The sequence below is a fragment of the Musca autumnalis genome, unplaced genomic scaffold, assembly GCF_047663935.1.
Source record: "Musca autumnalis isolate F117 unplaced genomic scaffold, ASM4766393v1 scaffold_5, whole genome shotgun sequence".
NCBI lineage: Eukaryota > Metazoa > Arthropoda > Insecta > Diptera > Muscidae > Musca > Musca autumnalis.
The window spans coordinates 134,239,893-134,384,071 of record NW_027412088.1 but is presented as its reverse complement, the minus strand read 5'-3'; the positions used below and the strand labels follow the sequence as shown (position 1 = coordinate 134,384,071).

The following is a 144,179-nucleotide window of genomic DNA, read 5'->3' as shown; positions in this document are numbered from 1 at the left end:
CATATTTTGTAGTACACAAATTGCCGTAAAGAATTTTTTGGGAGATCGTGGAGCAGTGTATGGCGTATTGAATCCTGGGGATCGCCAAGTGTGAATGCTGTCGTGTCTGTATCTTGAGGTCTTGAGAATGTTTTTGTTGATCAAAACTACTAAAAATGTAAACATTTTTATCTATTATAAATTTATAAAGGAAAAATTGTTTAAAGTATTAAAATGTTCAATTTTTCAGATATGTCGATTCTATTGCGAACAATATCCCATTTGAAGCAATAACATATCTTCCAGATGTTCTTTCAGAAGTATTGTAATCATTTTTGAAGTTTGGAAGAATTGCGGATACAACCGAAGTCCCTAAATTCGTCATGAATAATCGAAGGGTTCAAGTTTGTCACCGTCCTCCTTGCAGCATTATAATAAGAGCGGAACAAGTAAAAAGGAGATATGCCTTAGCCTGAGATTTACATAAATATGTACGAAAAGAAGCAATTAGCCATTAGTACTGTGAGAGAACTATACGAAATAAAGTTTAAAATTTACCCGAGAACAAGCAACCTGTTCATAAGCCTAAATGTTTGAACTTTTGTATGGGAGGTACAGGATGAGGTGGACCGATATAAACCATTTTCGAATTAGACGTATGTAAATTTGAAAGGTCTAAATCGACATCATTTAAGGTGGCCATAAAGTTTTTACCACTTAACTTCAGTAAGGAATTACCCCGATAAAAATATACTGTCGTAATATAAACGGCAAGGACACGTTGTAAATACATGAAAGCTAAAACCGCACAGCTTTGAAAATTTGAGTAGAAGTAATAGTAGGTGGACCTATATAGTGCGTATTGGTACTTGATTTAAGTGCGAAAGAAATAATAGTATTCGCGGCATATGATGAATGTAGGGCCCGGGCAAAGGCCGGTTATTTACCCACAAATTAAATTTTTGTAAACTTTATGTGGAAAAAATTAAATTTGGCCAATATATTAAACTTTCTCCCGATGTTCAAAGGTTGAACCAATGTCGAAATCACTTCTTTAAATAGTTATGTCCATCAGGCACTTTAGTTGGTCAAAAGCTTTTGGAGCATTATGTCTAAGAACCTTTTATCGCTGTGGACCACAAGAAGTAATTTGGCTAAACAGTTTAAACTATCTTCGAAAAGGCCTTAAACTGCAATTGAACAAAAAGTTTTTACTGTTGTGAATTAGGAACCTTGGAAACTCTTGGAACTTGATGTACGTTTATGAAAAGTTTTACGATATGCAAAGTTTCAGCTAAATCAGATAATAGATGATCAGGAGTCATTCGAGTTAGTACCGTCCAGACGGTCATGGCTATAGCGACTCCATGTTGTCTTAAACGTATTTCAAACTTATACCCTTTTTGCATTTATTCGTTGGGGTCTAAAGCGATTATTTCGATGATGCGCATTTACATGGTATTAAAGTGTATATAGACTAAAACCTGAAGGTATAAGAATTGAAAAGATCAATGACTTCGGCACCAGCACTTTGTCACTTTGTAAAGTGCTAATCAAGAAAACTAGCAAAGACAAGAAAGAAGCTTATGTGTAAGAGTAGTGGCGTAGGGTATCTCATAGTCGGTCCCGCTCTAACTGTACACGGTGCTCTTGAAACAATTTTAAATGGAAGGTGCTTACACCTTGGAAGTTTTTGCGGATTCTGAAACTACAATGTTCATAGATGAGAAAAATCAAAAAACAAAAAAAAATCGCCTGAGCGCTTTTTAAATAAATCGCGATTTAAGTTGACATATTTAGGGGTTGTTTAGGTTTTCACGATTTTGCTTAGAAACCGCAAGTCCCATCAAAATGGGACTAAAGAAAATGTTGTAGCTTTGAAAATTCTCTACAAGATCGACCTTTATGATATTTTCGTAGGTTTTACCATTTTTCAGATATTGAAGTTCAAATTGGGACAATGCATTGACTGTATCGCCCCCTTATAAAACAATGTCATGAAGGGTGCGCCTTAACTAACTTTTGATGAAAACCGCTTACGCAGGGGAAGTTTTTGTGAATTCTGAAACAGCAATGTTCATAGATGAGAAAAATCCAAAAACAAGAAAAAATCGCTGTAGGGATTTTTAAATAAATCGCGGTCAAAATTCACATTTTTAGGTGTTTTTTAGGTTTTCACGATTTAGCTTGAAAACCGCAAGTCCAATGGAAATGGAGCTAAAGAAAATGTTGTAGCTGTGAAAATTCTTTACAGGATTGAAGTTTATGATTTGTTCTCAGGCTGTACCATTTTTGAGATAAAGAAGCTCAGTTTACATTTTTAGGTGTTTTTTGTTAGAGTTTCGCGATTTTGTTTGAATACAAGTCTTATCGGCATGGGACCTGAGAAAATCTTATATCTGTGAAAATTCTCTACAAGACTGGCTTTTGTAATTTTTCCTAAGTTGTGCCATTTTTTAGATATATAAGTTTAATTTGGAAAATTGCAGTCATGACAGTGTTTTATAAGGGGGCGATACAGAATTGAATTTGAATTGTCCCAATTTGAACTTCTATATCTCAAAAATGGTAAAACCGACGATAATACCATATATGTCAATCTTGTAGAGAATTTTCATAGCTACACCATTTTTTTTAGTCCCATTTTGATAGGACTTGCGGTTTCTAAGCAAAATCGTGAAAACCTAAACAACCCCTAAATATGTCAACTTAAATCGCGATTTATTTAAAAAGCGCTCAGGCGATTTTTTTTGTTTTTTGATTTTTCTCATCTATGAACATTGTAGTTTCAGAATCCGCAAAAACTTCCAAGGTGTAAGCACCTTCCATTTAAAATTGTTTCAAGAGCACCGTGTGTATTATCTTTTAAGCAATAAAACAAATTATTATAAATTCATGAGAAACATATATTTATATATAAATATTTCGAAGTTTTTGTACATGAGGACTTTGAACTTTTTTATTATCTCTTAAGCAATAAAAAATTTATTTTAAATTCAAGAAAAATATAATGTTTATATTTTATTTTTTAACAAATGCTATAAATATTTCAAGGTATATTCAATAGGTAGTGGTATCGACATATTTCGAATATGTTATGTCAAAAGAGTTCTTTATGTTGTTGGGAAATTACAACAATAATAATTTAAAAATAAAGGGATTTGACATTTCATATTATTTAATTTTCAAAAAGCTGGAATGATACCAGTACCTATTGAATATACCTTGAAATATGCCAAATAATGCTTTATTTTGCACATGGTTTCATTCAAGTCTTATATGTATGTTTGCTATAGCCTTATAATGTATTTTAAAAGATTAACTTGTTGGTTTTGATTTTCGAAAAATATATTGCTCGCTTTTGCGCTATTTATCAGTATTACACTTCAAGTAGGTTATATGGCACATTTCTCTAATACGGTTCGAATTTAAATTCGTTGCAATTATTACTCATGTTGTTGTAGAAAATTTTAAAGTGAAAACAAACATTCAAAATCAAAAAAAATAAAAGTTAGTTGGTCTGTTCCAGAACTCCAAGAATCTACTAATTTTTATTATTTTCTTCGACAACATAAAGGAAAAAATGTTATCGTATTAAAAATTAGTAGTTTTTGCAGGTTCTGGAATAGACCAAGTATGTCGAACGAATTTGTATTCGAATCGTGAGAAACAGGACATACGTGTTTTTGAAACATTTAATTGGGTAAAAAGTAATAAGTGACTTAGAATAAATTTGTAAATTAATAATTTATGAGAGTCAAGTATTTATGAAAAGTAATAATAATTTTAATACACATTGATATTAAGAAAAAAGGTATCAATGTAAAATGTTATAATTAATTGTATGAATAATAAATTTGGGATATTTAACTATATAACCTGCATTCTGTAGTTTTCTTCTAAACACGCATTTGGCAAATCATCAAAATTGGGACAATCAAATCAGATTCTTTGGGACATCAGGAGAGATGAATGCAATTATCCGGTATAATGGTAAGAAATCTTGAGACTTTTCCCAGTAATAAAGCGTCCATCTACATATCCCACAGATTTCGGTGATGTTTCAAAGACTGTAAAACTGGGTAAAGAACTTATCCGAATGCATATGGGTTGAAACTTTAATGATATTTATCATATCATTCTTTGCACCAACAATACAATTAACTGCAAATTGTTTTTTTGGAAATTTGGTTATGAAACCACCGGACAGACAGACATGTCCTGTAACATAGATGATTTGATTAATATATATTCAACTTTTTATGGTAAACTTACTTGTTGATATCATTGATGTTTTTCGAATGACCAAATACTAAATTTCTCTGATGGTACGTCCAATGGTGGTACTTCATCTAAGTCGAGGGATTAGCGATGGACATTAAATCCAGTTGAATTATGTGTAAGACAATTTATTGGTTTTGCAAGACGAATTTAAATACCTGGTAAGGTCTAAACAAATAAAAAGAAAATAAAAAATTAATATATTTTTAATTTATAACTTGTTTCACTAAGGGTCATTATTACATGTGTCGTTTTACTATCGGTTGGATTTCAAAACGTAAATTAAGCCAATTTGGAGGCAATAAAATATAATTTGCACAATAAAAGTTAATGTCAAGAAGGTTCTCCTTAAAATGTAGTGATCACTTGTAACTTTAAATTCAACGAACGTTATAAATCTGATTGAAAAATCCAAACTTGAACAAAAGGAGACTTGTAATAATGGGGTAAGACTATTTGAAAACTAATTCGATCCAACTAAGATTTTTTTAAAAACTGTTATTGTGATCAAAAATGCAAAGAAACTTAAAGCACAATAATGGTTTTTACAGAAAACTAGACAGCTGGGCTTACTGCCCGACCATATATAATCCTTGTGACTCGATAGAATATGTTTCCGAATAGTCTTAGAGAACGTTAAAGAAGTCAAGATGTGTGCTGATGGTAATATGATATTTGAAACAATTGTCTAAATAAATGATTTGTAAGGAAAAAACATGTTTATGAATGTGTACTGAAAAGTATATTAACATGATTTAAAAAGTTCATTTAGACTATGCTGGATTTACCAATTTGACATATATTTTTAATTGACAGATTTGCTAAATCCAACATAGTCTAAATCAGGCATATGACAAAGATAATATTGAATAAAGCTACAATTTGTTTGAAATATCATATTCCAAAAAAGTTTTTTGTTGTAAAATTTTGTAATGGGTGTACCTTATATTTTGGTCATTGATATATGTATGTATCATGGTACAAATACACAGGTAGCCGCATCGGCAATTGTTGGTAACATGAGGTGTCAAAATTTGACATCAATTCAATGCACTTGACACATTATGTTACCATCAGCTGGCATGATAATGCTACCTGTATTATTGTACCATGGTATGTATGTTCAAAGTATGTGCATTGACAACCTTGACTATATGTTTTCTAATAACTCGTAATTTACGAGTTGTAAAATATGATATCTGAAACCAATACGTTTGTGTATGTTGTTATTTAGTTTTGTAAAAAAAGAACATTTCAGTTTGTCATTTGTATATATTAAACTAATTTTAAATACTTATAGGTATTTCAGACTTTGTATATATTATATATATATATATATATATATATATATATATATATATATATATATATATATATATCATTTGTATATATTAAAATTAATTTTATATACTTATAGGTGTTTCAGACTTTCTTTAAAGTAATGTTAGGGGATATACTATGTGAACATTACTTTTTTATACACATTTTGTGTTAATTAGAATATTATAATTTTTTAAAAATATAAAGCTTTTTAAAGTCAGATTTTTAGATACATTTTTAGGTATTACGGAATTATATTTATATACAGAATTATACATTTTATGTACTTTTGTGGTTTAATATAATTCAGATCAAAATTTTTGTCTTTTTCTTTCAAATTATTATTATTATTTGTAGTGCTTTTGGTATTTAAAATACCAACTCATTAAAATCGTTAAATCGTGTAAACATCTAATGTTGTAATTTGCCAGCAAATTACTTGTTGAAAATGGTAGTTTTATAGCTTCTACTGCAATAAAAAAGATCAATTCGAATGTGCCAAGATTTGTAGAAAGTACCAATAATGAACCCCTTTAAGATTGAAGAGATTTGTAATTATCATGTACAAATAATTGTTTTTTGACAGTTCGTGGGTTTAAGCGCGACCTCTTTTCTGTAATGCAAGAACCGGCATAAGAAAAAGCAATTTCAGATGAAGCAGATGTAGCTGGAATGCCGAAGTAGATATTGGCAAGTTCGCCAATCCTAGGAAACAACTAAAATAGTCCATTAGTTGGTGGAAGAGGAATTGAAATAAATAGGTCATACTTTTACGTGCTCCTTCCACCAGTCTAATGTTTCCGCATTGTCCACTGGGATTTCTAAATACTTTCTCACCTCTTGGATTAAGCTGTCATTGGTAATAGTGTTTGACGTTTTATGAACGAAATCGAGCATTTTTTTACGTGTACTGGAAACTTTCTGTGAATGATGAAGATTATATTATTTTTTTATGAAAATAAGTGTGGATTTTTATGTATATAGCATTTAAACATACTTCTTTTTTGAGTGGAGGCTCCTCTAGTTGTAATGGTGTTATTGGATCGAGTTCAAGTTTCCTGATTTCCGAATATATAAGTTGTTCCCTTGAATAATATGATTCAAAATCGTTTGTAAGAACATAATTGTCTTCGACAACCGTGTTTTTTGGAATTTTTTTTAAATATTTATCCAAAGCATCCCAATTTTTTTGGCATGGGTCCATTAAAGCAGCTACAACATGGGATTTCGTTATCTTAAATCTTTTATAGAAGTTATCTTCAGCAAAGCTATATAGATGAATGATAACTTCAAATTCTGAGGCGAATTGGTTCTCCTTAATTTTTGAAAATATTGATTCTATGAAATAAATACAACTCGGCAAGGTAGCATATTCTTGGCCTTGTAGATATGTTGTCGATTCTTCAAATATTGCCAAGAAATTTATGAATTCTGAGAACAACAATCTTTCCATTCGCGGAATGACCAACGATTCCGAACCAATCTGTACAAGCATGATATTTATTAACTCAATATTTTCTTGGAAGCTTCGGGCCATTCTTAAAACGGAGTTCCACCGTGTTGACACGGAGTTTTTTAGACTTTGACCAGCTTTGTATGTTGTGGCCTCTTGCAGCTCAGTTTCCAAATCCCCCAAGTTGTAGCAATCATCGGCATCCATATTTTCATCCACTTCGCAAATCTGGCTTATTATGTCGTGTATTTTTCCGGTGTCTTTTAGCTGCTGCATTTCTGCGAGTTCTTCGCCTTTGAATTTTAATGCTTTATATATATGTTTTAATTTCACTATAACATCATTTAGGACCGAAAACTTTGAATTTTGTAGCACATCGTGCATTAAAAATAGGTGCATAGTATGGGCCAAGCAACTATATCTAACAATATTTTGTTTTTTTAGGCTGCAGACTATGTTGGACCCTCCATCCGAAACTGCCTTATTGCATTTGTTTTGGGCATCGAATGCTTCCAGACACTTTTGAACCTGATGTGTTATAGCTACGTTATCATGGGGTTTTGGGAAGTATTGCGTCATTAGAGAATAATGTTTCAAATCGAAATCCGAGCAAAAATGAACTTTTACGTTTATATATGATAACTTTTTGTATTTATCGCTCCATAAATCTAGTACAAGAGTCAGGTGTTTCGATTTTTTCAGCGCATTTTTAACTCGCTCGAAATAAACATTGTACACATCATCAAGAGCTTTTGTGGCCAACGTTTTGGATGAAGGGAAAATAGTTGATGCGTCCAATGAAGAGACATATTTTGTGAATCCTTGCCTTTCAACTATATTAAATGGCTGCAAATCAATGCAGCACATTTCTGCCAGTTTTCTTGCATTTACAAATTTTGAGGAGCTGCCAGTTGCCTGCAACGCACTTAAGGTAGTAATTCTGGATTTCTCAGAAGATTTGGTATTTGCAGATATATTGTGGACATGTTTAAGGTGGTTTGTTAGATTTGTTGTGGATGTATTTTTTCCAAATCTATTATAAAACGTTATCATATTTTTAATTAAAACAAGTAAGAACGAAGTTAAGTTCGGCCGGGCCGAACTTGTTATACCCTCCACCACAAGTTGTATTGAAGTAAAATGGAATAATTAGTTACTACATTTCAGCAATTTCGGTAAAACAATGTGAGGCACCGTTCTATGAGGGCTATTTCAAAACGTCGATCTATACCGACAAATTTCTGATGGAAAGTTTGTAGGCTCAAAAAAGACTAAATACCAAATTTCCTATATTTCGGTAAAGAATGTGGCTAAAACTTAAAAAATACCGAAAATCAAGAAGTAAGCTTCTATGGGGATATAGTAAGACGTGGACCTATACTGATAATACTCTTCTGGAATATTTTATAACTCTTGGAAGACGAAATAAAGGTAAGATAATGAAGCTAAAACCTTCAAAATACCGAAAATCGGGAGGTACCGTTCTATGGGGGCTATATGAAAGCGTGGACCTGTTCAGACATATTTCTGTCGAACAGTTTTAATCACACTGAAGACTTAATACCAAATTTTAGCCATTTTGGTGGAATATTGAAGACACAACCTTCAAAATACGAAAAATCGGGAGGTACCTTCCATGGGGGCTATATGAAGTCGTGGACCTATACCGACAAATTTAAAGGGGAAGTTTGAGTACCCCCAACGAAGTCTAAATTCCAAATTTCAGCCATTTTGGTGGAATATTGAAGACACAACCTTCAAAATACGAAAAATCGGGAGGTACCGTTCTATGGGAGCTATATGAAGGTGTGGACCGATACCGACAAAATTCTGGGAGAAAGTTTTATACCCCTAATGAAGATTACGTATCAAATTTCAGCCATTTTGGTAAGATAATGATGCTAAAACCTTCAAAATACCGAAAATCGGGAGGTACCGTTCTATGGGGGCTATATGAAGGCATGGACCGATACCGACAAAGTTCTGGGGGAAAGTTATATATCACCAACGTAGACCAAGTACCAAATTTCAGCCATTTCGGTGTGATAATGAAGCTAAAACCTTAAAAATACCGAAAATCGGGAGGTACCGTTCTATGGGGGCTATATGAAGGTGTGGACCGATACCGACAAAATTCTAAGGGAAAGTTTTATACCCCTAAAGAAGACTACGTACCAAATTTCAGCCATTTTCGTAGGATAATGAAGCTAAAACCTTAAAAATACTGAAAATCGGGAGGTACCGTTCTATGGGGGCTATATCAAAACGTGGACCGATATATCCCATTTTCAATATCAACCATCCTGCAAGTAGTAAAAACTTCTGTACCAAATTTTGACTCTCTATCTTTAAAATTGCGAGCTGTATCTTGATTTCAACAGACAGACGGACGGACTGACGGACATGATCAAATCGACATAGAATTTTATGCTGATCAATAATATATATACTGATGTGTTACAAACGGAATGACAAATTTAATTATACCCTCCATATGGTGGAGGGTATAAAAATCAATGTACCTGTAATTATATACATATATACATACTATATACCTAAAAACATACCTTTTTAAAAGAGAAGATTGTTCCAAGCAAATTTTACAAAAATGGTATCCTTCTAAAACAATTTTATTCGCTACCATTAGCGATCCGAAGTGATCCCAGCATGCCGCAGAAGCCTTTTTGGTAGCAGTAACCTTTGCGAAATTGCCGATGTTCTCTTTTTTTGTAATTAGTTCTTGGTAGTATGAAATGTCTTTCGCGATCCCTATCCCACCACAATCATCAAAACTAGCTATTGAGTCATCCTCCTCTTCCTCAAAATCACCAGTAGTATTGGTTATGGAACTTTCAAAAAAATAAGTCAACGTCCTTTGGGCCATTTTGACAAAGTTTCAGTGAATGTCGAAATTGGATATACAACTGATTAAGGAACACTTTGGTAATTCTCCAAGAAACCATAGATTTGGGAATTTTGGCGACTCTTTTATTGTCATGTAGATGCACACAATAGATGTAGACAATAATTATTTTATAAATCACAAATAAACGAACAAATAAAATAAAATTGTTCACAATTTTGGTATGTTGCATACTCACATTTATTCGTCTATAACTTTGTGGCCTCCTCTTTTTATTAATTAAGACCAACACCAAATTTACGCGCGGTTTGTATCCTATTATTTTAAATTGTAAAAATCTCCAACCACTTATTAATCTTTGCTGCCGATTTTTCGCACTTAAACATTCACGTTCAAAATCTAACTTTGGAATGACGCTACTAGAATTAAATAGAAAAAATGATAGACACTCATTGATGAACCGTTATGTTTTTCACTTTATAGACTTTATAGTTGTCTTGCTTTAACAAATGCGAAGTTAATTGTTGTTTCGATTTTGTCGATTTTGTTTTGTGGCTTTACTAGTGTTGGTGCAGTAAAAACTGCAATAGCAAAATCGATAAAAAATATCGGCGCGCGCCATATCCAATCGAGTTGACGGCGGCGATTTTTAGCCGATTTGAGCCGATGTAATCGGCGGCGGCTGAAACCTTAATAAAAAGAGAGGCGGCGGCGCGCCGCCGACCGAACATCGACTCGCTTCCACCTCTGTACGAGAATATCTTGTTATTTTTACAGGAAAATGTGTTGTTTCTTTGGTTTTTCACATTATCAATATTACATGTAGCAAATTTTTCTGCCAGTACCTCTCTCGTCTGCAACGTATTGCTTGATTGCTGAATAGTGGTCCAGGACTAGCAACACCAGAACAACAGCAAATGAAGACGCAAGAATTCTTAATTGTCAATACAATTAGCGAACAATTTAACACCGTAACAGCCGCTGTAGTGGCAACAATTGCCTTTGTGTACAAACATGCAACAGATCTTACCTCCTTTTTCTATACGAGAAATATGCAAATATCCCCTACTAAATCTACGGCCACATGGACGGCAGAGGTGAAAACAGAGTTAATAGTCATGGTCGGTTGTAATTGAATTCCGACCCGTAAATGATATGGGTCACATTCGGCAGCATGTTGATGTCGTCCTTACATGGTCTTCAAGTCCTTGTCGGCAGTATAAAGAACCCTTGTAGTAAGCTATGTAGCGTCAGTGTGGTCCGCGAATATAAGAGCAATGCAATGGAAAGAATCCTTAGATCAACATGACTATCAAGCAGGTTTAAATAGCATTCACACGGATGTAGTCGCTGATGCCATTACGAATGCGGCCCTCGGAGAACATCCCATATATTTCGCAACTGAGGAGCGACAGCAGTGACAAACCGGAGTAGTTTGGCACAAACTATATGAATTCCTATAGGGCAAGGATATCACCATGCAAAACATCTGCACCTTTTCAACTGACCTGCCAAATCTACTCAACTAACTCCAGTACCTTTGTGGCTACAACCCATCGAAGCAGCCACATTCCAAAGCAGAATAATGAATTTACAGACATATATGTACTGTTTCAACATCCAATAGAAGGAACATCGATATAAGTTTTTTTAACTGGCTGGTCCCAAGATAGCTGATTCAGTATTGAATCTACGAGGAAAACGAATGGTTGCAGACAACTTTTTAAAACAACAACATTCTCCATAACTAGCACAACCATTTTTTAATAAAAACATCTTCACTTCTTATCTTTTTATATATATTTTATTAATGGCTTAGCCTCTTTTATTGGGATTTGTTTTTTTGGGTGGCAGATTTGTCTTAAGTGATCCTTGACGACATCCAAATATGGGGTTTCTTCATCGAAGTCCTTGATGACAATAATGGAACAGTCGTAAGCCTCACGGAGATTGCACATTTGTGCATACCGGAATGTCACGGAATCGATTGAGACGACTTCATTTCCGTAAAAGGGAGTTCTTATAGGTGGCTTCGCCAAATAGTTCACTTGGGAAAACAAAACGGTTTTTCCGAATCATAACAGGGGATCCTTGCAAAGGTTGATGTTAGAGTCACTAATAGCGGGAACAGCGGAGGGTTGTTTATTTTACTTTTTTGAATCCATATTTTAGAATTTTTTTTGCTTAATTTTAATTTAAAAATCAATTGGAAATGAAATGTTTACTGACATATGTGTATGTAGGTATACATGTGCACACACACATATTCAGTTTGCTTTGTCAAACACCCTTTGACAATGAAAGTACTTCAAATTCAAATTTTGAAAAAAAATTTTAATCAGCTGTTAGCATGAAATTACCTTTATTATTCTACCATGGGTGGTGTGATACCACTACCTGGTAGTTCTGCCATGTGTCCGACTATATAGACTGTGGTTGCTTCGTTTTCCTGCATCATTTCTGACATAACAAAAATAAAAGAATAAAGAAGGCCAAGCCAATTTCGAACTAGATTGCTCTTTCCTTTTTTTCTTAGGCCTGTTCGATAACTTCGCAAGTAAAAAGTATTCGCAAGTTCTTGCAACTACTTGCAGGTACTGCTCAGTTTTCTTTTATTGAACAAGTTTGTTATCGAAAAGCATTTTGTAAAAGTTTGTACAAATTTTTGGTTATCGTACAGACCTATTCTTTTATCGAAATCAAGCAAGGCAACCAGGCGAGGCAGCTTATGTACCCAGGCCTTTAGGATGATGAAGCTTTCTGCTTCATTTCTGACATAACATAAAATAAAAGAATAAAGAAGGCCGACCCAAGATCTATTTAACAGGTCACGTAAGTAGCACAACAACAACTCTATTTTGACCGAAAATTCTTCAATATGTCAAAATGTTTGTTTACGTTTTCATATAATTTATTCACAATAACAAAATATTTGACAGATTGAAACCAATCAGCTGGCCGTTTTACGCCACCTTATAATTTCATCATGGGCCGACCCAATTTCGAACTAGGTTGCCCATTTCTTCTTTATTCTTTTATGTTTGTTATGTCAGAAATGAAGCAGGAAGGCTTCATCATCCTAATAAAAGGTAGCAGCAATACACAGCTGACGGAACTGGGCTGTAATGTTAGAGTCAAATTCCATACGACATTTTAAAAATTTATTTCTATGTTCGATGTATATTAGGGATATATATGTATTCCCATATTTTCATATCAATGACATGTAACGTCCTCCAAGTCCGAACGACGTGCTGCACACTAAAACACCGCTTATACAGGCGGTACAACATTTGTTAATATGGTGTGGTATTTTGATTTCAAAAACAAAAGAATGAAACAGCTTCTCCTTTTTCAATGAATTTCCAGCGACCTTAAACCTATTTGCAAGATGATGTGGATGGAAATGGAATCATTCAAATTGAAAATCTAACGAGTTTTCATTCATGTTTTCCAAAATATTCAATTAAATGTGAAAAAGTATTACTTTTTTTTTAATTCTAATAACTTATAGACGTTTCCCTATTTTGTTAACGTTTACCGATGACACTAATATTACAAACAAAAACAAATTTCTATGTGGTTGTTGTTGAGTTGTATTTGTTTTAGTATTTACTTTACCTTGTTCGTTCTACCATGGCAGGAAAGCAAGGCAGCCATACGAGGCAGCTTTTGTACCGTCCTTTAAGGTGAGAACACAATGGATTTTTGTTGCTTATTTTTTCGGCCTCGCTTCAAAGCGCAAAAGTGAAATTGTTCTGTTTTCAATAAGGAAGGCCACAACGAAGCGAGGCTTCAGGCCACAAAGTTGAAAATTGTTGAACTTTTGAATTCTTCGCCTGGCTTCATTTTAGACATTTCGTTTCGACTTACAATTTGATATAAACACGTGTTCAATCTGAAAAATAGAATTTGGCTGTAATTTTTATGATCGGTACTAATTATTTACGAATAATTCGTATTAAAAAATTGAATTTTATTTGATATATTGAAATAATTATGTTTATAGCGCCCATGAATTTTACTCTTCGATGTGTGATACCAAGAAATAAGCGGCCTAGTGAAGAAGTAAGCTAAGCAGGAAAATTAAGCTAAAGGCCTGCGTACATAAGCTGCCTTGCCTGCTTACCTTGCTTACTTCTGATAAAAGAATAAAAAAGAAAAGGGCAACCCAGTTCGTAATTTCCTCGGCCTTCTTTATTCTTTTATTTTTATTATGTCAAAAATGAAGCAGGAAAGCAAGGCAATCAGGCAGAGCAGCTTATGTACGCAGGCCTTTAGAGCTGACTGTGTTCTCACCTTTAGGATGTTAAAGCAAAATCAGACGCGGTTGGATTAAATAGAGAACGGAATTTTTTTAATTTGTGTTTGTTCGTTCGTCTATATTCGTAATAATTTAGGCGTCCATAGCTCAGCCAACATATGACATACAGACTTAATTTTTCGTAGATGAGTTCCATATATAGTTAAGAATTCCTCATTTAAAAATCAGCGCTCTACATTTGCGCTAAAGTCCAGAACAGAATCGATCGTCGCTTGCTTTAGCTTCGTTCCCGTACTTTTTAATAGTAAAACTCGTAAAAGAGAGAAAGAGAGAAAAATTGTTGTCACAAAAAAGTTTTTTCAAAAAGTTCGGGAACGGAAAAATGGAAAATACGTCAAAAAAAACTGGAACAAATGTCAAAGACGGCGTACCAGCCAATCAGACGCCGGCAACCATGTTACTATTACTCGCCCAAATTTGTCGTGTAAAAAGTTTTTAAAGAGAGCGTCATTCAGCGCCATTTTTGTTTAAAGAGAAGTAAACATTTTACAACTTTTTTGTGTACGGGAACGCTTTTTCGAGTAAAATGTGTAAAAGTCGTAAAAATTGTAAAAACTTTTTAGTTCTGGAACACAGCTTTTGCTTGCTTCCCCAAATGTCAAATTATAAACAGGGATGCCAACTGTTCCGAGGTAAAAATCGCTACAGCCACATACGCACCATAGGTCTGTAGCAACTTATATGTACATTTTTCATTTAGGGGGCGCTCTATTCGGCCATGTATTTTCGTATGCAGTTTCGAAATTAATTGTTAGAAGAAAACATTTTTACCAAAAAATTAAGGAAATAAATAAAGAAATCGAAAACGTGAGTGCGATTAAAGTTTTTAACAATATAAATTGTGCTATTTGCGTGATTTATATTTTGTGGTCATATGAAATTGACAAACATAAAGGATGTCGAATGGATAAAAGGAGCGACAACTCATATGACATTGATAGATAGTGTAAACACTCCTTTAAACAGTGTACGTCAAAAATCACAAGTAGCGGGAAAACCAGAAACTTGGCACCCCTGTTTATAAAGGAATGCCAGAGCCTCTTTGCAAATCCGCCTGCGCTCCTTTAGGAGGCTCTGGCATTCCTTTATAATTTAACATTTGGGAAGCAAGTGACCATTGATTCTGTTCTGGCCTTTAAACTTGAAGATTCTTGCACGTAAAGGAACAGAGCTTTGATGATTAAATTTATAACGCATATTTAAATTTCATCAAAAGTCGAAAATTACAAACAATTCGATATCTTGAAATTGCTTGCGTCTCAGGCCAATTGCTTGGAAATGCATGGACCAAATGAAGCTTTATAAGCGTGGAATCATGATGAAATTATAAGGTGGCGTAAAATGACCAGCTGATTGGTTTCAATCTGTCATTTTTTATGTTATTGTGAATCATTTGTATGAAAACGTAAACAAACATTTTGACATATTGAAGCATTTTCGGCCAAAATAGACCTTATACGTGACCTTATAAATAGATCTTGCGTGGAATGTTAGATAACAGACAATACTATAACAAAATGCAAAAAAACACACACAAGAACATACATATATATTTTTGCAACCATTTTTTGTGGCGTTTAAACAACCAGTGGCTTTAAGCGGGTTAAAGTTGGGTACACACTTGGTCTGTAGCATGGTGGAATAAGAAGGTGTTACATCAAATCATGTCAAACGTCAAATTTACTAACAATAATAATTTACTGTGAATTGGTTGTTTACATTTTGTATGTGATTTTATTCACAATAACGCATTTTGACAACGGGTATGAAGATCAGATGTTTTTGGCGTTACATTATTACTCCACCATGGTCTGTACTATAACTTCGCAAGTAAAAAGTTTTTGCAAGTACATGCAACTACGTCTAATTTCTCTTTTATTGAACAAGTTTGTTATCGACAGCATTTTGTAAAAGTTTGCACAAATTTGTACAAACTTTTGGGTTATCGAAAAGACCTATTGTCAGTATTGAACGGAAAAATGATGGAAATTGCATAAATGTCAAAATCAACGTATTAGCTATCATATAAGATGCCAATGAAAATACTTGCTGCTAGTTTCTAGTAGGCCAAAATTGTATGGCAGAAAACAGGAGAAGAAGGTGTTTTTCGGCGCTACTTTTGTTTAAAGAGAAGTGCAAGTCTTGCTACATTTCGGAGTACGGGAACGCATTTTTAGTACTAAACGGGAAAACTTCTGCAGGTATTAATATTATGCAGGTTCTGAGCACAACTTTCATCTATCAAAAATTTTTATTATGATGTCTCAACGATAAAATAATTTTTTATTTTTATTTTTTCATTTGGTAGTACTATACACAATTAATACAATATATAGATAATTTTACGATAATTTTCCAAATAAAGTTGTAAAGTTCTCTATTTTTATATTTTTGATGATTAATTCAATTTACAACAACTTGTGAAAATTCATGTTCGATCAGCTGCGCATATGCATCTACCTTTATCATTGTGATATGTTTGAAATCAACAAAAAATAAGTGTAAACACCGGGGTGTATTTCAGGATTTTGTGAAATCCAGTGGATTTTGGAGCGCTAGTGTAAACTTGGCATAAGACGGTGTTACATCAAATCATGTCAAACGTCAAATTTGCTCACAATAATGCATTACTGTGAATCGCTTGTTTACATTTTGTATGTGATTTTATTCACAATAACGCATTTTGACAACTGGATGAAGATCAGCTGTTTTTGGCGTTACACCTTATTCCACCATGCATACCATGGTACAATAATTCATAGGTAGGCCAGGTATGAGAATCGCCAAAAAAATACAACCCTGTCGCCATGGCTTAAAACGTCAAAATTGTTTTGATGAATGATAACGGATGAGTATACAAAGAAGAAGAAGAACGAAATGTTGAAATGAAAACAAAACAGAGTTGAATTTTTTTGATCAATAATAAATATCAACTCTGCATGTCAACACGGTTTTGACAGATTAAGCCATAACAAAAAAAAATTGTAATCAGCTTTTAGCTGTGGCCTACCTAAGAATTATTGTACCATGATGCATACCTTGCAAGATCTATTTAACAGGTCACGTAAGTAGCACAACAACAACTCTATTTTGGCCGAAAATTCTTCAATATGTCAAAATGTTTGTTTACGTTTTCATACAATTTATTCACAATAACAAAATATTTGACAGATTGAAACCAATCAGCTGGCCGTTTTACGCCACCTTATAATTTCATCATGATACCATGGTAGAATAAGAAAAGGTAGCAGCAATACACAGCTGACTGAACTGGGTTGTAACGTTAGTGTCAAATTTCATATGACATTTTATACGTTTATTTCTATTTCGATGTACATTAGGGACTTATATTTTTTGGGAAAAAAATATATCATTCGGAAAAAACCATTTCCCAGAAAGACTTCTTCATATCAATGATATGTAACCTCCTCCAAGTTCGAACGATAAACCGCGCAGTAAATCCCCGCTTGTAGAGGCGATACAACGTTTGTTAATATGTGAGGTATTTTGTTAAAATGTAAAAAAAATAAAGCCCTAATAAACATGTGCTTCTTTGATTTCTAAAACAAAACATTGAAGCAGCTTCTCCTTTTTTTATGAATTTCCAGCGACCCCAAACTTGTCTGCAAGAATTCTACTTTCTGCGAGAATTTATGCATTTAGTGGAATGATGTGGAAACATAAAAAATGAAAATGTAACGAATTTTCATTCATGTTTTCCAAAATATTCAACCAAATGTGAAAAATTATTAGTTTTTTAAATTCCAATAATTTATAGACATTTCCTTGTTTTGTTTACAAATACAACTGGCAGCATGATGAAATTATAAGGTGGCGTAAAACGGCCAGCTGATTGGTTTCAATCTGTCAAATATTTTGTTATTGTGAATAAATTGTATGAAAACGTAAACAAACATTTTGACATATTGAAGAATTTTCGGCCAAAATAGAGTTGTTGTTGTGCTACTTACGTGACCTGTTAAATAGATCTTGACTGGCAGTAACGTTACAAACAAAAACAAATTCCTTTGTGGTTGTTGTTCGAGTTGTATTTGTTGTAGTATTAACTTTACCTTGTATTTGTTCTACCATGCATGCATACAACAAATTATTGAGAGAAAATTTCCTTCTTCGTATGATTCGACGTCATAACCGATAGCAAACTTCTAATATTTCACAAAAAACCGACGTTACAACCGATATGACGCTATAAACGACGACGTTATAAGCGATTTCGACTTGGGAATTCAATCACAGTAATGTAAATTATGATCAGCTGTTTCTCGCGGAAATCAGAATCTTTATATCCCTAATTTTTATTCTCTCATTCTATTCTGTTTCGCATCAATGCTTGTTGCACGTTTTTTCAATTCATTTCAACTCAAGGTTTAAATTAACATCTTGTTGGGGATTGATTTTTTCTTTGTTTTCAATTAAAGATACGATTGCCTCCTATAAGCAACATCATGGGAACAATGAAAACTTTTGATATCGACATGTTTCCGTCTGACTTGGAATTCTCTGTCTTTACGGGAGACGAAATAAAGCGTCTAAGTGTTGTCAAGGTTATAACCGGACTCACATTTGATCCGTTGGGACATCCCTTGCCAGGAGGTTTGTATGACTGTTTAATGGGCACATTTGGAAAGCGTATGGAACCCTGTGGTACCTGTTTGGATATACAAAAATGTCCCGGACACATTGGCCACATTGAACTCAATGCATTGGTTTACAATCCGTTCTTTGTGAAGTTCGTTCAAAAGATATGCAACGTTTCGTGTATGAACTGCAACAAGTTGCAGATAAAAGGTATAAACAAAGTATATTTTTGAGAAAGTAATGGTTTAATGGAAACTGCATTTCAGATCACACCATGGAAATGCTGTCTTTGCAGCTGCGCCTTATTGAGGCTGGTTATGTTGTGGAAGCCCAAGAACTAGAACTGTATAAATCTGAAATTGTTTACAATAGCGAGGAGACTCGAGTAAAAACTGAGTATGGCGACTATGTCCATCCCCGTGTAGCTGAAATGTATCAACTTTTGGGAAAAGGTAAAAGTAACCAGGTGAACTTTACCAAAACATCGCGGGCAGTACGTGCTGCTATTATTAATGCAGCCTTACAGCGACCGATGTCCAAGAAATGCATCCACTGTCATCAGAATCTAAAAACTGTGCGTTACATGCACCACAAGTTGGTTTATTACATCAGTATGGCCGAAATGAAGAGCAAGTACGTAGGGGTGAACTGATTTTGAGACTACTCGTTATTGATAACATTCTTCTTCTAGGTTCAGCGATAAAGAAGGCTTATCCGGCCAACATAAGGTCATATTAGCTGATGAATGTAGAAAATTCTTACGCCAAGTCTATGAAAATCATCCCGAAATGCTGCGGTTATTTTTCCCTGTTCTGCAACTGGTTAGCAAATCAAAGGATAAAGATTTCTGCCCGGTGGATATATTTTTTATGGACACCATAACGGTAACTCCCCCCAAAGCACGTCCATCGAACATTTTACATGATCAAATAGTAGAACACGCCCAAACCGGTCTTTATCGTAATATCATCGAAAATAATTCCGTAATACGTGTCATCATGAAACACATTAAAGGAGATACAACGGATTTGTCAGAAGAAGCGCAGGTTTGATAAGCTTTTGAATGTTATAGTTTTTTTTTTATTTTCTTTGTTTTTTTTTTTTTTTTTATAGAATGTTTTTACTGGGGCCAAAGGTTCGAGTCCCTATGAAAAGCTGTACAACGCCTGGCAAGCTTTACAAACATCAGTAAATGTCCTACTTGATGTTAGCATGTCACGTGAAGCACAAAATTCCACGGGCTTGAAACAAGTATTGGAAAAGAAAGAGGGTCTAATTCGTAAGCACATGATGGGCAAACGTGTAAACTACGCGGCCCGTACTGTCATTACGCCAGATCCAAATATTAATGTTGAGGAAATTGGTATTCCCGATATATTTGCACGTAAATTATCCTATCCGGTACCGGTTACACCATGGAATGTTGCTGAACTACGTAAAATGGTTATGAATGGCCCAGACGTACATCCTGGGTAATTGTGTTTTCATAATACCTATTTCCATTAGATTAGCATTAATATATGTATGTTTTTTTTCATATTTTCAGAGCCAATTATATCCAGGATGAAAGAGGCTATACCACAGTTATACCAGCAAATAATCCAGCTAAACGTGAAAGTATGGCAAAACTTTTATTCAACTACCCAGAAAAGGGAATAAAAATTGTTCATCGTCATGTTCTAAACGGTGATATTCTGTTATTGAATCGTCAACCTTCTTTGCATAGGCCTTCAATTATGGCTCACAAAGCTCGCATATTACAAGGTGAAAAAACGTTCCGCTTACATTACTCAAATTGTAAGGCATATAATGCCGATTTCGATGGTGATGAAATGAACGCTCATTTGCCACAAAGTGAAGTTGCTCGCTCGGAAGCCTACAACTTGGGTGAGTTCTTAAATGATGAGTAGGTGGTATTTTTAACAAAAATTAAATATATATTGTTTTACAGTTAATGTTGCCAGCAATTATTTGGTACCGAAAGATGGCACCCCGTTGGGTGGTCTTATTCAGGATCATGTTATTTCTGGTGTAAAACTTTCCATTCGTGGCCGATTCTTTAATCGTGAAGACTATCAACAGTTGGTGTTTCAAGGTTTGTCTCACATAAAAACCAACATCATCCTTCTACCACCGACCATTATAAAACCAATAAAGTTGTGGTCAGGAAAACAGGTAATTAAGAAAATGTTTTATTTATTTTTATTAAGTCAAGTTTGGTAATATAGTTTGGTAAATTAGTGAATCTGAAACTATTACCATTGTAGAAGAGTAAAGAGATAATATCTAATGTAATGTAATATATACCATTCTATACCATTATAAGTTGTCATAAAGATAGTTACTTCACAGGTACATATTTTGTTCCATTGTATTCGCCCTAAAGACAGACTAAGAGACTTGTGGCGTACCCGAATAATGTGTGACAAATCTGTTGAAGAACCAGTTGGCGATCTCACACTTTCAGCTTAAATTGTCCAATTTCCATTGACTCATTAGTGAATCTGACACTATTACCGTTGTAGAAGAGTAAAGAGATAAGATCTAATGTTCTCACATAAGGCAGTCTTTTCAGGGAGAACAATAGGGTATATTTTGTAGTAAAAAATGGTGTTTCCATCTTTTTGTTTCTTTTTCGAGTTCGAGATACTTTCTTATCTCCGGTTGTAGATACCTCACCCATTGAGATATTCTAATTGTCTGTATGTCCGCCATGTTCGTAGTATATTTTGACAGTTGTCAATGTCAAGTCTTCTACTATTGAAACGACCATCTCTATCTCTTCTGGATCTTCTCATAGCATGCAACAATTAACTCCAGAAACGCAACCATGGAATGACCTTAAAGGATACTGCAGTTATTTTAGCTTGTTGAGAGAGAGGCCGTTTTCTGAAAGCAGGTCTTTTTTAAATAGCTGCGGAACCATTTTGAAATCATGGATCGTTCACAGATTTATAGTCCTTGATATACGGACCTTTAGGAAGATTGACTATCAAATCATCAAATCAAATACATAGTCATCGGTCTTGTTAAGCTTCTTTCAGGTAAACACGAACCAACCCGACTTTCTCATAGCTAGTGCCTTCCTCCATCTTAAAAGTTTATGTTGACAGGCATTGTTTAGGTCCAGTCTAGGCATTCCTGCTTGGAAAAATAGCATTTAATTGTATATGTATATTTGATCACCAATCAGTCATTGAATCTCCCTCTTTCCCTTGTCTGTTGTATTAAAAAATGTTACCGCTTCCCACAATAAATGGCTTATTTTAAAGATTCACTCTAAATCCGATATAGCAAAATGTTGATTAACTAACACCATTCCCTCTTTAGATTTCCTTTTACATTTCGCATAAATCTTTGGTCGACGTTGTTAAAACTTTTTATTTGCAGGTACTTTCAACAATTATCATAAATTTGATACCCGAAGGATATCCGGCAATAACATTAAATTCTGTGGCTAAAATTGCATCAAAGGTAAGGGCCATCTAAAAAGAACCTTTTGATGAGACAAACCGTTAAATTACTGTTTTTGATTCCAGCACTGGAATGTGAGTAAAAATCGATTGGGCGGTGGTAATCAGCTAAGGGAAAATGAAATGTCCGAAAGTCAAGTAATAATACGTAACGGTGAACTTCTTGCTGGTGTTTTGGATAAACAACAATATGGTGCCACCACATATGGTCTAATTCATTGCATGTATGAGGTAAGATCAAATGAAAGCCCACTAAAACTTTAACTTTTTCGGTACTACATTTTTTCATTTTTAGCTTTATGGTGGCAATACTTCGACTTGTTTACTTACCGCTTTTACCAAAGTCTTTACGTTTTTCCTACAACGTGAAGGGTTTACTTTGGGTGTAAAAGATATTTTGGTAACAGCAGAGGCTGATGCAGAGCGTCGTAAAATCATTCAGGAAAGTCGTGAAATTGGTAATGCTGCCTTGGCATCTGCTCTCGATTTGGATGAGGTGCCCTCGTTGGATGTGCTATCAGAGAAAATGGAAGAAGCCTATATAAAGGATCCAAAATTCCGTGTAATATTGGATCGTAAATATAAGGCCATGTTGGATAACTACACCAATGATATTAACAAGTAAGTGTACATTATATTTTGTTGATTAAAAAAAGTCTAATCCAATCTTCTATGTTACAGAACATGTTTACCTAATGGTTTAATTACCAAATTTCCCGAAAACAATCTGCAATTAATGGTACTGTCTGGTGCAAAGGGTTCCATGGTCAACACAATGCAAATTTCTTGTTTATTGGGTCAAATCGAATTGGAAGGCAAACGTCCACCGCTCATGATTTCCGGTAAATCCTTGCCCAGCTTTACTTCCTTTGAAACATCACCGAAATCTGGAGGCTATATAGATGGACGCTTTTTAACAGGCATTCAACCACAAGACTTCTTTTTCCATTGTATGGCTGGTCGTGAAGTAAGTAGATCTTGCCTCATGTGATTTTTGTCTCTCATTGCTTTCTATTTGTTTCACAACAGGGTCTTATCGATACTGCTGTCAAAACTTCACGTTCCGGCTATTTACAACGTTGTCTTATTAAACACTTGGAAGGGTTGTCGGTAAACTATGACTTAACAGTACGTGATAGCGATAATTGTGTTGTCCAATATCTCTATGGAGAAGATGGTTTAGATATTCTGAAATCTAAATTTTTCAACACGAAATTCTGCACTGAATTCCTTACTGAAAACTCTGCCGTTGTGGTACGACCACAAGAACTGGCCACCATTAAGGTGGAGGAGGAAGTTAATAAAGTACAACGTCATAATAAGAAAATCCGCTCATGGCTAAAGAAACATAATGCCGCATCCCAGATAGATAGAAGACATATCTCAGCATTTACACATTTCTCGGCCGAACTACGCAATGAAATTGAAGTTAACAAACCCAACAAACTGAATTCAAAAACTGGCAGGCGACGTATAGATGAAGCCATAATTAAATTGTGGCGTAAGGCCGATGATGAGAGCAAGGCTCAGTATGAGAAGAAATATCCCCGTTGTCCAGATCCCACGAATTCTATTTATCGCCAAGACTCCACCTACAGTTCGGTGTCGGAAAAAGTGGAACAAATTATTGCTGAGTATGTTGCAAAACACCCCGAACGCAAGGCTGCCGTCACTGATGTTATGTATGTGAAAAATGCCAAAGCATTAGCGGCACCAGGTGAACCAGTTGGCCTTTTGGCTGCTCAATCCATTGGTGAACCTTCTACTCAGATGACACTCAACACTTTCCATTTTGCTGGTCGTGGTGAAATGAACGTCACATTAGGTATCCCCCGTCTTCGTGAAATTCTAATGATGGCTTCGGCCAACATTAAAACTCCCTCCATGGACATACCCATTAAACCCAACCAAGAAGTGAATGCTGAAAAATTGCGTCTATCCTTGAATAGGGTAACCTTGGCTGATGTACTACAATGTAGGTTCTCTATAATTTCAAATTTCTCCAAGATTTAATCAAACAACTTAATTTCTTTCACCACATTAGATGTAAATGTTAAAACACAACTGGTACACAAACCCCAGAGAGCACAAAAGTTCGAATTAACCTTTCAGTTCCTGCCCCGAGAAGCATATAGAGAAGATTTCTGTGTAAAGCCTAAACAAATCATCAAGTATTTGAGCAAGAAATACTTTTCTCTTTTGTTCCGTGCTATTATAAAATCAAATAGCACCAAGGCTGCAGTGTAAGTTTTTAGTTAAGAATTCATAAATGTTATTTTCCATAAAAATAAAAATATTCACCATATTGTAGTATTGAAATGGGTGAAACCCAAAAAGAAGACAACTCAAATGATGACAAATTGGATGCTGGAGAAAGTGTGACGCAAAAGCAAAAAGAATCTGCCAACAATGATAATGACTCTTCCGATGATGAACAAGGGGATGTTGATAATGATGCAACGGGTCTCAAACTGAAATCTCGGAAAATGGATGAAAATGAATACGATGATCCTGATGATGCAGAAGAAATCAATGATGGTTTGTATTTCCTTGTAACAATTAGAGCAAAAAATGAAATTCCTTTATTTATAGCAAATGTAGACGAAGCTGATGAGGACGATGACACATTGGAAAATGTAGTTCCCAAAAATAACGCTGAAGATGATGATGAAGAGGGAGAGGAAGAAAAACCTGGAAAGACCGACAATATTACTGAAAAAGTGATGCTTAATTCAATGGTGGAAAATTATGTCTACGACAAAAAACATTACTTGTGGGCCAAATTGACATTTAATGTATGTGAAGCAGATTTTCGTTGCATAAACCTGCTCTAATCATCTTATCCTTTTCATTTTGCTTTCAGTTGGATATGAAGTACAAACAACCCAACATTTCATCCATCATTAAAGATTTGGCAGAAAAGTCGGTTGTTCATCAAGTGGATAATATTAAACGGGCCATCATATACAAGGGCAACAATGACGAACCTACCCTCAAGACCGATGGCATTAACATTGTGGAGATGTTCAAGCACAACACCATTCTCGACCTTAATCGTTTCTATTCGAACGACATACATGCCATTGCTCGCACATATGGCATTGAAGCAGCTGTTCGGGTTATTGTCCAAGAAGTAACGAACGTTTTCAAAGTCTATGGCATTACTGTAGATCGCCGTCACCTATCGTTAATTGCCGACTATATGACATTTGATGGAACATTCCAACCCTTATCCCGTAAAGGCATGGAACACTCCGCTTCACCTTTGCAGCAAATGTCTTTCGAATCTTGTTTGCAGTTTTTGAAGAATGCCGCTAGTATGGGCTGTGCAGATGAATTGAATTCACCTTCTAGTCGTTTGATGGTTGGTCTTCCAGTACGAAATGGTACAGGTGCTTTTGAATTACTAACTAAAATATGTTAAAAAATAATAAAGTTGACAATAAAGAAAATTGGACTAAGCCCTTTGTGGATTTTTATTTTATTGAAATGTAAAAAATTATATTTGTCTATAAAAGGTCAATTTGAGTCTTCTGAACTGTCTGAGTAGGCCGATAACAGGGATAAACCACTACCACCTGTTGCTGATTTCTTGTTACTGCTGCCTTCTTCTGTTTGGATAGCAGATGAACTCTTGCTTTCTGGCTGACTTGTATTTTCGACTATATTCTCTATTTGGGTTTGGGTTTCATTAGTGGTGGAAGTTTTCGGTTTTACCACAACTAAAGGTTGTTTCCGTTTTACAATACTACTCAAAGCAACTTTACTGGAATTTGATGTATTACTACTCCCCACCGGTTTCTTGAAAGTAATAGCAAATTCACTAGTTTTTTGGACTTTTGAAGGTGTGGGTTCATCGTCTTTTATTTCCTCAATTATTTCTTCAGCAACGATTTTCTTTTTGGTGGGATCTGTGTTTTTATTTTTAAAATTAATGGATCTAAAATGAGAATAGTAGAACGGAACGTAATTAATAGTTTATTTTCTTACAAGCTGAAAACTAACATACTTCACATATTCCTCGTCCTCCCTTTCTTGACGCTCCAGACGTTCTCTCTCGGTTTCCTTAGTGTTGTACTGTTGTAACATGGTTTCATAGTCCACAGTCTCCTGACGGCGATTTAAATCTCTTAACTCTTCCAACGATTCCAGCATCTCAATTTCGTTCCTCGATTGCTGTGTGCGGTTTTCTAACAATTTCATTGGATTGTTGGCTTCTTCTTCACGCAATTCTTCCTCCTCTCGGCGAGCTTGTTCTTCGGCCATCTTTAAAGCCATAAAGTTTCTAGTGGCTCCGGCTTCAATTTCATAGTCAGTGTTTTTAGGGTCTGTCTTAAAGGATATCTCCTGCAGACATCGAGTGCACTTTATATAGAAACGATAAATTCGTATTCCCAGATAGGTCTCATGCTCCACATCTTCTTTGCGTGCATTGAATTTCTTTCCCTTGTAAATGTATTCACCGCAAGTTTTGCAGCGCATATTAAATGGTGCCATCAGACGTACAGTGTATTGCCGATTTTTGGACAATTTCATGCGCGGTATTTTCGATGGATCGAAATCCGGCGGATAGTATTTCTATAAATGAAACATGTTGTACTTATTATTTCCGCGATTCTAAATTTGATTTATGCATACTTACATTCAATACTTTACGTTCAGACATTTTGCTTCAACTTAAATATAATTAGGATATGTATAAATTTAAACAGCACGAGAGGAGACAGTCAAGAAGTCCACATTAAATCAAGGTAATTACAAAAACAAATTTGGTCCAACACGCTGTGACTTTTCCAACTTGGGTTTATTTGATGAACAAAAGTTCAACGAAAGAGTACGATAAAAGAGAGCAACCGATAAAAATGGGTAACCAAAACAAAGGAGGAGAATGCGAAACAACAACAATTGTAGTGTTGTCAATATGGTCAGAATGTGCAGATTTTAGACGCTAATTTCAGCTTTAAGGGCCAAACCTATTATTATTTATTATGTATTTTTGAACGCACTGAACATTTAGAGAAGGTAGAAGTGACAATCAGCTGTATTTTTACTTTTTTTGTAATGGGCCATTTAGGTATGACTTCATTAGCCGGATTTAGCGCATTATCAGGTTTTATTTGCTAAATCCGGCCAAAATCTACCAGATTTCCCATACAAAAATAAACCCTCGTATTGAGTGGATTTGTTTTGAATCCGGCATAAATCCTCGAATACAAATGCAAAAAGTTGCAAGCTGGCACAAGAAACAAGGTAGATGCTTCGGCGAATTACTACAACAAAAATAATTTAGAATGTAAAAATTTTTAAACAAGTCAAAAAAATTAAATTTTCTTTGATATACAAAGTTGATTTTAATCAACCAAGATCAATATTTACGACGTGTAAACGAAAAGATAATGCATTATTTGCTCATTAGTTAGAATTAGTAGCATAATGTGCTAACATTTACAATATTAAACAATAAATTTGTAATTTGCCGTATGTTTTTTGACGTTTCAAATTCGATCAGCAGTGGGATTCTGTAACTCATTTTTACTGTTATCGACAAAAATCGGTAAAATTAAATCGCAAAATTATGACTAAAATCATGAAGAAAAGTTGGCATCACTGTTTGTGCCGGTAGAGGCTAGCGACTACTTTTTATTCATCGTTAACTTACCGAAAAATTTCGTTAATTATCGAAATTATAAGCATTTTATTTTTAAGTTTTTGCCTTTTTAGGGGCGAAGGCCAATATTTGTGAGATTTTAATTAATTTAATTAATCGAGCTTCATGACCTAAGGAGATTACATTGAAAAATTGATATCTAGCGAAGTCCTACACACACATCAACCGCTATGCGACGATCGTTTCGTTAGCTGGTTAGGCTAACATCATCAGGCATATTAGATGTTGTTGTTGCTAGACAATTTTCGCCATTTGGAGCCCCTATTTATACATCCAAGATTGCAAATTTGCATTTGTGAATTTCAAATTGAAGCTTTTTTATTTCCAAAGACGACTCATTTGTCCCCCTTCTATTCCAGAAATCAATTTTTCAATATTACATTCATATTACAGCCAATGGATTTTTTTCCCATCGTAGACTGTATATCTCTTTCACATCGAAAGATTTTTTAAGTGGATTGTGGTTCAGAACGCTAAGACGTCGGCAAAATTGTCTGTTAGTTGGCGACGACCCAGGTTAGAATCCCAGCCGGGCTCAGCTGAATTTTTATTTTTAAGTTTTTGCCTTTTTTGGGGCGAAGGCCACTATTTGTGAGATTTTAATTAATTTAATAAATCGAGCTTCATGACCTAAGGAGATTACATTGAAAAATTGATATCTAGCGAAGTCCTACACACACATCAACCGCTTTGCGACGATCGTTTCGTTAGCTGGTTAGGCTAACATCATCAGGCATATTAGATGTTGTTGTTGCTAGACAATTTTCGCCATTTGGAGCCCCTATTTATACATTCAAGATTGCAAATTTGCATTTGTGAATTTCAAATTGAATCTTTTTTATTTCCAATTTTATCGACAATTACCGATAACAGCAAAAATGAGTTACAGAATCACACTACAGATTGCCTGATGGATCTACCATATACTATGTTTACATTTACGAAATCCACTCGATTTCAACTGTCAATTCCATTGCTCAAACGTCAAATGAAATCCAATCGATTTCAGATGAGTTTTCATTTGACGTATACACAATGGAATTGACAGGTGAAATCGTAAATGTAAACATAGTATTAAGCTCTGTTCCAGAACTAAAAAGTTTTTACAATTTTTACCACTTTTACACATTTTGCGTTCCCGTACACAAAATTTACATGAAAATCGTTTACGACTTTTACCACTTTATAAAGTATGGGAACAGGCCATTGGTAATAGTGCTATGAACAAAAATCAGCTGACTGTCATTTAAATCCTCCAAAATGAATATCTAAATGCAATGAGATTTGTTCTGGATTTATTAAATCCAATTGAGGATTTATGGATAGTCTAAATGAGCTAAAAAGTTTGGTTTTAAACAATAAATCTGGCAACGCCATGCCTGAGTAGACGTGTTTTTTTCATCGCGGCTGATCATTTGCTAGTTTTATTAATTCTATTTTAAACGTCGTACATATGAAATCCTTTTGGCGCCTCCTGCAGTTTTTAAATTGAAGAGAATTTATGTCTCAAGCAATTTAATTGTAATATTATTAATATACATAATTTTCTAAGAAAAGTTGTTGCATAACTTTTCTGGTTGATCCTGATTGGTGTGTTGTTATTGCTGCTTCTATACCTTGCTGCTGTTGTTGGCTGTTTTTTCTTGTATTGCTGTTCTTATATTCTTCACTATGCCAAGCACGTCAAAGGCATTTAAATGCGGGGTTTGTAATGACTCTGTAACAAAGACACATGGAGGAATTATATGCAAAATATGTAAAACATGGTTACATCCTACGTGTTCCAAAGTCACTGAAAAAGAATTAAATGCTTTGCGAGCAATTAAGACTCCTTATTTTATTTGTTTCACATGTGAGGAAAGTCTTAAAGATAATAGAAACCGTGGCATTGTAGAGGAAATTCGGAGCCTGAATGAAAAGTTTGACCGACAGTTTGATGGATTTAATAACACTGTTACATCGGCTCTTGATAACATAAACAAGGAAATGAGTGCCTGTTTTTCCGAACTTAAAAGTGAAATCAAGATTTGTAATGAGAAAGTAAACAAACTAGAAACAAATATGTCATCCAGAATAGCAGTTCTTGAAACCGAAGTAAATGTTTTGCATCGAAGACTAAACCGATCTAACTTCTTAATTGGTGGTTTACCATCGGGGCTAGCGGACCTATTTGCTCCCGTTTTGGAATTGGCTAAATTTTTTAAGGTGCCACTCTCTAGAAATGACATCAATTATGTTGGCTACATTGGTAAAAAAACGCAAGTTTTAGTTAAATTGAATAATGTGGCTGCGCGGGATGCTATCATGGGAGAATATTTCAGTACCAGAACACTCAGAATTTGTGACATAGTAAATGGCGAAGGAGAAGATCTCACAAATCGAGTCTACTTAAACGAGCATTTTTATCCAGCAGCCGCTGCACTCAATACAATTTGTAAGAGACTTCGTCGTCAAAATATAATTTCCAAGTTTAAAGTCTTACCCTGCGTTTACAAATGCCAGAATTGGCAAGACAATAGCAAAAATACAAACCTTTTTCACAAATACATTTATAAATTTTTAAATATGTATAGAGCAAAGTATGAATGTATTGGTGAAAATGGTTTGTAACTTTGCTATTGTCTTGCCAGTACTGTCTGTGTGTAAACGCCTAGTTAAACTCTGACAAGCTGCAGGCTAAATTGGTTCTGAATGATGGCAAGGAAATATACGCTGATAGTAATAAATGTGCTGAGTTATTGAATGGATCTGAAGCTATGCAAACTTAATATAATTATAGAATATTATTATTATCATATACATCAAATATTTATACACCAGATCTCAATTTTTACATATATTTTTTTTCTGCATGATTTTTTTCAGATTGTTAGCCATGAACCTTTATTTTTTATGCATTTGTTATATATCTCATTGTTTATAAAAATGATTAGCTGCATGAATTATTTTTTGTTATGGATTTGTTTTCGAAAATTATATTGTTAAAAGTTCTTCATTGGCTCCCCCCAATTATTATTCTAATATTTTTATTTGGTTTTAATGTCTCTTAGTGATAATCTCGGTCCGATTGTTAGCAATAATTCATACATTAAGTCCGTTTTGTGCTCGCGTCATAATGAAGTGAAAATGGCGCATTTAAATTGTAGGAGCATAAAGCCTAAGCTCAAGCTCGATGAGCTGCGTCACATTTTGGAGGGCAATGTATTTCATCTCTTCGCTGTTTCTGAAACCTGGCTTACCAGCGAGGTATCTAATAGAGCCGTCTCCATACCAGGATATAAACTCTGTTGTAATGATCGCCAATTTTCGGGCAGAGGTGGCGGTGTAGGAATTTTTGTGTGTAATGGACTGTCATATAAAACTGTAATTAGAATTTCTATTCCTGGCTGCGAATCTCTATTCATTGAATTGTCTTTTGGTGATTCCAAGGTTCTGTTTGGCGTAGTGTACTTACCCACGGGCAATTTGTATAATTTTGAATGTTATCATTTAAATCTTTTTTATGAATACCCTAACATTATTATGTTGGGGGATTTTAATGTTAATTTGTTTGATGAGTCCAAGGCTACTACTTTTCGTTCCCTTTGTGCTAGGTATAACATATCCATCATTCACAACTCACAACCGACACACTTCGATTTGAGCAGAAGATCGACTTCACTGATAGATTTTGCATTGGTTAGCGATGTATCATCTGTAAACTATAGTCATCAGGTTCAATGTCCGTCAGTCTCTGACCATGCCCTCATATTTTTGTCTCTTTGCTTCGACTTTAATTGCCCCTCGGAATTTATAGAATACCGGAATTTTAACGAATTAAACTGGGAGCGTTTTTTCTCGTTTTTGCATGATTTTGACTTTAACGTTTTATTAGGTGAGTCTGATGTAAATATAAAATATTCCCATATTTCCCTGTTATTTGAGAATCTATACTCATGTGTACCAATTGTAAGAAAACAAATTAAACGACAGGTAGATGATTGGTTTAATGCCAGAGATATTGAATTTGCAAGATCGCTAAGAGATCTAGCTTTCTCTGCATTTCAGACAGATCGTTGTTCTAGAAATTGGTCAACGTATTGCAGATACCGAAACAGGGCTAGGACGGTTATTCGTAGAGCAAAAAGGAATCATTATTCTACTCTTTTTAGGAGGTTGAATACAGCTGGTATCTGGAAGTTACTGGAAAACTCTGGTTGTGTCAGGAATGACACCGATGATTTCTATATGGATGTAAACGATATAAACAATGCATTTGTTGGTAGTGATTCAGGGTCTGAAGAGGAAATTGATTTCAGCCAGTTCATTGACTCTAACTCTTCTTTTTCTTTTCAGTCGGTTACTGGTTCCGTAATATTTGAGTCATTAAATAAAGTGAAATCCAAGTCAGTAGGCGTTGACAAGCTACCAATAAAATGTATAAAGATGATTTATCCGCACGTTTCCGATATTTTACTCCATTTTGTAAATTATGTTCTTATGACTTCTACTTTCCCTCAGTCTTGGAAGAAAGCTCGAATTGTCCCTATTCCTAAGATTAAGGGTGTTAGATGCCCGGATGATCTTCGACCAATTTCGATCCTCCCAGCAATATCCAAAATGGTGGAAATTATTATGAAGGACCAAATTTTGGACTATGCATCGAGAATGATATCTGATACCCAATTTGCGTTTCGGCGCGGGCACAATACCACTCACTTACTCATAGAAGCTACTGATTGCATTCGCCAGAACATTAATGAGGGTAAAGTATCTGTACTCGTTTCTCTCGATCTATCGAAGGCATTTAACTCTATTAATCATGTTCATATGATTATGAAACTAAAAAATATTTTCAGATTTTCGACTACTGCTTGCAAACTAATTTATTCATATCTTACTGGAAGGTCGCAGTTTGTCTCCTTGAATGGCTGTGAATCCGATACAGTTAACCTTTATAGCGGCATACCTCAAGGCTCTGTGTTAGGCCCACTCTTATTCATACTATATGTGAATGATTTGGTGAATTATACTGGTACAGAATTCTGCAAAACCTTTCAGTTTGCTGATGACATTTTTTTACTCTTTAATGGTCACAGTGATACTTCTACCCTGCTTGAACGACATATTAATGTATGTCTTAGTCGATTTTCTTCTTGGGCATCATTAAATTTTCTTTCTATTAATACTTCTAAGACGAAGGCTATAATGTTTGGAGTGTTTAATAATAGGTATCCTGCTATCAATGTTAACTTGCTGAATGAAAATGTTGAATTTGTTACTCACCACAGATGTTTGGGTGTCGATATTGATAACGACCTGTCTTTTAAATATCAAATTGACTTTATATCTGGAAAGGTCTGGTCTACGCTGCGAAGGATTCATGCTGCCAATTTGTATATCCCTTTTCCTATAAAAGAGAAATTGGCCCATGCTCTGCTTATGCCTACAATTTTGTATGGTTTCGAAGTTGTGTCTGGAACAACTGGGGTGAATCTTGTCCGTTTGCGGAGAATTGTAAATTCGATTGTCCGTTTTGTATGTATATAATGTTCGAAGAAGGGATCACATTTCTGGATATGTAAAAAGATTCATTGGTTGTTCCTTTAATGACTTTACCCGATCTCGAAATCTCCTTTCTTTTTATAATATAGTAAAGAACAGAAAACCAACAACTTTGATGAGATGTTTTAGATTTTCGCATTCAACTAGGAACCCACAATTGGTTATTCCTAGAATCTACAAAAATTCCTACACAAGATCATTTCTGATTTGGATTTCGCGATGTTGGAATGCATTGCCTCATGAACTTCGAATTTTTTCCCACACAAATAATGTTTTTCGATTGAAACTTCTTCAGCATTTTGCATCTAATTAATATCATCTTATGCTTTTTTGTTTTGCGTCGAATTCTTTGATCATTAACTTGCGAATTATAGTTAACATGGACATTAAATACTATATTGCTTATATTTATGGCTGGGGAGCCGATAGATAGTGAAAGATAAATAAATAGGAGTTTGGTAATTTTTATGGAATAAATATGTGTAGTAGTTTGTACATTATATACCTTACATGTTATTCCTATTTATATCTTATTTGAACTTGTTATTTCTATTCGTGTGTTACCCAGTCTTATATAAACTACTTTGAATATTATTATATATGAGTTAGCCTACTATAATTTATTTCAATGTATACATTCTAAAATATGTCAAATGAAAATAAATAAATATTCAGTTTTGTCATATTGGTTGAAAAGGACAGACGTGTTCAAATCATTACTGGCTACAATTTTCAGAAGTGGGATCGAATTTTTTTTTCTTTCAAACAATTTTGTGTGCTTATTCAATGGAGAATATTATTGGAAAGGATGATACCGTTCCACAATTACGTATGTGGTTACAACAGCTCGGTTTACCATCTTCAGGCACAAAAAGTATGCTTTTACTAAGGCTGAACGAAAATCCTGCTGCCGAAAGAGGCAATTGTCCCGAATTGGTAAGGAATGTGACGGATGAAGCGGAGAATGCTAGTGAAGATGAACGCAATGATTTTGCTGAGGATTGTGGAAAAGAAGAAGAGAATGAAATTCAGACTGAAAGGAAGTTAGAAAGAATTGAGGAAGCACACCAAAATGGGTCAATGGCTGAAGAGAGAAATGAAGCTTCAAGATTTAATATAATGAAGAAAGAACTGCAACTCTTGAAGCGAGAGAACGAACTTCTGAATCGGGAGAATGAGTTTTTGAAAAAAGTGATGGAATATGAAAAAAGTGCTGATTTTGAACGTGCTGGACAAAAAGAATTTTGCGTGAAACAGTTTGGAATTGGAAATAGAGATGGTGAGAAAATAGATCCGATGTTTGGAATCATTAAGGATATTGTCCCTGATTATGATGGGGTTGTACAACCTGACGTTTGGGTACGCCAATTCCGGGAAATCCTCGAAGTTTATCATGTGAATGAGAAGACCGCAAAGGCTCTATTGTTGAGCAAACTAAAAGGAAAGGTCCAGAAGTGGTTACACAACAAACCGAATTTTGTTACCCAAGATGTCGATGTATTGTTGAATGAAATTAAAGATGTTTTCTCCGTGAAGGTAAACAAACGTTCGTTGCGTCGTAAGTTTGAAGCGAGAACATGGCAATATGAAGAATCATTTATAGATTATTATGACGACAAAATATTACTGGCTAACAACGTTGATATCGCAGATGACGAACTGTATCATAGACGGTATTCCCGACAAGCAGCTCAAAATACAGGCAAGCCTACAATGTTATAAGGACAAATCCCAACTGTTGCAAGCCTTTTCAAGAATAAATTTGGAGAAACCGGAATCGATGTATATCAGAGGAGTATTCCAAAGAAATCAGGACAATAACATTAAATGTTTCAATTGTAATAAACTGGGCCATATGGCAACAGATTGTGAGAAGCCGAAGAATGATTTTGGACCATGTTATGGATGTGGAAGTTTTGAACAGGGTGTGGCAACCCGTCCTCATCAGAAAAGTGAAGCTCAACTAGTAGAAGAGAGATCAAATGATGAAAATAGGGACATGTTTGTGCAATCAATTATGGCAATTGAAATCGAAGAAAGTGGCGTATGTGAACCTAAAATTGTTAAATGTCTTGAAGTTAGTGACAGGAAAAATTGTTTTGTGGATAGTTCCGGGAAAAGAAAGCAAAATGTAGACGCACCAAGTTTGAGTAATGGTGTACCAGCATTGGATTCGAACACATTTGAAAACAATTTAATAATATGCCAGAATAGACATAGAAAGCAAAAAGGTATATTTGATCAGCTACAGAAAAATGAAATTTCGAAAGCGGATTTAAGTGTAAACCGGGAATTAAGAAGAAAAGAAGCAAAGAAAAAACAGGAAGTCCTTCAATGCGATCATGAAAATTACTTCAATATAACCCGAAAAGAACCAAGAACTTATAAGATCGGAGATTATGTAACGGTAAAAAATTTCGAGAATTCTGGAGGTGTTTCGAAAACACGCAGACATGAATATAGAGGTCCATATAAAGTAACAAAAATATTAGATAATGATCGTTATTTGGTTCAAGATGCTGACGGTTTTCAGTTGTTTCGAAAAGGTGGGTGGGCGGTCTCAAATATGCGCCCTTGGTCTAATAGTCGTGTGAAGTTATAGCCAATGAGAGATCTGGAGCTCTCTCGGTCAGAATGGCCGAATTGTAGTAGTTTGTACATTATATACCTTACATGTTATTCCTATTTATATCTTATTTGAACTTGTTATTTCTATTCGTGTGTTACCCAGTCTTATATAAACTACTTTGAATATTATTATATATGAGTTAGCCTACAATAATTTATTTCAATGTATACATTCTAAAATATGTCAAATGAAAATAAATAAATATTCAGTTTTGTCATATTGGTTGAAAAGGACAGACGTGTTCAAATCATTACTGGCTACAATTTTCAGAAGTGGGATCGAATTTTTTTTTCTTTCAAACAATTTTGTGTGCTTATTCAATGGAGAATATTATTGGAAAGGATGATACCGTTCCACAATTACGTATGTGGTTACAACAGCTCGGTTTACCATCTTCAGGCACAAAAAGTATGCTTTTACTAAGGCTGAACGAAATTCCTGCTGCCGAAAGAGGCAATTGTCCCGAATTGGTAAGGAATGTGACGGATGAAGCGGAGAATGCTAGTGAAGATGAACGCAATGATTTTGCTGAGGATTGTGGAAAAGAAGAAGAGAATGAAATTCAGACTGAAAGGAAGTTGGAAAGAATTGAGGAAGCACACCAAAATGGGTCAATGGCTGAAGAGAGAAATGAAGCTTCAAGATTTAATATAATGAAGAAAGAACTGCAACTCTTGAAGCGAGAGAACGAACTTCTGAATCGGGAGAATGAGTTTTTGAAAAAAGTGATGGAATATGAAAAAAGTGCTGATTTTGAACGTGCTGGACAAAAAGAATTTTGCGTGAAACAGTTTGGAATTGGAAATAGAGATGGTGAGAAAATAGATCCGATGTTTGGAATCATTAAGGATATTGTCCCTGATTATGATGGGGTTGTACAACCTGACGTTTGGGTACGCCAATTCCGGGAAATCCTCGAAGTTTATCATGTGAATGAGAAGACCGCAAAGGCTCTATTGTTAAGCAAACTAAAAGGAAAGGTCCAGAAGTGGTTACACAACAAACCGAATTTTGTTACCCAAGATGTCGATGTATTGTTGAATGAAATTAAAGATGTTTTCTCCGTGAAGGTAAACAAACGTTCGTTGCGTCGTAAGTTTGAAGCGAGAACATGGCAATATGAAGAATCATTTATAGATTATTATGACGACAAAATATTACTGGCTAACAACGTTGATATCGCAGATGACGAACTGATTGATTGTATCATAGACGGTATTCCCGACAAGCAGCTCAAAATACAGGCAAGCCTACAATGTTATAAGGACAAATCCCAACTGTTGCAAGCCTTTTCAAGAATAAATTTGGAGAAACCGGAATCGATGTATATCAGAGGAGTATTCCAAAGAAATCAGGACAATAACATTAAATGTTTCAATTGTAATAAACTGGGCCATATGGCAACAGATTGTGAGAAGCCGAAGAATGATTTTGGACCATGTTATGGATGTGGAAGTTTTGAACAGGGTGTGGCAACCCGTCCTCATCAGAAAAGTGAAGCTCAACTAGTAGAAGAGAGATCAAATGATGAAAATAGGGACATGTTTGTGCAATCAATCGAAGAAAGTGGCGTATGTGAACCTAAAATTGCTAAATGTCTTGAAGTTAGTGACAGGAAAAATTGTTTTGTGCAAGTTAACAATAAAAGACTTCTTCGTCTTTTGGTGAGCTTAAATAAACTGTTTCTTTATTGAAATCCAAAAACTTATTCTACTTAAACTACTTAGGTTATAAAAGACAAAAAGTGCTGACACCAAGATCACGCCACTAGACGTAACACGACTCCATCAATGTAGCCTAGCAAGAACACAACACAGCCAAGCAAGCAACAATGTTGTTTGTTAGTTCGGCAGGGATGTGCTAACTACCCCCTCACTTAAGTGGAGGCCATCCTCGGTCTTCTTTATAGCCATTGCTACGGCAGATTTAAATCTTTGTTGTTCTCTTATCTTTGTCCTACGTTTGACGAGGCACAATATGAAATGGAGTATTCCGATACTCATAAAAACAACACCGCCAACTAAAATTGGTCGCATTCTTGCATCTTTTTCAAGGTCGCCAATATATTGTAAGTTTTGCAAGTTCATCTGATGGATAGATGACAAACTTAAAATTTCACTGTGGTTGTTTATAATAATTGAGGGGAATGATGGTGTTCCTGGTTTCCGCATATCAATGTTGTTTCTATTTACGAATAGTGTACCATTGACAGTCACATTTTTTTCAAAGGTTATGAGGAATGTGCCGTTTATGTTTCTTACATTTTCGGTTGCTTCTTTCACTTCTGCAATAGCGTCATTGACAATGATAATTCCATCGTCGATTTCTGCCACTTTATCAAGATTATTGCTTTGCGTATTACAGTGTGCTGATTCACCCGATATGAGTTGTTGAGCGCAGGTTTCGCTTGGCATAAGTTGACAATAGGTTGAAGATATTGTTTGCTTGCAATTTGTTGCTGAATACGTCTTGCCTTCGCATTCTACTACAGTGTTGGTGTCAGCGAATTGGATAATTTTATTATCGTGAGGTACTGGGAATAAAGAAATTTTCTGACATGTTCTTATTGGAATAGGATATTTAATGATAAAATACAAACAATATTCATTTGATATTACTTTTACTTTAGACAAAGACATTAGTTCTGATATGGTGAAATCTGTGTGTTGCTCATTGCTCTGATTTTTTATAAATATTTTTAAATCGTCCTGGTCCAAAACTGTTGGATTTACAATATTTATTTTAGCTAAAGTTACGGATAAAATTATATTTTGTAGTTCCATAACTATCATCCGATTTCTGGCCATTAAAATTTCAAATAGATTTACGGTATCAATTTGTTCCTTTCTACGAGTCCTTAGAATCGTGTTTACAGCGTTTGTTAATTTCTCGATTTCAATTTGTATTTTTGTATTTATTTCTATCTGTCTATTGTTGGAGTCTACAAGTTGTTTTTCGATTAATTTTGCTTCTTCCCAATCATCTGCATCTGGTGTACCCGCAATGACCTTAAGTGCTTTGCCTATCAAATTAATGCTTCTTGCATGCCGATGATGTATGGTGAGGGTTGTTAAAAGAGTATCAATATGCAATAAATCGGATTCTAATATCTTTTCTACATGAGTCTGAGGAAATATGCTAATTGCATTTTTAGTTTCACGTTGTATCTCAAAGTACGTTGTTAAGTTAGTTGTATGCCTTAGATACCCATAGTCATTCCAAACGATGGCTTTCCCATCCAAAATTGGGACATAATCGGAGTGTGAATAGTCAATAATCTTTGCACGAGTCAACGTTAATATGAAAAGAAATTGTAGTAACAGCCTAGGTAAAAAACAAAAGCAGAAAAACACATTTTATCAATATAAACTAAAATTTATCTGAGGTTGTCCTTATGGACCACCCTCCCCTTTATTAGGACAGTTGTCCCCAAATCTGCTTCGACAGTAGCTTCTTCATAAAGTGGTGTCATTTTATTTCCAAGTCTACGATTATTCCTAACAAAGACTTTATCCCCCACATTGTAAACTTTGTCATGACGACTTTTATTAAAGTAATGTAACTGCCTGTTTTGCGCGTTAGAGATTCGCTCTTTAATCTTTTGTTTTACCCCAGAGGGTGCAGAATGTATCGTATCAATAGGTCTTTCATTCGTGACAGAATGAATTGTTCGGTTGTATTCTATAGTTGATTGTAAGATGAGTTCGACGGTATCCTCGATCTTCCTTTCTATTTTCAAGCATCTTGCGATTTCGGCAAGAGTGCTATGAAATCTCTCTACCTGCCCATTTGAGGTGCTGTGTAGAGGAGGTGAATTGACAATATCTACATTAAACCTGTTTTTCAGAATTGATCTGATAGTCTCAGAGTTAAAGGACCTCTCATTATCACAGTAGACAACTTTGGTATTTGGAAAAATATTCATCAATTGGAGAATTGGTTCTTTTACGTCTAGAATCGTTCTGGACGCTATTGGCTGTACCACAGCGAATTTTGAGAATTTATCCACACAAGTTAAGAAATGGTTTTTATCAGTTGAATAAATATCAATATGTAGAATTTCACCGGAATAAGAAGGAACCTTTGTTTCTCCTATAACGTGTTTTTCTGGATGCCGATTGTATTTTGCTTTTGAACATGTCTTGCAGTTGGCAACAACCTCATTCGCTATTTTCACCATTTTGGGGAAATAGTAGTCTGAAAGGATTTGCTTAACATTCTCTTGGGCTGCCCGATGAGCTCTATTGTGTTCACTTACGACAATTTCTCTCTGGTCGCATTGGTTGAAAATGTCAGAGACAAATTTACTACAAAATCGGAACTTCGTTGAAGGGAACATTCTAATCAAATCGTGTTGAATGTGGGCCAACACAGGTAGGCCGCAATGAATAGCATTGACAACTTCAGTGTTGACTGCATCAACAATTTTGGCCAATATTTCGTTTTTATCTCTATATTGTACAATATGTCTCGTTTTGTTTCCGAAAAGTATAAAATTTCGAGTGGTGGGAAATTCCGACTCTTCCAGAATGATTTGGTTGCGAAAACAATTGACCGGTTTGTCTGAGCTTTCCATAATGTAAGTGAATGACTCTTCACTATGGACTGTTGCCATGTCTGACGAATTATCGTTCTCCAACGCATGGACAAGTTGCCTTGATAGCGCATCTGCAACTTGATTTTCTTTTCCCGACTTATAATACAAGTTTGCATTATGTTCATCGATGAAAGCTTTCCAGCGCTTAATTTTTGCATTCGGATTACGATCCGAAACTGCATATGTCAAAGGTTGATGGTCAGTGAAGATGTTAAGAGTCTTCACACCATAGAGGTAATGTCTTAATGTTTTAAGAGCCCAGACTATTCCTAAAAGCTCCCTTTCGTTTGTTGCGAAATGCAACTCTTTATCCGACAATGCTCTAGAAATCATAGTGATTGGTCTTCCCTCTTGGGATAGGACAGCACCTAAACCATGTGCTGATGCATCAGTGGTAAGGTCGAACGGTTTTTTATAGTCAGGGTACATCAACATGACGTCCTCCGAAGATAGAATATTTTTCAGTTTGTGAAATGCATCCAGTTGGAAGGCGTTAAGATTGACTACAACCTTTTTGGATTTGGTTGCAGGAATTTTACCGTTTTCTCCTTTTAAAATATCAGTTAAAGGTTTTGCAATTTTGGCAAAGTCCTTGATAAAACATCTGTAATAATTTGCTAACCCAAGAAACGATCTTAGTGCGAACAACGTCGTTGGTTCTGGGAAATTTTGTATTGCACTTGTCTTTGATGGTGCGGTTTTTATACCTTCTTTGGATACGACAAAGCCAAGGTATTCAACTTCAGATTTAAAAAAATTTGATTTTTCGACAGAGACTCTCATGTTTGCATCGAGCAGTTTCCTAAGAACACAGTCGATATGTTTTACATGATCCTCTTTGGTTTCTGAAAAAACAATAACGTCATCAACATAAACGTAACATGTTTTGCCTATTTCATCTCTTAGTATGTCATCTATCGCTCTTTGAAACATACTAGGAGCATTCTTTAGTCCAAATGGGAGACGGCAAAACTCGTACTTTCCGTTATTTACAGAAAATGCCGTTTTTTCCCTATCTCTTTCCGCGAGTTCAATTTGATGAAACCCGGATTTCAGATCTAAAGTGGTAAAGTACTTTGCTTTACCTAAATTTGATAATATCATTGTTACGTTCGGAACGGGATATTTATCACTAATTGTTTTGGCATTAAGCTTCCGAAAATCTATAACGAGACGTTTGTTTCGGTTGCCTAGATTATCGACACCTTTTTTGTCGACTACCCATACTGGGCTATTAAATGGTGACCTTGAAGGTCGAATTATACCATCTGCCAACAATTTTTTTATTTCTGAATTTACGAATTCAGATACACCCATTGGGTATGGATATAGTTTAGAATAAATAGGTTCTTCGTTCTCCATGTTAATGGTAGCAACGATATTTGTATTATAAGGTAGTGCTTCTTTAGGATCAGCAAAAACCTTTATTCGTTTTTTTAACATTTTCTGAAAATCCGCCTTAATTGCGAAAGGCACATCAATTTTATCGACGTCTATAAAATTAACATCTTTACATTCAAAAAATTCAATTAGTTCAGAGCCAGAATTATGTAGGATAAATCCTTTTTTTAAATCAATGTTTGCATTGATTTTCTTTAATAGGTCTAAGCCCACAATTCCATCAAATGTTGTTAGAGTTGGCAAAATGAAGAATGTAGAGTTCATGCCGAATAAATTTACAAAACATTTTTGTTTAATAGGAGTTTGTCCGTTGACAGAGTGAACTGAAAAAGGAGTACTTACGGGAATTATATGCTTCAGTTCATTAAGAGGTTTTATATAATTTTTTGAAGCACCAGTGTCAATTAAAAGGCGTATTGGTTTCCCTGCTATCGTCCGCCGTATGAACGGTAGTAGGGACCTGCCTCTAAAAAATTTACATAGTCACGGTCTTCATTTATTTCATCGTTTATGTCTCCACATTCGGATTGAGCTATGTCACAATAGTGTCCCGCCTGCTCTTCTCCTGAATGGGATTCTGGAATCATATTATTCACTTTTTGAAATTTTGGGCCCGTACTTCGGCCAGACCCAGCTTGACGCTTAAATGGTTGTCTGTGAGAAGTTTTACCGTTACCATAATTGGTCGGTTGTCTGAATTTAGACGAAGTTGGGTCCAAGTCCATGTCCTCTATTTGATCTCTAGCCTGCAAATTAGCATCACCACCATTTTCGTAATGTGGATTTTTCTGTTTATGATAGTTTTGTTGTTTATAGTTCCAACCACTATCAGACGGTTTTCTTGGCTGAATTTTTTTTGAGGTTTCAGACCTTAACTTTTTTTCATCATTCCTATTCGCAAACGATGTGGCAAAGACGTATCTTTCGTGATTCGCCTCTACCTCCTGCGCTAAGGCTAGAGCTGACGGAAGATCAGCAGCGCGGGCTGAGAAAAGCACATCGCAGAGAGGTTTCCTCAATCCGGAAACAAATACTCTGAGTGCATCCTGTCTATATTTGTTATTCATGGCCAAAGCGAGAGTTTTGTCGTAACTCATAATTGTTTTATTGGTTAATAACGACAGTTTCTTCTCTACTTCGTCATAAAATTGAATCACTGACTGTTCGCCTTGTCTGAGGGTACTTAGTTCTTGTTCGATTAGATGAATTGGTTTTTTATCTGAATATGTAAAATCTAATCTAGCTATGATCGCTTTAAAATTTAGCACAGTGTTGAATGATGCTAGTACAGCATCTGCTGACCCCCTAATTTTGTTCCTAATAATGCAGACCGCTTGGTAGTGTTTTGAACTACCATCGTATTTTTCGAAGACTTTATACGCGTTATGTGCCGCTTGTCTCCACGAAACATAGTTTTCGATTTTCCCGTCAAATTCGGGCAAAGATTTGATAATATCAAGTGATTCATCACACGTTATTGATGAATAAATTTTTACGTCTTCGTACGGTTTCACATCTGTTTGCCCTACTGAAATGGACGATAATTTTTTTGTTAACTCGTCGACTTTTTTGTCGACTTCTGTTTTATATGCCAGAATCGCTGTACGTACAGCGGATTCTATTAATGCAGTCATTTCTTCACTGTTCATATTGTCTTTTCAAACAAAAAATTGTTACGACTATAACAAGATCTAAATCACTGTGTTTGTTTTTTTTTTTTTTTGGCACAAAGATAAAAATGTTTTAAACACGCACTACACTTTGTTTTTTCTTAAATATTAAGTTCTTAATTCACCAGTTTTGGACACAATTTTGAAATTCAATGAGTGACACACTTACATGACTTTATGTTGTTTAAAAAGAGTAAATCCTTATATTTTTCAGCAAGTTTTAAGCGGGGTCTCTTAATCCAGCAAGTTTTAAGTAAGGCTTCCTTCCAGTAAATATTACTTTCAGTAAGTATTACGTTATTTAAAAAGAGTAGATCCTTAGATTTTTCAGCAAATTTTAAGCGAGGCCTCTTAATCCAGCAAGTTTTAAGTAAAGCTTCCTTTTTCAGCAAAATTTAAATTTAAGATGATAGATCTCTTTTTTTTAGATCTTTATATTCGTAGGACTGATTTAAACTGATAGATCTCTTTTTTTAGATCTTTATATTTGTAGGGTTGAACCCGGTTGGGCGCCAGTTAACAATAAAAGACTTCTTCGTCTTTTGGTGAGCTTAAATAAACTGTTTCTTTATTGAAATCCAAAAACTTATTCTACTTAAACTACTTAAGTTATAAAAGACAAAAAGTGCTGACACCAAGATCACGCCACTAGACGTAACACGACTCCATCAATGTAGCCTAGCAAGAACACAACACAGCCAAGCAAGCAACAATGTTGTTTGTTAGTTCGGCAGGGATGTGCTAACTTGCATAGTTCCGGGAAAAGAAAGCAAAATGTAGACGCACCAAGTTTGAGTAATGGTGTACCAGCATTGGATTCGAACACATTTGAAAACAATTTAATAATATGCCAGAATAGACATAGAAAGCAAAAAGGTATATTTGATCAGCTACAGAAAAATGAAATTTCGAAAGCGGATTTAAGTGTAAACCGGGAATTAAGAAGAAAAGAAGCAAAGAAAAAACAGGAAGTCCTTCAATGCGATCATGAAAATTACTTCAATATAACCCGAAAAGAACCAAGAACTTATAAGATCGGAGATTATGTAACGGTAAAAAATTTCGAGAATTCTGGAGGTGTTTCGAAAACACGCAGACATGAATATAGAGGTCCATATAAAGTAACAAAAATATTAGATAATGATCGTTATTTGGTTCAAGATGCTGACGGTTTTCAGTTGTTTCGAAAAGGTGGGTGGGCGGTCTCAAATATGCGCCCTTGGTCTAATAGTCGTGTGAAGTTATAGCCAATGAGAGATCTGGAGCTCTCTCGGTCAGAATGGCCGAATTGTAGTAGTTTGTACATTATATACCTTACATGTTATTCCTATTTATATCTTATTTGAACTTGTTATTTCTATTCGTGTGTTACCCAGTCTTATATAAACTACTTTGAATATTATTATATATGAGTTAGCCTACTATAATTTATTTCAATGTATACATTCTAAAATATGTCAAATGAAAATAAATAAATATTCAGTTTTGTCATATTGGTTGAAAAGGACAGACGTGTTCAAATCATTACTGGCTACATATGTTTAGTTTTATAACTCAGGTTTTTTTGAGGACTAAGTAATATGTATATATGGTCTTTTAGGCCTTGTATTATGAAATGAAATAAATAAAATAAATAGGGTCTACTCATGAAATTTGGAACTTAGAAATTTGCTACCATAAAATACTTCTTTTCATCACAAACGTGTAATAAAAATGAACTACGACAGTTCTGAATGATTTATATTTACACTTTGATTCAAATTTGTTTTGCTTTAGAGGATTTTCAAAATTTATTTATGTTTTTCTTGATAAAATTCTAAGAACGACCCTATTATTCAATACTTTCTTTGACATTTACAGCCTGTTTTTGTCCATTCGTTCGTCTATTTCATGAACGAAAACACAATTTGGTTTTCATAGCAATTGACGTTTGTATTTTCATTTTTAAGTTTTTGCCTTTTTAGGGGCGAAGGCCATTATTTGTGAGATTTTAATTAATTTAATTAATCGAGCTTCATGACCTAAGGAGATTACATTGAAAAATTGATATCTAGCGAAGTCCTACACACACATCAACCGCTATGCGACGATCGTTTCGATCGACTCATTTGTCCCCCTTCTATTCCAGAAATCAATTTTTCAATATTACATTCATATTACAGCCAATGGATTTTTTTCCCATCGTAGACTGTATATCTCTTTCACATCGAAAGATTTTTTAAGTGGATTGTGGTTCAGAACGCTAAGACGTCGGCAAAATTGTCTGTTAGTTGGCGACGACCCAGGTTAGAATCCCAGCCGGGCTCAGCTGAATTTTTATTTTTAAGTTTTTGCCTTTTTTGGGGCGAAGGCCACTATTTGTGAGATTTTAATTAATTTAATAAATCGAGCTTCATGACCTAAGGAGATTACATTGAAAAATTGATATCTAGCGAAGTCCTACACACACATCAACCGCTTTGCGACGATCGTTTCGTTAGCTGGTTAGGCTAACATCATCAGGCATATTAGATGTTGTTGTTGCTAGACAATTTCGCCATTTGGAGCCCCTATTTATACATTCAAGATTGCAAATTTGCATTTGTGAATTTCAAATTGAATCTTTTTTATTTCCAATTTTACCGACAATTACCGATAACAGCAAAAATGAGTTACAGAATCACACTACAGATTGCCTGATGGATCTACCATATACTATGTTTACATTTACGAAATCCACTCGATTTCAACTGTCAATTCCATTGCTCAAACGTCAAATGAAATCCAATCGATTTCAGATGAGTTTTCATTTGACGTATACACAATGGAATTGACAGGTGAAATCGTAAATGTAAACATAGTATTAAGCTCTGTTCCAGAACTAAAAAGTTTTTACAATTTTTACCACTTTTACACATTTTGCGTTCCCGTACACAAAATTTACATGAAAATCGTTTACGACTTTTACCACTTTATAAAGTATGGGAACAGGCCATTGGTAATAGTGCTATGAACAAAAATCAGCTGACTGTCATTTGAATCCTCCAAAATGAATATCTAAATGCAATGAGATTTGTTCTGGATTTATTAAATCCAATTGAGGATTTATGGCTAGTCTAAATGAGCTAAAAAGTTTGGTTTTAAAAATGAATAGGGTCTACTCATGAAATTTGAAACTTAGAAATTTGCTACCATAAAATACTTCTTTTCATCACAAACGTGTAATAAAAATGAACTACGACAGTTCTGAATGATTTATATTTACACTTTGATTCAAATTTGTTTTGCTTTAGAGGATTTTCAAAATTTATTTATGTTTTTCTTGATAAAATTCTAATACCCCGTTTATATATAAGCGGATTTAACAAACCGACTGGGTTTTTAATGTCAATTCCATTGCTTATATTTCAAACAAATCCTCATAAAGAAGGTTAACCCTGCAAAAAGCTCTAATATAAACAGCATATAAGAACGACCCTATTGTTCAATACTTTCTTTGACATTTACAGCCTGTTTTTGTCCATTCGTTCGTCTATTTCATGAACGAAAACACAATTTGGTTTTCATAGCAATTGACGTTTGTATTTTCATTTTCAGATTCACTTTGGCAGTTTTGTTGAGATGTGTGTTTTACTTACTATTTGAGTGCAAGTCAAGCTTAATCTCATATTTGTTGTTTTCAAATTTAAAAACAACAAGTTTAAAGTGGGTGTAGTTAAAATTGATTACTTTTGGGGATGGCAGAGAACGCCACTTGGACTCATCAGTTCTCTTAGTTCTTTGCATTAAAGCAAAGAACTCTTCCCCAATTTTATGACGACACGAGCTCAAGAATAAGTAATCAATTTTAACTACACCCACTTTAAACTTGTTGTTTTTAAATTTGAAAACAACAAATATGAGATTAAGCTTGACTTGCACTCAAATAGTAAGTAAAACACACATCTCAACAAAACTGCCAAAGTGAATCTAAAAATAGACACAAAGCACGGTGGACGATTGGTTGTTGTTATTTTTCGACAACTATCAAAATAGTTATGTGCATTCTCTGCAATGTGGAGACACATGACAGTGGAAGTAGTTAATTTGGTTTACATATGCGGCTACGAGAGTTTTTAGGTGTTTCGGTTGAATTTGCATTTAAACGAATTCATCAGTCACACTTATTCTTGAGCTCGTGTCGTCATAAAATTGGGGAAGAGTTCTTTGCTTTAATGCAAAGAACTAAGAGAACTGATGAGTCCAAGTGGCGTTGGACGAAACTAGTATTCTCTGCCATCCCCAAAAGTAATCAATTTTAACTACACCCACTTTAAACTTGTTGTTTTTAAATTTGAAAACAACAAATATGATATTAAGCTGGACTTGCACTCAAATAGTATTTTAATTTTCGTAATTTTTTTGGTTCTCGTAACAAAATCTGGCGAACGAATACGTCAGGAAAAAATCAAAAACTTCAACGCGCTATATCTCAGAAACTTGACCTATGGCAAAAATTTCCTTTTGGCTTCTTAGTATACTCATCAAGGGCTTTCATCTCCAAAAGAAATTTTCCACAGAATTACCAACGACAGAATTACCTCCGACTTTGTCTGAAACGCTGGGACATCAACTATTTGTATGGTCGCCAGCCATACGTGGAATTCAGAGGCCGGAAGTCCAAACGCCATAGGGTGAAGCAGGGAGTTCCCCAAGGAGGGGTGATATCTCCGAACCTGTTTAACCTCTATCTTTCTGCAGTTCCACGCCCTCCCGACGGCATTGAGTTAATTGCGTACGCGAATGATTGTAGACTCATGGCGTCAGGTCTCAACATCGGTAACATTTGTGACAGGCTAAACGCCTATCTCATTGATCTTACCGAGTTTTTCCACGTGAGGAATATGAAAACATCCTTGATAACCACATACAACGCGATAGGCCGGTCTGTGGTAAGTTATGCGGCGCCAGCGTGGTTTGCTAACTTAAGTGATACGCAATGGGATAACTTACAAATCTGCCAGAATGCTACCCTGAGAACAGGATGTCACCTCATGTCTTCAGTGGACCAGCGAGTCGGTGAGAATTATTGTGATGTGGAAAGGGAGGTCCAGGTATATAAAAGAGAACCCCTAGATCAACGTCCTGATCATGCAGGTTTGAGAGATATTCACACTGATGCGGTCGCTGAGGTTCTAAAAGCCTATAGTGCGAATATCAGGGTAGCATTCTGGCAGATTTGTAAGTTATCCCATTGCGTATCACTTAAGTTAGCAAACCGCGCTGGCGCCGCATAACTTACCACAGACCGGCCTATCGCGTTGTATGTGGTTATCAAGGATGTTTTCATATACCTCACGTGGTAAGCTGTCACAAATGTTACCGATGTTGAGACCTGACGCCATGAGTCTACAATCATTCGCGTACGCAAATAACTCAATGCCGTCGGGAGGGCGTGGAACTGCAGAAAGATAGAGGTTAAACAGGTTCGGAGATATCACCCCTCCTTGGGGAACTCCCTGCTTCACTCTATGGCGTTTGGACTTCCTGCCTCTGAATTCCACGTATGACTGGCGACCATACAAATAGTTGATGTCCCAGCGTTTCAGACAAGGTCGGAGGTAATTCTGTCGTTGGTAATTCTGTGGAAAATTTCTTTTGGAGATGAAAGTCCTTAATGAGTATACTAAGAAGCCAAAAGGAAATTTTTGCCATAGGTCAAGTTTCTGAGATATAGCGCGTTGAAGTTTTTGATTTTTTCCTGACGTATTCGTTCGTCAGATTTTGTTACGAGAACCAAAAAAATTACGAAAATGAAAATACAAACGTCAATTGCTATGAAAACCAAATTGTGTTTTCGTTCCTGAAATAGACGAACGAATGGACAAAAACAGGCTGTAAATGTCAAAGAAAGTATTGAATAATAGGGTCGTTTTTAGAATTTTATCAAGAAAAACATAAATAAATTTTGAAAATCCTCTAAAGCAAAACAAATTTGAATCAAAGTGTAAATATAAGTCATTCAGAACTGTCGTAGTTCATTTTTATTACACGTTTGTGATGTAAAGAAGTATTTTATGGTAGCAAATTTCTAAGTTTCAAATTTCATGAGTAGACCCTATTCATTTTTAAAACCAAACTTTTTAGCTCATTTAGACTAGCCATAAATCCTCAATTGAATTTAATAATAATATATATATATATATATATATATATATATATATATATATATATATATATATATATATATAAGTTAACAATAAAAGACTTCTTCGTCTTTTGGTGAGCTTAAATAAACTGTTTCTTTATTGAAATCCAAAAACTTATTCTACTTAAACTACTTAAGTTATAAAAGACAAAAAGTGCTGACACCATGATCACGCCACTAGACGTAACACGACTCCATCAATGTAGCCTAGCAAGAACACAACACAGCCAAGCAAGCAACAATGTTGTTTGTTAGTTCGGCAGGGATGTGCTAACTACCCCCTCACTTAAGTGGAGGCCGTCCTCGGTCTTCTTTATAGCCATTGCTACGGCAGATTTAAATCTTTGTTGTTCTCTTATCTTTGTCCTACGTTTGACGAGGCACAATATGAAATGGAGTATTCCGATACTCATAAAAACAACACCGCCAACTAAAATTGGTCGCATTCTTGCATCTTTTTCAAGGTCGCCAATATATTGTAAGTTTTGCAAGTTCATCTGATGGATAGATGACAAACTTAAAATTTCACTGTGGTTGTTTATAATAATTGAGAGGAATGATGGTGTTCCTGGTTTCCGCATATCAATGTTGTTTCTATTTACGAATAGTGTACCATTGACAGTCACATTTTTTTCAAAGGTTATGAGGAATGTGCCGTTTATGTTTCTTACATTTTCGGTTGCTTCTTTCACTTCTGCAATAGCGTCATTGACAATGATAATTCCATCGTCGATTTCTGCCACTTTATCAAGATTATTGCTTTGCGTATTACAGTGTGCTGATTCACCCGATATGAGTTGTTGAGCGCAGGTTTCGCTTGGCATAAGTTGACAATAGGTTGAAGATATTGTTTGCTTGCAATTTGTTGCTGAATACGTCTTGCCTTCGCATTCTACTACAGTGTTGGTGTCAGCGAATTGGATAATTTTATTATCGTGAGGTACTGGGAATAAAGAAATTTTCTGACATGTTCTTATTGGAATAGGATATTTAATGATAAAGTACAAACAATATTCATTTGATATTACTTTTACTTTAGACAAAGACATTAGTTCTGATATGGTGAAATCTGTGTGTTGCTCATTGCTCTGATTTTTTATAAATATTTTTAAATCGTCCTGGTCCAAAACTGTTGGATTTACAATATTTATTTTAGCTAAAGTTACGGATAAAATTATATTTTGTAGTTCCATAACTATCATCCGATTTCTGGCCATTAAAATTTCAAATAGATTTACGGTATCAATTTGTTCCTTTCTACGAGTCCTTAGAATCGTGTTTACAGCGTTTGTCAATTTCTCGATTTGAATTTGTATTTTTGTATTTATTTCTATCTGTCTATTGTTGGAGTCTACTAGTTGTTTTTCGATTAATTTTGCTTCTTCCCAATCATCTGCATCTGGTGTACCCGCAATGACCTTAAGTGCTTTGCCTATCAAATTAATGCTTCTTGCATGCCGATGATGTATGGTGAGGGTTGTTAAAAGAGTATCAATATGCAATAAATCGGATTCTAATATCTTTTTTACATGAGTCTGAGGAAATATGCTAATTGCATTTTTAGTTTCACGTTGTATCTCAAAGTACGTTGTTAAGTTAGTTGTATGCCTTAGATACCCATAGTCATTCCAAACGATGGCTTTCCCATCCAAAATTGGGACATAATCGGAGTGTGAATAGTCAATAATCTTTGCACGAGTCAACGTTAGTATGAAAAGAAATTGTAGTAACAGCCTAGGTAAAAAACAAAAGCAGAAAAAAACATTTTATCAATATAAACTAAAATTTATCTGAGGTTGTCCTTATGGACCACCCTCCCCTTTATTAGGACAGTTGTCCCCAAATCTGCTTCGACAGTAGCTTCTTCATAAAGTGGTGTCATTTTATTTCCAAGTCTACGATTATTCCTAACAAAGACTTTATCCCCCACATTGTAAGCTTTGTCATGACGACTTTTATTAATGTAATGTAACTGCCTGCTTTGCGCGTTAGAGATTCGCTCTTTAATCTTTTGTTTTACCTCAGAGGGTGCAGAATGTATCGTATCAATAGGTCTTTCATTCGTGACAGAATGAATTGTTCGGTTGTATTCTATAGTTGATTGTAAGATGAGTTCGACGGTATCCTCGATCTTCCTTTCTATTTTCAAGCATCTTGCGATTTCGGCAAGAGTGCTATGAAATCTCTCTACCTGCCCATTTGAGGTGCTGTGTAGAGGAGGTGAATTGATAATATCTACATTAAACCTGTTTTTCAGAATTGATCTGATAGTCTCAGAGTTAAAGGACCTCTCATTATCACAGTAGACAACTTTGGTATTTGGAAAAATATTCATTAATTGGAGAATTGGTTCTTTTACGTCTAGAATCGTTCTGGACGCTATTGGCTGTACCACAGCGAATTTTGAGAATTTATCCACACAAGTTAAGAAATGGTTTTTATCAGTTGAATAAATATCAATATGTAGAATTTCACCGGAATAAGAAGGAACCTTTGTTTCTCCTATAACGTGTTTTTCTGGATGCCGATTGTATTTTGCTTTTGAACATGTCTTGCAGTTGGCAACAACCTCATTCGCTATTTTCACCATTTTGGGGAAATAGTAGTCTGAAAGGATTTGCTTAACATTCTCTTGGGCTGCCCGATGAGCTCTATTGTGTTCACTTACGACAATTTCTCTCTGGTCGCATTGGTTGAAAATGTCAGAGACAAATTTACTACAAAATCGGAACTTCGTTGAAGGGAACATTCTAATCAAATCGTGTTGAATGTGGGCCAACACAGGTAGGCCGCAATGAATAGCATTGACAACTTCAGTGTTGACTGCATCAACAATTTTGGCCAATATTTCGTTTTTATCTCTATATTGTACAATATGTCTCGTTTTGTTTCCGAAAAGTATAAAATTTCGAGTGGTGGGAAATTCCGACTCTTCCAGAATGATTTGGTTGCGAAAACAATTGACCGGTTTGTCTGAGCTTTCCATAGTGTAAGTGAATGACTCTTCACTATGGACTGTTGCCATGTCTGACGAATTATCGTTCTCCAACGCATGGACAAGTTGCCTTGATAGCGCATCTGCAACTTGATTTTCTTTTCCTGACTTATAATACAAGTTTGCATTATGTTCATCGATGAAAGCTTTCCAGCGCTTAATTTTTGCATTCGGATTACGATCCGAAACTGCATATGTCAAAGGTTGATGGTCAGTGAAGATGTTAAGAGTCTTCACACCATAGAGGTAATGTCTTAATGTTTTAAGAGCCCAGACTATTCCTAAAAGCTCCCTTTCGTTTGTTGCGAAATGCAACTCTTTATCCGACAATGCTCTAGAAATCATAGTGATTGGTCTTCCCTCTTGGGATAGGACAGCACCTAAACCATGTGCTGATGCATCAGTGGTAAGGTCGAACGGTTTTTTATAGTCAGGGTACATCAACATGACGTCCTCCGAAGATAGAATATTTTTCAGTTTGTGAAATGCATCCAGTTGGAAGGCGTTAAGATTGACTACAACCTTTTTGGATTTGGTTGCAGGAATTTTACCGTTTTCTCCTTTTAAAATATCAGTTAAAGGTTTTGCAATTTTGGCAAAGTCCTTGATAAAACATCTGTAATAATTTGCTAACCCAAGAAACGATCTTAGTGCGAACAACGTCGTTGGTTCTGGGAAATTTTGTATTGCACTTATCTTTGATGGTGCGGTTTTTATACCTTCTTTGGATACGACAAAGCCAAGGTATTCAACTTCAGATTTAAAAAAATTTGATTTTTCGACAGAGACTCTCATGTTTGCATCGAGCAGTTTCCTAAGAACACAGTCGATATGTTTTACATGATCCTCTTTGGTTTCTGAAAAAACAATAACGTCATCAACATAAACGTAACATGTTTTGCCTATTTCATCTCTTAGTATGTCATCTATCGCTCTTTGAAACATACTAGGAGCATTCTTTAGTCCAAATGGGAGACGGCAAAACTCGTACTTTCCGTTATTTACAGAAAATGCCGTTTTTTCCCTATCTCTTTCCGCGAGTTCAATTTGATGAAACCCGGATTTCAGATCTAAAGTGGTAAAGTACTTTGCTTTACCTAAATTTGATAATATCATTGTTACGTTCGGAACGGGATATTTATCACTAATTGTTTTGGCATTAAGCTTCCGAAAATCTATAACGAGACGTTTGTTTCGGTTGCCTAGATTATCGACACCTTTTTTGTCGACTACCCATACTGGGCTATTAAATGGTGACCTTGAAGGTCGAATTATACCATCTGCCAACAATTTTTTTATTTCTGAATTTACGAATTCAGATACACCCATTGGGTATGGATATAGTTTAGAATAAATAGGTTCTTCGTTCTCCATGTTAATGGTAGCAACGATATTTGTATTATAAGGTAGTGCTTCTTTAGGATCAGCAAAAACCTTTATTCGTTTTTTTAACATTTTCTGAAAATCCGCCTTAATTGCGAAAGGCACATCAATTTTATCGACGTCTATAAAATTAACATCTTTACATTCAAAAAATTCAATTAGTTCAGAGCCAGAATTATGTAGGATAAATCCTTTTTTTAAATCAATGTTTGCATTGATTTTCTTTAATAGGTCTAAGCCCACAATTCCATCAAATGTTGTTAGAGTTGGCAAAATGAAGAATGTAGAGTTCATGCCGAATAAATTTACAAAACATTTTTGTTTAATAGGAGTTTGTCCGTTGACAGAGTGAACTGAAAAAGGAGTACTTACGGGAATTATATGCTTCAGTTCATTAAGAGGTTTTATATAATTTTTTGAAGCACCAGTGTCAATTAAAAGGCGTATTGGTTTCCCTGCTATCGTCCGCCGTATGAACGGTAGTAGGGACCTGCCTCTAAAAAATTTACATAGTCACGGTCTTCATTTATTTCATCGTTTATGTCTCCACATTCGGATTGAGCTATGTCACAATAGTGTCCCGCCTGCTCTTCTCCTGAATGGGATTCTGGAATCATATTATTCACTTTTTGAAATTTTGGGCCCGTACTTCGGCCAGACCCAGCTTGACGCTTAAATGGTTGTCTGTGAGAAGTTTTACCGTTACCATAATTGGTCGGTTGTCTGAATTTAGACGAAGTTGGGTCCAAGTCCATGTCCTCTATTTGATCTCTAGCCTGCAAATTAGCATCACCACCATTTTCGTAATGTGGATTTTTCTGTTTATGATAGTTTTGTTGTTTATAGTTCCAACCACTATCAGACGGTTTTCTTGGCTGAATTTTTTTTGAGGTTTCAGACCTTAACTTTTTTTCATCATTCCTATTCGCAAACGATGTGGCAAAGACGTATCTTTCGTGATTCGCCTCTACCTCCTGCGCTAAGGCTAGAGCTGACGGAAGATCAGCAGCGCGGGCTGAGAAAAGCACATCGCAGAGAGGTTTCCTCAATCCGGAAACAAATACTCTGAGTGCATCCTGTCTATATTTGTTATTCATGGCCAAAGCGAGAGTTTTGTCGTAACTCATAATTGTTTTATTGGTTAATAACGACAGTTTCTTCTCTACTTCGTCATAAAATTGAATCACTGACTGTTCGCCTTGTCTGAGGGTACTTAGTTCTTGTTCGATTAGATGAATTGGTTTTTTATCTGAATATGTAAAATCTAATCTAGCTATGATCGCTTTAAAATTTAGCACAGTGTTGAATGATGCTAGTACAGCATCTGCTGACCCCCTAATTTTGTTCCTAATAATGCAGACCGCTTGGTAGTGTTTTGAACTACCATCGTATTTTTCGAAGACTTTATACGCGTTATGTGCCGCTTGTCTCCACGAAACATAGTTTTCGATTTTCCCGTCAAATTCGGGCAAAGATTTGATAATATCAAGTGATTCATCACACGTTATTGATGAATAAATTTTTACGTCTTCGTACGGTTTCACATCTGTTTGCCCTACTGAAATGGACGATAATTTTTTTGTTAACTCGTCGACTTTTTTGTCGACTTCTGTTTTATATGCCAGAATCGCTGTACGTACAGCGGATTCTATTAATGCAGTCATTTCTTCACTGTTCATATTGTCTTTTCAAACAAAAAATTGTTACGACTATAACAAGATCTAAATCACTGTGTTTGTTTTTTTTTTTTTTTGGCACAAAGATAAAAATGTTTTAAACACGCACTACACTTTGTTTTTTCTTTTCACCAGTTTTGGACACAATTTTGAAATTCAATGAGTGACACACTTACATGACTTTATGTTGTTTAAAAAGAGTAAATCCTTATATTTTTCAGCAAGTTTTAAGCGGGGTCTCTTAATCCAGCAAGTTTTAAGTAAGGCTTCCTTCCAGTAAATATTACTTTCAGTAAGTATTACGTTATTTAAAAAGAGTAGATCCTTAGATTTTTCAGCAAATTTTAAGCGAGGCCTCTTAATCCAGCAAGTTTTAAGTAAAGCTTCCTTTTTCAGCAAAATTTAAATTTAAGATGATAGATCTCTTTTTTTTAGATCTTTATATTCGTAGGACTGATTTAAAGTGATAGATCTCTTTTTTTAGATCTTTATATTTGTAGGGTTGAACCCGGTTGGGCGCCAGTTAACAATAAAAGACTTCTTCGTCTTTTGGTGAGCTTAAATAAACTGTTTCTTTATTGAAATCCAAAAACTTATTCTACTTAAACTACTTAAGTTATAAAAGACAAAAAGTGCTGACACCATGATCACGCCACTAGACGTAACACGACTCCATCAATGTAGCCTAGCAAGAACACAACACAGCCAAGCAAGCAACAATGTTGTTTGTTAGTTCGGCAGGGATGTGCTAACTTATATATATATATATATATATATCTCACAAATATGTTCGAAAATGTAACATGGCTGAACCCAGGTTTACCCTCTTAAAACACGCGACTTGTGATTATGTCACTATTTCCAACGAAAATGAAAACGAAAGAAAAACTACTAAACTCGTGTATGAATTTCAAATTTTGTAGTTCTTTCGAAGCAAAAACAAAGTCAATATTACCATGAAAAGCAAAGTTTAAGTGTTTTTCGTTCGCATTCTGTTTCTTTCGACATAGTGAAACAGGCTCCCAATATTTTTGAATAAAATGAAATGTTTTTGGGCGTGACAAAAAATATTGGCCTTAAATGATAATTTGCGTGGAAGCTGTGTGCTTAAAAATGGATTGAAGGCAACTTGTCTTTTCTTGTTTTATCTCGATTTGTAAGTAAACCACTCTTCCCACACAATTTTAGTAGTAGTCAACTAAATAAGGATAATATCACTAATGTATTTCTTTTCAAAATTTGCTCCTCCCATTAAATGATGCTGACATTTTGAAGCCAGATTTACAGTGTTTTCTGAAATTTTTTTTCTAATTTCTTTCCGCAAACAGGTTTTTTAAAAATAATATATAGGGTTGTAGAACTCGCGATTCTGATACGTATATTGTGAATGTAGTATGTACAGCTTCATAGAAATCTGCATCCAAATGCGGAAATTTTGTGCAAACATTTTTCTAAAAATCATATTTTTCGGGTCTAATATTTGCAATTGTCATTAGAATACCTCGTACTCCATTGCACATTTTGGTTTTTTACGTTCCAGATCCAATAAATCATTCCCCGTGAAAATCCATCTACTAAAACGCGAGTTACCAGAAATTCCAAAGTAGAAAAATCACCTAAAGTTGTTTTTGAAAATATCGCATATTTTATCGCGTTTTCCGCCTTGAAATAGATATATATCGATATAGATTTTAATGGTGAACACTGAAATCGGATGCGGGCAAAAATTGTATGCACTTTGCGCAAATTAGCGATATTTTATAGGGTTTTTGATGCTAAGATGAAGCCGGTGCTACATCTTAGCCTCCAAATGAAATTTCGAAAAAAAATATATATACAACTTAAAGATATGGTCTTCCTGTACATGGAAATCACATGCGGACAAAATGATTTTGAAAAAAATTACGCGATTTACACGTATTTTAAAATGCGTATAAAGTAAAATGGGTTATACAGTATTTTTTGCTTACCTGCACAATCAAAAATTGCACAAAATGCAGGAAGCTTAAATTCGCTTACCTGCCCAACAAGGCCGATATCTTCAATATTACTTACGTGCATATGATGTGCAGCTATAAGCAATGTTGAAATAATAAAGTGAGAGACATTTCAAGTTCGGGAGAGAAAACGTTACACATTTTTACAATTAATTATCTTTTCTTGCAAGTTTTGCACACTTCTTATCAGTACAAAATCAGAGTGGTTGAATTTTATCCTTGTTTTGAGTACGCAAAAAAGATTAAAAATTTTTCTTGTGCAGATATATGTAAATTTTACAACCAAATTGAAGTAAAATCACCAAAATTTTGATTCAGCTGTGCCGAAAATGCAGCTATTGAATGTGCACTAAAACATAATATATTGAACGGAATCTATAGAATATTTGCCCATAAATAGATTTTTGGTCAGGTAACGCCAAAATGCAGCTATGAATAATGCAGGTAACCAGAAATTACTGTATGACCTTTATTTCCATTTCAGTAGCTTTGAGATATATCCTCAGCAAAGCTTTAATATGAATCTCTATAAAGCAAAATCCGTCTATTTTATTGGGAGATTTGAGCAAAGTGAAGGACTTATTCATATAGATTTTTCCAAAAATTTCTACTACAATATGCATGTGAAAAATATTTTTTCAAAAAAAAAAAAAAAAAAAAACTTTTTTGACCAAAATATGTGCTTATTTTGGCTGCAACATCGAAACTATAATACCAATCTGTATGATTTTAGTCTCATTTGCGGCGTTAAAGTCAAAAGATCGAACTATAAAATTGCGAAATATTTTCCATTGTATCGATTACAGACACTTTGCAGACAAAGATATTGTTTTTTAATTTTTGTTGTTGTAAATATTCACTCAGTTATTCACTATCATCAAATACAAGAGTTTTTGTTGCATCAGATTTTAAAAAATTGTTGCAAAAAATTAACTTCATATTTGTTTAAAAGTTAAATGCATTCGTAATGAAACTGGACAAGCATTAATAGCAGAGGTAAACTTGGCCGAACTTAGGTTCGATTATTTTTTGGAGAATGGATACGGAATAACCACATTAGGGCTGCAAATATTTGCAAATCTTTTGATGACTGTACTTTTAAAATAAGGGATTTTGCATGAAATTCATAAAATTTTAGCTGTGCATTTGTATGGGAGCTAAATCAAAATATGGACCTATCTTGAGAAATGTTTGCAAGGAGGATTTCTACCCCTGGAGACACTATAATACCATATTATAGCTAAATATGTTATTACATATGGGATAACAAGTAAAAATTCAACGAATCGGGGGTACCATAAAAGGGGCTACATCGAAACATAAATCCGTGTTGAAAATGTTTTGTAAGAAGATTTTATACGCAGTGAGAACACGGAATGCAGAATTACAGCCAAGTTGGTTTAAAAATGTGGTCATGATATTCAAAGTACCTTAAATTGGGAGGTACGGTTACATGGGGGCTATATCAAAGCGTGTACCTATGTCCATAATTTTTGGTGAAAATATTCTGTGACCACTAGGAACCCTAAGTACCAAATTACAGGTAATTTGCTACGAAATTGTGGCTTAAATCCTCAAAATATCGAAAATCTTAAGGTACCGTTATATGGGGGCTATACCAAAACATCAGCCGATATTGTTTATATTTGGCCCATTATTACCCACAGGTACAAGCTGAGTTTGTGCCAAATTTCAGTGACGTATCTCAATTCGTTTGCAAGTTATTAATTTCGCGCCGCTAGATCAGTGCTTTTGCCTCGTGGACAAAAATCAAAAATTGTGATGTTAACTTTTACATATGTTCACAATTTTTTCTTACAGTTAACACATCCCATACAACGAATCTGAAAGAATTTTGTCGATATGTGCATCCATAATGAAGTTATAGCCCTTGAAATATGAAAAATATTTCCCAGGTAATCTAAAGCGGTAATCACATGAAAATTAGACAATTTTTAAAATAACATTTTCTAAAAAGTTTGATGATAAAATTAAAAGTTTTGGATGGGGATTTGATGGGTGGGCTATAAATATAAAATTTTAGTACAAAAAGTTGATATCAACTGCACGTGGGAAATGTACCGTTATCAAGAAATCAAAATTTAAATTTGATAAAAAAAAAATTCAAATTCTTATTATTTAGTAGAGCAGATCTTTTGATTGCCACCTATTGCCACCTCGGCTCTTGTTTTCCGTTAATTGGCCATCTCTTCCAAATAAAAATGTGCAAAAAGTTTCTGCCCATCCCTGCAACCTTCTGAGATATATCGGTTCAGATTTTATATTACCCCCATATATATATTTTCCCGATTTAGCTATAACTCGGTCAATTTTAATCGAATAGCCTTCAAATTTAATACTTGTTATTTTCTTAGGCCCCTGAATAGCTACACTGATTTTCACAAAAATCGGTTCAGATTTGGATATAGCCCCCATATATATCTTTCCCCGATTTTGCTATAACTCTGTCAATTTTAGTCGAAAAGCCTTCAAATTTTACATGTGATATTTTCTTAGGCCCCTGAATAGATTCACTGATTTTTTGTAAAAATCGGTTCAGATTTGGATATAGCCCTTATATATATCTTCCTCCGATTTTGCTATAATTCGCTCAATTTTTGATGAATAGCCTTCAAATTTAACATGGGATGTTCCTCAGGCCCCTGTTCAGTTTTACCTTTGACCTAGGTTGATGAATGTTTGCACAAGTACTTATGACGGCACAGGAATGAAAAAAAAATCAACTTTGGTCCATATCGGTTCAGATTTGGATATAGCCCCCATATATATCTTTCCCCGATTTTGCTATAACTCGGTCAATTTTGATCGAATAGCCTTCAAATTTAATATGTTATATTTTCTTGGGCCCATGAGTAGCTCTACCGATTCTCACAAAAATCGCATCAGATTTGGATATAGTCCCCATATATATCTTTCCCGGATTTTGCTATAACTCGGTCAATTTTAATCGTATAGCCTACAAATTTTATACTTCAACTCCTTCTATTTTTGTCCACTTTTGTATGGAAGCGGCAACACTGTGCGCCGTGAAGTTTTGATCCACAACAAATTTTTATGTAATTTTATGACCGCTAAATGGGCCTTTATTTTGAAAAAATTTGACTTAAATTCAATCATTTATCAATTTTATGTACATTCCGCGAATTCTGAGTAACATTTTACATGTATTATGCAATCTACTCGCTGAAGTCACTTCGAGAGAACTTTTTGGTAACAATTGTTCTCATTAAAATAATGTTACGAATGTAACTGATAGGTTTAGGTTAATTTAGTTTAATTTCCGTTAATTTAAAAATTTGAATTGTAACGTAAAGTTTTATTACGCAGTTACTTTATTTAAGCAACAACAACTACCATGTAGAATTCTCTTCATCATTCTAGTTGTTACTTTACTCTTTATTAATGTGCTTTTGTTTGTTCTCCATAATCATGTAATTACACTGCTCAACAAAATTTAAAAAGTTGAATGTTTCAGACGAAGTTGCAGTTTTTTCTAGATGAAATCGGCGAGTTATTTTCAAATCCGATATCTCAAAAACAAGAGCTGATGGAGAAAAACCGGGACTGGATTTGAAAATAACTCGCCGATTTCATCTAGAAACAACTGCAACTTCGGTTGAAACAAAAGACCTGTTGACCAGTGTTATCGTTTAGTTGTCATTTCTTATTTCTTACATTTGTTTGTTGTTTAACAAATAACACAATCAGACGAATTATAAGCGGTCAAGTTCGGTCTGGTAGTTGCAGAGAAATTCAAGGTCAAAGATGGTCAAACACCAACAAATAAACAAAATAATTACCCAAAAGACTTAAAAAAAAAAATCGAAAAAATGTCGATAAATTTTTTGTTTTTAAAAATATGACACATACTAGTGGAAGAGGTTTGAATTGTTTTCGCAGACACTTTCGTCGGAGTTGTGCGAGGTTGCCAAGGAAAAACTTCTCATTGAACTTTTTTCTTTGCTTACCTTTATACTTCGAGCTGACGATTGATGTTTGGGTATAAAAAGTTTCTTGTTGAAGAAGTTATTGAAAAATAACTTCGGTGGAGAATACCCACAAACAAGAAACAAGGGAACTGATGAGATCCAGTGGCGTGGATCAAAACTATAGTATTCCCTGCCTTACCCCTTGGCGAACAATGCCAAATCTTGTCCACTAATAAAATAGTTGTTTTAAAATATTAAAACAACAACAATGGGATTAAGCCAGACTATTTTGAAAAAACAATAAAAAAATTACAACAAAAAATTAAAATTTTTTCAAAAATTAAAAAAAATCTCCTTGGGTTTTAATAAAACTTATATAACTCGTATAAAAACTCTTATACTCGAAAAAGTTGTAAAATGTGTCAAAAAACTGTAATTCATATGGAAACAGTATAGAAAAACACACATTTTTACCCATGTGATTTCAATAAATTGAAAAAAGTGTTAAACGGACGGAACGGGACGGGTACAAAAGTATATATGGGATGGAAAAGGAGACTTTCGGGCATCTTTCTGTGAAAACAGAACTTTGTTCCATGTTGTTCCTCAAAAGTTCTAGTCCACTAAATTTGGAATTTCATAAAATTTAGTACGCGAGGAAAAATAAAATAGATCATGTTGTGTAAACGCTACGGTAATTTGCTAAAACGATTTTTAAAGGCCACAATCCTACCTACCTCACAAAAAAACAATGAACACTATAACTGTTATAGTTTCAGAGAAATAGCTTAGTCTTTCTCCAGAAATTTGCAAAAATTACGTATTTCCCAAAAATGGGTAAAATGATCGTCTTTAGGGGCACGCCACGCCCACACCTTCCAATATTTGGGCCTAATTTTTTGGTTTCCCTAGTTTCAATATGTTTACTATCGAATCCCACATAGATTTTTTTTATTTATGTATAATTCCTTTATTCGAGTATTTTTGAGAAAATATGTACATGTTTTGAGATTTTACAAATAGTTGTATTACAGCAGATGAATTGAAATTGGTTTAACCATATCATCTATATACAATATCACAGTTAAGGAGAAAAAAATTAGGAATGAAAAAACCTTTAAAAGACATTAAAAATTTTAAGAAATTTGGGAAAAATTAGGCATATATCTTCTTTTGAGATAAAAGTAGTTATACATAATTTTAAAGTAAATTTCTTATAAAAGCGTAGTTAGATCTTCTGCATCGTTCCTCGAATGTCAGAGTTAGTAGCCGCATAACCGTTTCAATTGTATTATGTCCATAATGAGAATGTAGATGGGATGTGGAGTGACGCCAACTAAGATTATGTATGATTTTTAATTTCTTATTTTGTATTACTTGGAGTTTCTTAATAAGATAGGCAGCAGTTTTTTTATACCAGGCTTGGCAAGCATATGTCATGATCGGTCTGATGCACATTCTGTATAGCATAAGTTTGTTTCTCAGATTCAGCTTGGATTTCCTATCGAGCAAAGGGTAAAGTGACCTTCCACACTTCACAGATTTTTCTAAAGTTTGATCTTTAAAAGTTAATTTCCAATCCAATGTAACACCTAAATACTTATCCGATTTTTTTATCTCAATATTACTTCCTTGTATTTGGAGCGGAATGTTCGGAATACGTTTTGGCGACTTATTAAATGGAAAAATTATTGCTTGTGTTTTTTGTCTATTTATTTTGATCTTCCATTTGTTGAAATATTTTTCCACATGTTGTAAAGATAATGCAAGTTGTTTTACAATAGCGTTTGAGAGTTTACCAGTGCATAAAATGGCACTGTCATCAGCATAAAAAGCGGCATCGTGATTCCTTTTGATTGTAATATCCGAAGTAAAAATGGAATATAGAATTGGGGAAAGGACGGATCCTTGGGAAAGACCTGCTGGAATATTTCTAGTGGATGAAGTGTGGCTTTCTATATCAATTTTTTGTAGATATAATGGATAATTGAGCTTGTGAAGTTTGAAAACTATACCATCGTGCCATATGGAATCGAACGCTTTTTCGATGTCAAGTAGAACAACTCCAGTGCTTTTACGAGCAGCTTTATTTCGTTCAACAATATTTATAACTCTTTTAATCTGGTGAACTGTTGAATGTTCTTTCCGAAATCCGAACTGTTTGCGATTAAAAATATTATTGCATTCGGAATAATCAGCAATTCGACTATAAATTACTTTTTCAAAAAGTTTTGATACTTAACTTAACAGGCTAATCGGTCTGTAGCTGCTTGGAACTTTCGGATCTTTACCATTTTTGGGAATCGGTATGACCTTTGCCTTCTTGAAGCTGGTTGGAAATTTTCCGTTTCTTAAGAAAGAGTTAAATATTGAGGCAAGAGTTTCATAAAAAGTCGTTGACATGTTTTTCAATACATATTATATTGTGAATTCCATCGGCGCCCGGAGCCTTTTTATTCTTCAATTTTCGAACAATTTCGAGAAGTTCTTGAGCATTAGTAAGTTGTTCCGAATTTAATTGAACGACGCTGGCGTTCTCTACATCTTTAGCAATTTTAGAAACCTTTGCGTTCATCGAAGATTGGTAGTTTATTGTAATGTTATGTGAACTTTGAAAAACATTTGCGATTAGGTTCGCTTTTGAATCCTGTGATGATATTTCAACTCCATTGACCTTTAACGGTGGAATTGATGTCTGTTTTCCTTTTATAGTTTTTGTTATTTTCCAGAACTTTTTGCTACCTGTTGGAAGATTGAATAAAAACTTAGACCATGCATCTTTTCTATCCTGGTCTAGGTGATAAGCCTATTAAGCTGTTTTAAAATTGCTTTTAATGTAATTTTGCGTATTGGATCAGAACTCCTTTGATATTTACGCATAACTGTTTTCCGTTTTCTGATTAGACTCAAAGATAAATCAGATATCTTATTTATATAAGGTTTAGGGATTTCATGCGGAAATAGGCCACTGGCAGCTTTTAGTGTATCTATTATCTTAGCCAAGGAAACTTCACAGTTATTCTCTGTGGTATGTAGGGAACTAATTTCGTTATCCACCCACCTTCTTATTGAGGTCCAATCCGCTAAATGATACAACGGAAATTGATTTTGGACAGATGAGACCGAACCGAATATATGACAAGTTATGGGAACATGATCAGAGATTAGGGTGTCTGGATGAGTCTCAAGATCTGATATTGGCAAAGATGAGTTAGATATTAAAATATCGACAGTTGAGGGTGTTGTCGGAGTAGAGTTCTGGCCGAATCGAGTTGGATTGGGAGGATAGTAAACATAACAACTGGACTGGTTTTGGTAGTTGAAAAGCACATTTCCAGCGGTATTATTATTTAAGCAGTTCCAGCTTGTATGTTGTGCATTAAGATCACCAAAAATGAAAACATCATAATTTTTGTTAGTTAACGTCATCAAATCTACTATAAATTGTGGTTTGTATCGTGGAATATATGCTGATGTAATTATTGCATTTCGGCCGTCTAATTGAAGGGAAAGACTTATACTTTCGGAGGTATACAATTTGTCTTTCGCTAAAAGTTCATGTTTGATGGTTTCTCTGATACCAATCATGACTCCACCGCCATGGGATTGACGATCATGTCTGTAAATTTTGTATCCTCCGATCTTAAATTTATGATGGGAATTGAGAAATGTCTCGTTTAATAGGAATATATCAATTTGTTTTTGTCGCAAAAAGTTATCAAATTGCATTTTTTTCGAATTAGTCGTTATGTCTTGATAATTCCAGTGCATAACATGAATCTCGTTAATGTTGTATGAATTATAATGCATGGCGCAACATCATACCAAGAACTCTTAGCTTATCATATTTATTTCTGCACTTTTGAAGGGCATCAATAGCTTCGAAGTATATATCTAACAACCTATCGTTCGATAAATCGTCTGTATCATCAATTTGATAGTTGTCGTTTACAGTACTAGGGTAATGTTTATAATTTTCTGCTGTTGCAGTACTAAATGATACAGCTGTTGGTCGATCAGCTGTTAAAGCATGTGGAATTTGTGCACCAGCTGTAGCTAGTCCAACACGTGATCTGTTTATACCCGCTGTTTTATCGACAGCTGATTGATGTTTTGACATACCTTTGTTGTTGTAACCAACTTGAGGGAAATCGTTTGTGTCAATAATGAACTCTTAAGCGTTTCTCCTGGCATTATGAGGCATTGTTCGAGATGTTATTCTTCGTCGCATATCTAAATAATCTTGTCTGCAAGGACACTTAGGATCATCCGCTTTATGATTCACATTTTTTAGATTCTGTTTGGAACAGTTAAAACATTTGTATACTACGGGACCTTCGCTTTGTGTCTTATTAAGAGTACAGACAGACAAATCATGGTTTTTGGCGCATGCAGGGCAGATTGTCGTTCGGTGACAATTTTTGGATCCGTGTCCAAACATAGTACATTTTTTACATTGTGTAGGACCTTTGTTGCTTTTAATAGGATTTCTCCACTTGACACCGATTCCAAAGAAGAATCGAATTTTGTGAATTTCCTTTTTGGAGACGTGTTGGCGATCAAACTCTATCATATAAATCGCGTCATTAGCATTGGAACGAACAGTGTTTATCTCTTTAACACTGACTGGAACTATGTTATGAGCGTGTTTGAATTCTTCAATTATTAATTGAGTGTCATACTTTGGTAGACCGAAAACGACCAGTTTAAACAACTTGTTATTCCTCAATTCGTGAGTGTAGAATTTAATTCCGTTTAGGGTGAGCTTTTTGATTGCATCTTCATACAAAGATAGGGAGCTTGAAATAACTTTCGTACCGATAGACATCTTTTGGAATCTGTACTGAGATCCCATTAATGAAATTACTTTTGTGAAGCTGGTACCTTCGTCAACTACGATAGGAGGAAATTTTTCTTGTGGAGATGATATTTCACCATCCTCGTCACCTGATGTATCCATATCATCTGTATCAAGCATCTTGAAGCGATTAGACGTGTCAAGAACTGTGGAAGTTCTTGGATGTTTGAACCGCGGTTTGTTTCCAGCAAACTTCGATCTTCGTTTTATATTTTTAGTTGCCATGGGCAATTAAATTCACGAAATTCAATCAAATATTTTAAACAATTATATTTTGTTGAAAAATAATTTTAGCGCACAGAAAAAAGCATGTGGCATCAGCTGATTACCAGAAAGCACGACCACATAGAAATTAAATATCTTTGACAAAACAAAATTTTGATTTTTGGCCAGGAAAATCGATTCCTGAACCATTGTGCGACGTAACAACAACCAAAAATTGCCTCGCGAGGAGATTCGTACTGGGGAATTTTATTAACCTGTATACCAAAAATCTTTGATGTAGCGCGAAAAAAAAATTTTCAACTAATTCGCGAAAGTTACAGGCTGTTGACTTTGTCTGTGAGAATTGTATTTTTTTCTATAAATATTTATTCAAACAAAGCAAATTTAAAATTATAAGTAGAAAAAGCATCAAAAGGGTTTTAGTAATCAAAGTTGGTGCGGAGACTTTTTCACCGAATCGATCTTAGAAACGCGTTTTCATTATTAGGACAAAATTCCCCACACCGTACTGGTGTTGTATTTTTGTAGAAAACAAATACGATTCTCACAAGCAAAGTCAACAAAAACAGCCTGTAACTTTCGCGAATTCGTTGCAAATGACCCCATATTATCTTGTCCGATAGGTTAAAAAATATAAACATAAAATTCACGAATTTATAAAGAAAAACCAAAAATTGCAATAGTGTCAAAAAATCCTAATATGGTCCGAAATGGCGCGATTTGAGAACAAATTGGTCCAGAACGCTTTGATAATGATTTTAAATTAGATTACAAAAAATACAAATTTTAATGAAAAGCAAATATGTATGATGTTATGACAGATAAAATTACAAAAAGGCATTACAGAACTTCAATGCATTTGGTGCGGAAACTTTTTTCGCGATAGAGAAAAATTGACACCGTGTTTCATAATAGTTTTCCATTCTCTACACGGCTATGTGGTGGTATTTTTTGGTTATAGCCCTAATGTACATACGTATATATAGTATGCAATGTTCATATTCGTACAAACTTCAAAAATGAATAAAATCGTTATTAATTCCATATTTTAGATGCAAATATGATACAATTGATGGGGAGGACTATAACGAAGAAAGATTTAAAAATAAGAAAATACATTTTTAATTTATTCCGTCATTTAGGTATAGATGGCGCCTGAGTGGGTGGCAAAGTTCGTATTCGTACACCTAGAAGCATTATATGAGGCGCTCAGCGCCAAAACGGCCTAACCCACATGTCCAAAAAAATAAAACAGACCATAAAGATCTAACCAGAACCCTATGAAATAACTACTAGAAAAAATTCCATATTGCATTGAATAACACTAGGTAATACTACCTTCTAAAATAAGGCAATAAGGGATTTTTTAGAATTTATTTCAAAAGTTTTCAGTTAAATCTTTACAGTCAGTTTGATTTTTTGGGTATGTGGGTTAGGCCTTTTTGGCGCTGAGCGCCTCATATATTAGTGGTATTTAAGGATTTTAAAAGCAAAATACCATAAATTTTTGTTGTTTTCTTCTTTTAGAGTGCCTCTGTTGTAGAAAAATGTAAAAATAACGATAATTTAATTAAACATTTTGCATGAATAAAAAGTCAAATGAACATCCGAAATACTTAAGACAGATGTGATAGATACGATTAACTATGGCAATTTATTCTCGAATTTTGAACGGAAATAGCTAATAGCAGTCCTTCTGCAATAATATTCAAGGTCTTATATGGAAATAAATGTTGTCACCGTTCGGAAATGCAACGAAACGTAATCCGGGTTAAGGCAACGCAAAGTCATATTTTGGTTTCTACTTCGTAAAAATCGCAATTTCTGTCTTATATTTGGCACAAAATGTATTGAAGTTTTAGAATAGGGTTTCGAAAATCTTTTTATGTCACGACATGTTGGAAATCACCAATTTCACCAGTAATTGCCGACATAATTACGGAAACCCTACTTGACTCAGTTACAAGAAACCTGAATGAAAAACCTAGACTATTGACAAAATATGTTGATGACATATTTTGCATCATAAAAAAGGACCAAATTGACAATACACTTAAGGCATTAAATTCTTATAACAGTCAGCTGCGATTCACAATGGAAAGTGAATCAAATAGTCACCTCCCTTATCTTGACTGCAAAGTAATTAGACAAGAAAACTCAATATTATTGGATCGGTATCAGAAGCCCACTGCTTGCGGGCGACTAATCAACTACTACTACTCAAAACATCCTCGAAGGATAAAAATAAACACCGCGACCAACTTCAGACGAAGAGTTTTTAAGATCAGCGACAACAAATTTCATTCTAAAAATTAAAATGACGTCAGAAGAACCCTGAAGATGAATGATTTCCCAACAAAACTATCACAGAACTTATAAAATATGTTAAGACTGATAAAGCCCAACATATAGAGCCAAGAATAGAAAAATCATATAAAAGGTCTACGTACGTGCCTGGGTTTTCCGAACGATTTTCAAAATCAAATCTATACTATTGCCTTAAAGAGCAGCAATACCACTAATGCCTTCTTCAGTAAAACAAAATCCAAAACTCCAACGTAGTGTACAAGATCAGTTGCAATGGTGACAAGTCCAACATATGGCAGAAGGTATATGTTGGTACTACAAAAAGTAAGCTAAAAACAAGGATAAGTGGTCACAAATCTGACCAAAAAGCGAGGAATAAACCTAAAGAACAAAAACAGCTCTAGCGGCTCATTGTTCCTTAACAGGACATACTCCCAACTTCGAAAAAGTAGATATTTTAACGCAGGAGAACAACTACAAAAGAAGGTATATGTTGGAAATGCTACATATAAATAATATTCCTGGCGAAAATCGCATGAATTATAAAACAGATACTGAACACTGTGCGCAAATATATAGAAACATAATTAAAAAGCACAGAAAAACTTAGTTGAAAATTAAACTCAAACGTGAACACAACATAAAATGTGGTGCTAAAAAAGGAAAACAAATGTAATTATTATAAAAATTGTTATCTGTTTTTGCTTAAATATTTATTTAGAACCATTCGTTATTATTTTTATACTTTAAAACCAAAAATCCCTGATGATCGAAATATTGGAAAAATAAATATTAAAAATCCAAAACAAAATCTTGTTTTTATTTTTTCACGTGACCTCGAGCCAAACAAAACTAAAAAGAAGATAATAAAAGTCCAAAGGTCAACAATAATTATTACAATAATATTTAATATAATTATCGTTATTTTTACATTTTTCTGCAGCAAAGGGACTCTATAAGAAGAAAAAAACAAAAATTGGTGGTATTTTGCTTCAAAATTCCTTAAATAGCACAAATATATAGTGCTTCAAGGTGTACGAATACGAACTTTGCCACCCACACAGGCGCCATCTATACCTAAATGATGGAATAAATTAAAAATTTGTTTTGTTATTTTTAAATCTTTCTTCGTTATAGTAATCCCTATCAATTGTATCATATTTGTGAAGTTTGTACGAATATGAACTTTGCATACTGTATATCTTTGTATTCGGGACAACGAGACCCACCTGTGGTAACAATTTCTAAAGAATCGGACGGTCGGCTAAGAAATAAACAAGTTATAAACATATATATTTCTGGAACTTAGAAGGCCTATATCTCGGGATGTATGGACTTCTTCCAGGCGACATATTTTTGTGTTCAGGACAACAGAACAACAAGGCCTAAAATTGTGAATAAAGGGGGTAAGTTTAATAAATATAAGAAAATAGGATGATCTGGCCTTGATGTTGTCAGCAGGTTGGTGGTTTGATGTTGTGAGCAGGATGATGGTGTTGTTTGCAACAAGCCTGTTTCTCAGCTTCATGAGCAGGATGATGTCTGATGTTGTGACAGTATTGCTCCTTTTTGTTGTATTAAAACGAAAGAATAAGAAGAATTAGTATTGTTTGCGCGAGGTGGCTTTGTGTGATTGTGGCGACATATTGTGCGTGTTGTTTTGAATTGTGTAGGTTAATGTTCATGATTTAAAATGTTTAGGTAATAACTTTCGAAATTGTTTGCTGGGTGGGTACGCAAATTCCCATTCCACTTTCTTCAGATTAGCATTTTCTGGTAGCATTTTTCTTCTTTACCCGCACACTAATTTGTGCATTCTATATCACCACCACCTTATCTCGTTACACGTCCAAATAAAACGTAATTCAATGAGAGAGTGAACTTGGCAGTTTGGGCCTTTTATAGTAGGGATGCACAAAACAATATATGTGACAATATATAAAACGAAATGAAATTTACGCTAGAGTACTGTTTTGTGCATCTCTATTTTATAGCTAGCTGTTGATGTTTGATATTTCTTTTTGAAGGATACCGTTATAATTTTGTCTATCTTATTTAAGCTCCTCCCACTTAGTGTTGCATTTTTGATCGATGTGTCGTTGCCATATCGTTTGGCCGCCGCCATATATTTTCTTGTCGCCGATGGTCGTACGTTATACGCTGGGTATTATGGCGTTTACAAGTCACACAGTATCAAACGGGAAGATGGCACATGGTCTAACTCCGGTCTAGAAACTCTGGATCTCATAGCCAATACCAGCTTCCCCCACTGCACGGATGCACCAGAGGGCTCAAGCACCACAACCAGGCCACCGAGGAGGTGAGAGTCATCGAGGAGATCATAAGTCGTCCAAAGATAGCCTGTGCAAATGTACATCTTTAAATCACCCGGCTCAGACGGTATCTTTCTTACAATGCTACAAAATGCACCGGAGGTGTTGATCTCATATCTAGAACACATTTTTAGAGATTGTGTCTATCGCTCCCTCTATGCGGGGAAGTCACCCTTTCTAAAGACTATAAAGCGATCAGCTTAGAAAAGCTGCTGAACTTTGGAATAAAGATCAGGCTTTCAATTACTATTTTAAGTCCTGATCAACATGCTTATATCGAAGCCGAATAGTTGGAGACTTTACTGAATGAGGTTGTGGGTTTTATCGAGAGCAATATGGAAGGCTCAAACTATACGTTAGTAGCCTTTCTTGACATGGAAGGTCCCACTAATAACGTTACGTTTGAATACATCCATATGATCAATTGGATTGACGGAATGCTCAGCAGCAGGATAATCAATTCAAATATCGGCAAAAATTCCATTCTGGTGATAAGCGAATTTGATAAACTACGAATAAGAACGATAGTCATCATACTACGTGATCAGTGGGAAGTTCCTACAAACACTATCGGGAGTGGTCTGGAGTGAATTCATCTAAGCCAGAGCTCGTTCATTTCACGAACAATAGATAGGTCAAACAATGCACACTACCAATGCTTGCTGGAGCGCTCTTTAGAAGCCAAGTACCTCGGCATTATCCTGGACCACCAATTAACGTGGCAAAGGAATGTCGAAGAACTTACCAACATTGGTCTAACAGCCCTATATCCTTTGAATATCGTTAATGACAGACAATAGTTCTCTCCGACTAAAGGAGATAAATTCATAGTGCAGCTCAGAGTATGGTCACGCTGCAATTTTACGACGATCGTGACTAACACTGCGATCGGAGGTAATCAGTGATTATATCAGCGTACGTAAAAATACTTTAAATAACATTTCCAATCGTTTCGTTTCGTATTTCCATAGGAACAATAAAAAACGAAACATAACCCACGCTGGCGGAGTTCGCTGTTTAGTTTCGTTTTGTTTACATTCGCGAGTTCGAACAAAACGATTAGCGAAAAGTACTCAACTCCACAAGAGCAGATAAAAACTAAATAGTACTAAGCACATGTGAATAAATCAAAAACGTTTGGTGGTTGATAAAATATTCACTGTGCATGTTGATGTTGGTTTATAGGGTTGTTATGCAATCACATGTGTGTGTGTGCCTGTGTGTGTCATTGACCATAACACACGGCAAACGTTTGCCAAAAAAACTTTTTGTTTCGATGGTGAATGAAACAACTCGGCAAAGCATAGCCGAAGTACATTTGACCAATCGTACGGTTTTCATATTTTTACATTGAAAAGTTTGTGTTTTTGTTTTGGTTGATAGAATGAAATGATTCAGAGAAGCTGAAAAGTTTGTGGCGTTGTGTGATTTGTACGGGAATCGTTTTGTTTGTTTACATTCATTGGATTATATATCACCACAGCTACACTTAAGGTAGATTAATGTACAAATGCCCCACAGGGAGGTCTGGACCCACAATGCCCCACCTGTACTCGGTAAAGAGGTATATACTGATGGAAACGGGAACAGGAACAGTCGTCTACAGCGATACCCTTAACATACGACTCTCATACAGGTTGAACGGTTGTATTGTAGTATCATCCAAGCCGAGATCCTTGCAATTAAAAAAGGCGCAAACTGCGGTTTTGTACTGCCAAAATACCCACATTATATTTTCTTTAATTTTACATTTCAGCACTCCATTGAGCTGAACACAATGGACCACAAGGTCTCCGAGTGAATTAACTGCCCAATACAACAGCTACGCGCCCTTTAACCTAATTGTTTAAGAGATTAGTGAAACCCTAAGAGAACGCCTCTCAACGAAACTCTTTTAATGAAAGCAGGACTAGAAAATCTGACGCTAACACACGATAAACCATGACTAGACATCGGATTTTGCATATTTGCATATTTTTTATTAATAAAGATACAAAAATTCTGATTGGACCAAAATTCGTTTTGAAGAAAACTGAATGCAATGACAGGCTCATATTTTTTTATTTTTTTGCATATTTGCATATTTTGTATATGAACAAAATATGCAAAAAATATGCAAAATATGCAAAATATATGCAAAATATGCAAAAAATATGCAAAATATGCAACTAATTTTTTTGACGAAAATCGTCAAATTAAATTTGGAAAGTCATCAAAAAGTGTTCTAAATTAAGTTTATTGTCGTTAAACGTCGATTTCTTAACAGATTATTATGTTATTAATTATTATTCCGTCACAGCAATAAATCTGGACTAAAAGACTTAGAAAATTTCCTATAACCCAGCCTTCTTATTACAACATAAGTTGCTTTCTAATACAAATTTGTTCAAAAACTCAATCAGAAATGTCAAAATGAACGTATCCAAATATGTTGATAGTTTCTGCTCGGCCAAATTGTCTGACAGAATAACAAATGAGCTAGAAATTAAGACTAATATGCTGTTTATATTAGAGCTTTTTGCAGGGTTAACTTTCTTTATAAGGATTTATTTGAAATATGAGCAATGGAATTGACATTTAAAACCCAGTCGGTTTGTTAAATCCGGTTATATATAAAAGGGGTATAAAACAATATTGAATATTACATAAAATCTTTCATATTTTACTAAAAACATATAACATATAAAAACATATACAGGGCAATCATGAAAATTTCCGTCCGAATTTTCCGCACGGAAAATAATTTAGAAAGTGAAACTCTTTTAAAATCAATATTTGTTAAAAGTTGAAAGCTACTAGATTTAGTCGAATCGACAAAAATATTCCCTTTTTGGGTATAGATATGGAAAAAAAAATTGTGGAATTTGGGAAAGGAAACAAATTATGCACGGAATTTTTATTCATGATTGCACTGATAACTATATTTTAATACCCTAAGGGTATTTTGTTTTAGTGAATGAGTTTGCAACATGCAAAAGGAAACGAAATAGACCCACAGTTTCTTTTGATGATCTGCATACATTCGCACTTATGCGTCTGGTCAGGTCATTTTGAAAACAAAGTACAGGTCACATTAATAGACCAATTCGCATAAAAATTGGAGATTTTTTGGCCCTAGGACGATCCCTGTTTATTTTGGTAAGAATCGATTCAGATTTGGATATTGCACCCATATATACAGTATAATCTCGATAATCCCTACACCACAGGTTTCGGCGGTGTCCGAATTATCAAATTGTCCGGATTAACGAATAGTAAAGAAAATAAATTATTTTCTATGACTAAATAACTCGTGGTAGTTATATAATACTCTACGTGCTCTAAGTGTTAAAAATAGTGAGATTTTTCTATACGACAATCCGGACAATTTTATTGGAATTGCCCGTATTTGTTCCTTTCCTTACTTTTTACCAATTTACCATGCAACAAGACTCAATTTCCCAACGCCAATCAGATTGTGAAAGTAGAGCTAGAAATATGACGTTTTTACAGTATACATCAGGATGTAAGCAAAACACGGGACAAATGTGAAATTTCATTTTTTTGAAAATTAAGATTCCTTGAAATCTTTGCCTTTTAGGTGTATAGTGCCTTCGGCAACTATAATGACAATATTGCGGCGAACATTTTTCTTAATATATTTTTTTATATCCTAGACAACAAGACTAATGTGTTATAAAAGGTGTTATATCCTTGTACTCGATAATTTTTTCTAAATGTTGCTGAAACAATTTTTACAGCAACTCCTCCATTAAACAACTGTCCAAATTCGAAACATTTGTAATAATTATTTCAAATTATCGAGTACACGGTCAGGTATAAGTTAATTAATTGTATATTTTCTTTTCGTCTGTGTTATCAAAATTGTTTTCCTGTAGCAGGAATGAAAGAACTATATTTTTTTAGCATTCCAAATGCTTTTCTAGCAGAAATATGTGAGTGCCTTTGCCATGTTAAAGATAATTCCAAGGGTTTGACTTATTTTACCACTACCACGCTATTGTGTGGTTTTTCTGAGTGATGTCATTTTGCACTAATCGTTTGGTGTTCTTCGCATCAATTTTAACTATGTATATCACACTTTATATAAAACTTGTTGTTTTTAAAAATTTGAAAACAACAAAACCCGAGATTAAGCTGAAATTATTTTACAACAATAATAAATACACATCTCAACAAAACTGGAAAAGTGTATCTAAAAATAATGCATTACTTTTCGCCGAGGAGTGAACATTTCCCAATTCTGCATTAAGCGGTTGTATACTTACAATATACATATAAAATTATGTATTTTTAGTGCATTAAACTAAAACCATGTCATCAATATTAAAGCGGCAGTGAGAGCATTTTTCCAAAGAAACTTTTTGACCACAAATATAGGACTAAACACTATAAAATATATTCAAATCTAATATGTGGATATTCAAAACGTATACTCCTGATTTAGTTATATTCCTGGAAATACTGGAATCGTAAATGGTACTTTAGTACTTTTTCCCATTTTACGCTAAAAAACGAACCCTTTTTCCAAAAACTAGATAAAATTGCGCTTTTATCTAAAGAAAAATAGCGATGACTAACTCTAGCTCCGTTTTTTTTTTTGCTAGACAATTTTGGCCGATTAGAAACTATCACCATATTTGGACATGTTGATTTTGACATTTCTGATTGAGTTTTTGAAATTTTTCCATTATCTATCTACATTTGTATAGAAGGCAAATTATGTTGTAATAGGAATGCTGGGTTATTTGACATTTTCTCACCTTGTGAAAACTGATTTAAGTCTTGTTAGTCTAGATTTATTGCTGTGGCGGAATATCTGAAGAGTCTCAATAACATAATAATCTGCAAAAAACTATGTTAAACGTCAAAAAACTTAATTTAGAATGCTGTTTTGATGATTTTCTAAATTTAATTGACGATTTTTGTCAAAAAAACACTTGCATATTTTTTGCATATATTTTGCATATTTTTTGCATATATTTTGCATATATTTTGCATATTTTTTGCATATTTTTGATATGACCCCAAATATCGAAAAATTGACCCTCAAAACGCCTAGATCCAAAATTTGAGTCCAATCGGATAAGAAATAAAAAACATGCTAAAATCCGATGTCTAACCATGACCCCAATTATGAACGAACGCTGTTTGCAGTTATGTTTGAAATTAGTATTTATTAATTTTTGGTTCTACTCCTTCCTCCGTAAATTTAAATAAATATACTGTATTGTATACAATATTTATAGTCATGTTTATATTTGGTCTATTATTTAACGGTATGTACATATGTATGAATGTATGTATGTTTTCTTTATCACCTGTAATACTTATTTATCTATATACATACTCGTATATATGTATAATTGTTTAATAATACTACTTTTTTACATAAAACTTTCGTTGTTTTCATTGACACTTGATGGTCGCTCTAACGTATGTTGACGATGATCACTTAGGGAACTCATATCGGAAGCATTACGTTGGGTGTTATTTGCACTTGCCGAGGTGCTGCTGGCATTTTCAGCATCACTTTCAGGGCTAGCTTTCTTGCGGATGTCTTGTGGCTTTTCATTTGGTCTTTGTGGATTCTTGTGCTTGACCAATTCATAGGTACATGTGTAAAGGAATGTGTATTGAGCTAGACTCTGGACCATTTTCATACGTTGGAAACGCAACTTCTTCACCGTTTCATATATATTAACTTTTGACTCATTCTTGAGTCGTTGCATAATAATGTCCAAGCCAATAAAAGTTCCAGTACGGCCCACACCCGCACTACAGTGTACCACAATCGGGGAATAGCTCGGAATCTTTTCGGCTTTGACCTTTCGCACAAAAGTTATTAAATGCATGGGATCTGTGGGTACACCATAATCGGGCCATTTCTTAAAATAGAAATGAACCACCTTCTGTTTCAAACCGAACATTTCATGGACTACTGACAATTCAGTGCGGTCATAGAGATCAAATATTTCTTTCTTCTTTTCTGTGACATTAATTCCCTTCGATTTGTATGGATAATATTCATGGCACTTAATCTGTTTTTTTGGGAGAATACAACAATTTTCAATTTTGCATTAATCATTGAAATAGACTAAGTTCTTACCACATCGCCTTCTCGGAACTGTGTTACCATAACAATAACCCGCACATTATGTTGTAATACCATACGCCAAAAATCGGTGGTGCTTTCAGGTTTTGGTCCCTGGGTTGCTATGTATTCCTTACGCCTGCGATAACCCTTAGATTTGGAAAAATAAATTATAATTTAGGTACATCTTTTATTTGTATTTTCACCAAGCTGGTACTTACATCTATAAAAGAAGCATTGATATAGTCCGAGCCATCCGCATCAATGTCCAGAATGACACGATTTTTATCATCTGCAAAACATGAAAAAATACATAAATGAAAGAACACCTACATACATCGGAATTAGGAAAAACATGTAAGAACGTATTAGCCAGTTGATATACCTTTGTGCCATGCCTCGGACCTAAATAAGCAAAGTTTTTGACACAATTTTTTGGAAGTATGAATTTGCCTCCGAAAAAAATTGTACCGTCTTCACTAAGTTCTTAAACTGCACTTTTTCCAAACTTTGTTTGGGAGGTACCCGAAAGGGTGCTTCAATGAAGTCAATATTCGGACATAATTCGAGGCTGTAAGAAATAATAAGATGTATAACGTTTGGACAAAATTGATTTCTCCCTTCGAGATTTTTTTTGAGATTTTGGGACATTATCCCAGGAAGTATGGATTTTTCCCCAAAACAACTTTTTGGAAAAAATTCAACACGATCCGAGACGAGCTGTTAAACTGCACTTTTCCCAAGTTTTGTGTGCGAGGTACCCGAAGGAATCCATATTCCAACCTGATACATGACTGGATAAAATAATACAATGTGCAAAGTTTGGACCAATCCGAAACTCCCTGCAAGGACAACCTGCTGAAGAAAATTTCAAAATCCGAGAGGAGCTCTTAAACGTCTTTAGGCTAACGAGGGTATATGTATTTTCATACGACCAACATGTGCCTCATAGAAATAACGATTTGGACCCCAAGTACGTGTGGACGAAATCAGTTTCAGGCAATTTGATGTTGTTTTAGCCATGTCCGTTTGTCTGTCTACCTGGCTTGCTGGATAGCACGTTATCTCTAGAACGGATCAACCGATTCGGTCCAAAATTTGACTTCGAACAGACAACGGTACACATCCCTAGCAGAGAATCATGGGCCCACAACACTTAAACTCTAAGGTATATAGATTTATACTGATGGCTCTAATAGTACGTTTACATAACCGGATTTAATAAACCCACTGGGTTTCAAATGTCAATCAAACCTCACAAATAAAGGTTAACCGACAAAAAACTGTAATATAAACAGGCTATACGATGGAGAATGGAAGTAGTGTCTTTCAAGCCGAAGTCTTTGCAATCAAAAACATTAGGAAGAAGGACATTGATGGACCGGTGACACTGTAATATTGCAGGAAACGAAAAGGCGAATGACCAGGCTCGACGAGGATCGGAGTCACAAGATATCGAAATCGACAGCACCTCTGCTTTTGCTGAGGAAGTCCGACATGAAATTGGCGGTAGGCATAGTAACGGGTCACTGCAATATCAGATTTATACTTGCAAATGGGATGGAAATGAAATCGACTATTGTAAGTTGTGAGAGAATGAGCAGGAAACATAGATAATCGAGCATCTGCTGTGTCTCTGCCCAACGCTGATGGAAAAAAGACTTCGAGTCAAAGGTGAACACACGATCCAATCTCTCACTGCCTTCTGATAAACCGAGCCGAGTGGCCTTTTCTTGTGAGTTTCTCTTATTTCTTTAAATCCTTTCTTTTCAACATTTTTCAGGATGAACACAATCTAATCACGATATCGATCTGAAAATTTTATCGTAAACTCGTAGTGACCAGAAGATAATTTTCCCCAAAAATCGTCAGGATTAGGTATAGACCCCCCATAACGGTACTTCCAGTATTTTTATTAATTTTAAGATTTTGTCTATATTTTCAAAGTGAATTCGCTGTAATTTGACATTTTGTGTTCTTTGGTGGATGTGCTGAAATTTGACATTTTGAGTTTATAGTCTATATCAAACATTCTTGCCAAAATTCATCAATATATGTCCATATTTTGGTATAGTCCTATATCATGTTAACTCCCGATAACACTGTGCTACAGTGAAAATTTGCAGGGACTCTGATGCATAGATTCGATATTGTGGGAGTCCAGGGAAGACGAAAATACCTTTGATTTCTTTGGGTCACTTCGTTTTTTGATTTTATAACGGTAAATGTAGTGAAAAACGGGGTTTCTTGGATTTTCAACTACAATTGGTAGAACTATGACTTTAATACCGGGGAAATAAGACCTTACAAAAGCTGTGGACTTTAATTGTCTATAATACGTTAACAATTTGGCATAAATTGACAGTTTCTTCTTAGTTTTATGAAAAACTAAAGAGAAACGAAGGAATGAAGAGAGATGGTGCAAAATAAACTTGAAATTCTACTGAAAATTGGGTATTTTTGATCGAGAAACTTCAAATTCTTACGACTTCTATTTCATAATACGGGTCAATGATGGCATTCAGATTAGTTAATCATTAAAATATCAGGTGATTGTTATTGCTCTGAGTCTGAGCCAACATACTATAAAGAAAAAACGAGATCCTTCCCATATCAGGAAACTAAGATGTTTTATGAGATTTTTAGTTCGTGAGGATGGGTAGGCATCTATTACAATAAATACTAGCTACAGGAACGATTAGGAGAGTTCCCAGATCGACTAAAAATGTACCCGGATATATAAACAGTAAGCAAGACAACACAGGTGTTCCCGCTTGCCAATTTAACCATTCTAAGTTGTTTATTTTTCTGTGTAGAGCTTAAATCTACGGCAGACCTTCTGCGTTTTTACTTTCAACGGCAGAAAATTCTTGAAGTGGCATGTATCTTTCAAAAATTATGGTGTCTTTTATAGCAAGCCAATTTGCATGATGTTTATCAATTTTTTGTTCTCTTGTGCTGTATCCAGATTTTTGAAATTCCTTTGCAGAGATAGTGTATATGATCTGACAACTTAGAGAAATCATATCCCGCAACATCTACCTGAAGGTTTGCTATAATTTCCCAGCATGGGACGGACGGTATTCGAACACCATTTTTTAACACCATATTTCAAAAACATACAAATGTGAAAACACACATTCATACTGTAATCCTAAAAACATAATTTTTTATGAAATAAGATCGAAACAACAACACAACAATACCGATTGCTTGAAAAACCCAAAAAACCCTATACTAAACATTCACAAAACTCCGAGTATACTCAGTATAATGAAAACTGAATACCGCTCGGCAATTTTCGACAGACGAGATAATTTTTTTCTAATTCCGGACACTTTTACGAATATTTAAATAAAAATAACTAAGGATCCGCGAGGATCCATGGTACTAAAAGTCTATTTCTTTTCACAATATAAAATAAACAAGTAAGCCAAGGCTATAGTCGGACGGAGCCGACCATGCAATACCCTACACCTTTACTTTTGGGAATTAGCTTTCCACAGATCAAAATTTCCAACATAATAATTGTTTCGCTTTATTGCAATTTTCATCAGGGGGGAAGATCAGTAGTTCTATTTTCATATGTAGTCTACTTTGCCGGTATATGCCCTCCAGGAAATAAAATATGGACCAAAAATATATTTTTTTTGTATTTTTCATACAAAAGTAATGGTCCATTTCACCCACTAAATAATATCAGATCATCATCCAAAATTATAGGCATCTTCCTCTACCTAACTCCCAACCTCGTGCAAAATTTTGTGATTATTGTGCTATAATTGCGACCTCTAGCGTGTTTATGATTACACTACAAACAAATAACAGGGTATATTAGGCTGTAACTCTGTTATTTTATTATGTACACCAATACAATTGACATCAATAGAAAGGTCAAGCGTTCCTCTTCCAAGTATAGCTTACTTGCCCGGAATGTCTCTTCCAAGAATAAAGATATAAGCTGCATACTAAAAATTTTCACAACTTTCACACAAAAGTTTTGGTCCATTTAACCCTCTAAATATTATCTGATCGCCATCTCAAATTGCAAGCTACTTCTTCGTCATATACTCTTACCTTACTTAAAATTTCGAGGTGATCTGACTATTATTGCGACCTACAGAGCAGCTACAAAATCGGATAAAAATTATGTTTTTGGTCCATTTCACCCGCTAAACATTTCACGATCATCACCAATTAAAATAGCGATCTATTCTGATGTGAAACCGACCTCCATACAATATTTCGTGATGATCGGTCCATAATTGCGGCCTGGAGTTTGATTACAATTTATAATGGACAGACGGACACACATCTCAAAATCGCTTTATCTCGCCCAGATATAAAGATTGGTATACCACATTGGGGGTCTCCGACGAATATTTCGCGGTGTTACATGAATTTTTACCAAAACAAACTTATAATACCCTTTCCACATAGTGGTGTAGGGTATAAAAATACTCACAAAAATACATTTCAAAAGAGATCAATTTTACTACAAAATAAACAGAAACATTTATGATGTTATCAATTGAAAATAATAACAATACCATTAACTATACCTTCCATTTCTTACTATAGCAATTTTACATATTACTTTTTTGTGATATCACTTGTAACTTGTCACTACGTTAATGGAAATTTCAATGTCTCAATTTCTTCAAATGGAAATGCTCACTTCTGTGGCTCTGCTTTAGCAAGTACCGTTAGAAGTTGTAAAAATACTAAAATTTGATGTGTCTACGATAGATTTGAATAGTTACCATCATAATTTGTTGACATCGATTTTTGCTTTTTTGTCGCCGGCTGGGACCACAGTGCAGCGGTCTGTTCTTTAACCTAACATAGTTTAAGTTCGAAAATAGGTCATATCGGTCCACTTCTTCGGTTACGATAACTCTCGAAGGCAGTAACGGATTGGGTACATACTTTTCACATCGTAATATTTCTACCAGAAATAAATCATGTTCGAATATGGACTATAACGATCCACTCCTTTGGGTACCTCACACACAAAATTTCAGAAAAGTGGAGTTTAGGACCTGCTCTATTATCGCTTTGTTTTTATTGCAATAACTTGTATTTCCTCTCACCATTATGGCAAGACCAGTTATCGCTCAACTCGTAATATTTTGTGCAATCTTAGTTTAAATTCTCACAAAAGTGCAACATTTTTCTTTAAGTGCAGTTTAAGGTCTGTTCGCGGGACCTTGGAATTTTTTTTTACCGACGGTACTCCTTGCGGTTCTGTTTACAGCGATGTTAAGTTTTTCGTTGGCAAGCCCATGCTTCCTGATATAATGGTCCTAACACTCTAAATTATACGACTTAAATGACTGGTGGACGCGATACCTATCTGGCAGATTAAAATATTTTTCCACCGCATAACGCTAAAGTGTACATACCACACTGGTGCAGCATACCTTACCTCACACCGGCCTATTGCTTTATAAGAGGTCAACAAGGTTTCTTTGCCTGCACCTTAAGTTCAGCCGGACAACGACTTGAGAACCTTGTTCCTACTTCTTATCTTGTCGCAAATAGCTGTGGCGTGCGCCAATGCCTTAAACATGCTACCGAACGTTATACCCAACATCTTGGGGTAGTTTTTGATCGGGATAAGGGGGTGGTAATTTGAAATAATTTTCAAAAACACAAGTTTGGCAGTAGTTCGAACAAATTTGAATTCGAATCGTCTTCGTGAAACAGGCCATAAGGCTTTCTTCTTGGGCAGTTTCAAAGTTTCTTTCAATTCAATTTGTTTGTAAATGACAGACCTTTGCAGGATTTAAAGTCTTTCTTCCGAATCGAATTTCTCTTTTCATTAATAATATTATCTTTTAAAAAAAGTTCCGATGACAAATGTTCTTCAGACAGGTTTATAACATAATTAATTGTTTGTTTATGCCCACCATACCATTGCTATCGAAAACGATATCGTTTTCGAATGTTTCTCGATAGATTTGCGGATATTTTGTTCGAGAACGACACACGATAATGAACTGAAAACGATTCATTCGTCGCTCAGTTTGTGGCAGGAAAACCTTCGATTTCGAATATCGGCAATAATATTATTAGTGAATGACTGACGATAGTTTCTACGATAGTGACGAAAAACATTTTTGTGGAGTTTCTTGATGTTCCTGTTATGTACATTTTCCGTTTTTATTTCCTTGTTATGTTTGCGACTCGATATGTAACTGTTGATAAACATTGTTGTCTTGTGTTTGGCAACCTACCCATATCTTGTCTTTGTCAACACTTATTGTTTATATTATACGCAGCATTTATATGGAAATTATTTGAAAAAAGCAAATGGGAATTTTATGTAAACCTTATAAAATTATTTTTTGAAACAAAAAAAATTTCAAACTAAAAAATGTTTCTCGAAACAATTTTTGCTGTGAAGAAAAAAACATTCACAAAATGTTCGAAAATGATATCGTTTTCGAACATTTGACGAACAAAAGAACAACGCACAGTGGAAAAAAATACCGATCTAGCGCGCCAAAAGTGAAAAAATCACATACGCCAATTGATGATATGAAATACCGCCTAAACAACATGAAATAAATATTTCAGAGTTTCAGAATGTTCTAAAGAATTATTTTAAAAATTTTTGCTAAAGGTTACTTGTTTGAAGTCCCAATAGTTTAGTTGCTACTGACCATAATTTCAGAAATAAGATAAACTTTCGTATATTTTATATAATAAAAATTGCCATATATATTAATAAATGAATTAAAATGATCCTTTTTGAACTAAAATTATCCAAATCATGGATAAACATACGATAAAATATTGATTTTTATTTTTGGCGCACTAAATCGGTACTTTTTTCCACTGTGCAACGTGCTTGTGTACACACGAAAAACATTTGCCAAACATTCGACAGTGATAGTCGTTTTCGAAAGTTGTGACGAACATTCGAATAATATCAGCAACTGGATCGTTGAATACATTTGTTCCTCGCTGACAACTGCAATCAACAGACGTAACTCAATTTTGTATATATAATTTCAATAAGTACTCACATGGAAATATATCAGCGTAACGATTTTTGTTATAACCCATTTCCGAGGCAGAATAACTCAAGTCCAATGCCACTGCAGTCAGTTCCTTAAATTCCCGAGCAATTTTATCCGGTTTCGACAATTCACGATAATACATGGCGAATTTCTTCGATGCAATGTCGCCAAAAGAGTCCTCAATGCCATGACATGATTCGCGTTGCCTGCATTTGGAAAAATGTTGAAACAAAATTAGCTCATGATTTGCCAGAAAATGAAATGCCTACCACTTTATACGTTTCGTGATCCAAAGATAAACAAAACCAGCTATAAATGCCAGCAGCAAACAACTGGAGACACCAGCCAAGATAATTGTTAGTTCAATAAGAGCTTCCGTTCTAAACTCCAATAGGGCAGCATCATTATAACCGGACTTAGTAAATAGACGTATAATCAAGTTGTACTCAGTATCTAGAAAAATATTGAAATTCTATTGAATAATCATATGAGGGAAATATGTGTATTTTTTTACCCGGCTTAAGTGGGCCATTGCAATAGCGGTTCTTTTCACTAACACAATCTTCAGTTCCAATTACATACTCAATTTCGCTGGATGATTGTTGTGTCCTTGGATCTGGTGGTTTCCAACGTACCGGTGTCGTCTGATATTGCCTGATACATTCGGTATTTTTATCTCCATATACTTCACTCCACGTCTTTACTGTTGGCCAGTTGACACTGGTATCCATGGCGCCATATCTTAATTGCATTGCGTCTTCATCACAGTCCTATTTAAAACGATGCAATTTATAAATTTAGGTCAATATGTTTTACAATGACTTTGTTTAAGGTAAGGGCAACTTTAAAGCTGGCCATGAAGATAGAATATTTATGATTTTTCAATATTTTCTTGTGATTTAAAGTTTTATATGTTTATTTTAGATTGTCCTTAGCTTTCATTTGTATGGAAATTTCTAAAAAGCTAATCTATTTGAATGAAGCTATATGGGGATTTCTGAGTGAAATCGGACCCTTTTCAGAATGAGGTTTTTGATTTACTTTATTTTTGCTGTGGTGATGCTGCAACCATTTTAGTATATTTTCAGATTTTTTGACTAAAGGTTCCAGAGATATCGCGCCTTGAGTCGAATCAAAACATACAAAAAAGATTTTTTCTATTTGAACCAATATTAAAGAAGTTATGAGTATTTATTTGCATATAGCTTTTACAGAATTGGACTTTTTCAAGGCGCGATATCTCTTAAACCTTTAGTCAAAAAATCTGAAAATATACTAAAATGTTTTGCTGATGAGCAGCATCACCACAGCAAAGAATAAAGAAAATCAAAATCCTCATTTTGAAGAAGTATCCGATTTCACTTAAAAATCCCCATATGTACTTACTTTTTCGGATAGCAGCAAAGCCACGTACAATATGCTACCATATTCTGATTTTAAAATATCTGCTGGAAAACGAACAACAGCAATTTTCGATGGATTGCTGCTTTCATAAGCTTCAACGCGGGCTTTTGCCATAGCCTCAGTATCCAATCTTTGAGGAACTGAAAATATACATCATTTCAAACATACAAACCAACGAAATTTTCATTTCACCACTTACTTCCAGCGGGAGCATCAAATGTTGTGTACGCATTCTCGCTTAGAATGTCCACACCAAACGTCTTAACCGCTGCACTCACTGTGTAATGGTATTCGGGCTTTAAATCCGTTTCATTATATTGAATTTGCCCATCGTTGCTATAATCCGCTGGAATTTCTCGTACCAAATGTTGACTTTCATAGCCGTCACGATTTCCGATGAATTCTAAGAGAAAATATTCAATGTCACCATTAGATTTGCATGGTGAACTCCAACTGATAATCACTTGAGCTTTATATTCTAAATCAGTTTCCAAAGGACCTTCAGCTAGGGCCGTTACTCTTTGTATACGTTCCGATACTATGGAGAAAGAAGAAAAGTACGGAAAAGAATATAAATAACAAAATTTCTCTTCAAGTAAAAATGCTTCGTCATCATACTCCATGGTTTGGTGGTGATCATAGTCGGCGATGTACATTCACTGATGCCGAATTCATTTTTAGCTGCCACTTGTATGCTGTACCTTGTGTAGGGTTGAAGATCATCGAATGTCAATTCTAATCTCGATGTTTCGCGCGGTACCATGTCAGAGCTGGTGGTGCCACATTCTTTGGGTATAAAATAGGAGGCTTCGACACGCTTGAAATAGGTGATATACATATTGATGTTGCCATTGGCATATTTCGGGGCATTCCAAGTAAATTTCAAAGTGCTGTTCGTTTGCGTTGTCACGGTAATATTTTCCGGTTTATCAGGAACTACAATAAACAAGGAATGTTGGGTATTGAAGGCATTTTCATTTTGTATGCAGACTTTTGTGTGGTAATAAAAATGAACGAATGTTTTTATAGAATGTCTTACTTACAATAGGCTTCCGTTTTTTTCACGAACGTTTTATTCGCTGACCAACCGCCAATGTTATAGAGAGCTGCGTTACAATAGTAATCAGTGTAGGGTGACAAAGGTCCAATATCAGTATTGAATAAAATAACAAGCTGTCCCTTGACATATTTTTCGGCTTTCTAAAATTAAATAAAATGGCAATATGTTATCGAACTAGATTTTTATGGAATATTTAGTAATTGAAGATATTTAAACTCAGCTCCAACATGTAATTTATTATGAGTGCAATGTTTTTTTTTTGAAAAGTCATGTACCACGACGCAATCTAAGTCGCATGTCGAACCGATTCGAACCAAATTTTGGGTATCGTAAAATTTTGTCCAAACTTAGTTTAAGTTCGAAGATAGGCAATATCGGTCCATTCCTCGGGTACCTCCCCCACAAAAGTACCATTTTTTTTAAATGGTGTGAATAATAGCTCTCGAAGGGAGCAATCGATTTGGTCCAAACTTTGCACATCGTATTATTCCTCCCAGATATAGATCGGGTTCGAATATGGACTATATTGGTCCACTCCTTCGGGTACCTCCCACACAATTCAGCACAGCTGACTGATACTTTCTTACTTGTTAAATGAAGAAAAGAAACGAAGTAATTAGAATACTACTTTCATCCTGATCTAGTTCCATTTGGTTTTATTGGGAAGGTATCTGTGATTGTACAAGGTGGCGTATTGTTAATAATACGTAACATTGTACATATTTTTAAGTGATAAGAATGTATGGCGAGTATAAATTGTTGTTGTTGCTGCTGTTGGCACTAAGCTACTGGAATTAGTTGAGTAGGTTTGGCAGGGCGGTTGAAAAGGTGCAATGTGTCGTGCGGGCATGATCCGCAAGATGGACAGATGTTTAGCACTGATTTATCGATCCTTGCCCTATAGGAATTTATACGGCTGCATCATCCCAAGCGTTGTTGAGCCAACACTACTCTGGACCGCATTCACACGATAGGTGTTTAAGGCATCTGCGACTGCGTGTGTGTGAATGCTATTTAAACCTGCTTGATATTCTTGTTGATCTTGTTGACTTGTAACGTTGGACCTCTCTTTCTAGATCATGAAGATCCCTCCTGACATGCCCAGGTGGTGGTCCAATCCACCACCTGGTGATTAAGATGGCTCTCATAGTAACACCCGAACAAATACTGCATTACAACGTGACATTATGTTGATGTACTGAATAATCTTTGTTTCCTCATGTATATGGTTCACTGAAGACCCGAGGAGATACCCTGTTGCAGTTCTCATGGCAGTATTCTGATAGGTTTGAATATTTTTTCCATCGTGTTGCACTTATTTTCGCGGACCACCTCGCATTATATGCGGTCGCATTATATGCGGTCAACAAGGTTTCTTTGTGTGGGGGGCACACAAATGCTGTCCGCTAGAGACTTGAGGACCTTGTTCCTACATCTCAGCTGTGCATGCCCGGACAAAGTGAACATCTCGTTGAATGGGACTCGTAGAATTTTGGGGTAGTTTGTGGTCGGAATTCTGTTGCCATCGACCAGGACATTAACATCTGTGCTTATCACTGCTGTCCATGTGGTGAACAGAGTGGCCGTAGAGAGTTTCTCGTGCCATCGTGGTGCAATGGTATGCACACCCCCTTTTACGCTGAAGGTCGTGAGTTCGATTCCCCAGCCAGTCAACATCAAAATTTTCAACGGTGGCAAAATACCCCTCAGTAATGTTGGCGACATTTGCTGAGTATTTCTGCTATGTAAAACTTCTCTACAAGTGGTGTCTTAAGACACGCCGTTCGGACTCGGCGATAAAAAGTAGGTCAAATATCATTGAGCTAATATGAATCGGGGTGCACTCATTGATATGAGAGAAGTCTCCCTTGTTCCGTATGGGATGTTTGTGGAACAATTAAAAAAATATTTCTCGTATGAAAAAAGGTGATAAGGAGTTCAGCCTTTCATAAATGACATCAGGGAAGGTACCTGACGCCAAGTATCAAAGGGTATTGATTAGTCGAGCACAAGCAACACAGCTTACCTACTTATTTACTTGGCTGCCCCATTACAGAACATTTGTTCCATAAACCGAACTAAGAAAAGATCTCCAATTCTCCAATTCCGCGCCTTGTCATCTCTTCATCCACTTGTTTGCGCCATCTATTCGTTGGCCTGCCAATTCTGCGTGCACCGCCATGTGGCTCGAATTTATACGCCTTTTTAGCGGGTTCATCGTCACTCATTCTTATTATATGGCCTAGCCAACGCAATCGCTGCATCTCGATACGTTTAACTATATTGATGTCGTTGTATAGCAGATACAGCACGTGGTTCATACGACGTCGATATTCACCGTCAACGCAGATCGGTTCGTAGATCTTTCGAAGAATTTTTCTCTCAAACACGCCAAGCACTGCCTTATCTGCTTGCGTAAGTACCCAGGCTTCGGAACCATACATCCGCACGGGTAGTATCCGTGTTTTGTAAAGCGTTATTTTTGTTTGACGAGTTGTGGCTTTGTTTTTGAAGTGCTTACATAAGCAAAAGTAGCATCTGTTGGTCAATACAATTTTCTTTTTATTTCACAACTGATGTCGTTTGTCGTGTTGACGACGGTGCCGAGGTATACGAAGTCTTTTACTACCTCAAAATTATAGGAACCAACTTAAACAGTTGGTCTGGTCTCAATGGACGCATTGCGCGTCGACACCATCAACTTGGTCTTCTCGCCGTTTACCGCCAGACCCACTTTAGCAGATTCTCATGATGTCTATATCATCAGCATAAGCAAGTAACATGTGGCTATTGGTGTAGATTGTTCCATTTTTTTTGACTTTTGCCTCTCGTATAATCTTTTCTAGCAGGATGTTTAAAAGATCACACGAAAGGCTATCTCCTTGCCTGAAACCTATTTTGGTACAAAACTCTTCGGAGAGCTTCATTCCTATTTTAACTGAAGATCTTGTGTCAGTTGGAGCGATTTTACAAAGCTTTGCGGGGATAATACCTTTGAACGTAGCGGGCTGTCGAAGGCTGCTTTATAATCGACAAAAATGTGGTAGGTGTCGATCTGCATCTCTTGGGTCTTCTCCAGGGTAAATATCTGGTCAATGGTAGACTTGCCAGGTCTAAACCCGCATTGGTATGGTCCAATTATTTCGTTGACCATGGGCTTTAGTGGTTCGCACAATATCCCTGACACTATTTTGTAGGCAATAGGGAGAAGACTTGTGCCCCTATTGTTGGAGCATAAAGTCTTATCTCCTTTCTTATGGACGGGACACAGGATGCTCAGGTTCCAATCGTCGGGTACGCGTTCTTCCTGCCAGATGGAGCTAACTAGCTGATGCATACACCTTATCAGCGTGTCGCCTCCGGTTTTAAACAGCTCGGCTGGTAAGCCATCAGCTCCTGCTGCCTTATTATTCTTCAGCCGGTTTATTGCTGTCTTTACCTCATCTTGGCCGGGTGGTATACATTCAATACCATCTTCTGGGATAGGATCTGTGGTATCTTCGTCGACTTCGCTACTATTGGATACCAACAGTTTGGAAAAATGCTCTTTCCATATCCTTAGCACACTATCTTTATCAGTTACCAGACTACCTTGCTGGTCTCTACAGGAGGATGTGCCAGTTCCAAAGCCATCAGTTTGATGTTTCACTCTTTGGTAGAATTTTCGGACTTCATTCTGTCCCCTGTACAACTCGATTTGTTCACACTCCCGCTTTTCTATCTCTCACTTTTTCCTGCGGAAAGGACGTTTCTCCTCTCTCCTTTTCTTCCGATATCTCTCTCGTGCGCTACGCGTTCCTGCTGATTGTAGAGTAGCCCTATATGCCGCATTTTTCTCTTCGGTAGCAGCAAGACACTCCTGATCATACCATGGATTCCTTGGTGGAAGTCTCTGGTATCTAAGTACTGATTTTGCGGCTGTTTGCATGGAGTGGGCAATGGTTTGCCATTGCCCTGATATGTTATCGGGACGAGGAGTGCTTTGATTAAGCAATTGGGCCAGTTGAGTGGAATATGCTGTGGCTATCTGTTGTGATTGCAGCTTACCGATGTCCAAGTTCCGTGTTGTGTCCGTTCGCAATTTATTTGCTACGTTTAATCTGGTACGTACCTTTGCTGCAACAAGGTAGTGGTCCGAGTCTATGTTTGCACCTCGGATCGTACATCCAACACGCTTGATGCATGTCTTCCATCTATCACAACGTGATCAATTTGATTTCTTGTTCTTTGATCTGGCGACAGCCAGGTGACCTTATGAATATCGAGATGCTTAAATCTGGTACTGCTAACTACCAAGTTTCTTGCAGCTGCATAATCTATCAGCCTCATACCATTGTCAGATGTTTCACTGTGGAGACTGAATTTCCCGACTGTTGGGCCAAAGATATTCTCCTTTCCAATTTTGGCATTAAAATCGTCTAGTATAATTTTAATGTCATGGGCAGGGCAACGGTCATAAGTTTCTTCTAAGCGCTCGTAAAATATATCTTTGGTCTGTTCGTCCTTGTCTTCAGTGGGAGTATGAGCGCAAATGAAGCTGATGTTAAAGAATTTTACTTTTAATCGAATTGCACCAAGTCTTTCATTCACTGGGGTGAAGCTGGAGACCAGATGTTTTAACCTCCGACCAACTACAAATCCGCAACCAAACTCATGCTTTGTGTCAGTGCGTCACCTTTAGGTGTTGTTGTGACGCCTTTCCCGTTCCATCGTATTTCCTGTATGGCAGTAATGTCGGCCTTGTACCTTGTAAGAGAGTGAGTCTTCTTATGTCGTGGTTCCTCCTCGGCAGGAAGATACATAATGTGACTTAGTACTTTTCTCTTCCCTTTGTCACTCAAGGGGGGTTCGAAAAATTGTCGATTAGAACAACTTGCCAACCTCTTCGGATCAGTCAGCGTAACGTCACCAAACGTGACTGAGGTCTTATGTCCTTTTTTCCCAGAGTGGCATAACGGTTGCCCACAATTCACTTATTCCGGCTCCAATGTTGCATCTCTTCAGATGATTTAGACACTGATAACTTCCAACGACAGATCCCTAATTGGCTTGACAAAGCCTCATCACGCTCATTAGCTAATCCCGTCGCATCTGCTGGAAAATTTGGTCTTACTTCGGGTAATCGACCGACAGGTATATAGCGAGCGGCTAAAGCGGTGATGATGTCTCGGAACATCCTCTCTGCTACTCGAACATTGCAAGCAAGGCTGTAAGATATGGCGATTTCTCGCCAAACGTGGCGATTTTTCAATGCGTTTGGCGACTTTATTTTTGACTTGGCGATATGGCGATTTTTTAGCGGTTTTCAGAATAGTTGGCGATTTTGTTGGCTAATTGTGGAAATTCCCTCTTCCTTCCCTTAATTTTTTGTATGTTGTTGTTTTATATGAGACAGTAAATACTTAATTTCTAATAGATTTGCACAATAATCCATTTTTGTGAATATAGCTAAACATATTTTTACAACCTCCACCATAGTATGAAGGGTACATAAAGTTTGTCATTCCGCATATCCGTCCGTCTGCGGAAAATTTTGCAAAGATGCAGGCAGGTCTATTTCGAAAAAGGACTAAATCGACTCACATTGTGGCCCAAATATCCCATATAACTGTACCGCCCGATTTAATTTTTTGATAGAGTTAGCTATAATCTGGCATTAAGGGTTCCCAGTGGTCAAATGACAAATTATAGCTATTTCGGTCAGAAAATTTAGCTAAACATCTTCAAAACTGGCGTTCTGTTTTACGGGCCAAGTCCAAAAATTTTTATGGATAAGTTTTATGGTCACTAGGATCCCTAAATGCCTAATTCTAGCTAATTCTGTAGGAATATGTAGCGAAAACTTCAAAATACCTGAAATCGGGCGGCACTGTTATATAGATACAATACAAAACGTAGGCCAATATAGCCTATCTTCGAACTTGACTTGCCTGCAAACAAAAGAGGCATCTTGACAAACTTGCAGTGCCCTATCTCAATAACCACAGACGGACGGGCGGACAAGCATAGATCGACTCAAAATACAATATAGGGTCGCAAATTATTTTTTCATTGCGTTATAAACTTATGTTTGGTTTACATTCGGCGTCGTTTCGTGATTTCGAAGGCATTTCGTGATTTCGCGCGGAATCAAGCAAAATTTATCATGATTTCGCATACAAAAATGCAATCATCTCATTTCGTGATTTCAGCGAAATCAACGTCGAAATCACAGTACACATGATATACAACCGTGATTTTGCCTAAAAAGTACCAAAAGTTGCAACACTTTTCACGTATCACAATAAACAAGGTAGATGGTCAATTGCTGCAACAAAAAATGTTAGTATCAAAATTTGTAAACAATGTGAAAAAATGTTAAATTACTTTGTTACAATGCTATTTTTTATTGTGTTCCCGTACTTTTTTAATGGTAGTGTTAGAAAAAAGAGCGAATTGTCAAAAATTGCTTCCCCATACAAATTTCTTAAAAAATACGGGAATGAAAAAATCACGGAAATTGCAAAAACTCTAGCAGAAATGTCAAAATCTACGTATCAGCTATCGTATTTAGATGCCAATGAACATGTTGCTAGTTTCTACTAGGCAAAAAAAAGTGCAAGTCATGCTAGATTTCGGAGTACGGGAACGTATTTTTAGCACTAAACGGGAAAACTACTGCAAGTAGTAATATTTTGCAGGTTCTGAACACAGCTTTTATCTAGTAAAATTTATTATTATGATATCTCAACGATAAAATAATTTTTATACCCTCCACCATAGTATGGAGGGTATATTAAGTTTGTTTTTCCGTTTGTAACGCATTGAAATTCTCATTTGCGACCCTATAAAGTATATATATTCTTGATCAGGGTAAAATTCTGAGTCGATCTGTGCACGTCCGTCCGTTCGTCTGTGGTAATCACTCTAGCATCCACAAAAATGGAGATAGGACGCTGACATTTTGGGAAAATGCGTCTTTTGTTTGCAGGCAGGTCAAGTTCGATGATGGGCTATATCGGTCCACGTTTTGGTATAGCCCCCATATAACCCCCGATTTATGGCATTTTGACGTTTTTAGTTACATTTACAGACCGATTTAGCTATAAATTGACATTTAGGGTTCTTAAATGTCAATAAACTTATATAACTAGTGGAGATAGGTCCATGTTTTGGAATAGCCCCCATATAACGTTACCGCCCGATTTCAGGTATTTTGACGTTTAAATTCACATTTCTAGACCGAATTAGCTATAATTTGATATTTAGGGTTCTTAGTGACCAAAAAACTTATATTCGAAATAATTATGAACGTAGTTCCATGGTTTGGTATAGCCCCATATAACGGTACCTCGGTATAACGGATTTCGGTATCCCCATATAACGGATTTTCGGTATTTTGAGAATTTTACCTACAAGTTTTAACCGAATTATCTGTAATTTGAACATTTGACATTTGAAATTCTAAGTGGTCACCACACCTCTCCACCAAAAATTGTCAAGAAAGGTCGATGTATTGATAAAGCTCCCATATAAAAGTACTTCCCGATTTTCAGTAATTTGATGATTTTAACTACAATATTAAACCGAACTAGCAGTAATTTGACATTTGAAGTTCTTAGTGGTCACAACACCTCTCCATAAAAAGTTGTCAACATAGGTCCATGTTCGGATATAGCTCCCATATAACGGTACCTCCCAATTTTCAGTAATTGACAATTTTAGCTAAAATTTTTAACCGAACTAACTGTAATTTGACATTTGAAGGTTGTAGTGGTCACCACACATCAACAATTTTCAACATAGCCCCAATATAACGATACTTCCCGATTTTCGGTACTTTGAGGATTTTACTTAAAATGTTTAACCGAACGTAGCTTTATTTAGCTTTATTTTTTTGACGAACTTTCTGTAATTTGAAATTTAAAAGCCAACGAAAATTTTTCATTTAAGTTCATATTTTCGTATAGCACACATACCTCCGAACTAGCTGTTAACCCTTTCGACCCCAACGTTGCTTATAAGCAACTTCGATTTTTAGCATGGTTTAATTTGAAACTGATGTGATTTTCTCATCAAAACTCGCATTGGTTTGGTTAATTGAAGTTCTGAGAATAAAAACCAACAGCAAAAATATCAATTATGTGACGATCGACCTATTTATTATGCATTATTCACTATGAAGTCTAGCAAATCACGCGCTCTAAAAAAATAGTGCATAAAGTAAAGTTAAAAAAAATATTTTTAAATAATAATTTTAAAAAACAAATACGCATTGTTATTAGTAACAGGTATAGTTATAAAACAAAAATAACATTTTGACAAAATGTGGCATTGTTCCTTTACAATATTTTTTTCTTTTTTGAAGTTGCTTATAAGCAACTTTGGGCCACGGTGATAGTGAAGACCATTGAAATCGAAAATATGAACAAACCACCTAAACGGCTCTGGAAACAAATATACAAGCCATTCTGGAGTTCGACTGAAACAAGGCTTCTGATGAAGAGTGCGAAGATGAAGAAGAAGAGTTTATGTAGAATGGTTTGAACGAAATTTTGGAGAGAGGTGAAGAAATAGAGATCAATTTGCTACAAGATAGCACCATTGAACTACGTGTTGTAAAGTATCCAGAGAGAGTCGAGCGTCATGTTCCAGTTCCAAGCGCCGTAGAGTTACATACGACCTGCCAAATTCGTCATTGGGTGGTATGGGAGAAAAAGGTCGACACCTGTGTCAAAGTGTGGTGTTCATCTATGTTCAAATACAAGTAAAAATTGTTTTCTTGCCTATCATACTGAGGTATTAATGATATAATATATAATATTATATCAAAAATGATTCTTAAAGAATAAATAACAAGCAATTTGTATGTTCTTATAAACTTGTTTTAATTTATTAATGCCATGAAATACTACCTCAACGGCCCGAAGTTGCTTATAAGCAACTTCCAATATCTGGTTCCCCAATAACTCCCGAAGTTTCAAATCTTCAAAAATCCTTAATTTGGAGCTAACAAGCTTTGCTATCACAAAAAAATAATTTTTAGACATTCGGTTCTGCAGCGGGGCCGAAAGGGTTAATGACATTTGAAGTTCCCACGTTATGTACCGAATTTCGGTATTTTGAGGATTCTAGCTACAATTTTTAACCGAATTAGGAGTTATTTGACATTAAAGGCTCCCATCAAAAACTGTCAACATAGGTCCATGTTTTATTATAACCCCTATATAACGGTACCTCCCAATTTCTAGCTCACCAAAAATTGTCGACATACGCAGTTACTCATAGATGTAAGCACCAAAAAAAGGGCCTACCGAATGAAACATTTTATGTACATCATCTGACATTTTAACGTACCCACTTAAAGTTGGGGACAGGAATGAAAACTAATTATTCCATTTTAGTTCAGAATATTTTATGGTGGAGGGTATGAAAAGTTCGGCCCGGCCGAACTTAACTCTTTTTTTACTTGTTTATTTTTTCATTTGTTAGTACTATACACAATTAATACAATATATAGATAATTTAACGATAATTTTCGAAATAAAGTTGTAAAGTTCTATATTGTCGTATATTTTTGGTGACTAATTCAATTTACAACAACTTGTTTTGAAAATTCATGTTCGATCAACTACGCATATGCATTGGATTTTGTAACGCAAGTATAAACTTGGCATTAATATAACATAAAAAAGCATAATGCAGTATAACTTTTAACATAAACTGAAGAATCTTCGGTTTGGCGATTTCTGACACTTGATTTGGCGATTTAGGCAGAAAAAAATCTGACAGCCCGGATTACAAGGGTTGGGCAGATCTCTGAAGCGGTGATTAGCGATCTGAAACTAGGCCAATTAGCTTTCCAATGAATGATGAAAGTGCGGCGTTCAGAGTTGAAGAAATCACGTAGTCTGCTGATGAAGTCAATTATGAGCAGACGGTCTGACCTCTGAGAAACGATGGGTTGTCTGGTGACGTCATTTGTCAGACCAAGTGACGCGAACTGTGACACTCTCTGCTAATACTGGCAGAGGCGTCCTCATTGACCATGCGGAACGTAGAGCTATCAATCACACAGCACTATAACCCTCTGGTCATTTCCAAGGGCTGAATGCCACAAATCGGTTATGACTTTCCAAAAGCTAAAGCGGTTATGACCTTCCAAAAGCAGAGTACAGCTATTTATAGGCGGGGTGTACACCTTAAGCAAATCACCCTCGGCAGTTCCACACAAGACTGCTACTCCTATACATTCCATGAACGGGTAATTAGACAAATGCTTAAGCGAGATAGGTCTGCGTGTTTGGGTGCTGTTAAGGGGAGTGCGGGGAGTATCGTATTCTGATGACGACGACTTACTGGGAAATGAGATGTACCACCTCCCGGTATCTATTGCATCTCACAGTGTGGCGGGGGCGGATATGACAAACCGAGCACATTCATATTGGTCCTGGGGTTTCTTTTGTCCCCGCACGGACCAATCACGGACCGGGCTATACAAATACACACTTATGTGTACTGAGGTGGCAGCCGCTGGCCCGAACACGGTTGTTCTATGGTTCCGGGTTAATCCAGTATCGAAGAACCCGCCTCCGTGGGATTGTTTATATAGTGAAGAGGGTATACTTCCACTGGAAAATAGTGAGCAAAAATACTGAGAACAATATTCAATAGAGTACGGTTGGTCACTGTAGAAATACAACACACTGACACTACCCGTAGTAATACTTTAGGAAACATTTTTTTTTTAATTTTTTAAATGTTTTTTTTTTTTCAAAAGTAGAAAATAATTTTACATTTTATTATTTACTAAGTCCCACTAAGCTTTAGTTAGCTTGTATGTGGGTTCAAGATCTATAATGTTTATGTATTAGTTGAATAAACAAATTATTGTAGACTTCATTGTTTTTTAGCTATTTATATAGTGATTTTTCATTAGCTTATTTCTAATATGTTTATTTCTAGCTTTAACTACTTCTTTTGGCAATTCATTTAAAGTATTGGGTAGCGCAACAGAAAGCGAATATTTCCCATAATCATTTTTGAAATTAGGGACGAAGTATTTACCCTCTGCTCTTCTTCTCGTGTTTTGATTGTGATCCAGTTTCTTCGCCATACTTTCGTCGTCGATGAATTCGCTTACTATTTCAAGATCTTTGAGTTTTTTATTTGCTGAATTTGTGCCTGTAATGATGCGTAGATTTTCTTGTTGTGTTTTATGTTCCATTTTTTTGTGCATAATTTTCACAATTCGATTTTGTGCAGTTTGGATGTGCCTACAACATCTTGAATTTCCCCAGGCTGTAATCCCATGCCTCAGATGTGATTATTAACATTTGGTGATAATTAAACTACTCTACAAACATTGGGGTTACACATTTTTCCCATTTTTTGTAAATATCAAAAATACCACCACATAGCGGTGTAGAGCGCGGAAAATATAAAGAAATGCGTTATCAATTTTTCTCTAGCGTTAAAAAATTTTCCATTGCATTATTTCTATTAGGCCTTCCATTTTCATAGCAAATTGTTATTAAATAAGCTATTTCATTTTGAAATTTGACCATTCTACATAAATCTAATGCAAAATGTTGACCAAATCGCAATAATTAAGCGTTTATTTAAGCCTGAATAAATGATATGTGTACATATAAATATTGATTCAAAAATTAAAATTTTTACAAAGATAAATTTATCCAAATGCCTTTAGAAATCCATGTCGGTGCGGAAACTTTTTTCACCGAATAGAACATAGAAACCCGATTTCGTTATCAGGACAATATTCCGCACATGTTACTGGCGTGGTGTTTTTTTGGTTATCGCCCATATAAACATAAAAAATATATACACACATATTAAAAAATACTTTGATTAGACGATTACGAGGTTTTTTGATCGTTGTCTATAAAATTAGTTATTTTTTGAAATATAGGGTTATATATGGGTATTTAACCACCTCACGAAATCTTTAACATAAGTCCAAGTTTTGATATAGCTCCCATACAAAAGTATCACCCGATTTTAGGTACATATTTGCGTTAAATGTAATAAAGATCATAATAAAAAGAAACATCGAAATGTTTCATTATTTACCTTGATTGGAGCATCGGTGCGGGCTTCACAAACTATTCGGGCGAAAATAGTCTCACATTTATTATTCTTATCTGATTCACGGGCGCTAATAGCAAAACGATCAGGGTATACCGCAAGTACGTCAACTTCAGGTGCATCGGCTGCCTTCGACTTTGTCTCACATTCAATGTGTATCAGTTCTCCATCATTCATGGACTGGGTAGTGGGTATTATTTGAATTGTATATGTCACACAAGCCTTTAAACCTTCAATGGTTATGCTCGTATTTGTGGTCTTCTGATCAAAGGCACTAACTTCATTGTCTTCATCATCCCAACCGGAAAGACGATATCCGGTTACACACAAATCTGCAAATTCTGGAGGATCCCAGGAAATATCAAGAGAAAATGGTTGAGCTACAACTTCCTTTTTACGTACAACAGATGGTCCTTAAAACGAATAAGGTATACATGTTAGTATATGATGCCATGTTTAAGTCTAGTTATTCGTTACATACTTCCTTCCAAGGTATTGAAATTGCTCAAAAACGTTTCACCGAATGTACCATTTAAAGATTTCGGCACAATTGTATAATTGTATTCACCGCACGGTTCCAAACCATCGAAATTGGCACTTGTATCGGCAATATAAAATGGTGCATATAGAATGGGCCTCACAATCGGACCAATGAACTCCACAATATAATAGTCAACACATTTGGGATTTTGTAGTGGCGGATTCCAGTAAATATTGGCAGTGGTACTTCCAGTTTCTGGCGAACTAATGGTAACAACGCCGGGAACTGAAATAAAATGCGTTTTTCTTTTTCATTATAATGTCGAAAGAGAGGAAATGTGTGACATAAAATAAAATACATATGAACACCGATACGTGTTATTGTTGTGACGTATACGACACAGTGGTTAACTTTATGCATAGTATGAATAATAGCTCTGTTCCAGAACTAAAAAGTTTTTACAATTTTTACCACTTTTACGCATTTTGCGTTCCCGTACGCAACATTTATATGAAAATCGTTTACGACTTTTACAACTTTTACGACTTTTACCACTTTATAAAGTACGGGAACAGTCCATATGTTGATGTCACAACTATACCAAGTAACGATGTAAGTTCTCGATGTCGAAAGAACAATTAAAGCAAAGACCTAAAATAGTCATGACGAAGATATAAATATAATAAGATGGAATATTTCGATGCTATTATACTTCGGTAGGTGGCGTTTGAATTTAACATAACATTTTATGTAACGATATGGTGAGAAATGACTTAAACAAGAATGTCATGCGTCTTATGTACCGAGGCCTTTAGAATTATTTCCGCTAATTTAAACGTTTTCAATCTGATATACATACAAACCTTTTTCTGATGACTTAAATGTTGTTTTTGTTTTCGGTGTCTCCACATTATTTATGAAAAATTCTATTTCATAAATTTCGCAACCCTGAAGACCGGTTATTGTAAATTCTTTAGCCGTTGGATCAGTTATATTTTTGCTAGCTTCGCACTTGTTAACTACAAAAAAAGGGAAATAAATTAGTTGGAAAACATAATATAACATGCAAAAATAGCATTAAGTTCGACGGAGCCGAACTTTTTATACCCTTCACCATGAAATACTCTGAACTTATATGGAATAATTAATTTTCTTTCTGTTACCAATGTCCACAATTTCAGGTGGTGAAGTTTTTGGATCTCTGGGATCCCTAAATACGGTCAGCTAACAACTTGTGGTCTATATCACAATGTGGGGACATGGGCCCACCTTTTTTGCTTAATAAGTTTTCAATGCCAAATGACATCCAATCTTGCCCAAAAATGAAGAAAAACTTAAAAGAACCTGAAATCGGCACTATTCCAAAACGTGCATCTACGTCCACAACTTTTGGAGAATACGTTTGTTGACCACTGGGAACCGTAAATGCCAAATTACAGCCAATTTAGGATGAAAATGGAGTTCATAACTTCCAAATGCCTGAAATATGGATGCTATTCCAAACGCTATTATCGCTTTTGATGGAGACGTTTCTTGACTACTTTGAACCCTACATTGCAAATTCAGACGGATGATGTGGATGTGGGTGGTACCTTTGTATGGGGGCTATACCAAAACATGGAGCTATGTCCACAATTTTTGGTAGATAAGTTTTTTGACAACTAGGAAACCTATATGCCAAATTATAGCTAATTCGGTCTAAAAATATAGCTTCAAACATCAAAATACCTGAAATCGGGCGGTACCGTTATATGCGGACTATACTAAAACGTGGACCGATATAGATCGTCTTTGAACTTGACCACAATTTTCAGGATGCTATAGTGATTACCACAGACAGACTGACGTACATGCATAGATAGACTCAGACTTTTATCCTGATCAAGAATATATGAGGCGATCAGCGCCAACACGGACGGCCTAACCCACAGGTTCAAAAATATCAAACTGACTATATATATTTTTGGCCAGAACCTTTTTAAATAAATACTAAAAAACTCCATATTGATTATTTTAATGCGTTAGTCCATATTTATATTAGGCAATTTTCCTTGCGACAATTATCAGTTTGATGGAGAGAGAGGAGAGGCATATGGTAATCCTTTGCCTCTCAACACCCTCTCTCACCTACAAATTGACAATAGCCGCAAGGAAAATTGCCTAATGTAAATTGGGACTTACAAACGGAAAAACAAACTTGATTTTCCCCCCATGCTATGGTGGGAGGGTATAACAACAAGTTAGAAAGGATTATAGACACTGTAGGTAATACCGTCCGGTGCAAATCGTGAACATGCCACTTGTGACTAGCAGAATAGAATGATCAGCTACCATTGTATTCCTGGAGAAAAAGTAAAAAAACCACAATATCCGGCAGGCGTTGTTGAACTGCAAAAAAGTCAATTCCCGTGATTAAAAAGGCACCACGAACATTTATAAATATTTGGAAGATTCGGACCATTATTAAGAGAAATATGGTGAGTAAAAATACACAACACAAAGATTGCTAAAAACTTAAGTGCGAGAGGTGTATCAAGGAGTGGCGCTAAATATTGAAGCATTTAATATCAGGAAGCTTGGACTTTCCCATGAAGAACATTATATCGCTTTAAAAGGGACCACAAAGAGTAACTTCGGTAAAATTGTCAAAACTATCCTTGAATAGCCCTTAATATAACAGAGATATCCGAATATGTTGTCCGACATACCTTCGTGGAAGTAAAAGTTTCGGTCAAGTAGGATACATGGCATGGCATGGTTTTTAGGGATTTGGACCATTATCTCAGTAAGCATGAACTTGTCCCCGAAAAAAATCAAAACTATGTGAGTCTCACATCAGTACTTTTGCAAAAAACTTCTAAAGCTGGATACAACATACTTCACTTGGATCGTACGAGAAGTATACTTGCAATCGTATTACACCAGTCTGTCCAGTGCAGAGCTCGATCCTAGTGACCCATGTTTGTAGTGTTTGGGGGTAGAAGTAAAGTGTGGGACCGTAGAGATAGAATTGCTAGATGTGTACATCCCGACTAATGTCTGTGTACCGCGTTATTCGCCTGACATTAGGCCACTGTTGGAGGGTGATAACCGGCTGGTTCCATGAGAATTCAATGCACATCATGGGTTATGACATTCAACCCTAGAGAATGACCTGAGAGACATAGCGCTGGCTGAGCGAATAGATAGCTCCATATTTTGCACCGTGGACGAGGAGAATGCGACATATCCTGACATATCCATAGTATCAGATGGCCTTACGAATGATGTGATTTAACAACCCATCATTTCTCTTGGGTCGATTCATCTCTCCATCTTCATCTTCATCGATAGACCACCCGACTTCAAGGCTTCAGAGAACTGCCCAATCCCACTGGTAGCAGGGAAGAATTTCCGGGAATTTCCCACAGTCAGAGAAGTGACAATGGTAGTCAATAGATTAGCTAGAGCATCTGAAGTGCTGAAAAATTGAAAGCGGTAGTAATAAATTATGGACAACGGTTAAGGCGTTATCGAACCCTTATAAAAAGGCGATCTGACATCTGTCATGTTTAACAGCATGGTTGTGACAGATTCAAAGAAATACGCGGATTGTTCTAGCAGACAATTTATTGAGCACCATAATAGCGACCGGGCGAAGAGAAGTGTTTTATATTGTTTGGGATCTCTTCCAGCCTAGGAGGAACCACCACGATCATCCAAAGTGCTTACACCTTACGGAATTTCAATGGTGATGCTGAAACAGCTGGGCGAACCTATGGATTCATGAATCTATCGTTTGCCAACCTAATATTTCACGAAATGGGCAGTGGGGTCCCGTTCCTGAAACCTGGCAAGGATGCCAGGAAAGATGAATCATACAGGCTGATATCATTTTGTCACCAATAGCAAAAATACTTGTGGTGTTACTCCTCCCAAGCATCAGAGCGTGGTATCTACCCAGTTGTGGATTGTTAATACGGGTTCCGGAAGCAGCATACTACAAAAAAATGCACAGCATTTCCACACATATTATCCGAGGTCTCAACCAGAACAAACCGTGCCTCAGAACAGTGAAGGTTGCATTGGACCTAACTAATGCTTTTGATAGGGTCAGACATGCTATGCTTTTCAAGGCGTCATGTCCCACCGTTGATAAAATTTGTGTCAGGCTAAAATCCTATCTTATTGAACTTGTTGAGCTCTTTGATCAGCTATGTGAGATAACACGAGAAGTCCTCAAGTCCCTAGCCGACAGCATTTGGAGAGCAGATAAACAAAACCTTGTTAACCACATACAACGAGCATGGTAAGCTATGCCAGTGTGGTTTGCCAACATAAGTGACACACAATAGAAAGCTTGCAAACTTGCCAGAATTCAGACCTGACAACCTAAGCAGGCCTGCCTTGAGTGGACCATTTACATGAGGAGGCTAAGATCTTGCCGCAGCGGCTTCACAATAGGATGCTGTCGATGCAATATCTGCTTGGATGCTATAGAAAGAACCATCTAGTGGATAGTGGATACTCCCGTCCCGGAATGTCAGGAATGATCTTCATGATATAGAGAGGGAGTTCAAAATATACAAAAGAGAACCTTGATCAACAGGTTTATCAGGCAGATTTGAGGGATATTCATACTGATGCAATCGCCCTGGGCTATAAGACCCTATCATAGGAATGCGGTCCTCGAAGATCACCTGTCATCCGTGGTAATGGAAAAACAGCAGCTGTCTATACAAACGAGAGTTGTTTTGGCGCAACTGAGATCCGGTTAGTGTGCGGTTTAGTACATATTACAGTAAGAAGTTTTTTGTGTTCGCGATAACTTTGGCCAGTTAATATCTCAAATTCAAATCCTCTTTCGTATTTACATAGTCATCTTCTGGCGAAAATATCGCTTTAAGATTTGGTAGATTATTCGTCTCGGATGCCCATTCATATAATTTACCTCCTCAATTTTTTGGGCGCCAGGATTTATGGTGCAACGCTTAACATCTGCCCACAAAATACCCTGCAGACCAATCCTGTTCAGGCGGCGACTCTTACATTTAATTATGTATGTTGATGACAATTGCCTGTCATTGTGGCGACTTTCCCAAACCATCTTAAGCTATTTTGTTCAAATCTTTTCTTTAGGTCTCAAATTTCTCTTTTTGGTGTGAGAGTGTTCTATCTTCTCCTGGGTTTTTTTACTGCAATGCCCCTTAGATTATTTATTAATGGAATTATAATTATGAAGGTCTAACATAATTATGTGTACCAACATAGGTTCCGTCATATTCACTGGTAGATAGCTAGCACACTGTACTGCACTATTAGCAGGATATGTTTGCGGATTTTAGAAATTAAGCTTTAATTTTTGTAATTAATTGATATTGTTCTTATACCAGAAATTACTTACTACCGGCTTCTGGGGCTTCCGTTGTGTCTTCAACAAAACTGCCAACATTGTCAGGGCTACAATCCAAAAGTGTCCATTTGAGGTAGTAAAAATTTACACAAGTCGTAGGTGATTTAAGTTCCCATGTGACTTTTGAATCGGCATTAGTGTTGTTGGATAGAATCAGTTCGACATCGCCCGGTTCTGAACAGAAATTTGAAAAGTTTAGTTTTTTATGAAAAATAAATCGAAGCTGTAAACTTACCAAGGTATTCCGTGCGGGCCTCAGCTGGAACGGTTGAAATTATACTATTGTTGATATTGTAGGTCTTCAATTGGATTGTGTAGTTCTGACAAGGATTTAAACCATCCATTTGTAAGAAATCAATGTCATTTGTCACTGTCCACTTGAAGATTAAAGAATTGTCCTGCGACTTGGCCTCGATAAGGAAATTCAAAATACATGTTCGATTTTCCGACTGCCAGGTCATATTTATTGACTGAGTTGATGGAAGTATTTTCTCAATTCTTGTTGATGGTTCTTAAGACAAGGGAAAACAAGTGAAATTAAAATGTGATTCCAGAAGTTAGGAACTTTCAAAATTATTGAATAAAATGGAATTTTCACTACCTGTATACTCTGTGCGTTCTTCTTTGGTTATTTCCACCACCGATTGTGTTTCATCGTTTAGCTGTTTTATGGTAAGAACGGCAAAATACGATGAACATGGATCCAAGTTTTCACTAAAATGGGAAAAAAAGAATTTACAAATAAAATATTAATTAGTTAACGTAACCCCCATTATTATATGTTTTCTTTTGTTTTTTTATTTTTCGAACAGATTTATAGGCCTCGGATTATCTTGAAAACAAAACAGGCCATTAAAAAGGAGGGTCTTCTCAGCAATAATTTTTAATGTGAACTATTAACATTAAAGCCTCCAAATTTGTTTATTTCGCATTTTAAAATCCATCCAATAGCAAAAGGAAACATATGTATATTAAAGGCTAATGGATAAAGAGTTATCATATTTACCAGATGAATTCTTCATTCCCCACCGCTTCGTCGTTGTTCTTACTATTTTTACACGTAACATTTTGCAATTGGTAATTCTCCGTATCGACTACAGAAAACTTAAGACTAAATGGAGTTTTCTCTACATTGATCTCTGGGACTAAAATAAAAAGATAACGAACCGATAAATTTTACAAACGAACACAGTACATATTTGTAGACTGTAAAAACACATACCTGCAATGTCCTCTCCACTTCCCTCAGCTGAGATGTGGAATATTAAACCACTTAGGACTAGAATAAAAAGCTGCCATGTAGGAAACGGTGGTTTCCAACGTCTTCGCAAATGAAACTTGTTCGTCATATCGATATTTTCATAATATCTGTTCAAACTTTTTAAAATCAATTAGAACCAATAATCAACATTATTTCAATGATCTGTAAGAGATTAAAAAATACATACAGTGACACAGAAAAGTATACATACACCCTACAAAAATGCAGTTTTGGCTAAATCGTTGGGTTTTTTACAGCAACAACTGCACTGTGTAGCTTCTTGGTGACAAAATAACCATAATTACACAAATGTATTTTAATCTAATACGTATATTTAATACAATTAAAGAAATTCAATTTTCACAACACAGAAAAGTATACATACACCCCAAGGAAATACGAGTATTATCGTAAAATTTATGGAATTAGTAGCAAAATTTATACATTTTTTAGTTTTGGCGGATGTCTCTGGGTATCTGAGATATATTTTAGAGAAAAGAAAATAATTTTTGGGGGTCAAATGTCGTTATTTAGGGTCAAATTTCTTATATACCTCGTTAAAGCTGACCCTTGCTTAATTTTTTTGCGTTTTTGGGTATTGTACTTTATAAAAAGCAAAAAATTCGTATGAGATGGCAAATCTTGAGACCCTAGAAAGCTTTGAAGTTGTTTTTGTGCCTAATATACCTTCCTGAACGTCGATAAATCCACGTTTTCTCTCAGATTTCACAGGAAGTGAATAGATTTCGTGGAATTTTTGGAGCAAATTACATATAGATGGCCTTGAATTGGCTTGTAATAATGTGGGATACAATCCTTGGGCATGCATCAATTGACTCAGGAATGTACAATTACACGACACGTTTCGCGCCTATAGTAACGGTAATGATCATAATACGAAAACGACGTTGTTCACAGTACAAATTTCATAAATTTGTGTAATTATGGTTATTTTGTCACCAGGAGCACACAGTGCAGTTGTTGCTGTAAAAAACCCAACGATTTAGCCAAAACTGCATTTTTGTAGGGTGTATGTATACTTTTTTGTGTCACTGTATATGTGTACACTATTTGGCATAAGTTTACATATACAAATAAAAATGTTAAACAAATCATTTATTTTTTGACATTAATTTTAAAAGAAGCGACTTAATTGATGATGGCTTTAGAGGCTAGTTTTTCATATGCAGTTTTTCATATCAGTTGTGTTCCAGAACAAAAAAAGTTCCCCAATTTTCACAACTTTTGCATATTTTTGGCAAAAAAGATTCCGTAATCCAAAAAGTTACAAAATGTTCATTTCTCTTTAAACAAACATGGTGCTAAATAGCATTCTCTTTGCAATGTTTTGCTGAAGCATCATACATGAAGCGGAGGATGAGAACTTTCCTTACTAATACACCAGTCTGTCCAGTACAGACCTATCTCGCTTGATCTTGACTCAATGACCTATGCATAGAATATATGGGGGTAGCAGTAGAGCTGTTTATTGTGTACATAACGCAGAAGAATAGCTCTCCCCCGCGTTACATGCCCGATATCAATTGGAATTTAGAGGGTAATAACCGTCTGGTGTCTTCAATGCCCATCATAGGCTTTGGTATTCCGTCCTAGCTAATGACCAGAAGGTTACAACGCTGGTCGAGCAAATTGATGGATCCACGTTTTGCACGGTGAATGAACAAGCTATTACGAATATACGAGGAGAATGCCACAGCTCTCCAGATATCACCATTGTGGCACCAGTTCTGATAAATTACGTATCTTGGCATCACATCATTTCCCTTGGTTCTCTGTAAATAGACCAGCCGTCATCACAACCTCTGAATCATGGGAAAGCTGATTGGCAATGGTTCATAGAATTTACAAATCACCGCTTCAGAGAGCTGCACATTCCCTTAGATTCTCGGGTAGCTGAGAGAAGTTTACGGGACATCATCACTAAAGCAGCCTCTCGCTACATACCTGTTGGTCGAGTACACGAAATCAGACCAAATTTTCCAGCAGAGACGACGGGACTAGCAACTGAGAGTGATGAGCTTCGTCGTACGAACCCTGAAAACCCAAGAATTAATACACTTACTCTTCACGTCAACATGATAGTAGGCGAACATAACCGGAAAAAGTGGCTAGACCACCTAAAGCAACGCAACATTGATACATCATTAAGTAAATTATGGGCAACGGTTAAATCACTCTCAAATCTGGGAAAGAAGGATGATAGAACGGCTGTTAGATTCAACGGCGTGACAGTAACTGACACGGCATAGCACCGTCTAAGAAGAGCCATCCTAGCCGAGGAAGTACCTTAGTGCAGTTCTTCCATTTGAGGAATATGAAAATATCCGCCGCTAAATCTTCCACACTGTGCATCACTTGGACGACTTGAATGAGGCTCCCACTGAAAATATTGGTCGATGGTGTCCTGATTCCGAATAAAGCGTGAATGCCGTACTTAGAGACCACTCTAGGTGCCAAGGCAGCCCAGTTAAAATCCGTACGATGCAGTCGCATCAATTCATATTAGGCACGAATTGATGCCACGATACCCAACGCATACCCTGCATGTGGATTGGGATCACACAACCTGCTGCAATTGTTTAGCTGCCCAGCTAACTCCACTCACCCGTCTCCTGATTTTTATGGACGCAGCCAGTCCAGGCTCTAGAATTTTGAGCCTGGATACAGAGCAACCAGAACCAGATATTTGCATTGATACAACAACAACAACAACGAGGTCACAGTACCAATTCCAAGTGATGGATTCAAATGTATAACGTCCAGCCATAATGAGGTTAAGACAACAACAAGTCGGCTAAATAATAAGGCAGTAGGAGTTGATGGGTTACCAGCCAAACGACGAGCTGATAAGGTGTGTGCATTAGTTCGTTAGCACCAGCTAGCAGGAAAAAAACATTAAATGAAAGGCGCTTACACCTAAGAAGTTTTTGCGGTTTCTGAAACAGCAATGTTCATAGATGAGAAAAACCCAAAAACAAGAAAAAGCGGATTCTGTAAGTACAATGTTTATAGATGAGAAAAAAGAAAAAAATCGCCGGAGGGGTTAAAGTTCACATTTTTAGGGTTTTTTAGGTTTTCACGATTTTGCTAGGAAACCGTAAGTCCTATCGAAAGAAAATGTTGTAGCAGTGAAAATTCTCTACAAGATTGACCTAAATGATATTTTCGTAGGTTTTACCGCACTGCACTGACCTTATCCCCTCCTTATAAAACAATGTCTTGCACAGTGCGCCTTAAGTATCTTTAAATGAAAACCGCTTACACCTGGGAAGTTTTTGCGGATTCTGAAAAAACAATGTTCATGGATTAGGGCAATCCAAAAACAAGAAAAAATCGCTGGAGGAATTTTGTAAAGAAATCGCAAAGTTCAAATTTTTAGTTATTTTAAGGTTTTCAGGATTTTGCTTGGAAACGGAAATCGAAATGTGACTAAAGAAAATGTTGTAGAGAATTTTCACTGCTACTTAAGGAACGGATCCATTTTGAAAGTTGATCTTATTTTGGGAGTCATTCTTTGGACCGAATTGGTTTCTCCGTTCAAAAGATATCGTGAGTACCACTTTAGTGAAAATTTTTAAAAAAAACTTGTACCGCAATAATCAAAGGGATTTGATAGCAGCTCTTAAAATGTACTTTTCCATAATTTTGTGTAGAAGATGCCCGAAGGAGTAGACCGATATCTATATATATAAAAGAGCTTGGTGATGAGTGAGTGAGTGACTGACTAAAGGAACTAAATATGGTACCCTTTGTATTAGGCAAACGGGAAGAGCTATAATTCCGAAATTTGGAGTGAGGGTCACTGATGGAGAGTTGGAAAGATGTATTAAAGGGTTTTTGGAAATTCGAACAATAAGTGTACGAAAAGTACTAAAAGTTATTAAATTTAGTACCAATTGTATATTTTGAAAGACTATAGCTAGAATCTTGGAATTTGGTACGGAAATCAAGGTTGGGAAGTGGTGTTTATAAAAGGAAATTGTTTTGGAAATTCGTACTCATGTGTACGAAAAGTACTAAATGGTACTAAATTTAGTACAATTTGGATTTGGGTGAACAGATAGAGCTAGAAACCTGAAATTTGGAATTAAGATTATTTTTGAAGTGTAAGATTGAGATATGGGGGTAGTTTTGTAAATTTGTGATTATGTCTACCAAAAGTACTAAATGGTACTACATTTGGTACAATTTGGATTCGGGTAAACGGGTAGAGCTGGAAAACTAAAAATTGGAATTACGATCACTGGTTAAGTGTAGGATTGAGATATTGAGGTAGCTTTGGAAATTCGTACTTATGTATACGAAAAGTACTAAATGGTACGAAATTTGGTACAATTTTGGAATTGGGTAAACGGATAGAGCTGCAAATCTGAAATTTTTAGCTAGGATTACTGGTGAATTGTAGGATTGAAATATTGAAGTAGCTTTGGAAATTTTTACTTTGTACTAAAAGTACTTAAGTACTAAAATTGATAGAGGCGTAATATTGAAATTCGGAGTAATGATTACTGTTTGAGTATAGGATTAAGTAGTTTTGGAAATTCGTACTTAAGTGTACGAAAAGTACTAAATGGTACTAAATTCTATACAATGGATTCGGGTAAACGAATAGAACTGCAAACCTGAAATTTAGATTTAGAATTAGGATTACTGTTGAAGTGTGAGATTGAGATATGTGGGTATTTTTGGAAATTCGTACTTAAAAAGTACTAAATTTGGTACTATTTGGATTTGATTAAACGGATAGAGACGGAATTCTAAAATTTTGAAACGAGATTACTGTTGGAGTATTGGATTGAATGCCAATAGAGCTGGGATCCTAAAATTTAGAATTATGATTACTGATGGAGTGCAGAATTGAGATAGTTTTTTGAATTTCGTACTTATGTGTACAAAAAGTATTAAAGGTAATAAGTTTGGTACAATTTGGATTTGGGTGAGATTACTGTTGGAGTGGAGCATTGAGATATTTATTGAAATTCGTACTTTCGTAGGAATAGTATTAAATGGTATATGAATAAAGGCGGGATTCTGAAATTTAGTATCATAGTCGCTGTTGGTGTGTAGGGTTGAGATATGGACGTGGTTGTGGATATACGTACCATAAGTGAACGAAAATTACTAAATACCACAAAATTTTGTTCAAATTGTTCAGATAAAGCTGTAAATGAGTATCGCGGTTGGGATATAGTTTTGCTAATAGCGATGGAATTTTTGAAACTTATACATATTATAAGTACTAAATTTGGTACCGTTTTTATGTTCCATAAATGGATATAGCTGGAATCCCGAACTTTTTATTAGGGTCTATGTTGGTGTTCAGATAAAGAGTTTTTGAAATGCTTAAAAATTCTGAAATTAGGTATGGAAGTCGGTAAGGACTGAATTAATGAGTTGGTATTGGAAATACTAAAAGTACAAAATAGTACTAAATATGGTGTTGGGTGAAGCTGGAATTATATAATTAGTGTGCGAAAAGCACGAAAGTTTTGGTATTGAGCTAAGGAATTGAAGTGGACTTCTGATTTATTATTTATTTGTCAGGTTCACTGTTAGAGTTCAAAAAGCCCCCGGAGAACAAAATGGCCTAAATTAAAATTTGTAAAAAAATAACTGTTGTATAGTGCTCATGTCAAAGCGAGCGCGTTAAGTAACATTTTTTGAATAAATGATATGATATCATATCAATTCAGTGTCCACAATTTTAATATTAAATATTGTTTATTTGTATATTATTCCCTTTCCGCATACGAAGTAGCGGGAATTTTGCTAGTAGTCCATATTCGAACCTGATTTATGTCTCGCACTGGACCGATTTGGCCCATCTTCGAATGGATCGAATCGGTTGATCGGAGAGTGATATTGCGCTCTAGCCAGAAAGACAGACGGACGAACAAGGCTAAATCGTCTCCAAATTGTCTGAAACGGATTTCTTCAAATATACTTGGGGTTTAAAACCATAATTTCGATGTGACACATTTTGCCCGTATGAAAGTGTTTATACCCTCGTTAGCATAAATGCTGAGGCAATAAAAACCACCTCTCGTGAAACAAAAATCACTCTTTAAAAAACATCGATACTATCCGTGCTAATGTATGGCTGTAATGAAGCACGAGCAATACAATATACATCGAAATAGTTAAACGTGTTAAAGTACAACGATTGCGTTAGCGTGGTCATGTCATAAGAATGCACGAAAAATGCGTATGCCAGGTCTTTGTTGGAAAGGACAGGTGAATGATGACATCGAAAACTGTGGAATCCCCAAAACTGGTATTTTAAGAAATCGGAAAACGTATTCTTAAGCTTGGTTTACATTTACGAAATCCACTCGATTTCAACTGTCAATTTCAACTGTCAATTCCATAGCTCAAACGTCAAATGAAATCTCATCTGGATTTTATTTGACGTTTAACCTATGGATTTGACAGTTGAAATCGAGTGGATTTCGTAAATGTAAACCTAGCATTAGTTTGTCTTATGGAACAAATGATCTGATTCAAGCACAGCCACCAAAGAAGAAGAAAATCGAGATGTACTTTTCTGAGGTCTACATTTAGACAATCAACAAAATGTAAAAGCTCTCAAAGAGAGTAAAATAATAAATCTGTTTGAGATCCACCTTTACTTGGAAAAGGGGGTCAATCACTAATCACTAACTAATATGAATAAGTGGGTGCAACCGTGGTGCAATGGTATATGCAGCCGCCTTGGTTTCTGTATGTCAGGGTTAGATTTCCGAGCCAAGCAACATTACATTTTCAACAGAGGCAAAACTACTCCTCAGCGTGATGTTGGCGGCAATATCTGAGTATTTCAGCCATGTAAAACGTCTCCCCAACTGACGTCATAAGAAACGCCGTTCGGAATAGGAAATAAAAAGTAGTTCCCATATCATTGCGCTAATATGAATCGTTGTGCACTCATTGATGTGAAAGAAGTCTCCCTCTTCCCTTTGGGGATGTTTGCGGGAAGGTATGCATGCATATATATGAATAAGAAGTATGTACATTAGGGTTGTAACTAAAGAATACCACTAAATATGAAAAATTTACAAACACCAACGATTCGTTGAAAAAGTTCCCTCATTCAAAGCGGTTTTGATTTTATTACTCAAGGGGTGGTTATATTTTAATGAATGCAAACCACACCTTAAGCGGAAAAGAAAAAGAAACCACACCTAACTGTCAAGTTTTTTTCTGCATTTCATTGGACATTTCACAATTTCAGACTAATGGAAAGATACAATATCGACTACGATAATCGACAAACAAACTTCACCCCACCGCGCCGAATGCAGAAATATTTATTTTTCTCGAAAAAAAATATTACACAACAGTTCTTAAAAAATATGCACGCTATAAATGGCTATGCGGTGGTACTGGATATTTGCAAAAATTTCTAACAAGTTATAACCCTAATGTACGTACTTTCAAACACATGTACATAAGTACCAGCTAGCGACATGGACTAGTTCGGAATCGGAAACTCGTCGATTCCAAAGGTTACAGTAACTAGTTCCACTTTAGACCCCTTACAATGCAATCAACTGTAAACTTTTACAAGGAGATGTCCGCGAAAGTAACAAATTGACTCTCTATGCATTACCCGTAGATGGTATTGTACTAGTTCCAAGTTTACAGTCATATACCAGTTCTTCTGTAGTTGTTTAAAAAAGTGGTATATTTAATTTAGGAGTAATTTAGATGCAACTGACGGCGGTCAATTTTTATATTTCCTTCGTGTTCCTTTTTATACCAACACAATATGAATAATATGTCCGAATACGTTGAGTCCATCAACACTAGCTTCTGTTATTGGATGCTGCATTTATATTAAAGTTATTAAGAAAATGCAAATGTGAATTATTTATACAACTCGTCGTTTAAGTTAAAAAATAGTGGATTTAATTTAGGAGTAAATATATGCGACTATAGTCGCAACTGCCGTCTCGTCGTTTACTTTGGGATAAAACGGTGTCAAATGGTTCCCTTCGCCTTACTTAGGGATCAGTTGTGTACTAGTACCGCATTGAACTAGTTCTGGACTAATTAAATTGCGACAATTGGAATTTTTAGCGATAGCGGGTATGTATATTAGCGTTAGGCAAGAGAGCGTGCCCGTTCTCTCAGTGAACGTTTCTCTCTACACACACAATTCAACTTATTGAAAAAGCATATACTCACACGATGACACCCACAAAAGTATGCAATAGAAATATATGGTGCCTATCGCTGATTTATATTGAGTTAATTGTATTAATCGGCAAAAATACATCGGCATTGTCTGTTTATTCATAAAAAACGCCAATCAGTCATTCAAATCTGGCATTAATGTTATTCTCATTCTCAATGATAATCTTTACCTATTTTTAGGTTTATGACAAATAATCAAACCACCAACTACCAGACAAATAAATGGTTGTTAACTAAAACAACCACAACGGAATGGTGGTGTAAATTACTTTTCGGTGAATCAATCGAGCTGAGCAAATTTAAGAATGTCGATTTAATTTCTTATTTTCGATTTTTAATCAACCACAAACCAGCAAAGGCGTTTACCGTTATTATCTTATCTACATACATAAATACATGAAGTATTTTGACATTATTTTTATAATTCGAATGCCAGTATTGTTTTCTTTTCTTTCAACAACCATTCATATCTGCATTTGCTGAATTCAATACTTTTTCGTACATTCTTTCCAAATGTCTTCTTGTGATTATGACGATGTTATCCTTCCTTCTGATAAATGTGTGGACGAAACAATACTGCACTTTGATAAGCCAGTGAGATCATCATTACAATATTTCCTCGTAATGGGCAAATAAGCTCAAGCGAAAGATATTTATTAAATATTATCAGATTCCAATATTTTCATTTGTTGATTTCAATATATTTTCATTTTCTGATTATGTCTGGGTAGGATAGTAAGCAGTAGTGTTAACTACGCCGAAACTGGTCCCAAGCCCCGTTGAGAAAATACACCTCTGGGACGAGTGACATATATCAGGTAGAGATCTCCTACCTCAAAAAAGATCCCACAACACCGGGGTTTTAAACGATCACGTGCCTATCGGTGTTTTTAAGGGTTTAAAGTAGGGTATCAACTGTATTTGAACGGAACATCGTTGATACCAGGATGCCGTGGTTAGCCTCCCACGCTGTTGACCTCAGTCCCTGCACTGACAGTGAACTCCGCACTACTGTCGCCGCCAGCTCAAGGTGTCACAAAGAAACGGACAGTAACTAAGAAGTCGGAACTAGACGACATAAACTACAGTCTCGAGAGACAGAGCATTACTCCTCCTCAAGGGAGAAATACCAATCAATAAGATGGATGATTCACTGATATCGCAGACCTACAAAAATGCCAAATATGCAGTGGATAAGAAAGCATACCGATAACACCCGGAACGGAACATCGTTTACATACTACAATAGGTATGCAAATAAAAATTCGAATATTTCCCGCGTAAGAGCATTTCAGCTGATAAGATCTAATATGAAGTTCGTGATGAAGTTAGAAAGGAAAGATAGTTAAGGTAATTAGCTTCGACAATAAGGAATCAGCAGACAGTTAAGGTCATTGGCTCGTTTGGGAATGACAGCAAAATAGCAGTTGTATCCGTCACTGAGATCTCATGTGGGATGATAACTTCAGTAGGGATTCCTACTGTTGGAAAGAATATGGAAGTTAGTCGAGAAACAAAACGCCAGACTCCCCACTATGTGGGGAGGATATTATAAGTTGGTTTCGGCCAAAAAGTTTGTAACGCATCGAAATAATATACCAAAATGAATGTCTCGACGAGCTGAGTCGATCTGGCTATATGTTTAAACCTTGTAATCACGCTACACGTCGCAATCTTGATCGGATAGTCACGAAATTTTGGATGTTGATGGGGGTCCCGGAGGGGAAGAAGCCTATTGATTTTGGTGATGGTCGGATAATATTTAGGGGTCCGAAGGGGCAAAAAACTTATGTGGATAAAAAGACAACGTTTTTTCCAAAGCGAATATCTCAGCTTCTGTACGGGGTGTACCAAAAGCAAAACCTGACAATGAAAGTAGAAAATATCATCTTTCTAATGATGTAAAGTAGGTTCTCGTAGGTGATCAATCAACGAAGATATCACAATAGTCGCAAATAAAACCCAAATTTTCATTTTTGCGATTTTAATAATAATTATGAATATCACAGCTTTGTTTGTGGACCTTCCAAAAGCAAAGCCTGACTATGAAAGTAGAAGATTCCCTCTTTATAATGATGCAAACTAGGTCGGCGTAGGTGACCAAATAACGGAGATATCGCAATAGTCGGTTATACATCCCATTTATCAATTTTTTTGGAAGTAATGCTACAGGTCGCAATTTTGATCGGATCGTCACGAAATTTTGAGGGTTAATGGGGGTCTCGAAGAGAAAGAAGCCTATATATATTTTGGTGATGGTCCGATAATATTTAGGGGTCGGAATGGGCAAAAACCTTATTTGGAGAAAAGTCAACATTTTATTTCAAAGCGAGGTGGTCAAACAACGAAAATATCGCAATAGCCGCTAATAAAACCCAACTTCTCATTTTTGCGATTTTAATAATAATGATGAATATCACAGCTTTGTTTGTGGACCTTCCAAAGCAAAGTCTGACTATGAAAGCAGAAAATCCAATCTTTACAATGATGTAAAGCAGGTTGGCGTAGGTGGCCAAATAACGGAGATATCGCAATAGTCGGTAACACATTCCATTTTTTTAATTTTTTTGGAAATCACGCTACACGTCATGAAATTTTGGATGTTGATGGGGGTCCCGGAGGGGAAGAAGCCTATTGATTTTGGTGATGGTCGGATAATATTTAGGGGTCGGAAGGCGCAAAAAACTTATGTGGATAAAAAGACAACGTTTTTTCCAAAGCGAATATCTCAGCTTCTGTATGGGGTATACCAAAAGCAAAACCTGGCAAGGAAAGTAGAAAATATCACCTTTACAACGATGTGAAGTAGGTTGTCATAGTTGGTCAAATAACAGAGATATCGCAATCTACTCTATGTTCTCCGCCTCGAATGGGAAAACCTACAGGAGACATCTCGACGATAGGAATGGAAGGAGGTCGAATCCACATGTCGTACGAGTATCAGGATACTACTACCTGTCAAAGTTACGTAGGAGCTGCTGGAAGAGCACGCGACTAACAAATTGTACTGTATAAAATAACTACATATATATTTTATTGTAGGCTATGGAATTAAAATTTGAAACTTCCAATTTATTAATTCAAATATATTGGGGAGAAATATTGAAAAACATTTCAATTCAAAAAGGGAAATAGTAAAGACGTGCCAAATGTTTTGAAAAATAAGTTTTTTTTTAATTCTGAGAATTCTTTCTCTTCAAATACGGAAAATACGCAAGGACATTTTCTTATTTCGTGTTATAAGGATTTAGAGCCACATTGTGCTTGCGATTCTTTGGGGAATCGGCATATCCTAAGTCAAAGAAACGTACCAATTCCTGCAAACCCTTATATACAATTTTGTGCTATAATTCATACCAACGAACGACTCAAGGAGAACATTAATTGAAATCATTTTTAAATTCGAATGTTCTAAACTTTTAATCATCAATCACCAATATTATTATTAAATAATAATCTATATATATAAAAAAGGATGATGTTAGTTACTACGCTTATAACTTAAGAACGGCTGAACAGATTTTGACAATTCGCACCAATTCGAAATGGTCTCATGGCAGAAAAGGATAAAACCTAAAAAAATCGCGAAAATTTGCGAAAAAATAGCAAAAATATTTTTTCAAGAAAGTAAATTTTTCCACAAATTTCTATCGAGCTTCGCATTTGGAGTAAACCTTGACACTTATTTGGACAGTTTTTGGCGAAAGTTGTAAAGTTTAGTGGTGGTTTCGGTCAATCAGTTTAGTTCCCGCAGAGCTGGAAGGAAATTACAAATGACCAAATACATGCACATGTACCCTGGTACTGTTGGTACACAGTATGTTTGTTCATCGAAATAGGATGATATTCAATGTTGGGAAGAAAAAGAAGAAATCGGAGGTACGGGAGATTTTTGGTCGAATTATCTGACAAGTATTCTTTATCGGGAGACATAAGTTGGTAAATACTTATTAAACGTTAATTAGTTTGTTATATTAATTTGACTACGTAATCGACAACAGTCACGTGTTAGCGTGACAAGACTTCAAGCATCCGAAACACATAAAGAACGGCAACTAATTGAACAGCTCTGCTAACAAGGATCAATGTACCAAGTACTGGATTGTACAGTCTCGATCAAAATTTAATTACCGCATTTGTCCGTCTTACCAGAGCCATTGCATCTAATTCCGAACTTGCAGGTAGAATTCGGCAGATCACGTTGAACAGAGAAGTCAGAAAAAAAAGCAGACGAAGGTGGTTACCTGATAACGATCGGGTCCCTCTGCTCAAAATAGGTTAATTGATTAAAACGCAAATATAAATAAGCACTATATTCAGCATTAAATTTAAATTCCTACGATCGCATTCCTTCGTATTCAATTGCTTGGGTGAAATATAGTGTTCAGTGGTGAAAACAAGAATTGCAGAAAACCATCGATTATGAAACGAATAGGCGCGTTATGATATTATTTTGCTTCAACTGTGGTACCAAATATTTTTATTTACATCGCAAAACGTGTTATTTGCTTAAAAAAATATATCTCAGTCCCGATTTACAATTGCCTAATTTTTTCGCGGCTATTGTCAGTTTATAGGAGTGAGAGTCGAGGAAAATAGAAACACTTTGCCTCTCAGTACCGTCTCTCTTCGTCAAACTGACAGTTGTCGACAGTACAATTGTCTAATGTGTATCTGCTTCAAAGATCGTGTTAAACAGTTCAAAACAAAGAAATATTTGCCATTGAACAAGGTGATAGCGATAATAGTATTATAGGTTTGAACCAAGGCATCAAGTTGTGTACCTAACAAACTGCGAGACGAAGTTCGCCGGGTTCCCTAGTAATTAATAATTAAAATAACGTTTATTCAAATATTGAAAAAAGTTATGCCCCAACCACTTTAAATAAATTTTGATTTTTGTTAAAAAATCACATCTTTGAATAACGAGTTTACGACATTTTTATGACTCTCAGAATTAAGAAAATAAGTGAGATACAAATGTTATGTAAGTTTTTTGCTTCATTGTAAAATAATCGTCAAACAAATGTCGAAAAATCAGTTCTACCATTTTTTACCAGAAGAAATTTGTCTGGTAGCCTGTGGTAGAGGAGAACGTCATTTTTGTTTCCTCTCTTTTAAAAATTGCTTCCAGTTTTACCATTTTTAGGGGTTAAGGAACGCTTTGCAGGTCAAAAATGGTAACCTCAGACAAGTAAAGTGTTCATTTTTTTTTTTTTTTTTAAATGTGAAGGTGTCTAAGTAAGGAGGTGTTTTAGGAGTGAAAGCTTATAATTCAGCATGGTAGGGAGGGTATGCTGTAGTAATAGAATATCATCTGCAACTGCATGCTATAGTAACATTATCATTTCTGTTTTTATTCCCACTTACCTTTTCCCAGTACCTACAACAATTTCCATTTAAATTCCTTCTTCTGCAAGAGCTATCTTTTTTACTTTTATGATTTCGAAACCGAGCCTACTTCTAAAGGAAAAGAATTGTCCCAATACTGAGCACGGCTGGGACAAAGATGTAGCATACTTCCGGAGGAAGTAGGGCCCGCGTGGTGGTTCTTTACAAGCTAAGGAGCATAGGATGGGTGATCTTTGGATGCGAGTCAAATGACACTAATGTCAGTGCACAACTGAATTAATGATGGCGCTTGTTGAATTAAAGAAGAATAATAAGTTTCCGGGACATTGCTGTACTGACAACGATGGATTGTACTGGAGTAGATAGAGAGAAGTATGTTGAGTAGTTATATGTTTTTACCAAGCCATGATTTGTTTTTGGCAAATATAAAAAGGATAATGGGACTTCTTGTTTGCAACAAGGGACACCTGCAAAGTAGATGCTCGACCGTCTCTATATCTTTGCATATCCACATAATCTAAGTAGTTGCCGTCACTGTCATCCCATCTTAAAATTGGAGATCTGAACCTACAGTGACCCGTAATAAGTCAGATAGTATCCCTATCCACAACTTATCGAATGAGAGGAGGGAATTGGTTTTACGTTCAGAGATCCTGGCATGCGCCTTCTCCAGTTAGAACTCACGAAGTTTGCCGATATAGTAGCACATTGATGGCCTAAAAGATTCATCAATTGGTAAATTGATCGACTAATAATAAATAAAGAATAAAGAACGGACAAGTCAAATGCGAACTAAGTTGCCCTTTGTCTTTTAGTTTCTTACCGGAAATGATTTAAGCAAGAAAGCCAGCTGCTTATGCACACTTGATATTTTGGACAGTAGTGTCTTATTTTCAAGTGCTTGCCACTACATGGGTTAAGATTTGCAGAACCCCAGTTACATACAGCCAGTGTATGACTTGTGGTCTGAGTCCCCAACTTTTCCAATGGAGTACTTACAAGAGTAGAGTGTAATAAGATTTTTCTTCGTCAGCTCCATCAAGCGATGGTCCAGGATTGTACCGAGGTATTTAGTTCAGAAGAAAATCCTAATACAACTCCATCCAAAACTGGTGGCTGGAATTTTGGTAATATTGCGTTTTCTCGTGAAAAGTACGAGTTCCATCTTCTCCGAGTTCAATCCAAGGCCATTGTCATGGACCTAGCTTGATAGTTGTACATCTTCTATCACTAAAGCTGATCCAAGACTTTCGTTAAGCTTTCTTGATTTCACTTTTGTACATACATATGTACTTATTGAAATCTACCTTATATGCATCCGTTTCGTTTTGCTGACTTTTTATATAATTTCTAGCTTATTTTTCGGAGACCACGAGAGTTTTGGTAGAGCATCCACAGCTCTCTCTCTATTTCTTCCACTATGTGCAAATTAACGTTTTTACCCAGTTTTGACCCCGCCATCGCTCTGAATTTGCCACAAACCGTTTCCCTGGAATTTATATGGGGATTCTGCTTGACTGAAAGAATACTGATTTGGAAAGGGATCATCCTGTGATCCGAGAAGGGATACGTTTCAGATACCCTCCATCAGAGTCGTCAATGTTGGTGAGGGTGATATCTTTAGTCGTATTTGCTTTCGGCCGGATTCCGTGTGGCAGATAAAACTTTCAGTCTATCTTATCCTGGAATGTTAAAACTTTATAAAAGATTCGAAGAAACCATACCTATCAAATTTGCCAGTATGAATACAGTTTAGGAATTTCACTTTTTATTTTTCACATTCACACTCTCTCTCTCTCTGCCTCCATGACATTCATCCAATTTTATATCTGTGAGTGGAGATAATTGCAAGTTTTATTGTTTGCTTATCAATATGCTATGGTTGACGGACAGACAGACAGCCTACAGAATTATCATCGAATGTTGTTCCTATGAACAACAAAGAGATTTATTCTGTAATTTGTTTTAGGATATGGAAATAATTATTTCATTAGCTGTTATCAATGGCGTTCGTCATATGGTTAGGGAGCTTTTTTATTGACGTTTTATGACCGATTTTATTGCTGTGGATTAATAATAAACACGATAAATATGATAAATTAGATTTGAATGAAATGTTTACGAGTGCATTATGCTTTACTCTAGAAACAATTACTCTTGATTATCGAAGTTTGATATTAATGCAGAGATCATTATAGGGATCAAATATTTGGATTATGGAAATTACCTTTATTGTACGGAAGGCAGCATTGAAAAAATATATAGTATGTACCCTAAATACCGATTTGCCTCGTATTTAAATATTTTTGAAATTGATGATGTTGATAAGTTAAATAAAAAATGGACACATACACATGTAGCCATAATATTTTTGGCCTTTCTTTATTTACATTTTTACCTACGTCCAAACTAACCCATCAGCCAAATGATTGTAATCATTTAATTTTGCATTTATAACAAACACATTAAACAACATTTAAAATTATAGCTACTGTCATTCATTTAATGCGGTGAGAAAACACTCATCAAGAGGCATTAATGGGGGATTTAGTTTTTAATGCCTATTGACTTTAGAGTAATTTTAATAATGCATTTTATGAAATAATTATTATCGTTATCATAGAATGGAAATGTCAACAATGACAGTTAAAATTTTTGATATCTATTTGGGTAATCGTTTCAAATAAATCAGGCCCTACTGTGCTTTGATTAGAGGAAACTTTGTTAGTAAACTTTTCATTCATTGGAAGACAATCGAGCGATGGTAGATAATAAAATAATTGATGAATGTCTTACGGGTTGTCACTCTAACTACCAACGTTTTTTTGACAATTTCATTGAGAGCGGGAATATTAGATAAAATTACTCATTTCTTGGTCACTAATGAATTTATTGATATTGTGCAAAATTTTTCATATTTATTTGTTGTTAGTATAAGTAAAGTATTGGGAATTTCCTATGCTGTATGTTTTGTCGTTATTTTCACATTTGCACAATAGTTTTTCTCTTTGGATATTTCTCGTTTTATTTTGTCTGCCTCAAAAACTGTATGCGCGTATGGTTTTCCGCTACAGGACCTTATTTTCCAGATTTACTAATTTTTCAGATCCAACCCTATTCGTTGCCATGGCCAATGCAAGCATAGTAAAAAAGTTGAAATGATTGGAATTCTCGGAGTGAAAACTTTCTCCCCTTTCAACTTTCCATTTAGTATTATCGCGTAAATCACTTTGCTGAGTCCCTTACATTGTGTGATATAGTTCAACTGAATCCATCTGAATAATTCGAAAACCCAGTAAAATATTTCGTCGCTTTGTCATTTTATATTGTGAAATTTAAGTTATCAACGTATTTGAAATTCTCGTTCGAATGCTTCGTTTACTTTACAAGATCTCTATCACATTCCAAACCTAAATAACGAAACATGAGGTAACACATATCATATCAGTCAACTGAAGATCGGGACTCCTAAAGAATCACCAACTCTATGCAATGATTTCAAACAAAAACAAATTTTTAATTTATTCCGTCATTCGTCTTTATTTTTATTTTGGGAGCGTTATGTCCCGGATTGCCTGCTCCGGTTTCTTTTGGTCCGTGCCGAGAGAGAATGTAACCCCGGACCGTTTGTCAGCGTCTCAACCACCATCGGTGTGGCCGAGATGCAACGGGTGCCGTGGATGGGTGCAATTCAGGAACTGTTCAGGCCTAACCTTCGTGAGTGCGTATTGCGACAGGGATTATAATCCCCAGTGAGTCTTCGTCATCGTCGTTGGATAATGAAACTCCCCCGCAATCTCCCTAACACCAGTACCAGCCGCAGCCTTCAACACCGCGTGTTCCACTTCCTGACAATGTGCCATTCCTGAAGTTTAACGATGGTCTTCGTATGAAGATCAATGATATCGTGGATTTCATTAACCATGGAATGCTAATTGACAAAGATTCAGGGAATTCACTAACCAACGCTTCAGAGAACTGTCCAATACCTCTGATGTTCGGGTAGCAGAGAGGAATTTCTGAGACATCATCACTTCTGCAGCCGCTTGCCATATTCCTGCTGGTGGAATACCTGAAATAATACCTAATTTCCCACCAGAGCCGACGGGATTACAAATGATCGTGATGAGCTTCGACGCACGAACCCTAGTGACCCAGAGTCAGAGAACTGACAGTGGAAGTCAATAAGTTACTCGGTGAACACAAGCGGGAAAAGTGACTAGAGCATCTGAAGTGCTGCAAGATTGGAACGGTTGGAAAACGGTTAAGAGGCAATCGAACCCCGGTAAGAAGGATGATAATGTCTGTCATGTTTAACGGCGTGGCTATGACAGATCCGAAGAGGCGCAAAATTATCCAAAGCGCTTGGACCTGATGGAATTTCAATGATAATGCAAAAACAGCTGAACGACCCGAGAGTCGAGTATTTAAGTAAGGTCCTCAACCTCTCGCTAGCCACCCTGGAAGATGGGCAGGGTGGGGAATCATACAGGCCGATCTCGCTTCTTTTACCAGTAGCAAAGATACTTGAGTCGTTACTTCTCCCCAGCATCAGAGCGTGTAATCCAGTTGCGGATCATCAACACGGGTTCCGGAAGCAGCATAGTACCACAACAGCACTGCACGCCATTTCCATATATGTATGTACATATTTAGCCGAGGACTCAACCAGGATAAACCGTGCCACAGAACAGTGATGGTAGCATTTGATCTGACTAAAGATTTTGATACGGTCAGTCATACTTGGCTGTTCGAGGTTATACTACCCTTCGACCTTGTCTGAATCGCTGGGTCATCAACTATTTGTGTGGTGACCAGTCATACGTGGAATTCAGAAACAATAAATCCAAAGCCGTGGAGTGAAGCAGGGAGTTTCCCAATGAGGGGTGATATCTCCGGAACTGTTTAACCTCTACCTTTCTGTAATTTCACGCCCTGCCGACGGCATTGCGTTAATTACGTACGCGGATGATTGTACTCTCATGAAAATATCCACCACTAAGTCAACAGCCACACTGTTCATCACATAGATGGCGCAAATGAAGCTCCCACTGAATGTGCAGGTTCAATAATTCCGACCACAAATTACCCCAAAGTCGTGGGGGTAGCATTCGATAGCATGTATAAGTCGTCCGCGCATGTTGCAGTTTACTGCGATAAGATTAGAAACAGGAACAAGGTCCTCAAGTCCCTAGCCGGCAGCACATGGGGTGCGGATAAAGAAACCTTTTTAACCACATAAAACGCGATAGGTCGGTCTGTGGTAAGCTATGCGGCGCCAGCGTGGTTTAGAGATACGCAAATGGATAACTTGCAAATCGGTTAGAATGCAGACCTGAGAACAGCAACAGGCTGTATTCTCATGTCTTCAGTGGACCATTTGCATGAGAAGTCCAAGATTGTGCCGGTGCTTCGGCACTATGTTGTCAATGCAATATTTGCGTAGATGTTATAGGCAAGACCATCCAAATCACCACCTAATGGATAGGCCCCGGCCGCCCAAGCAAGTCAGAGAGGATTTTCATGATCTGGAGAAGGAGGTCCAGAGATTTTTTGAGATCTTGGGTCATTATGTCAAGACGCATAAACTTGCAGATCCGAGAAAGAATTGGCCGATATTGTCTGTATTCGAAGTTTATTTAAGTTTGAGAAAAATATTACGATCTGTAAAAGTTAGACCAATGTAAATCACTTCTTATCAGCAGGATTATCTCAGGAAGTATTGAATTATCCCAAAAATGTCCTTAAACTGCACTTTAGTGACGAATACCCTATTCGAACCGAATGGTCCATGCTTGGGAGAAATATTACGATATGTAAAGTACGGAACTACTGTGAGGGTGGTACCCGAAGAAGTGGACTGACATTTATTTTTCATGAATTTTTCTCAAAGAAACTACCAATACTTCTAAGTAGACCTTTCTTTCATCTAAAAGAGCACATCTCAAACTGTTTTAGGAATTTTTGTTGTCGAAATATATGGCACAGTTTGGTTGTAAATGGCTAACTGCGGAACCGTTTTTAGCCAACGATAGCTCGAAAACGATAGGCCGATCTTAACATATTTTTGTGGGCGTTTTAAGAACCTAATGATCTTCTCTTTATGCGAAATAGAACTTAAAAAAATCTGTTTTTTTAAATATTTCACTCCCAAAGTCAACATTTTGATTTTAACGAAAAAATTTACCGTTTTTTGTCCATAATTCAGACAATTTTTTTTAATCTACCGTTGCCACCGATCTCAAAAATGTAATTTTGAGAAAAACGCGTTTTAAGTTGAGCCTCTAAACACAAAAAACACACCGGGCTCTTCACTTTGAACGGTCATATCACAGCCAATCGACTTAGAATTTTTTGTACTTCAAAATAAACTAATTCCCAAGCTTTGCCTTCGTATGCCACAAAAACAACTCCTGAAGATCTGCTTAACCACCCGTGAAACGTAGCGTAATGGTTGAATGCGTGGGACTTCGGTAGACTCCTAATTTGTCAATGTATATAATAGGTCTAATAAGCTCAACTCGAAAGAGAATTAATTAAAAATCACTTCGCCTTAATAAGGCAAAAATAAAAAATAATTTCAGCATGAGCCAGGCTGGGATTCGAACCTGGGTCTCCGACAACTGAGTGTCAAGGTTGCCGGCGTCTTAGCGTTCTGAGCCACCATCAACTTGTCAAAACTTTAGTTGACAATAATTGATGATCAAAAATCTTCTGATATAGGAGAACAATTACTAATGACGTAGGAATAAAACTTACCATAGTATTTGTGAACATTGAAAAATGGGATTACCAAGCAGGACTATAGGAAAAGTTTGGAGTTTCAATTAACTGACATAATTTCGCATATGCATTTATCTAATGAAGTGCGATATATATACTAGTTCCCAAGCTTTGCCTTCGTCTGCCACAAAAACAACATTCAATACGCCTGAAGATCGGCTTAACCACCCGTGAAACGTAGCGTAATGGTTGAATGCGTGGGACTCCGGTAGACTCCTAATTTTTCAATATATATAATAGGTCTAATAAGCTCAACTCGAAAGAGAATTAATTAAAAATAAACTAATAAGTTTTTTCGGATTTTTTGGAAGTATTATTAAAATATTATGAGATCCAAAGCTTGAATCGAATCGGTTTGAGGTATTTGATGCACTAAACATGCTATATATGACTAATTTCGCTGTAATTTGGAATGTGTTAAGGAATTTGTTCAAGAAATAAATGTGCCAAATTATATCGAAATCGATTAAGATTTTAATATAGCTCTCATATGTTTTCGGACGATTTCCCGTATTTTATGCACCAAACACGGTACGTATGTATGTATGTTAAATTTCAATGAAATTTGGAATGTGAGACGGGATTTGGCCTAAAAGGAAATGTGCCAAATTATATCGAGATCGGTTCATATCGGAATATGGCTCTCATATATATTTTTTGTCGATTTCATGTTTTTGGTACGTATGTCCAATTTCAATGAAATTTTGAAGAAACTCAGAATTCAGTAGAAATCATCATTATATACAGAAGTACATATAGTTGGGAAGGAATAGACCAAGTCTACAGCTATTAAATATCATATATTTTAGAGACTTCTTAAGAATAATTTTTTTATGATAGATATATCATCATTATTTGAGTAAAAATTATAAATAAAAGTGGATAAGATAGAGCAATTTAAGATATCACAATATGTTAATATGTGTATGTCCTGGAAAAAATAAGTCCCCCGTACATATAAAAGAAATTAAAACTATCCTCAAATTTAAGGTTTTCAAACCTGAGGCTCAATTCTGTTTCTATGAAAATATGAAATGAAAAATGTTATACCCTAGACAGAAAGCAGCGTTAATATGCATTAACTGCCATAATTCAAATTAATTCGTGCGTTATCCACATTCTTAATGCACAAAATCAAAGGGAATTTAAACTGAATTTAGCAATTTCAATATGGCAATGCTTTGAAAATCAATTGTCTTTTGTCAAATTTCCATGTTTAAGAAAATAAAAAAAGGAAAGCAAATCAGCAATTTTCGAGTTTCTTCAAAATAAGTAGTGGTCTTTCGCGAGTAGAATAGCAGCTAATCGTTTTCCAAGCCTTCTAACAAATCTCTTTTTAAAATTTTTATTTTCACAAAAATTTTCATTACCCACCATACCAATTCTATCAAAAATTATATACATATGTATTCTTCAAATGTTTTTTTTAAAGTTTTGCAATATTTTTATAATATTAAAAAGACGCAAAAATATCGCGAATAAATTAAATTTATTTTTCCTTTATCGTGGTGAAAATGTCAATGGTAGAAAGTGTATTTGTTTCGCATATTTTGGCGAACTTTTGTAAAGCTTTATGAAATATTCTGCTGGGTACAAACAAACAACACAAACCACTGTTTCATAAATGCAGAAACTATCGTCTGTCAGGGTGAAATATTAATTCAAATTAGGACATTTTTAATGCGAATTAACTCTGCCGTCTGCCTAGGGTATAAGATTATTAGGCTTTAGGAGGAGAGTTACCCACTGAAACATACAAACATACCATTGTAGCTCCATGGCAGCCATGAATGTGCTCTCCTATATTTATACGTTAAAATAGAAAAAAGTTAATATAATTATAGTGGAATATATTTTATCTTAGTCGGGGTAGCGAAGCGCACCGGGTTTAGCTAGTGCATATATAAAGTAGAAAAATGTTTGTACGTTTGTTTGTTTGTTTGAAGTTTATGGACTCAAAACCCACTGAACGGATCTTCCTGAAAATTCCACACCATGGCCTGAAAGTAACATAAGCTATAAAAATAATTAGCATCAGAATCGGAGGTACCTCCAAAAAATTTAGATTTTTTATGCAAATATATATAGAATGGTAACAAATTATGTCTCCAAATTTTAGATGTGTGATGAAGTAATTTTATAAAATTAAAAGCTCCGTACACATTGTTAAGGATTTTTAAGGACTACATCCGAATTTGCAAAAAATCTACCTAAAAAGAGCTTTAATGTTGACTGCTCCAAACTCCATGCATACAAAAATATTCCATTTCTTTCGATGATATGTAATCAATATTTTGTGTTGCAAACTGCCAAACAATTATCAGTTTACACCTGATTTTACGCCACTTCACGTTGTCTTATCAAAACGGCGCAAAAATAACAACGACACCAATATAATATTAGACAGGGAGAAGTGGACGATAAAACCACCAATTCCCCCACAATTAACCCCAAAAAACATTTAATAGTACACACTTCGCTGATATTGTGTTCTTCCCTGAATCAAATTGTCTGCAATCACTGGAATATTAGGCGATATTGAAGTTAGTAAAATCAAAACAAGTCAAACAAAAATATCCAGGCAAATAAATTATTTATACACACACAGTTAGGTATATGCGGCTTATTGACTAACAGGTGTATGTATATTTAAATTTCCTGATATTTGTGATGGCTACAGGAAGAACATTTTAAATCAATTGAACTTTTACACACAGCCTATCAGCCTCATTCCATTGTCAGATGTTTCACTATGGAGACTGCTCCCGACTGTTGCGCCAAAGATTAAAGTCGCCTAGAATAATTTTAATGTCATGGGTAGGACAACGGCTATCTGTTTCTTCTAGGCGCTCGTAGAATATATCTTTGGTCTATGCGTCCTTGTCTTCGGTTGGAGCATGAGCGCAGATAAATCTAATGTTGAAGAATTTTGCTTTTATCCGTGTTGTAGGAAGTCGATCATTCACTGGGGTGAAGCTGGAGACTAGATGTTTTAACCTCCGACTAACTACAAAACCTAGCAGTTTTTTGTTGGAACAATTCACCGATGCATCTACCTTATAATTGCATAATGTCAACAACAGTAAAAAATGTCAACCCTGCTTTTGACAGAATAGGCCATAAGAAGAAAACAAAATTGTAATCAGCTGTTAGCTGTGGCCAACCTTATACATTACTAGCAAATGCCCGCTACTTCGTATGCGGAAAGGAAACGAAATATATATAAAAAATATTTAATACGGGAATGGTGAATACTGGAGATTCTGTTGTACTAAGACCTATTTTTATTACCAATATTTTTTCGATTGTAGTCAGAATTTAAAAAAAAATATGCCGTATCGCATCCCTACACAGCTACAATATTTTTTATTTCGAATTTGCAAATTTCAGATTTGACTCCTGGTTTAACCCCTTCACTAACACAGCATTCTCTTCCAGTACGAATTTCCAAGCACTAAACTTTATCTCACCCCTTCACAACAACAATCACGCACATTCACAATTCAAGGTTCTAGCTTTAGCGGTTTCGCCCAGAACCCGAATAGGCCCGTTAAATTTTCGGCCACGTTTTCGTATATCCCCATATAACGGTACCTCTCGACTTAGTGTATTTTTAAAGAAGAACAAATGTATATTGTCCAATTTTCTTTAAATTTGGACCTTGAATACTCAGATGATATAGAAGTTTAATTTAAAAAATCTCCACTTCAATCCACGTTTATTAGAAGAGATATTTTGAAGATTTAGAGTATTTTGAAGATCTTCTGCACATTTTCTTACCGAAATTCGGAATTTGTGGCATGAAAGGTTAGAAAACTTCTTTACAAAAAATTTTACTTAATGTGCACCGGTATGTCAACCGCATATAACGGAAAATTTTTGAAGTCATTTCAATTTAGGATTTTTTAATATCACCCAACACCAAATTTAGTACCTTAACTATTTAAAATGGTTTTGGTATCAACATGTTACCCAACTTTTCCTATACATAGGTAAACGTTTCAAAAATTACTTCCTTATATTCAACATATATCCTAACCCCAATTCAGTTTTCCAGTTTTACCAGTTCCCCTAAAATCCATTTGAGGACTATTTAGTAGTTTTTGTATAAACCTCCTCCCTACCTCCACTCTAAACACCAATTGCTAATATAATACCGAATTTCAAAATTCCAGTTCTACCCTTTACAAAATCACAAATTGTACAAAATTATATACCATATAGCAAATACCAAAAGGTAGCAAATTTTGTACCATTTAGCACTTTTCGTACACGAAAATGTACTTTCATATCTCAGCTCTATCCGTTCACCTAAACCCAAATTATAGCCAATGTAGTTCCATTTAGCACTTTTCCGTAAGTACGAATTTCCAAAACTACCTCAATCCTACACTCCAACAATAATCTGTTCACGCAAATACAAATTATAGCGAATTTCGTACCATTTAGTACTACTTCGTGCACATTAGTACGATTTTCCAAAGCTACCTCCATATCTCAATTCTATATTCCAACAGTAATCTTAATTCCAAATTTCAGGATTCCAGCTCTTCAAATCCAAATCATACTAAACTCACTACCATTTAGGACTTTTCGAGCTTTGGTACATCTTTCTTACTCTTCATCAGTGACCCCCATTCCAAATTTCAGGATTCCGGCCCTATTCGTTAACCCATACCCAAATTGTACTATATTTAGTACCATTTAGTATTTTTCGTATAATTTTAATTCGAATTTCCAAAAACCTTTCTTTTTTACTCTCCATCAGTGACCTTCATTCCAAATTTCAAGATTCCAGCTCTATCCGTTCACCCAAACCCAAATTGTACTAAATTTACTACCATTTATTACTTTTCGTACACTTATAGTTCGAATTCCAAAAACCTTTCATTTTTACTCTTCATCAGTGATCCTCATTCCAAATTTCAGGATTCCAGCTCAATCCGTTCACCGAAATCCAAATTGTACTAAATTAAGTACCATTTAGAACTTTTCGTGCACTTATAATTCGAATTTCCAAAAACCTTTCTTTCTTACTCTCCACCAGTGACCCTAATTTAAAATTTCAGGATTCTAGCTCCATCCGTTCACCCAAATCCAAATTGTACTAAATTTAGTACCATTTAGTACTTTTCGTACCCTTATAGTTCGAATTTCCAAAAACCTTTCATTGTTACTCTTCATCAGTGACCCTCATTCCAAATGTCTGTATTCCAGCTCAATCCGTTCACCCAAATCAAAATTGTACTTAATTTAGTACCATTTAGTACTTTTCGTACCCTTGTAATTCGAATTTCCAAAAACCTTTCTTTTTTACTCTTCATCAGTGACCTTCATTCCAAATTTCAGGATTCCAGCTCTATTCGTTCGTTCACCCAAACCCAAATTGTACTAAATTTAGTACCATTTATTACTTTTCGTATACTTATAGTTCGAATTCCAAAAACCTTTCATTTTTACTCTTCATCAGTGATCCTCATTCCAAATTTCAGGATTCCAGCTCTATCCGTTCACCCAAATCCGAATTGTAGTAAATTTAGTACCATTTAATACTTTGCGTGCACTTATGGTTCGAATTTCCAAAAACCTTTCTTTTTTACTCTCCATCAGTGACCTTCATTCCAAATTTCAGGATTCCAGCCCTATTCGTTCACCCAAACCCAAATTGTACTAAATTTAGTACCATTTAGTACTTTTCGTACCTTTATAGTTCGAATTTACAAAAACCTTTCATTGTTACTCTTCATCAGTGGCCCTCATTCCAAATGTCTGTATTCCAGCTCAATCAGTTCACCCAAATCAAAAGTGTTTTAAATTTAGTACCATTTAGTACTATTCGTGCACTTATAGTTCGAATTTCCAAAAACCTTTCATTTTTACTCTTCATCAGTGATCCTCATTCCAAATTTCAGGATTCCAGCTCTATCCGTTCACCCAAATCCGAATTGTACTAAATTTAGTACCATTTAATACTTTGCGTGCACTTATGGTTCGAATTTCCAAAAACCTTTCTTTTTTACTCTCCATCAGTGACCTTCATTCCAAATTTCAGGATTCCAGCTCAATCCGTTCACCCAAATCAAAATTGTACTAAATTTAGTACCATTTAGTACTTTTCGTACCCTTACAGTTCTAATTTCCAAAAACCTTTCATTATTACTCTTCATCAGTGACCCTCATTCCAAATGCCTGTAGTCCAGCTTTATCCGTTCACCCAAATCCAACTTGTACTAAATTTAGTACCATTTAGAACTATTCGTGCACTTATAGTTCGAATTTCCAAAAACCTTTCTTTGTTACTCTCCACAAGTTACCCTAATTTAAAATTTCAGGATTCCAGCTCTATCCGTTCACACAAATCCAAATTGTACTAAATTTAGTACCATTTAGTACTTTTCGTACCCTTGTATTTCGAATTTCCAAAAACCCGTTGGTACATCTTTCTAGCTCTCCATCAGTTACCCTCATTCCAAATTTCAGAATTCTAGCTCTTACCGTTTGCCTAATACAAAGGGTACCATATTTAGTACCTTTTAGTACTTTTCGTACACTTCTAGGTCGAATTTCCAAAAACCCAGCCTTATCTCACCCCTACACACCAACAGCAACCTACACCCAAAATTTCAACTTTCTAGCTTCAGCGGTTTCGTCTGGGCGTTGATGAATCAGTCAGTCAATCAGTCAGTCAGTCAGTCAGTCAGTCAGTCAGTCACTCACCTCACTACTCTTTTATATATATAGATTGTACCATGCTATAAAGTATGATTTGACATTGTATTAAAAATTTTATTGGATATAAACGAAGTCAGAGCGTATTTAAATGTTCCTTGAAAATTGTATTGCGTCACCATAAATGCCCGAAGACGTAACCGACATGAAGATCGAAATTCGTTTTTTGACGTAATCTGATACATAAAGCTAAAATACATGCTCTAGCAAAATTTCAATATTCTACGTTCAAAAACAACGATCCTATTCAAGAAATGACATTTCGGAAAATGGTATGATGTTGCAGATTTTGTTGTAATAGAGGATCTCAAAACTAAGCAATTCCGCGGTTTTGGTTTCACTACTTATTCCCCTTCGTATATGATCGATAATATCCCATATACTCGCCTTCATAAGATTAATATTCCGTAAAACAGTTTTTAATTTCATAACGTTTTTTGCTTCTCCTGTAAAGTTTTGGTTTTGTGGGTTTCGTCTTCGGGCATTTATGGTGACGATTTATCTATAAAAGTTATATGAATATGCCAACAATTGTTTATTAAGAGGTAAGATGACATAGGCCATTAAGTTACGTGTGGTTCCTTTTAAGGCACTTTTAAACGTTCTGAGGTTACTTTGAACGTGCATTTTAATTTGTGTTTTTTTTTAACCAATGGTTTAAGTTGCTAGTTACGATTTTTGTATGATTTTATCAATTATTTTAGTTTTTGATTATTTCTATTATCAATTTACACGGTGTTGATAACCCATTGTACTGTTTTAAAAAACTAACACTCTACTTTTTATACCCTATACCACAATGTGGAAAAGGGTATAATAAGTTTGTTTTCCCAAAAATTCATGTAACGCCGCGAAATATTCGTCGTAGACCCCTCATGTGGTATACCAAACTTCATATCTCGACGAGATAAAGCGATTTAGCGATGTGTGTCCGTCCGTCCGTCCGTCCGTCTGTCCGTCCATTAAAAATTGTAATCAAGCTAGAGGCCGCAATTATGGACCGATTGTCACGAAATTTAGTATGGAGGTCGGGTTTGGACCAGAATAGAACTGATTAGTTTTTGGCGATGATCGTGAAATGTTAAAGGGATGAAATGGACCAAAAACAAAATTTTTGCTCGATTTTGTAGCCGCTCTGTAGGTCGCAATAATAGTCCGATCGGCGCGAAATTTTAAACGTAGTTTTGGTTTGAGATGAAGAAGTAGCGTGCAAGTCAACGGTATGATCGGATAATATTTAGCGGGTTAAATTGATCAAAACTTTTGTGTGAAAATTGGTAAAATTTCTAATGCACATCTTATAACAGCTAGCCCGGAAAGCTAGTGCACAGGGATAGTGGTATAGGGTATCACATGGTCGGCCCCGTCCGACTATAGTCTGTTCTTACTTTTTATTTTTGGAAAACGTATGTGATACCCTATACCACTACCTCTGTTCATAACCTTTTGACTAATAAAATTCAAAATATTAAAATTGGGATAGCTCAGCGCCTTTGCTCTGAATGTCTTCATTAACACAGGTCAATTTTTTTGAAACGCATTTAAGTGCATCGACAGTACAACCCAAATAAAAAATGGAAAAGTGGGATGTATGCCAACCATCAATATGTTTCTTTCTCTGTTAGACCCCCATCAACCCCCAAAATTTAGTGAGGATCCGATCAAAATTTCGTAGTGTGATTGCACAAAAATGGAAAAAGGGATGCATTACCGACTATTGCGATATCTCTGTTGTTTGACCACCTATGACAACCTACTTCACATCGTTGTAAAGGTGATATTTTCTACTTTCCTCCTACAGAAGGGAGATATTAACTTTGAAATAAAACGTTGGTCTTTTTTCCAAATATTTTTTTTCACATTCCGACCCCTGAATAATATCCGACCATTATCAAAAATTAAAAGGTTTTTTCCTCTGTGGAACCCCCAATAACACCCAAAATTTCGTGACGATCCGATCAAAATTGCGACCTGTAGCGTGATTTCCAAAAAAGTGGAAACATGGGATGTATTACCGACTATTGCGTATCTCCGTTATTTGGTCACCTACGCCGACCTTCTTTACATCACAGTAAAGACGGGATGTTCTACTTTCATTGTCAGACTTTGCTTTTGGAAGGTCCCGAACCAAAGCTGTGATATTTGTCATTATTATTAAAATAGCAAAAATAAAAAGTTGGGTTCTATTAGCGGCTATTGCGATATATTCGTTGTTTGGTCACCTACGAGAACCTACTTTACATCATTAGAAAGGCGATATTTTCTACTTTCATGCCCAGGTTCTGCTTTTGGTATACCCCATATTGAAGATGAGATATTCGCTTAAGAAAAAAACGTTGTCTTTTTCTCCAAATAAGTTTTTTGCCCATTACGACCCCTAAATATTATCCGACCATCACCAAAATCAATAGGCTTCTTCATCTGTGTGACCCCCATTAACCCTCAAAATTTCGTGACGATCCGATCAAAATTGCGACCTGTAGCGTGATTTCCAAAAAAGTGGAAACATGGGATGTATTACCGACTATTGCGTATCTCCGTTATTTGGTCACCTACGCCGACCTCGTTTACATCATTGTATAGATGTGATCTTCTACTTTCATAGCCACGCTTTGCTTTTGGAAAGTCCCCAACCAAAGCTGTGATATTCGTCATTATAATTAAAATCGCAAAAATGAAAATTTGGGTTTTATTTGCGACTATTGTGATATCTTCGTTGTTTGATTAAAAAAATAAAACGCGTTTTACACTTTTATTTAAAAAAGGTGTTTTGGGAATTTACGTCATTTGTTTGACAGATATTCTATTGAATTAACAACATAAATGGCGCATGTTATAAAGAACATGTTAAATGTAAAAGCCGCTTTAGATGAACTTAAAAACAAGTGAGCCAAGGCTATAGTCGGGTCGGGGGCGACTATGTGATACCCTATACCACTACCTCTGTTCATAACCTTTTGACTAATAAAATTCAAAATATTAAAATTGGGATAGCTTAGCGCCTTTGCTCTGAATGTCTTCATTAACACAGGTCAATTTTTTTGAAACGCATTTAAGTGCATCGACATTACAACCCAAATAAAAAATGGAAAAGTAGGATGTATGCCAACCATCAATATGTTTGATGATATCTTCGTTGTTTGATCACCTACGAGAACCTACTTTACATCATTAGAAAGGTGATATTTTCTACTTTTATTGTCAGGTTTTGCTTTTGGTATACCCCGTATAGAAGCTGAGATATTCGCTTTGGAAAAAACGTTGTCTTTTTATCCACATAAGTTATTTGCCCATTCCGACCTAAATATTATCCGACCATCACCAAAATCAATAGGCTTCTTCCTCTCCGGGACCCCCATCAACATCCAAAATTTCGTGACGATCCGATCAAAATTGCGACCTGTAGCGTGATTACAAGGTTTAGATGGACAGACGGACAGACGGACGGACTGACGGATGTATAGCCAGATCGACTCAGCTCGTCGAGACATTCATTTTGGTATATATAAGTATTGGTCTACGACCATTATTTCGATGCGTTACAAACTTTTTGGCCAAAACCAACTTATAATACCCTCCCCACATAGTGGTGTAGGGTATAAAAACTTCAAGTGAAACACTTCATTTGCTTATAAAATCGAATCTCTCAGGAGTAGTGTAGAATAATTTAGTCAATTCCCAATGAAATAGTTAAGGAAATTGTTGTTGAGTGTTGACTAGCCAAATATTTACATCCTCCGTTTGTTGGTTTAAAGTCGTTCCACTTTAATTGTTTACAAGGCGACAAGAGAACACGACATCACTTCACGGCAATCATATCAAAACACTCTTTTATCACTTATCAATCGAAATCAAAAATTTGCTATCAAGGTTTTCTTATCGTTATTGACGGATGGGTAAGATGGAGCGATCTTGAATTTTCACATTTCTTGATGTTTTGCATTAGGTGCGAATGTTGGATCTTCTGTCAGACAATTTTTCTTGTCGATTGCTTATAAAACTGGTCATTGTGATGAGCTTTCTTGTGGAATATTCTTTTATTTATACATATATGCTTCTTTACAACAATTCCGTTACGCACATGTTGTTGATATGAACACAATTTTCATTGCTTATCCATCAATTTTTTTCATTGACTTGTTAATCACCCGCACTTACACTTCAGTACAATTTCAAATTGTTGTATGTTCTCGTTTCTCGATTTACACGCAACACACAAATGCATCTACCGATTTCCGATATAAAATTCGATTCAATTCCTATATGTAACGGTACTTTTGCTATCTTCGTTGTGTCAGATTTTTCCGGGCACCTATATCAACCGTATCCGTTGAGAAATGTCCGCAAACTGAACTAAAATGAGGTCTTCACAATATACTTGGAAATAGAACCCAAAATCCCCATTCTCACACTCTCTCTATACTCTCTTCATAACTCTTTCAATTTTACTGATTGTCGATGATGGTGAGTAATTCAATGAACACTACACTTCGAGACCAAACGCATGGATGTAGCAGAGTACTTATAGCGAAGAGTCGGATGTGTATCGCGTTGCATACATATATTGAAGTTAAAAATTGTGATAAGAAATTCAATTTATTTGCGGCTGAGATAAATTCACACAAAAATACACAGTGTTAAAAGCCCTTTGTTAATCATTACAAAGAGACGTTTTTAAATTTTTTAACGATCATCATATTTGATGATTACGTATCGATTGAACATTAGTGAGGTAGGTACCTTACAGTTGACCATGAGATTTGGGTCAAAGTATAAACTTTGTCACTCTTGTAACAGCATGAAAAGTAAACTCTTGTCAAGTGGTACGCACCAGCTAGACATACTAGGCTTATATATTTCCTCCAGAATCTGTTATGTTCGCAGAGAGGCAAATTGGAACATCCTGTCAGAAAGTGTCACGTATATGATATACTTTTCCGACGTATAATATATACGTCGAAAACGTCGTATACCTATCGAAAATCAATTGGTTTTTGACAAAAGTAAAATATTGGGTGGTTTCAGTTGAAGTGGGAACATTTAAACATTGTTGGAAAAAAAAAATTTTCATTGGTCTAATCGAGGAAAGTACGCTAAAAGGTCTCTAAGACACCCCGTGAGCTTGAACTCACCACAAGTTAGAGTGAAGGCAATGAAGAGGACATCACGGCTGATGATTGATGAAAGCCATTCGTAGATGACAAACAAAATTAAAGAAACTTATGTATATGCCTTGGGGAGTCAACTCGATCGAACGATTCTTTTCTCCGAATGAGTGAAAGAGTCGAACACGTGTGTTTTTATCAAAGCTTGTCGCCACAAAGATCCGAAGAATTATACATAACAAACAAGTGGCGATCTTTGACCTAATATACCGATGGTTTCGAAGATCGACGAACGGTTCTATGAACCAAATTTACCCGAAGAAACACCACCACTACATGTTCATGTTCGTCATTATTTTTATTTTGGGAGAGGTATGTCGCAGAACGTTTGCCCCAAATTCTTCTGGTCTGTGCCGGAATAGAGATTAACCCCGGACAATACTTTTGCCCCGAAAATGTGGCTTGTGTTCACAGCCTAACCTATTGACTTGCATTGTCAATTCTCTGGCTCATCATGCTCATTCGCTAATACCACCGTCGCTTCTGCTGGAAAATTAGGTCATATTTCAGGTATTCGACAAGCAGGAATATGGCGAGCGGCTGCAGCAGTGATGATGTCTCGGAAATTCCTCTCTGGGCAGTTCTCTGAAATGTTGGTTGGTAAGTTCTCTGAATTCTTGCCAATTGGCTGCAACGGACAACGAGAAGTAACCACCACAATTTATGATGGGTGATGATGTAGATGTTATCCGAGGTGCAAAATCATGCAAATGATGATGCTCAAACATCTGAATGAACCAGGAGTCCAGTATTTGAGCAAAATTTTCAAGCTATCGTTAGCCACCCTAATAGTTCAGGAAGCCTGGAAAATGGGCCGGGTGGTCCAGTTGCTGAAACTTACCAAGGATCCTAGCAAAGTTGAATCGTACAGACCGATCTCACTTCTGTCATCAGTAACAAAGATACTTGAGGCGTTACTCCTTCTCAGCATCAGAGCGTGTTATCCAGTTGCGGATCATCAAAACGGATTCCGGAAGAAGCACAGTACCACAACAACACTGAACGCCATTTCCACACATATCAACCAGAAAAGAGCGTGCCCCAGAACAGTGATGGTAGCATTGGATTTGGCTAAAGCTTTTGATACGATCAGCCATGCTAAGCTGTTTGATGATGTCGAGAAAACTACCCTCCGGCCCAGTCTGAGAAGCTGGGTTACCAACTATATGTGTAGTCGCCAGTCATACGTGGATTTCAAAAGCAAGAAGTTCAAAAACCGTAGAGTGAAACAGGGAGTTTCCCCAGGAGGGGTGATATCTCCAGAACTGTTTTACCTCTACCTTTCTACAATTCCACGCCTTCCTGACGGCACTGGGTTAATTACGCAAGAAGTCCAAACACCGTAGAGTGAAACAGGGAGTTCCCCGAGTAAGGATGATTTCTCCGGAACTGTTTACTTACGTACGCATTGGGTTAATTACGTACACGGATGATTGTGCTCTCATGGCCTCAGGTGCCAACGTCGATGACATTTGTGGCAGGTTAAACGCCCATCTCATTGATCTTGTTGAGTTCTTTCACAAGAGGAATATGAAAATATCCGCCACGAAGTCAACAGCCATACTCTTCACCACAGGTCGATGGGTCAATAATTCCGACCACCAACTACCCCAAAGTCCTGGGGGTCACATTCGACAGTATGTATGATTCGTCCGCGCATGCCATAGGTCCTCAAGTCCCTACACGCAAAAAAAAAACGGCCTCTCTAACATATGTCCCAAACATATTTTGCAGCAAACATATATATGTTTGCAACAGTCCCAAACATAATATATGTTTGTCTGCAAACAAATATATGTTTGGGTGGAAACAATTTTATGTTTGGGTGCAAACATTTTATATGTTTGGGTGCAAAGATATTTATGTTTGGGTGCAAACAAATATATGTTTTGGTGGAAACAATTTTATGTTTGGGTGCAAACATTTTATATGTTTGGGTGCAAAGATATTTATGTTTGGGTGCAAACATTTTATATGTTTGGGTGCAAAAAAATACAAACCCAAAAGGCACAAAAAAAACAAACACATGCAGAGCAAGGGAGCGTAAAATTCAATGTAAAACACTTTAAAATGTGCGCTCACTTGCTCTCAGTAAGAACTCACTGACTATCTCTATAGTATACACACAAAAGTTGTGGTTTTTTATTGAAATGCAAAAGAACAACAAACACATACATAGATACATACAAAATTCCAAAGAAATACATAACACACTTTAAAAAAAGAAGAACTGATTGAAATAATTTGTAAATAGTCACACTTTTAAAAGGGAAAAATATATAGAAACGTAGTTGAACGCTTCTCCTTAGTTGTGAAATAAAACAAATTGTCCTCATTCAAATCAAATGATTATGTAATGTAATAAATAAATATGGATATGCCATATTTCAAATATACATAACTACCCTGCCAGCAATTGGAAGTGAGTTTTATCTAATTTTATAAATGAGGATCTTTTTGGTGTCTAATTTTCTGTAAAAATGCGACATTTGTCTAATATACAATAACAATTGCATTGTTATCCCATTTGTATCGTATCCAGTCACCATTTAGAAAAGAATACGATAGACAAATAACAACAATAACATATGTATCTAAAAATAAATGTAAGCAATCTCATTTATATCCCAATGAAGGATGGAAATTAGATAGACATATCTATTTTCCATCCTTTATTTGGATACAAATTAGACAGCTTACATTTATTTTAGAATTGTTGTAAGTTAAAGAAATAAGACATTTGTACACAGATGGTTATATACGCAGGTGGTGCAATGGTAAGCATGATCGCTTTGCAATCTGAATGTCCGGGGTTCGATTACCAGGTCAGGCGACATCACATTTTTCAAATGACAAAATTAATATAAGCGACAATTTCTGAAACAATTATAAAAATATAAATAATGAATTAAATTAAATAATAAAAAACCAAAAAGTCAAAAATAACCCAAACAAAGGATTAACGACACAATAACAACAATAAAACAAAACATAAGATAAAAAGGAATTAAATTAAGTTAAAAAGAAAATCAAAATAAAATTTTGTTCTTTTTTATTTATTATTATTTTTATCAATTTTTTAGCTATATTAATGTTTTATAGTTAAAAAAAAGATTTGTCATTAAAAAAATGTCGACTGGCCTGGGAATCGAACCCGGGCATTCAGATTGCAAAGCGAGCATGCTTACCATTGCTCCACCGATATTATCGTTTTAATAACTTTCTGAAGTGTCCAATTAGACACTCAAAAAAGTATCTAATGAGTGGAACAGTTCTTCCCGAGAGCTTTATCTTTTTGGATAAGAATGCGACTATCGCATTCGTTTGTGCAATCTAATTGAAGTGACTCATTGGACAATAAACAGATAGCAAATGTTGGCAGGGTAGGCGTTTACACACAGACAGTACTGGCAAGACAATAGCAAAGTTACAAACCATTTTCACCAATACATTCATACTTTGCTCTATACCCAGATAGCATTTGGAAGACTGTTTTTTCAAAAATCACATTGAGGAGTCTTTTTAGAGTCCTTTTGGTGATCAAAAACTGATTAAGTCGCTTGTATGATCAGAAAGGGACTCAAAAGTGACTCCCAGTAGTGATTAAAAAGAGTTCAATTTAAAATACAACAATAAATGTGTAGCAATCACAAATTAGTCATTGAAGTGTTTAAAATGTGACCATTTTTTGTTATTTATTGTCACATTTTGATCATCTGGAAGATTGAAAAGTGCTTAATCAAAAAAGGGTCATGCAGGTGTTTGAAAAGTGATTATAATTATGTATCTTCTGATCATATTTTGAACAGTTAGGTGATTAAAAACTGATTGCTTTGTTTTATTTTTATTTGGTTGTAAATAAAAAAAATAAAATTCTCATATACACTTTCTACAAAACTTTGATATAAATGTAACGTATTAAGTGTATATACAAACACAACACATGTTCAGGTTTTGCCAAGTGAAATGAAGAAGCAGTATGCTCACCGCCCAACATAAAGGATAATTAAAAGTCATAACAAAGCAGAAAAGAAAACAAAACAAAGGAAAGAAAAAGAGAATAAAAAATTCTTTTATTTCGATTAATAAAAATACTCATAAATGACTCCCTAAAGATTCATAAACGATTATAAACATGACCCAAAAAAGACTCGAAAAAGAGTCCCAAATTATTCAACAAATCACCAATAAATGATTGAAATGCGAGTCGAAAAATACTTTATATACCATCAGAAAATGGGCAAAAATGACTCGAAATTAATGCAGAGGAAGACTCATTTGTGATTTGCTTAGACGAGTCGCCTGAGGTTATGTTTTCCTACCGACAAAGGAGTCATTTATGATCAGAAAATGAGCTCATATTCCAGCTTTTTAATCGTGCAGTCGGATCAAAAAAGACTCGAATTTGATTAAAATTTTCAAAAAATGCTGGCTGGGTACATATTTAAAAATTTATAAATGTATTTGTGAAAAAGGTTTGTATTTTTGATATTGTCTTGCCAATACTGGCATTTGTAAACGCAGGGTAAGTATGTATGTAATTACCAATATTAAATGCGATTTCTTCCTTGTCCAATAAAATAATTCCATTCAACTTTCCGATTCAATTATAAAATGTATTGGGCATTTAATTTACTAAAAAGCACAATTTCTTTAATAAAACACAAAACACTGATTTATTCATTCACTTTACCGTCTTGACTCTACAAAGGCAACTAAAACACTGAAGAAAGAAAAAAAAATATAATTCATATCATATCTTCTTTTCTTCTTCGCCTGCTGCTAAGTTGGTTAACAACAACAAAACAAGAAACACACGAGTTTGACGCATACAGTGGCGGCCATATAATTAAGAACGACATCGTATTAAATAGTAGTTGACTTGCTAAGTTCCAAATATTTGAATATTTACACGGAACAAAATTTGTAAATAAAGTACACGGTAAGCACTTTCAAATAAAGCCAAAACATGTTTTAATTCTCCCTCGTTTATACGAAAGAAAACATTATTTATTAAAATAGTCATAAATCGACCTGGCCACATAATTAAGAACGATATAAGTAAAGGTTACTTTAAGGTAATTTTCATACACAATATGTGAATATATCGTTATGTATTTTATAAATCGGTTAATTTGCTTCATTTTTAGTATCAAATGTCCTTCAATGGTACATATTATTGAGTCTACGTCTAATAATATAACGTCTATACAAAAATTGGAAGAATTCCACACCGAATATAACACTTATTAACATAATGTTTTGAGTGCTCGAATTCCACAATAATTTTGTGTAAGTACATCAGACATTAGTTTATACAAAAATTGTATTTTCGTCCATAAAAATTATTGATTTGACTGGTTTTGATATTAATATGAGCTTCATTGATTAAAATGTCTTTCATAACTATGCCTACCACACTCACAAAAACATTG

The 144,179-nt window shown here is 35.6% G+C and overlaps 4 protein-coding genes and 1 long non-coding RNA gene across 25 annotated transcripts in view; 2 read left to right on the top strand and 3 right to left on the bottom strand.

The window, feature by feature from the left end:
* LOC141406063 (uncharacterized) overlaps window positions 1-1,636 on the top strand; it is a 1,833-nt gene extending 197 nt beyond the window's left edge. Inside the window, exons 2-3 of the long non-coding RNA XR_012413309.1 lie at window positions 13-157; window positions 230-1,636. This is a non-coding gene — a long non-coding RNA (uncharacterized lncRNA). The remainder of the gene's footprint in view (window positions 1-12; window positions 158-229) is intronic.
* Window positions 1,637-2,869: 1,233 nt separating this feature from the next.
* Window positions 2,870-10,496, bottom strand: LOC141406061 (E3 SUMO-protein ligase ZBED1-like). Of its 4 annotated transcripts, none has more exons than XM_073991072.1 (7): window positions 10,135-10,294; window positions 9,601-10,018; window positions 6,578-8,066; window positions 6,349-6,501; window positions 6,020-6,296; window positions 4,255-4,428; window positions 2,870-4,200 (listed from the first exon to the last, which is right to left on the bottom strand). In XM_073991072.1, exons 2-5 carry the CDS (start codon window positions 9,915-9,917, stop codon window positions 6,114-6,116), a joined length of 2,142 nt encoding a protein of 713 aa, XP_073847173.1. In that variant the 5' UTR covers window positions 9,918-10,018; window positions 10,135-10,294; the 3' UTR covers window positions 2,870-4,200; window positions 4,255-4,428; window positions 6,020-6,113. The 4 variants fall into 4 exon arrangements, with proteins under 4 accessions (XP_073847173.1, XP_073847174.1, XP_073847176.1 ...); XM_073991073.1 differs by having other exon boundaries at window positions 6,020-6,285; XM_073991075.1 differs by lacking the exon at window positions 6,020-6,296 and having other exon boundaries at window positions 6,418-6,501; window positions 10,135-10,496.
* Window positions 10,497-18,333: 7,837 nt separating this feature from the next.
* On the top strand, window positions 18,334-25,753 carry Polr1A (RNA polymerase I subunit RpI1). 3 transcript variants are annotated; one of them, XM_073957830.1, is made up of 16 exons: window positions 18,334-18,476; window positions 18,660-19,029; window positions 19,086-19,452; window positions 19,511-19,865; window positions 19,933-20,291; window positions 20,366-20,706; window positions 20,771-20,994; window positions 22,210-22,293; window positions 22,359-22,523; window positions 22,588-22,913; window positions 22,974-23,259; window positions 23,322-24,267; window positions 24,337-24,535; window positions 24,604-24,830; window positions 24,885-25,087; window positions 25,156-25,753. In XM_073957830.1, the coding sequence occupies exons 2-16, from the start codon at window positions 18,687-18,689 to the stop codon at window positions 25,714-25,716; spliced, it is 4,986 nt and encodes a 1,661-aa protein (XP_073813931.1). In that variant the 5' UTR covers window positions 18,334-18,476; window positions 18,660-18,686; the 3' UTR covers window positions 25,717-25,753. The 3 variants fall into 3 exon arrangements, with proteins under 3 accessions (XP_073813931.1, XP_073813930.1, XP_073813929.1); XM_073957829.1 differs by having other exon boundaries at window positions 18,334-18,481; XM_073957828.1 differs by lacking the exon at window positions 18,334-18,476 and having other exon boundaries at window positions 18,524-19,029.
* On the bottom strand, window positions 25,745-27,109 carry LOC141387728 (splicing factor YJU2). The gene is made up of 3 exons (XM_073957831.1): window positions 26,935-27,109; window positions 26,302-26,870; window positions 25,745-26,232 (listed from the first exon to the last, which is right to left on the bottom strand). The coding sequence occupies exons 1-3, from the start codon at window positions 26,956-26,958 to the stop codon at window positions 25,812-25,814; spliced, it is 1,014 nt and encodes a 337-aa protein (XP_073813932.1). The 5' UTR covers window positions 26,959-27,109; the 3' UTR covers window positions 25,745-25,811.
* A 49,817-nt stretch (window positions 27,110-76,926) lies between these two features.
* Ptp52F (Protein tyrosine phosphatase 52F) lies at window positions 76,927-137,939 on the bottom strand. Of its 16 annotated transcripts, none has more exons than XM_073988339.1 (19): window positions 137,855-137,939; window positions 106,460-106,660; window positions 106,244-106,382; window positions 105,839-105,951; window positions 105,473-105,748; window positions 105,229-105,411; window positions 100,709-100,864; window positions 99,846-100,130; window positions 99,350-99,777; window positions 87,261-87,417; window positions 86,836-87,153; window positions 86,417-86,755; window positions 86,200-86,357; window positions 85,328-85,583; window positions 85,083-85,266; window positions 84,820-85,019; window positions 78,007-78,077; window positions 77,801-77,935; window positions 76,927-77,732 (listed from the first exon to the last, which is right to left on the bottom strand). In XM_073988339.1, the coding sequence occupies exons 2-19, from the start codon at window positions 106,584-106,586 to the stop codon at window positions 77,079-77,081; spliced, it is 4,179 nt and encodes a 1,392-aa protein (XP_073844440.1). In that variant the 5' UTR covers window positions 106,587-106,660; window positions 137,855-137,939; the 3' UTR covers window positions 76,927-77,078. The 16 variants fall into 16 exon arrangements, with proteins under 16 accessions (XP_073844440.1, XP_073844444.1, XP_073844437.1 ...); XM_073988343.1 differs by having other exon boundaries at window positions 85,086-85,266; window positions 137,738-137,934; XM_073988336.1 differs by having other exon boundaries at window positions 106,460-106,614; window positions 137,738-137,934.
* Between the last annotated feature and the right edge of the window lie 6,240 nt (window positions 137,940-144,179).

What these genes read in the sequence shown, in the direction of transcription:
- LOC141406061 (XM_073991074.1), bottom strand. Translation starts at nt 9,917, where the DNA reads ATGGCCCAAAGGACGTTGACTTATTTTTTTGAAAGTTCCATAACCAAT. An exon ending in CAATCTTCTCTTTTAAAAAG is followed by an intron (nt 8,067 to 9,600) that starts GTATGTTTTTAG and finishes GTTTTATAATAG; the next exon opens with ATTTGGAAAAAATACATCCA. An exon ending in GGTGGAAGGAGCACGTAAAA is followed by an intron (nt 6,297 to 6,348) that starts GTATGACCTATT and finishes GGACTATTTTAG; the next exon opens with TTGTTTCCTAGGATTGGCGA.
- Polr1A (XM_073957830.1), top strand. Translation starts at nt 18,687, where the DNA reads ATGGGAACAATGAAAACTTTTGATATCGACATGTTTCCGTCTGACTTG. An exon ending in CTTGGCTGATGTACTACAAT is followed by an intron (nt 24,268 to 24,336) that starts GTAGGTTCTCTA and finishes TCACCACATTAG; the next exon opens with ATGTAAATGTTAAAACACAA. An exon ending in GGGCCAAATTGACATTTAAT is followed by an intron (nt 25,088 to 25,155) that starts GTATGTGAAGCA and finishes TTTTGCTTTCAG; the next exon opens with TTGGATATGAAGTACAAACA.
- Ptp52F (XM_073988339.1), bottom strand. Translation starts at nt 106,586, where the DNA reads ATGACGAACAAGTTTCATTTGCGAAGACGTTGGAAACCACCGTTTCCT. An exon ending in CTTTGCTGCTATCCGAAAAA is followed by an intron (nt 85,584 to 86,199) that starts GTAAGTACATAT and finishes CGTTTTAAATAG; the next exon opens with GACTGTGATGAAGACGCAAT. An exon ending in AGTTCCGAGAAGGCGATGTG is followed by an intron (nt 77,733 to 77,800) that starts GTAAGAACTTAG and finishes CCAAAAAAACAG; the next exon opens with ATTAAGTGCCATGAATATTA.
- LOC141387728 (XM_073957831.1), bottom strand. Translation starts at nt 26,958, where the DNA reads ATGTCTGAACGTAAAGTATTGAAT. An exon ending in CTGAACGTAAAGTATTGAAT is followed by an intron (nt 26,871 to 26,934) that starts GTAAGTATGCAT and finishes TTTCATTTATAG; the next exon opens with AAATACTATCCGCCGGATTT. An exon ending in GAGGACGAGGAATATGTGAA is followed by an intron (nt 26,233 to 26,301) that starts GTATGTTAGTTT and finishes TTCTCATTTTAG; the next exon opens with ATCCATTAATTTTAAAAATA.